The sequence below is a fragment of the Crocuta crocuta genome, unplaced genomic scaffold (assembly GCF_008692635.1).
Source record: "Crocuta crocuta isolate KB4526 unplaced genomic scaffold, BGI_CrCroc_1.0 scaffold229, whole genome shotgun sequence".
NCBI lineage: Eukaryota > Metazoa > Chordata > Mammalia > Carnivora > Hyaenidae > Crocuta > Crocuta crocuta.
Window position 1 is genome coordinate 7740401 of NW_027536464.1, and position 144179 is coordinate 7884579.

The 144179-nt window shown below is 42.9% G+C and overlaps 4 protein-coding genes, 1 long non-coding RNA gene and 1 other non-coding gene across 13 annotated transcripts in view; 3 read left to right on the plus strand and 3 right to left on the minus strand.

The window, feature by feature from the left end:
• Nucleotides 1–28568, plus strand: part of SGPP2 (sphingosine-1-phosphate phosphatase 2) — a 72518-nt gene extending 43950 nt beyond the window's left edge. The window contains exon 4 of the mRNA XM_077748579.1: nucleotides 25111–28568. Coding sequence (XP_077604705.1) covers nucleotides 25111–25662 — 552 coding nt within the window. The 3' untranslated portion in view covers nucleotides 25663–28568. The remainder of the gene's footprint in view (nucleotides 1–25110) is intronic.
• LOC144218753 (small nucleolar RNA SNORA29) lies at nucleotides 9099–9238 on the minus strand. The gene has a single exon (XR_013331255.1). It is a non-coding gene; the product is annotated as a small nucleolar RNA SNORA29 (small nucleolar RNA).
• On the minus strand, nucleotides 16135–21307 carry LOC144218621 (RNA-binding protein EWS-like). Its single transcript, XM_077748564.1, is given in 8 exon segments — nucleotides 16135–16426; nucleotides 16428–16713; nucleotides 16715–17702; nucleotides 17705–17971; nucleotides 17974–18127; nucleotides 20454–20506; nucleotides 20795–20939; nucleotides 21248–21307. Coding segments are annotated over 8 exon segments (2217 nt in total). The 3' UTR covers nucleotides 16135–16162.
• A 7228-nt stretch (nucleotides 28569–35796) lies between the features above and the next one.
• On the minus strand, nucleotides 35797–105096 carry FARSB (phenylalanyl-tRNA synthetase subunit beta). Its single transcript, XM_077748657.1, has 17 exons — nucleotides 105013–105096; nucleotides 99620–99675; nucleotides 96958–97112; nucleotides 95035–95104; nucleotides 94332–94447; nucleotides 89754–89904; nucleotides 88851–88959; nucleotides 87412–87482; nucleotides 85904–85965; nucleotides 84729–84780; nucleotides 81509–81570; nucleotides 81043–81250; nucleotides 80463–80543; nucleotides 76450–76542; nucleotides 72900–73017; nucleotides 59670–59825; nucleotides 35797–36074 (listed from the first exon to the last, which is right to left on the minus strand). The coding sequence occupies exons 1-17, from the start codon at nucleotides 105068–105070 to the stop codon at nucleotides 35923–35925; spliced, it is 1770 nt and encodes a 589-aa protein (XP_077604783.1). The 5' UTR covers nucleotides 105071–105096; the 3' UTR covers nucleotides 35797–35922.
• LOC144218698 (uncharacterized) lies at nucleotides 42826–57972 on the plus strand. 6 transcript variants are annotated; one of them, XR_013331229.1, is made up of 6 exons: nucleotides 42826–42861; nucleotides 42951–43091; nucleotides 43572–43618; nucleotides 43772–43931; nucleotides 51544–51660; nucleotides 51767–51902. It is a non-coding gene; the product is annotated as an uncharacterized LOC144218698 (long non-coding RNA). The 6 variants fall into 6 exon arrangements; XR_013331232.1 differs by lacking the exons at nucleotides 42826–42861; nucleotides 51767–51902 and adding exons at nucleotides 57675–57729; nucleotides 57820–57970 and having other exon boundaries at nucleotides 42874–43091; XR_013331230.1 differs by lacking the exons at nucleotides 42826–42861; nucleotides 51767–51902 and adding an exon at nucleotides 57675–57972 and having other exon boundaries at nucleotides 42874–43091; nucleotides 51544–51672.
• A 12522-nt stretch (nucleotides 105097–117618) lies between the features above and the next one.
• Nucleotides 117619–144179, plus strand: part of MOGAT1 (monoacylglycerol O-acyltransferase 1) — a 95967-nt gene continuing 69406 nt past the window's right edge. For all 3 annotated transcript variants that reach the window (XM_077748718.1, XM_077748716.1, XM_077748717.1), the window contains exons 1-5: nucleotides 117619–117865; nucleotides 132156–132334; nucleotides 132668–132872; nucleotides 137362–137536; nucleotides 138322–138521. In XM_077748718.1, the coding sequence (XP_077604844.1) occupies nucleotides 117772–117865; nucleotides 132156–132334; nucleotides 132668–132872; nucleotides 137362–137536; nucleotides 138322–138521 (853 nt within the window). In that variant the 5' untranslated portion in view covers nucleotides 117619–117771. The remainder of the gene's footprint in view (nucleotides 117866–132155; nucleotides 132335–132667; nucleotides 132873–137361; nucleotides 137537–138321; nucleotides 138522–144179) is intronic.

The following is a 144179-nucleotide window of genomic DNA, read 5'->3' on the forward strand; positions in this document are numbered from 1 at the left end:
TCATTTATTTTGTTCCTCTAAGTATTGCTTTAGTCTTGGTTGCACTTGGAGAATGTTGAAAAGGCTTCTCAAATATTAAATTATCTTCAGTCCATACAAAACTGCGTCCTAGCTTTAGACTAGAGCATTTTTGGTGTTTTTATTTTTCTTTCTTTTCAAGTTCTTTGAAACTACTTTAAAAAAAAAAACTTACTTCAAACTGCCTTTCTTAATATGGAAAAGAAAGCTAATTGTAATATAAATTATACCCAACCAAGCCTTACTTTCTGTTGTAGGATAAGTTAGTTACTGAGATAAAAAGGGAATTGGGCTGTGTTTCTGAGCACTACCTTATTATTCGTATTCTTTTTTCTTTACCTTGGAGGGACGTATTTTTACCCTTTTACGAAAATAGAGAATTATTTCTGGTTTCAAAAGTAATAAGTATTCATGGTAAAGCGTTCAGCCTCTCATTTTTAAAGTTGTTGCTGTGGGTTTTTTTAAAGATGAAATCATTATTAGTTAAGCACTGTAGAGCTACACACAGCCATTCGTTAGGGCGATATAAAGGGAAACCGAAGACATTTGTATGTTTCTGTATTAATTGAACTAAAATGAGGGTATTTCCAGCAAGAACTCCTTGTGGTATGTATTCCTAGCCATAAACACCGGCAAATTAATTTTGTATCTCCTTTCTCCACGCTGTCCAAAAAGCCACAGGTGAGGCCCCGTTTTCCATCTGTTCTGCAAGTGTGAGGTGAGGGGGCTTACAGGGGTGCTCTGAATCCAGGAGGGGAGCCGGACTGAGCCTTGAAGGCAGCCCATAGAAGGTAGGCAAAGGCAGAAGTTGGTCAAAGCACTAGAATCATGCAGAGGCCAGAGGTCCCTACTGGGCCATAAGCCAAAACGGAAAGGGCCGGAGCAGACATGGATGGGTACTGGGCCAGGTTGTCTCAGACCAGAAGCTGTTTGTATCCTTCCTCCTGCAATAAGATCTGGTCAGTGTACTGTTCCAGTGTGGTGTGTTGTCAGGCCCGAGGGGGTGTGCCAATGAAGCGGCAGTTAGCCTGACTGGGGAGGAAGGCCCGGGAACTATCTGAGGCTAAGGGCTGGGCAGCCAAGCTAAGTGGGCGAGGCCGGCAGCTACAGAGATGGCCCATCACGATGGTGTCAGACAGGCAAGGTGGTTGTGGTCGGAGAAGCAGGTAGTTTACCTCCATGAGAACGTCCCCAAAGCGCCCTTATACCCCAGATTGCGGAAGAGAGAACTCGGGTAAATTAAAGTCTAGATAGTATTGAGAATGAGTTCACTTTTGCTAAATAAATAAAAACAACCGCATCCAGGGATGGGGCACAGCTTCGAGATCTTGTGCTGCTGGGTTGTATTTGTGCTTTAAGTGAGTTCCAGTTACTAGTAACATAAGAGTTAGAGATTGGATTGAACATTCCATAGAAGCCCAGTGTCCACGTGTTTCTTTCTTTTACTAGGTTCTTGCTCTTTGGATTATATAGTGTGTTATGGTTTCACTAAAGGGTGACGTTTTTCTATAAGCTTATAATCGTACGCCTCTCATAGCAGAAAATGTACTGTCTTCAAAATCTGTCCAATCAACTTTTGAAAAATAAATCAGACCTTCCCATTTATTCACATATTTTTAAAAGATTCTTTGGCCCCTTGAGAAAAAATATATATGCACATTTCGATCATGATGCTCATGGCTGCTGTGACATTCCAGAAAATATTGGCATGAACTTGCACTTTATCCTCCTTGAGACTTTCTCAATTGTATCTAGTTTGTCCTAAGGAGGAGATGTGGAATGATTTGATGAGATCCTCAACTAACCACTGAAACCCGAGAATGGAGCCATTTTTGAATCAAATTCAATCACAAGGAAAAACCCTCAGTTGAGTTCAGTAAACTACTCCCCTTTTCCAGAAGCCAGAGGTACCCCCTTAGAAGAATCCTACACGTTTAACATCAGTAGTTCAACACTTTAGAGCCAGAAGCCAATGCCATGTGCTCGAGGCAAGGTGGCCTGGCCTCAGCCAGGAAGCCTCCTGTATTTCCTCACTGTCTCCAAAACAGTTTGGAAAAATTAGAAGGAAAATATTAATGAATACTTACATAGGCTTAAAATAGAAAAAGGCATGATATTAAATATAATTATCCACAAAGAAAAGGGAGAAGATGACTACATTGCATTTTTTTTACTTCTGTATGTAAAAAAAAAAATTGAGAGTCATTGTTAAATACATAAATGTAATAAGGGATAGACAAACGATTATTATAAGGAGTCAATAAGAAGCTAAAGACCAGTGTGCCAGTAACAAGAACAGGCAATGCCCAAAAGAAAAAACTAAAAATGTCCAGTAAGCATAAGGAATGAATCCTACCTGCATTTACAGAGATGTAATAGAAGTCATGAAAGACAGATAAAAGTGCGATGCCATTTAAAAATGTTTGCCAGCAAGATTGGTGAAAAATAAAATCAATGAGGATAAGGAATTGAGTAATGGGATATTCTCATAAGGGGGCCTTTTGCTGTCAAAAGCAGTAAAAGGTGTGATCCCTACCTTTTGACCTAGGGGTTCTTTTCGAAGTATTTATCCTAGAGAATAACTGAACAAATACACATAGACATTTGGATAAGGTTGTAGTGTTCTTTAAAAATAGTGCAGCATGGAAAACAGTTTAAATGCACAACAGTAAGGAATTGGCCAGTTAAATTAGCCATCCATCAAGAGCTGGAACAACATTCAATTATTTAACATTAAGTAATTAAATATTTATTGATAAAGCAGTTTTATTTACAATCTCTAAAAACTAGAAACAACCCAGATAGATACCCTTCCACTGGTGAGTGGATAAACATCCCATGGTACATCCACAGGATGGATTCCACCCTGCAGTAATGTGGGGCAAACTTTTTTTGTGTGTGTGATGTTTTATTTATTTTTGAGAGACAGAACATGAGCGGGGGAGGGGCAGAGAGAGAGGGAGACACAGAATCGGAAGCAGGCTCCAGGATCTGAGCCCGACACGGGTCTCGAACCCATGATCTCACAAGATCATGACCTGAGCCAAAGTCGGACGCTTAACCGACTGAGGCCCCCAGGCGCCCTTAAGAGGAAACTGTTATCGGTTGGTTCTCTTATGAATCATAATATAACTGAAAGAAGACAGACTCAAAAGGCTATCTATTGTCTGGTTAACTTATACGACACCAGGAAAAGGCACATCAGTGGTTGCCAGGAGTTGGGAGTGTAGGAGGGTTTGTCCAGAAAGGAGCAGAGTGGAGGGCTTGGGGGCGGGGCTTGGGGGCGGGGGTGGGGGACGGTGATACCGTCGCTCCGTGTCCTGGTGGGTGTGGTTGTCACCTCACCCTGTGCATTTGCCAGGTGCCACAAAATGACCTCACTTCACTATCATATGGGGGAAAAGGCCATCCAACGACTATAGAAGAACAGTGCTCTGTGCACTACTGATTAGATGTCCCAGACTTCACAGAGGACAGGCCAGCTGACAGATTTTTGTTTGGCAGAGACGCAAATGATTTCCGTCCAGAAAATCAAATACATCAAATGAAAAAAGCAGGGTACCCCTCTCTGCCGCATTTAGCACAAAGCCCCATGCATTTAAAGTCAAAGAAGCAGGGGCATCTGAGTGGTTCAGTCGGTTAAGCATCCGACTTCGGCTCAGGTCATGATCTCATGGTTTGTGAATTCCAGACCTGGGTCGGGCTCTGTGCTGACAGCTCAGAGCCTGGAGCCTGCTTCAGATTCTGTGTCTCCCTCTCTCTCTGCCCCTCCCCTCCTCACAGTTTCTCTCTCCTCTCTCAAAAATAAACAAACATTTAAAAAATTTAAAAATAAAGCAAAGAAACCAGTTTGACATCGCTCAGCCACCCAAGATTCTATCCCATTTCATACAGTGAAGGAAATTCTAAGTGCTTACTGTAAAATGCGTTACAGGTCTCTGGCCAACTCTTGATTATTCCTGTGGAAATTTCTCATCTCAAATTGATTTATTTTTGCTGCTTTGGGTGTTTCTGGACTGCCTCCGTCCTGACATTTATGGATGGGTGCTTGGTACATGCTTATTAAACAAGAGAATTGTATCAAAAACAGAAACAAAACCTAAGGCTCTATAGTGGAGTGAAAAATAGAATCGACTCTAGGTATTTTAGCAAAGTGGAATTTAAACAGCAGAATGTGGTGCTCACAAAATGTTGGAGGGGCTTGGTGGGCAGAGAGAGCCGTTGCTGCTGCTGCTGGTGGTGACGACGACGTCACCTCTACCCTCATGATATCCACCTTTTGTGCTCACCGACCCAAAGAATGGATGGTAGGCTGGGTCAGCCACAGTAATGGTCATAGATGCTTCTAGAAAAGTAGGAGCTAGTGATTAGACCCTGGAATCTTCAGATCTGCTCCTGCAATTCACGTTTCTGTGATTTTGCCGGGTCACAGAGGCAGCGGAGGAGGGTGGCTTCCAAGATAGCATCTGAATGGGGGAACCTGACTTCCAGAGAGGCCAAGGGAATGCAGTCCTTGACTTTCCCACATCTCCAGTTCAGGGGGAAGGTGGGAATGAACACAGGGTACCAGCTGACCACTTCCATCTGCCTTCAGGATCTTTTCCCCATTGTCATCAAGTTTCTTAAACAGACTATGAAAATCCCTGCTTATGATAATTTCCCAGAAGCAGGCATCCTGGGGAAAACTATGTTTTACCAACAGAAAAGACAAGAATGAGAATTTCCTGACTTTTAAAAAAAATTTTTTTAAATGTTTTTATTTAGTTTAGAGAGAGAGAGACAGACCACGAGTTGGGAAGGAGCACAGAGAGAGGGAGACACAGAATCTGAAGCCGGCTCCAGGCTCTGAGCTGTCAGCACAGAGCCCGATGCGGGCCTCGAACTCGTGAACTTTAAGATCATGACCTGAGCCAAAGTTGGACGCTTAACCGACTGAGCCACCCAGGTGCCCCTGGGAATTTTCTGACATTTCTGACATTTTAACATTACCTACAAATATTTCTACTTCAGTAGATAAAAGGACACTTGAGAGATTTTCAGGCAAAGTCTCTTAGGTCACCTTGCATTTGAAAGTATAAATATCGCTTTATTAGCAGTAAGAGCAGGCTGTGATCTAGGCGTACAGTTGGTTATCCTTTACACTGAGGCTAAGAATCTTATTTTCCCTACCTTTGTATTCCCCACAATTCCCAGTAGTGTGCCTGACAGTAAGTGCACAGTAACTATCAAGTGGATTGTATGGATGTCATCTGTAATCTGTTCATAAATCAGTTTTTTCTCTTTTATTTCTTTTGTACTTTATTGTGTTGGATTTGACAAGATTCATCCATTAGTCTGAATGTTGCATCCACCATAGGAGACCAGGCCAGGTCATATCATCCAATATTTTTTCAATGTTCTTTTCTTTTCCCTATAAGAATAAACTTGGGGGGCACCTGGGTGGCTCAGCAGATAAGCATCTGACTTCGGCTCAGGTCATGATCTCACAGTTTGTGGGTTCGAGCCCCGCGTCGGGCTCTGTGCTGACATCCAGCTCAGAGCCTGGAGCCTGTTTCAGATTCTGTGTCTCCCTCTCTCTCTGACCCTCCCCTGCTTGCTCCTGCGCTCTCTCTCTGTCTCTCAGCAATAAATAAAATATAAATTAAAAAAAAAAAAGAATAAACTTGGGAAGAACTTAACAGATGTGTCACTGCAACAGTAAATACCGTGCAAGGATGAATGCTCTGCTTCAAGCTTCTCAAACTTTCAGAGTTTGAAAGTGGCAGGTGTCTTGATGTGTGAGAAGACTCCACAAAGCAGTGGCCAGCAGCATGAAGCTTGGAGGCTCCTTGAGGGATTAGTTCTTAGAGAGGGAAGGGTGCCTAAAGACATGCTGCTCAGTGCCTCCCACACTTCATTTAATAAATAGGATGGTGATGTCGCCAGGCATGGAGAAGGAAGTTCAACAGTTCCTCACGGACTTGAGAAGTTCATGGAGAACCTGGTACCAGGGTTCTTGGATGCAGGTGTGTAAGCTGCACCAAGAGGATAGGAGAGATAAGTAAGCATGCCCAAGTAACCACCAGCCAGGTTACGGTTCATGTAGCATTACCAGTACCGCCAGACATCCCCGCATGCCCTCGACGCTGCACCCCCCCAAGGTACCCACTCCCCAGATCTCTAACACCGTCCCTTCATGGAACGCCCCGCAAATGGAATTATACATTATGTATCCTTCTGCACTGGGTTTCTTTTACTCACCATTTTCTTTGTGATATTCACCCCTGTTGTCATATAGAGTTTTAGTTCATTCATATTTATTGTAGTATAGTATTAGAATGTATGGCCATATCACACTTTATCCCTTCTATTAAGGATAGATATTTTGGATTGTTTCTAGTTCGTGGTTATTGTAAATGATGCTATTCTGAACTTCCTTTTATGTGGCTTTTAGAGCAAATATGTGCATTTTACCATTGAGTATGAATGTACAAGTAAAATTGCTAGGTCGTGTGTTCAGCTTTAGGATGCACTGTTGTGTCTTCTAAAGAATTATACTACTTTCTGTTCCTACTGGTCGTATATGAGACTTCCCGTCCTCTGCATCTCTGCGCACCTACCTGATGTCGGCCATTTTCATTGTAGCGATGCCAGTGCATATCTAATGGTAGTGCTTTTATTTTGATTTCTCTGATGAATAATGACATTCAGCCCCTTTTCATATGTTTATTGGCCATTCATATATCCTCTTTAGTGGGGTGCCTGCTTTTCTTTTGACCGTTTTTTGTTGTTGTTGTTCTTTCACTGGGTTGCTTGTCTCTATTGGTGAGTCACTGGTCAGATATATGTACAATATGGTGAATTTCTTTTCCCATCTGGTGGCTTGCCTTTTTACTCTATTGGTGTTATCTCTAGGGAAAGAGAAGTTCTTAATTTTAACATAGTCCAATTTTCAAACTTATGGTTACAATTTTCTGTGTCCTGCTTAAGATATCTTTGCCTACCATAAGGTCATAAAGATATTCTCTTATGTTTGAGAAGATTTATTATTTGGCTTTTCTTATTTAGATCTACAGTCTACTTGGAATTGATTTGGAATCATCTTTGTTCTGCAGGGACAAAATATGCTCAGCACCATTTATAAGGATTGTCCTTTTTCCATTAACTAAAGCATCAACTTTGTCATAAATCAAGTGACTGTTATACTATCTATGTATATACTCTACTCTCTGGCATCTGTTTGTCTTCATGCCAATACCACTTCCTTCTTTACTGTAGCTTTGTAATAAGTCTTGAAGTCAGGTGGTAAAAGTCCTCCAATGTTCAAGTATTTTAACTCTCATATTTTTGATCCTCTATTAGCTTGTTAGACGGTCTTTATGACTGGGTGGCCCGGTCGGTTAAGTGTCCGACTTCGGCTCAAGTCCTGATCTCCCCACATTGGGCTCTGTGCTAACAGTCAGAGCCTGGAGCTTGCTTCAGATTCTCTGTCTCCCTCTCTCTCTGCCCCTCCCCTTCTCGTTCTTTTTCTCTCCCTCCCTCCCTCCCTCTCTCTCTCAAAAATAAATAAACCTTTAAAAATATTTTAAAAAAGTCATAGGATGCCTAGCTGACTCAGTTGGTTAAGCATCCAACTTAGGTCATGATATGGTTCATGAGTCCGAGTCCCATTTCAGGCTCTGTGCTGACAGCTCGGAGCCTGGAGCCTGCTTCAGATTCTGTCTCCCTCTCTCTCTGCCCCTCCTCTGCTCACACTCTTTCTTTCTCTCAAGAATAAAATAAACATTAAAAAAACTTTTTTTAATTAAAAGAAAAAGAGGGGCGCCTGGGTGGCTCAGTCAGTTAAGCATCCGACTTCAGCTTAGGTCATGATCTCACAGTTGGTGGGTTCAAGCCCCGCATTGGGCTCTGTGCTGACAGCTCAGAGCCTGGAGCCTGCTTCAGATTCTGTGTCTCCCTCTCTCTCTGACCCTCCCCTGCTCATGCTGTCTCTCCCTCACAAATAAATAAAAACATTAAAGACAAAAAAAAAAAAAGAAAAAGAAAGTCTTTACAGTTCATTTAGTGTTTACCCAAGAGATTACAACATGCATCCTTGATTTGTGAGAGTCAAATGCAAATTAGTACCTTTGCCACTCCCTGAGAATAATGAGCCATTAAATGAAATTCAATTCTACATATATTTAAAGCCCCCCAAAACTTATTTTTATTGTTTTATAATTAACATACATTTAGGTTTATCCACATATTCATCCTTTCCATTCTTCATTTCTTCCTACAGTTCTTTTCTTCCATGTGGCATCTCAATTCTTTCTGCCTAAATTAGTCTTTTCAGTGTATCCTTTTGCATGGTTATGCTGGTAATAAATTCTCTCAGTTTTGTTTTTGTTTTTTTTTTTTGTTTTTTGTTTTTGGAAATGGCTTTATTTCAGCGCAATCCTATTTTAGAGTCCATATCGACAATAGGGTTTACGACCTCGATGTTGGATCAGGACATCCCTGATATTTGGTTTCAGAGGATATTTTTGGTAGGTATAGAATTGTTTGTGTCCTTTCCCCCAGTATCCCTGACCTGGATTTTTGCCATTTCTACCTGCCCATAGTGTATACTAAGTCAGTATAACCAGCTTGATCAGCTAACAGTGAGTTTCCAGATCTCGTATTTGTCAAGCCAGGAAGACCAGTTTTAAAGATATGGATACTCCATTGGTATAGGCATTTTGGAGGTCATTTTGCAGAATATATGGATGCCTAACATGTACATTCCTTAGTATTCTGGGTTCCTAGCCCAATTTTAGGAGTTTACACTAAAGCGTATGATTGTACAAGTGTAAAAGTGAAAATAGTAATAATAATAGTAAACATTTATAAAACACTTATGATCTGTTGGACACCATCCTAAGTGCTTTGCATGTATTAACTACCTCCTAGCAGCCTGACTAGGGAAGTTCCATTGTCTTCCCAGGCTTACTGAGGAAGCTCAGAGAGGTCAAGTAACCTGACCGAGGTTCTGTAGTTGATAAGAGATTGGACTGAGATTGAAAACCAGGCGGTCCAACTTCAGAATCATGCTTTTTTTTTCTTTCTTTCTTTTTTTTTTTTTTTTTCTGTTCAGCCATTTCATATAGAAGGAGGACACAAATAAATCCTCCCTCTTCAGATCATGGCAATTTTCATCTATCCCATAAGCATAGCCACCAAAATCTATTATTGGGAGAAAATGTGGTAGTCAAATGGGACCAGAATCATGCTTTTAAATACCACTCTGTCCTAATGCGTTTAACAGCACATGACAAGAATACCCTAAGTGTTCATCAATCAGATCTAGTTAAGTATAGTATTTCCATAGAGAGGAATGTTCTGTAGCCATTAAAGTAATGCAGTTCTGTAATCATGAAAAGATCTGGATGGCAGATTGTCATTGAAAAACACGGGTTACGGAACAGCATATAGAGTATGGCAACATTACTTGTGAATTTGTGTGTGTGGGGGGGGTGGTTATGGACAGAGTTCTCTGCAATGCATTTTTAATACTGAGCTTGACTTGTTTTTGAGAAAAACAGTCAAGCTATTTTTATTGAATGGACACAGACTATAGCTTCCTCTTCCTCTGTTCTCATATATTACTTGGTATGTCATAGCAAGTTGGAAATAAAAACACATGATGACTGTTGAATCGTGATGGATGAATTAATAAATATTTGAGCTCTATTATTATTTACATGAGGATTGAGGATTTCCTAGAGGGAAGATTTTAAACTTTACTGTCATGAATGATAACTCTTCTTTGGGAATTTGCATTTCTTAGTGTTTCTTCCCTTGCAGTGTCCTTTTTTTTTTTTTTTAAAGAAGCAACACTTAATTTTGGCAATTAAACCAATACATGAGTTTCAAAGAGCTTATTCCCCTTGTCCTTTTACTGTTTGAAGGTCAGCTAAATTGGCAAACCATTGGTTAGCAAAATTTCCCATAGCGGCCATAACCCCACCTCCTGATTGAAAAAAGGAACCAAATTCTCAACAGAATTCATATCCATCCACCCCTTCTCCGTGGTGCTGTTTCAGAAGAAGAAACTCACCTCAAAGGGTTTAGAGCTGTGCTGGCGCATGTTGCCCTGAGAGAACAACAGCATTTACATCACTGGCCGCAAAAGGACCATTTAACCACTGCAGCCGTCAAACTGCCTGAGAACTGACCTTATCAACAAACTATGTCCTTCTGCTACCCTGGTGAACGTGAGCGGGGCCACAGCAGACAGATGCACAGGACAAAAGGGGCTTTCTTGGTGGGGTGACTGGGTGGCTCAGTCAGTTGAGCATCTGACTTCAGCTCAGGTCATGATCTTATGGTTCGTGGGTTCGAGCCCCACGTTGGGCTCTGTGCTGACAGCTTAGAGCCTGGAGCCTGTTTCAGATTCTGTGTCTCCCTCTCTCTCTGACCCTCCCCTGCTCACACTGTCTGTCTGTCTGTCTCTCTCAGAAATAAAATAAAACATTAAAAAAATTTTTAAAAAGAGGGGGCTGTCTTGAATCCTTTGCTCTGAAAGTCAACCTAAGGCCCAGAATTTAATTTTAATCTCGAAACGCTACTAGAGTCTGTGTTTACATATGTCCATGGGAATGTTCCTTAAAACATGCCCACCTCCAAAAGAAAGTAAATACTTCATGTATCATATTTTTTTTTTTTACTTTTTTAACATTTATTCATTTTTGAGAGATAGAGTGCAAGCAGGGGAGGGGCAGAGAGAGAGGGAGAAACAAAATGTGAAGCAGGGTCCAGGCTCTGAGCTATCAGCACAGAGCTTGATGCAGGGCTCAAACCCATGAACTTTGAGATCGTGATCTGAGCTAAAGTCAGATGATTAATAGACTGAGCCTCCCAAGTGCCCCTGATATATCATATCCTTTTTTTTTTTTTTAATATTTTTATTTATTTCTAGGAGAGAGAGAGACAGTGTGAGCAGGGGAGGGTCAGAGATAGAGGGAGACACAGACTCTGAAACAGGCTCCAGGCTCTGAGCTGGCTGTCAGCACAGAGCCCGACGCGGGGCTCGAACCCACGAACCGTGAGATCATGACCTAAGCGAAAGTCGGACGCTTAACCGACTAAGCCACCCAGGTGCCCCGATATATCATATTCTTAAAGGCACACAAGTCTTCCTGTAGTGCTGCAATTTGTTTGATTCTTTAAAAAGCCCTTGAAACCTCCATAAAATAATTTCCTGTGCATCAATTGATGGCACAATTTGGTTTCCACGCCATATGTCCAAGCTCTCACCAAACTTGTGCAAAGGGTCACCCATGTACCACAATCTTATGCCTCATTGTGTCTCCATTTAATAAAGTTACATGGTTGTGCCTTCTTCTCATGTGGCCCACACTTAGTGACAAGGAAGTGGTAATCCTGTAATTGAGACTGTCCAGCCTCCTCAAGGACACCGAATGACCAGATTTAATGTCAGTAATGCANTTCCTAGTGTGATTCAAGGGTCACAGACAGTGCCCTCCGACTTTGCACAGGGAGCCAGGACTTCAGGGTTCAAGCCAATATTTCCTAAGGTCAGCGACAAAGGACTGGCACAGATTTACTGTTCCGCTAAATGTGAGCCGCCCCTGTCACTAGGTCAACAAAGAATCTTTAGATCTTTCTCTCATGACTGGTCATAAGCAAGAGCTTCTATATCAGAATATCACCTTAGGGCTTTCAAAAGCTGTCTGGTACTCCTGTAATTCCGAAATCGTACTCTCTTATGTGTGTTTCAAAAAAGAATTTCCAGAAGCTCTGACCTGCCACATTCATCGTGAGAAGCCCACGCTGGCCTCAGGGATTTAGCAGGGCGAGATGGCATTCGTATCGTGCTCCCCTGGCCAGCAGCCTCAGCAGCACCAGGGAGCTTGTTAGAAATGCAGACTCTTGGGGCACCTGGGTGGCTCAGTCGGTCAGGCATCTGACTCTTGGTTTTGGCTCAGGGCATGATCTCATGGTTCATGAGTTCGAGCTCCACATCAGGATCACTGCTGTCAGCACAGAGTCCACTCTGGATCCTCTGCCCTCCTCTCTCTGCCCCTCCCCCTACTTGTTTTCTCCCTCCCTCTCTAAATGGATGAAAGAATGAATGGATGGATGGATGAATGAATGAATGAATGAATGAGCTTAAAAGAAAAGAAACACAGATTCTCAGGCCCCACCTGGACCCACTGAATCAGAACCTGACTCTTAGGAAGCTTCCCAGCACATTCTAATACAAGATACAATTTGAAAAGCACGGAAACAGCCTACATAGAGCAGCCCAGGAAATATGGGGACCACACCAATTAAATGTCGGCCTGCATGGACCTGCTCAATGACATTACACTGAACATGACTTTCTTCTGTTCTCTTGTTGCTCAGAGGCCCCTCTGCCCACCCAGATGGGAGAAAAATCGCTTACATATTTGACAGTGCCTTTTGTGTCATCTAGCAGATTGCCCTTCCCTATAGTTGTCGTTCTTACAAGCTGCTTAGCACTTGTCAAAGATAATGTTATAACCTGTCTGGAGGCTTGTTTGATCTAATGTCATAATCCTGTCGGCCCACCTAGCCTTGTGATTCATTATAGTTAGAGCTGTTCATATTAATGCGAATTACAGGTGGGGAAATTCTGTCTGTTTCACGAAGGTCGGCTGTTGGGACTTGTTCGATTCTGTGAAGCCAAGACAAGCAAATGATTATTTCCTAACTCGTGCTGTGTATGGACCAAGGTTTGGAAACATATACCTAAATATCTCTCTAGGTAATATTGTGAAAACCATGCAGTGGTATCTTATTGTATCATCACATTAAGAAACGGGGGCGCCTGGGTGGCTCAGTTGGTTAAGCATCCGACTTCAGCTCAGGTCATGATCTCGTGGTTTGTGGGTTCGAGCCCCACATCGGGCTCTGTGCTGATGGCTCACAGCCTGTTTCGGATTCCATGTCTCCCTCTCTCTCTGCCCCTCCCCACTCATTCTCTGTCTCTCAAAACTGAATAAACGCTATAAAAAAAAATTTAAGAAACGTAACACCTGCACTATTCACTTGTTCTGCAAAGTTGTTATATGAAATATACATATTCACTTATCCAAGATAATTGGTCTTAGGAATAAACGTTGAACTCATTATCTACTTGCTAGACTGTAATGTTTAAATATTTTTTTAATCTTTATTTTTGAGAGAGAGTGACAGAGTGCAAGCGGGGTAGGAACAGAGAGAGGGAGACACAGAATCAGAAGCAGGCTCCAGGCTCTGAGCTGTCAGCACAGAGCCCGATGCGGGGCTCGAACTCATGAACTGTGAGTTCATGACCTGAGCCGAAGTTGGACACTTAACTGACTGAGCCACCCAGGTGCCCCTAGACTGTAATTTTTAAATGGTAAAATCATAGCTCTTGCCCACATATGAAATGTGACAAAGATTTTATTCAACTGATTAATTAATGAAGGAACCAGTAAAATATAAGGAACTAAATACTTACAGACAATAAATATTACTTGGAGACTGCTGGATTATGTACAACTGACTACTGTCCTCCAGGGTAACAAACTATAACCTCTGGGGTTATCATTTCCACTGGACGGAAATCATTTGCATCTCTGCCAAACAAAAATCTGTCAGCTGGCCTGTCCTCTGTGGACTCTGAGACATCTAATAAGTAGTGCACAGAGCACTGTTCTTCTATAGTCATTGGATGGCCTTTTCCCCCAAATGATACTGAAGTGAGGTCATTTTGGGGCACCTGGGGGACTCAGTCATTAAGCATCTGACTTCCGCTCAGGTCATGATCTCACAGTTCTTGAGTTGAGCCCCACACTGGGTGAGCCCAAGCTCTGCTTTGGGTAAAAAAACAAAAACAAAAACAAGCCTCAGTGAGCCCTACTTCTCTCTCTCTCTCTGCCCTCTGTGGGATTCTCCCTCTCTCTCTGTGTCCCTCGTTCACTTCTGCTCTCTCTCTCTCTCTCTCACTCTCTCAAAAAAATGAGGTAATTTTTTTGGCCTCATGTCCAAGTTTTATGTAATTTTTCTTAACACACTTATAGAGAACCATTTTCCGTTAAAAATGTCAACAGAATTTCTAATGGAGGTTTAAATGTGCTCACTTGGAAGTGAGCATTTCTTTTTAAATTGCAGGAGGTGAAAGCTGGCATACTTTCTTCTACCTCATCAGTTACTCCTGAGCTTAGTGAGTATTCAAAAAGTTTTCCTTGGGGTTCCTGGGTGGCTCAGTCAGTTAAGCTTAGTCATTTAACTCTTGATTTTGGCTCAGGTCATGATATCACAGTTCATGAGTTCAAGCCCTGTACTGGGCTCTGTGCCGATGGTGAGGAGTCTGCTTGGGATTCATTCTCTCTCTGCCCTTATCCCACTTATGTGCTTGCTTGCTCCCCCCTCCCCATAAATAAACTTTTAAAACAAACTAACACAAACTTAAAAGGCTTTCTCTTTATGGCTATAGATTTCCACGCCTAATGATCCTGGGTCCTAGATTTGTGCTTGGGTCTCAGGAGGCACAGACCACAGTCATGACATGGCAGGGAGGGGCATCAGTGACAGAGGCCCCCCCCCATTCAAAGAGCCATGTATTTCAGGAGATTCTACTGCTTCTGCTCACACCGACATGGCCAGGTGAATCGTCCTGCTTTTGCTCGGTCCCTGTGGATAGTGGCGTGTTTCACTAGGAAATTAATATTTTTTGAACTGATACAATTCCCTCTTTCTCCCCTATACATATGCTAATCACATAACATGTAGGTTTCTCTCTGTAATCATTCATATTCATATTCATGAACACTGTTACCCCCTCTTGCCATTTGGCTTCTGTTGAACCTCATCTTCATTCTTCTCAGAAGTTGAATTAATTGTGGGCCAGCATGGCAATGAGTAAGTATTCCGAGCGCGTTCGCTAGGAAACCTTGATGTATAACTAAAAGTTATTTTCTAGAAGGGTTGTAGGAGCTTGGATTTTCTTTCTAGTTCGTTTTTAACGTCGGGGTCTGCTCGCATTGAGAGCATTCACTGCACATACAAAGAAGTGGATCTTGGCTTTTACTCTGCGCCTGGCTTCAGCTTGCGCCGTGAAGGCCGCCAAGGGCAGAGAGAGCCCTTCACAGTCCCTGCGGGGGACCTGGCTGAGGGGAAGATGTCAGAGTTATAGACCTCTCGGCATAAATGGTTCCAAGATCTGAATGCATTCTTTCCTAACAATTGAATGAATGGTTTTGTTCTCCCCTCTTCTTTCTAGTTAGCTAACCTTGTGTTGCGTTGGTCTTCTCAATAGCATTCTTTGGGGAAGATGTTTGGAGATAGAATGCGGCCAGCTGCATATGGGAACGGGATGTAGGGTCCGAATTCACAAACGCTGACAGTTCTCAGGGCTGGGGCCCGAGGCTGAAATATCTAGAGACGTTCACCAGGAGGAGTGTTATCCATTTGGATGAGAATAAACACACTAGTTTATGTGTTTTCTATAAGCACTCGCTGAACTTTGCCCCAATGCTTGGGCTAGCTTGATAAGCATTCTTTCCTGAACACTCCAGATTGCCTGTCTTTGTTTCTAATAAAATTGTTTTCTGTAATGAGCCATGATAAAGTTCATGGCTACTAAGTTTCATAAGCGAAAATGAGAAGAAGGACAAAAATCATCTTTCTGCGTTTTAACTTTGGAAAATGTTAGGCTCCTGTAATGATTTTTTTTTCCTCCAAGTAATTTGAAAGGTTTTGTTTAAACCCAGGATGGTAAATTGAATTTAAGATTTATTATATTTTCTTTTTTTTTTTTTTTTTGACTGTTTATAAACATTTGGAATTTTATTTTAAAAACAAAACCAAAAACATCACAGCCATGAACATTGTTACAGTTAGAGGCCCTCTCCATTCTTCACAATGGTACTGAGCATGCTCACAAGTGGTTCCCATTGTTGAGTCTTAGTTAAACAACCATCTTCAAAAGCAGGAAAAAAAAAAAACTCGGCACACTACCATTTAACTTGTTTTAATGTTTCTTCACAAATGGTGAAAAATACTAAAGTACAGACAAGGAATAATCATAATGTTGTGGCCAACACTATAAATATGGAATTATAAGTTTAAAACATTTTCTGGTTTAAAAAATGAATTTGGTCGTCAGTGCAGCTCTGCGAGGTCTCTGCGTCTAGTAGGGGCGGTCTCTGCGTTCCTGACGGTGCTCGCCTTTATCCATTTTCCCGGGGCCTCCACGCCCGCCTCTTCTGCCTCCAATCTGTTCCATCAAAGGTCCTGGGGGCCCACTAGGGCCACCTCGTCTTCCTCCACCAAAGCCACTGCGGTCCATGCCCCGGCCACCACGGAAGCCACCTCTGTCTCCACGGCCACCTCTGAACGTTCCACTGGGACGACAGCGGTCCACGAGGCCGCCTTTTCCACCTCGCATGCCACCAAGGGCCACCTCTGCCGCGGTCACCGCCCGGGGGTGGAAAGGGTGGTGGATGGAAGCCTTCAGGCTTCGGGGCCTTACACTGGTTGCGTTCTGTTCTCCAGGCGAAGTTCTGGTTTCCACACCCCGGATCGGGGCACTGCCAGTCTCCAGCTCGGTGCTGGACATTTCCTCTTCCGGATGGGTCTCCTCGGGAACCGCGGGGCCCTCTTGGGGGAAAGCCACCTCTGTCTTCTCCACGGCCTCCCATGCGACCCATGGGGCCCCAAGGACCTCCACGGAGCGGTGGGCATCCCTCTGCCCTCACGGGGAGGCATGCCACTCCGCATGCTGTTCATTGGAGGCTTCTTCCGAGCAAGAGAAACCTTAAGTTTGCTCCCTTGAAAATCTTTTCCATCAAACCACTCCACAGCTGCCTTGGCAGTTGGTGGGTCTTCGTAGGACACCGTAGCATCGCCTTTGGGCCTTCCTGTTTCCTTGTCCAAGTAGATATGGATCATGGGTTGTCTGGTTCTCGTGTTCATCTTAACAAGTCCACACTGCTTCAAGAAATCTGCCAGATGATCTAGAGTCACACTGTCATTTAAGCCTTGCCCATAAATTGCACTGTTGTCAGAGTCTTCATCTGGATCTACAGGTGGGCCTAGGTCAAGATCTGGTCCTTCGTCCATGGGTCCACCAGGCTTATTGAAGCCACCTCGCTCTCCAGCGCCCATTCCACCACGTCCTCCTCCCCACCCACCTCTGCTCATGCCTCCACGATCAAATCCCCCTCTCGCCCTGCCCGGGCTATCAGGGCCACTCACGCTCTGGTTCTCTCCTGGTCCGGAAAATCCCCCAGACTCCTGCCCATAAACACCCATGCTACTGGGGTGGTCCTGTCGGAATGAACTCAGCTGCCTGTAGCTGCTGCTCTGTTGGCTATACTGACTTGGAGCCTGGCTGTAGGATCCAGTTTGGGGGGGATAACTAGTCGGCGGCTGCCGCCCATAGCTGCTTTGTTGACCATAGCTACTCCGCTGTCCGTAGCTGCTCGGCTGCCCGTAGGTGTTCTGCCGAGAATAACTGCTCTGATCATAACTAGTCGGCTGTGTAGAAGAATAGCTGGTAGGAGGAGAAGGTGGTGGTGCCGTGACCGGCTGCATGGGGCAGCTCCCAGGTCCCTGGGGATAGCTGTGGTTACTCTGTCCATCTCCTAGGCTGGGCTGGCTGTAGCCCCCTGTGCTAGATTGACGCTGACTAGTCTCATCGGGCTTGTTACCATCCTGTGGTCTTGCAGTGCGGTGGCTGCCGGCTGCTGCCCATAGGTTGGGTAAGCAGGCTGAGTGCCATATGCAGACTGAGCTGCATAGGAGGCCTGGGTGGTAGTGACCGTAGCAGTGGTGGTATCATAAGCACCAGAGCCATGCCCCTGGACAGGCTGGCTGTACGCCTGGGGGGCATTTGGAGTCGTATAACCAGCAGGAGGCTGTCCGTAAGAAGCTGCATAGACAGTCTGCCCATAGGTCGCAGTGGTCTGAGCCTGGGTATAGCGGACATCAGTGGGCTTCCATGGGTTCCAGAACTTTGCGGCCCATGTGCCTGGGTGGTCTGTGCATATCCTTGAGTGGGCTGGGCGGGGTAAGCACTGTGGCGCTGCCGGCCTGTAGCTTGGCTGTAGCGACTGTAATCCGCGGACGCCACTTTCTCTCCTTCCTTCTTCTTCTCTCAACGTCCGTCTCCCTCTCCAAGATGTATTATATTTTCAAACAATGTGCTCAGTAGATGGATCTTATGTGCCTTTATTTTAAGTGTTCCTTACATCGCAGGGGAACGGTCTGTTGACTGTCCTATAGATGCGTGGGGGATCTCATTTTTTTGGCACGCTGTGAAAATGTAGAAGCACCAGTTCATTCTTTTTGTTTTCATCGATCTTGAAACATTCTGATTTTAACATCCTGATTTCTTCACCTGGATTACATTTTCATTATGTTAAAATGATAGGTGTTGACTAGGAGATTTACAAAATACCGCAAGGCATGGAAAAGATAATCGTCCTCTGTAATATGCAAATAGGAAAAAAACCCGCTATTTTTAACATTTTAGTTGATTCCCTTCTGAAATTTTATCCATCCGTGCAAGTATATATTTATATAAAACTAGGGGCATCCTTCGTGGAAAGTTTGTATTCTGCTTGATATTATCTCACTTCTGGGTGCTTTGAAACCATAAAAAACAAGGCTCCTAAATGTATCTTCTCAGCCATAAAATGTTCCTGCTATAATATTAAATAAGAAAGCAGTACATGTTTTTATCTTACTATCGTATGCTCGATTCGCATCTTTCCAGATTCTTTCTTGTTACGATGTGTACCCCAGTCCTTGTGCTATTTTTGCATTTCTGTTTTTTCAGACTGTTCCATAGTGGAGCATGTGTTACTTCTTGGACTTAATTGGTGTGAACTGAATCAACCCAACGAGAATCATCCCTATACATGGATCTTTGTGAACGGCTTTACAATTTTCTTTGAAATTTTTGTAGAATAAATTCCTGGGGATGGCCTAATTGGGGCAAGATGGTGAATAGTTTGTATGTTTTGTGCAATTTCTAGTCTAATTTTATGTGTTCTATGGAAAGATGTGTGTATGTGTGTGTGTGTGTTTGCAAAGTAATATCTATTCCACCATTTTTGCCTTCATGTCTTTCCCTCCCACGCTTTGCACCATCCCTTTTCCTGATCTCCTGTGCCGTTCACATCTCCCTGCAAACCACCTGTGACTTTCCCTCTCTTCTCTCCCCCCCACCCCCCACCCCCGCCTGTCTGCCCACCTGCTCAGGATGGCATTTGTGCCCTGTGCACTGATCCCTGCCCATAGCCCATCTTCGCCTTTCCAGGAATCTGTGAACTGTTTCCTCTCTAGCCCCACATACTGTGCCAAACAGTAGAGGCTCTGAAGAAATCACCTGCTCATTGAGAATTTTTCCAGAATCAAAACAGCAGCTCCAATTCCAAAATGGAGATTTTTGTCGGTTTCTATAGTTTCTGTGAACTGAGTAGCTTGAAGAAATTCACATAAAAAGTCGTTCCTGAATTGTTAAGTGTTACAGTCCTTATTTTTAGAAGCTGTGTGGGATCATTTTATCATTAGAGATTTAGAGCTCCTGATGAGAGCTCATAAGAGATAGTTCAAGTATTTTCCTTATAAAAATAACAGACTGTCTTTATTACAACATCACCTTTTATGGTGGAAAATCCAGCTGTGTTGGCTAGAGTAAAAAACCTCAATGCCAGCAGCCATGTTGGCTAAGATTGCTGTTGCCTCAAATGCCAGGGCTGTGAACCAAGAGAGTCCAATCTCCTGAAGCACGGGAGACGAACAGCATTAGTTTGTGACGAATATTCCAACCAGATGTCTGGGAATTTGGTAACTGCAGTTACAAAAAAACACAGGAGTCAGGCAGGCAAGTTTTCTTTTATGTATTGAGACAGTGGGTATTAACTATTACGGTCAGGATACAAGAAAGGCGTTAAATTCTCCTAATCACTATAAACTGTATCTGCTACAAGCCAGGCTGTATGCTAGAAGCCTTGAGGATAATGCCAAGATGGAAAAGAACTTGGCCTTGCTGATCAGAGTCTTTTAACCAACTAGGGTGAAGAGCGTGCAAACATACGGCCGCAGCAAAGGCAGTCTATGGGAAAGGCTTTGGGAGTGATATTAAGCAAGAGCCTGCACATTCAATTCAGGGAGGGTTCTTTCCGACTGTGGTGATACATGAAGAAATTTGGGAAAGGAAATCTCTTTTGAGCTGAGCCTGAGATGAACTGATAGGATAGACATGGTTAAAGTGTGCTGTACGTAAAAGGAATGCAAAAAACTAGGGGGACTAAGTTGTCCTGGGCATGTTTGGCGAAAGCGAGAAGCCCCCTCTGACTGTTGTGGAGAGTTCAAATGGGAAAGCAGTGAGAAAAAACCTGAGAATGACAGACTGATGGAGCACGTGGGCTCTGACTCTCAATCTGGAGGCTAGTATTTCCCCAAGTTTTTACCTCAGCATTGTGTTGGGTGTTAAATGCAGACTCCTGGGCCACGCTGACGTCCCCTACATTTAATAAAATCTGCATTAAAATTTTTTTTAATGTTTATTTATTTTTGAGAGAGAGGGAAAGGGAGAGCAGGGGAGGGGCAGAAAGAGAGGGAGACAGAGGATCCGAGGCGGGTTCCACACTTTCGATGCGAGGCCTGATGCGGGGCTCGAACTCACGAACCGTGAGGTCATGACCTGAGCTGAAGTCTGACCCTCAACGGACTGAGCTACCCAGGTGCTCCTGAAGTCTGTATTTTAATAGTCTTCCTCAGTGATTCCAAAGTGTTCATGTTCCACACGAACATTGGAGAACATTGGCTATTGAAGCAGCCATCAGGAAGGCACTCGGTGTAGGTTTGGGAGCCGGGGAGTGGCAGGCAGGGGTGACCTGAAGGTCTGAACTCGGGGTGGTGACAGCCAGCGTAGGGCTTTGTGCGGGAGGAGGACTCTATGGAATACAGCAACGGAGGTTTACGGGCAGCGAGGGGAGAGAGCAGTGAGGCATGGCCAGCGAGGCTGGGGTGAATTCCTCGAACACCCACAGGATCACCCCAAACCCCCAGTGCCCTGCAAACCTGTGTTTTGTCCCTACCCCTAATAGAAATACCGCCACAGAATATTTCTGGAGTTTCAGAAGGACTCTCCCCTGGGCTCTCAAACCAGTCTGAGCCCCCTAGCGCCTCCTTGTGGTCAGACAGTGTGGTGTCAAGCCGGCCCGGCTGGATCCCTTGCTCGCCACCCACGCTGTGACCTCACGCGCATTGGCCTTGCCTGCCTGCCTTGGAGGCTCGTCAGCTCCCTGGTACTGGCAGTCATTGCCCCACAGCTGGTCCGGGAGATGCGGCGGCCGCTCTGAGTACCGCGGTCCTGCCCCGTCAGCCGCCCCCACCCCCCTGCTGGCTGCCTGTCACCAGCATCTCTTCAGCTGCCTCTCCAGGTTCAGCAGGTCTATGGCCAAGATGGACCCAAGGGCCATAGTGAATGAGGCAGACGCTCTGCCTCTGTCCTCCCAGGCGATATGGTCAAGGGCACTGTGGCCAACGCGTAGCAGGAGGAATGGACTTTTCCCATTGGAGTGCCGTCTGCCAGAGGGGTCTCAAAACAGCCTTCTTCAGCTCTGTGTTTGATAAATTGAGGCAACATGACTCTTTCATCCTCTCTGACTTCTTCAGAACCCAGATGGGACCTTGGGGGGGGGTGGGGGAGGGGCTTGCCAGGACATCATTTGAGTGGTAGAATCTTCTTTTCCCCACTGAGAGTAAAGGCTTGTTTGGGGTGTTTGAGTTCATTGTACTTGGGTCTCCTCCTTCCCTTCCTTTAAGACACGCAGACAAGATGCTCTCAGTCCTAAGCAGGTGACGTCTTGGTAGGCCATTCCCACCCCCCACCATCTACCATNCCCCTACTCTCCCGTCTTTTTAAAAAATGGAAATGGAAACATACCATACATACTGGTCTGCACAGTGCTTTTAAGAATTCCACGTCAGAGGGGAGCCTGGGTGGCTCAGTCAGTTAAGCGTCTGCCTCTGGATTTTGGCTCAGGTCATAATCTCAACGTTCATGAGTTCAAGTCCTGCACTGGGCTCTGTGCTAACAGCATGGAGCCTGCTTGGGATGCTTTTTCTCTCCCCTTCTCTCCACCCCTCCCTGGCTCAAGCTCACGTTCTCTCTCAAAATAAATGAACTTAAAAAAAAAAATTGTTTTTTAATTCCACGTCAGAACCTCCTCACCCGTTTCACGGAGGCAGAGTATTCCATTGTGTGAATATACCGGGGTTAGAGCTACCGGTCCCTAGAGGTGGAACTTGGCATTTTTCCAGTCTCCTGCCGTCACCAACACCACCATACTGGACAACTTGAAAACACTCACCTCATTTCAGTTAGGGGGCAGGTCAGAGGTCAAATTAAAAATGTCTTCTCCACAAAGGATGTGCCATTTTGCACTACCACGACTGCATGGACAGAAGTCCCCTTTCCCCTCTACCGCTTTCATCAGCAGAATGTTTTTGAACTTCTGGGTTTTGGTAAAGCTGGTAGGTGAGGGAAACATTCCCAGCACAGGCTGGTTGGGGGGGGAGGGGAGAGGGGGCATGCTGGAACCTGTAAGAGTCTAGAGCACTGCTTTACCCAGAGTAGCAGATGCCCAACAATGTTATTTAGTGAAAGCAAAAACAAAACAAACAAAAACCAAAAAACCTACCACCTTTTAATTTTTTGCTCGAAATGTAATTTTTATTTTTTTAATATTTTTAAAATGTTTTTTATTTATTTCTGAGAGAGACAGCATGAGCAGGGGAGGGTCAGAGAGAGAGAGAGACATAGAATCTGAAACAGGCTCCAGGCTCTGAGCTAGCTGTCAGCACAGAGCCTGATGCGGGGCTTGAACCCCCGAACTGTGAGATCATGACCTGACCCGAAGTCGGACGCTTAACCGACTGAGCCACCCAGGCACCCTGAAATGTAATTTTTAAAACAGTAAAATTGCCTTTGCTTTGGGCTGTGTAGTTCTATGGATTTTAACACCTGTACAGATTGGAGTTAACCTTGCACACAAAATGAAACAGTTTCGTCACCCCCTAAAGCATCCTCCTCCACCCCTCCCCCCTGGCAGCCCCTGGTCCTCTCCCCGTCACTACCGTTGTATCTTTCAGAGAATGTCACATAAATAGAACCGGGCAGTATGCGACCCTTGGAGAGTGGCTTTTCCCATTCAGCAGAATTTCCTGGAGATTGCTTCCAAGCTGTTGCACGCATCAGGAGGAAGTTTTTATCACGGGGAAGCAACCTGTAGAATGAATGTAGTGGACTTTCACCTACTGAATGGCTCTGAGGTTGTTTGCAGCTTTGAGGGGGGCATTATAAATAGAACCGCTATAAACATTCAGGCAGTGACTTTTAGGTGAACGTAAGTTTTAATTTCTCTTCCGCCTGGTTTAATTTCCACTTACTCATAAGTTCGGGTGTATTTTTGTGTGTTTAAGAGGAGGTCCTAATTCCTTTTCTACAAACTTATTTCCTTTGCTCCTGTCTTTCTTTGGTTCTTGGTCATTTCTATGTTAGACGAGTTGGTTGGCGAGGCTATGAGTCCATCTGGATGAAAATGTCCAGCACTGAGCTAACCCGGGTTTGAGATTGCCAATGAGAGACTAGAGAGAGGAAGCCAGCATTCTACATAAACTAAGGGAGGAGACACACAAGGCTGGAAGACAGAGTCTGTGGAAATACCTGTGTCTCAGATGTGGAAAGAGGAGAACACGAAGAAAGAGACTTCTTGGAGGTCACAGAAGAGCCAGGATGGTGCGGGGTAACCTTCAGAAAAGCCCAATATTAAAGATTTGCTAAATGAACACAGGGTGCCGTGTTCAAAAGGAGGAAGAACGTTTCTTCCCAAGAAATTCGAAGTAAAAATGAATTCTAGACGAAGTGCGAGGCCACACGCCTGTATGTACACAGGGCTGACTCCAGGTGATGGAAATAAAGATCTTTTTTTATTCTATTTTTCAGTGGCTTTCAGATTTCCTGTAATGCCTATATACTACTTTTGGTGCATTCCAGATTTTCCGATGCGTCGGGAAAAAATTTTAATTTTTCAAGATAATCCCTGTGAAACTTTGTTGCAAAACCTCGGCAAGGTCCTCACTCTCTGAGTTACTGTGTTCCTCTATTAATTACAGTAAGACTTCACCTTCTGGTGAATTTTGCAGTGAGAACACTAAGGGCAAGAGAAAATGGGTGACATTAAGGAGTTCAAGTATTTTAAGCAAGCATTTAAGGAGGGACGGAGAGAGGGAAAAAGAAATAAGGGAAAGGGAAGAACAGAAGAAAGAAGACCACAGTCTGAAATGTCCTAAAAGGAAGGGTTAGGTAAGACAAGCGTGGTACATCCATTGGCTGACGTTGTCTGCACACTGTTTGAAATTCTCTCTCTGAAGACGGAGCACATCCAAACTCTCCTCTCAGACCACCCCAAGTAAATGTACCTGAGGCAGCTTGCTGCGCGCAGGGCCCCCCGGCCACTAACTTCCTCCTCCAGCCCCAGCCCCAGCCTGCCAAGTAGGAAGACGCCCCCCTCTGTGAAGATTAATGCAGTACTTGTGATAGATATTAAATCCAAATAATAGAAGACGGAGGGAAAATGTGATTAGAGCTGTTCATTAAGAAAACACGGGGGCACCTGGGTGGCTCAGTTAAGCGTCTGACATAGGCTAAAGTCATGATCTCATGGTTTGTGGGTTTGAGCCCCGCATCGGGCTCTGTGCTGACAGCTCGGAGCCTGGAGCCTGCTTCAGATTCTCATTTTCTCTCGGCGCCTTCCCCACGTGTGCTCTGTCTCTCAAAAACCTAAATGAACATAAAAAAAAAAAAAAAAAAAAAAATTGAAGAAAATGTGTAGCCTTTATTCCAAAGGACAGAAAACCTGGAGAGTATGTAACGTCAATAGCACCATAGTTTTTCCTGTTTTCAGATTTTTACAACTTTCCATTTCTTAAGGCAGTGTAAAAGAAGGCAGTGTAAAAATTGTACTTTCAGTGTCAAAGTGACCAGATTGGACTCAGGTTATACGTGTACACGGAGAAGCCCCCAGTGGCTTATGCCCTTCTTTTCTCTCCTTCCCGCAGGATGTGCTGGGTGGCATCCTGATCACCGCGGTCCTCATTGTCTTCACCTACCCAGCCTGGACCCTTATTGATCGCCTGGACTCGGCCAGCCCCCTCTTCCCCGTGTGTGCCATCGTGGTGCCGTTCGTCCTGTGTTACAACTACCCCGCATCCGACTACTACAGCCCAACCAGAGCGGACACCACCACCATTATGGCCGCGGGGGCGGGGGTGACCATAGGCTTCTGGATCAATCACTTCTTCCAGCTCGTGTCCGCACCCACCGAGTCTCTCCCTGTTCTTCAGAACATCCCGCCGCTCACCACCGACATGTTGGTTTTGGGTCTGACCAAATTCACTGTGGGGATCGTGTTGATCCTCCTGGTGCGCCAGCTTGTACAAAATCTCTCACTGCAAGTGTTATACTCGTGGTTCAAGGTGGTCACCAGGAACAAGGAAGCCAGGCGGAGACTAGAGATCGAAGTGCCTTACAAGTTCGTCACCTACACGTCCGTCGGCATCTGTGCTACCACCTTTGTGCCGATGCTGCACAGGTTTTTGGGATTGCTCTGAGCCTCAAGTAGTTGGAAGGCAGCCCACTGGATAGGAGGATCGAAACAGGAAAGGGGGTGGGTGGGCAAGTTTGGACAATACATTTTTCTTAAAAAAAAAAAAAAATCCTAAATCACATGTCTGTCTTGCTGATGTCAGAGATAAATGTTGCTGCTGTGTGAAGGGAAATACAGCCTCCTGGAGACCGTCAGTGTACAAGCATCACGCCGCACGTCAAGCCAGGCTAAGCCCAGGTCAGTTCTTTAAGGGTCCCTCACCCCAGGGACCTTGGACCTAGTCATGGGATGGCAGGAATCATGGCCTGGCTTGGGAGATCCAAAAGAGACAGGCATGATCTGAGAGGCTGGAGGCCAGGCGTCTCCAGTTATGACCTTGCCCATCACTGAGTCTCAGGTGCAAACTTGGTTGGTGCAGAGAAGGGGTGTCACTGTGTAAGACTGCATTGCTTGGACAGGGTGGCTTTGTTTTTTTATGACCGCACTAGGCTGCACCTGCCTGGGTGGCGAGAGCGCTGTGGACCCCCCTGTAGAGCGATAAGAGGCGGGGGCAACCCTGGGAGATGGTGGTCAAACGCCTGTGTTCCCCCGAGTCCCGTTGTCTGTGGGTGTGCGTGTTGAAACAGCATCTGCCCCTCCTTGTGAATGCGTTTTGCAGAATTCCAGGCAGCGTGTCTACACTCTTCTGATCCAGGAAGCCCGCTAGCTGCTCCCACCTCACTTCATCTGGGCTTCTCAGAGTGTCCTGCTCTCTCCTGCTTCACAGGGACTTGGGACCAGCCCTCAGCCCATCTTTAGGTGTTTTTTGTTTTGTTTTGTTTTTTGTTTGTTTGCTTCCTTACAGACTGGGGAGGCCCTGTCTGCTGCCTGTGTAAGTGGATCAATAGAACAGATGAACTGGATCCCTCCCGGGGCCTGATGAGGTGGGGGGAATAGGCCTCCGGGACATCACTCCACCAGTTCTCAGTTACCTTCCGTAAACCTATTTTCTCACCTACTAAATAGAATCAGGGGCTCTCCCTTCCATCTTCCCACCTCTTATCTCTTGGCAATTTTTAAGGGTAATTAATGCAAGAATAGTGTTGGCCTCTCTTGGGAAAACAGGCTGACCGAACGCAACACACCCTTTAAGCCTGTGCGTATCTTCCTCAGACTGAGGCGAGCGATCTTGTGCAAACACCAGCAGCTTCCTTCTGAGGGCTCCTCTTCGGTTCCAAAGGACAAGGAACAAGCATCCACAGTTTTCTGAAAAGTTCACGTAGATGTGTAGTTAAGGAAGTCTCTTTTGTGGTATGGTGCCCAACCCCCTTGGAATCCCAACACGCCATCTCCCTACGCACTCCTCGGGGGACAGTTAGCCTGCCTGGAAAGGTAGGCTCTTCCCTTGACCCCCAGGGTGAAAACTGAAAACCCCATTTGTCCTGACTGCAAATATGTCCCCTGGCCATTCTGCAGGGATGAGCTTTGCTATTTGGCTTTGTGCTCCTGTCTATTGAGAAGACCGGTTTTTAGGAAAACCTTTTGCTTCTCCTTCAAATTCTTCTGACATTTCCATAGTTCGAAGGCAGGGATCAAAATGACCCGCCACTGGATTGTTCTTACAGTGAACTCTGACCAGTATTTGTGGCACCATGATGGGGGGCCATGGGAAGGGGGAGGGGCCCAACTTACGGGCACCCCGTCCTCTGCCAGCCCCACCAGCGCAGTGGAAGAGGCATGTCCCTGCAGCCTGGATAATCATTTATGTAAAATGATTTTAGTTGATTTTTCTGAAGCTGATCAGCAGAAGGATCAGGTCTTTCCAGTTGTATCTTTTGAAAGGAGAGGCCATAATTATTGTCAAAGCAGTGGGTGTTGGCAATTCACGCAAGCACTTATGTAACATTTTTAACGCTGTCCTTTTAAGTCCCAACAATAGGACCCCAATCAGCTGTATTAATGTATTTAAGGCTGTATTTACACAATTGGGTTGAGGATGAGCACATTAGCCATAGCACATTAAGTAATGACCCAAGGGCTTGTCACGGTTGGTCACTTTTTGAAGTATCTTGTTTTGCAACTGGAGAATAAGAAGTATACATGTATTGGTGAAGATGATTTTGGTTTTTGAGCTCTACTGTTCTGTGGCCTGGATTCGGGCAGAAACGGATCAGAAAAGTCACTATCTGCTTCCTACTCTCGCTTGCCGGCCTTCATCACTCATTTCGCACACCCTCCCAGACACGCTCTCTCACACACCCCACGCGTGCCCCTTCAAAGAGTAGACCCTATGGCTCCTTGGGGACATTTGGATTTTCTCTCTGGGGAAAGACTGCCCCCTGCTGGTGTAGCCTCGGCTGTGGCCCGGAGCGCCTCTCCTTCAGGCGACGTGGAGATTATGAATTTAAGAGTCAAGCTCCCCGTGATGTATCCAATATAGGCTTAGGACTGGTGGTCTGGCCAGCCCTGCATTTGGAAACCGTGACACCAAAGCCCGCAGGTCTACTGGCACCTCTGGGACCCAAGAAGAACATGTCGTCTTCCTAACTGTCCTCAGCCTGTCCCCCACCCACTACCACTCCAGGCCAGGACCTCCAACCTGTACCATCATTCTAAACAGCTCTCACTCCGTACTGATTTTGCTCAGACCCGCCCAGGAACAATATGCAGAAGGAAACACAGAAGGGACCTTGAACTCAAAACCCTTGAATGACTGTGGCTGAAATCACTCTACAACATGCCCTGATGGTAGCACTGTAACATGGAATCTTCTAGTCCAAGTAGGCAACTTTGTGCTTCCCGAGTGTAATCGAAGCATGTGGTGTTTCGGGGCCATATGCTCCGGGTTTCTATTTTGGAAGGTTTCAGATGGCTTGCTTATGTACTGTATGTAAATTTATTCTTTTAAAAATAAAATGATTTTTCGTTTGATTATGACTTCTTGTTAAATGTTTCAAAAGCCAGGGTTGTGCTCCCTTGGATTTGATTCCCCCCTGGACCCTTCAGGGTCCATTGGACCGGAGTTGAAAAGAGGTGACAAAAATAAATGGCAGGCCGTATAATTCTCTGTTGCTGTCATAATTCAATCACGTGCAGATGTTCGAGTGGCATGGCAGCCGTAGATGTGATTAACAGGGAGCTGTGCCCGCATGTGCTTACAGACCCTCATTTCACCCCTTGATGCTAAAAAGAATCTTTCTACCATATTTGGAGACAAATGCCACTGAGTTGAAAGGTAAATGCTATCGGTGCTGCTGGTTAAGGTAACTAAAAGGTTGTCATGAATGAGTACACGGCTAAGCCAAATGAATATAACCCTATTTCATATTCACATTGTTACAGTGATGTGCTGTGTCTTTCTGCATCCCAAATTTGCTGTTGGAAATGGTATAGAAAACTGACTCTCTTATTGGCAAGGCCAAGGCTAGGCCCCTATTTGTACTTTTAGTAGCTAATGCGCTGGGCGCCACGGGCCTGTGAGGTGGATGGGATGTAATCCTGCCCTGTGGAATTCTCTCAGGAGACAGGAGACTCTGGGTCAGGGAAATGGAGGCTAGGGGAGTGGGAAACTGAGAGGAGGGGGAGACGAATTCCTGCCTGTGGAGGCAGCAAGTCAAGGAAGGCTCCCAGGAGAAGCAGTACATGAGCCAGGCTTACAGGAGAGATGAGCTTCGCACAGGGATGTGATGGGAAGCAGATGTGAGAGGAGACTGCATGGCAAGGGCAGAGCTTCCACAGACACTTCCCCCCACCGCCTGTGGCTCTCCCAGGGGGAATCCACACCAGACCCGGTTGGCGATTAGGTATAGGGTGGTCGCCGTGCTGGAACAAAGGATGAGCAAGGGGCTTTAACACGGCAGAACAGGAAGGAAGGGTGAGAAAGCCCTTTAGTCCATCTCCTTACATCCACGTGGGGCCATTGCAGAGAAGATGACATCCAGAGGCGGCTTCCCAGTCTCCCTCATCATTCCTCATCTGAACATTGAACAGTCCACAGTGGGCACCTTCCCCTTCCGCCGTCTTGGACCCGGCCTCTCCTGCAGGCTCATGCCCATTCTCGTTGGGCTCCCAGCAGAGGTGACAGCTGCTAGGGCTTCCATCCGTTTCCTTGGTGCCCATTTCCCTCTTTGCTTTGTTCAGGTCCCTGAACTAGGCCCGTGGAACTTGATGTAAGAGTATTTTACCTTGATCCTGGCTCTTTGAGAGACCTGTAGATGCGCTTGCTCACCCCTGCCTCTAATAATGATGAATGGATCCCTGGTTCTCTAATGAGAGGCTAACAAGAACCAAGTGGTGTAGACGTATCCAGTTTTAGAGAATAGATATTTTCCTGAAAGCTGTTTTGGTTTTTTTTTAACTTGAATTTTAAGTGCACCGAGGGGTTTGCTGTTTATAAACGGCATTTTTAATCATGTGGCAGCTCTTCATTTCTGTAAACATAAGGCTCTTTAATGGATTACTTTAGATACACCATGTGTCCACTGTTTTCTTAAACTGGGGCACACCTGTAAGACAGACTTGACTATTTATTTACAGGATGCATACGAAGAAGAGTTGAATGCGGACCATGAATAGAATGTTAAATTCTTAAAACTATAGCCACATGAGACAGCGGAGCTATATGAAGCCAAAAATCCTTTTTCCTTTTCCACGCCTGTCTATATGGCATGCAAAAACAAACAAGAAAAGTCAGGGCACAGCTAGGAGTTCTGGCTGTGACGCTTCTTTAAGGCACACACTCCACACATCTGCTGGACTTGCTCTTTCTTGCTATGACGGCAGGGTCCCCTTGCTTGGAGCACAAGCCAGATGCTTCTCCAGTGGAGGTACTCGGAGAGTGTCAATGCCTCTTGGCAAAGCTGGCCTCAGCCCGCTGAGGACAGGACAGGGTGCCGTCTCGTGCAGCCTCCACATCCTGCACCTGGGAGCCTAGGGAGCATGGGCTTTCAGGGTGCAACGTCAGTCACGTGGGACCCAGATGGGCGGCGCCGTGGGAGGGGCAACCCCAAACAGGCCGCATTAACCATCTTTCTTTTTTTTTTTTTTTAATATAGTTTATAGTCAAGTTTGTTTCCATATAATACCCAGTGCTCATCCCAGTTAGGTGCTGGTAAGAATATTTGGCTGGGAAGTATTTGTTTGTTGATGTGAATTTTTCATGAAGTCCATCAATTCTGCTCTTATTCCCTAGGTATTAGTGTTATTCTTATCAGCTTAGTCATTTACCTCATAGCTTTCATCTCTAGAAATTGAAAATCTATAGCTTGTGTGTATCAACCTGTTCAGTCTTTCCTCTAGCATCTTAAACATAATGGCATACAGTTACAATCATGTCCTTCCTGCTAATTTTATCATCTATGCCACATTTGTCAGTTTCTGCTTTTTTTCCCCCTTCCTCATTATTGGTTGTTTCCCAGCTTCTTGGCTTGCCTGGTAATTTTTGATTGGATGCCAGGTACTGGGAATTTTACACTGTTGGGTGCTGGATATTTTGTATTACTATAAATATCCTTAACCTTTTGTTCTAGGATGCAGTTCATTCCTTGCCAATAGCTTCTTTTGGCCTTGTTTCTAAGCTTTATTAGGCAGAACTAGAGTGGAGTTTAGTCTAGAGCTGGTTTTCCCGAACTAATGAGGCAAAATCCTTCTAGGCCTTCTCCCCATCACCTTAGGATTCCTGGGGTTTTCTAGCTCTGGCCTGCTGTCCGTGAGCTCTGGGAATGTCTCAGGTCTCTGTGGGTGGTTAGAGGTCGTCTCTGTAACGGGTGCTGCCCCCATGTGCACGGGCTGATGGACACTCAGAGACTCAGGGCCTTTGCAGACAGGTGTTATGTCCAGTGGCTTCCCGAAAGCATCTCACCTTTAGGGTCCCTCTCTTCCCTACAGTGCAATCTGCTCGCAGGCTGCCTTTCTATCTGGCTTACGTTACGTCATCCCCCCAAACACTGTTTAGATGTTCTACCTAACACAGCTGAGAAGGGTCTACTCCCAACCGTCTCTGGTCTTTTACTCTGTATGAGTCCAGCATCAATGTGTTTACCAGGTTTGCATTTTCCAACTGGTTTCTTGCTGGCCCTTAGCAGGTGTTTGAGAGACGTATTTTTGTTCCTCATGACAAAAAGTTGTGACTTGTAGACTACAGGAACTTTATTTTTCTACCAGGTTTGGTATCAAACAAGTGTCTTTCCTCAACATCCTCACTTTTTTGTCTTCTATGTCAGATTGGCTTTGTATGGCTGATAAGACCGGGAAGTTGGAATGCTGTAGCCGTTCTCTCTTGCCAACTGCCTCCTAAAACGGGGAGAGGGGGGCTTTTCAAAATGTTTTCTAATGCAGGCAGGATATGTTGTATTCCTTAGAGACAGTCAAGGCCAAACCTTACGGATGAGTGAAAGACTTGAATGGAGGCCTTGAGCATTTTCTGACCACACTGCATCGGTCACATGGGGGAGAAGAAACACACAGGACTTTAGCCACAGACATAATTCAATTAAGCTGGAGATAGTTCTTCAACCCACAGCTGAGTTACAATGTCTATAGTCACCCTTTCTGTTTCCTAGGAAGTCAAAGGAGGATGGGAGACGTGACAAGAAAGCAGGCAGTAGTGGAAACTAAAATCGCTCTGGGTGGGCTTGGCCCTTAAGGACTGGCTCTGTCGTTCCTGTACCTTTACCCAAGGAGGCGGATCTCCTCGCACTGACCTGGGTCAGGGGCCTTAGGGAGCTGTTCGTAGACTGTCCCAGGGCTGTACTGGTGCCTTGAATCCCATTATGTATGCCAGACTCTACCTTTTTAAAAAAATAGATATTCAAACTCCTTATAGTAAGCCACGACCTGGAAGGTATCAGCCATGCCAAATGCTCTGCTGTTTAGAGGGCATATTTTACCAAAGGCAGTTGTGCCCCCCTTTAAGGCCGCTTGTCTGCTTTTGGCTAAAATGGACAAAGGAGCCAATGTGATACCCAAGCACTTGGGTTAGTACTATTTACAGAAAACATCAAGCACAAAGAGAAGCTAAGACTGAGACACAGGATTGTCAGAGGTGCTCTTTTACCAACGTGAGGAGCCTTTTGTTGCTAATGGCAAGAGTTGTAGCTGGGCTAGCTGGGTCCTAGTTTGGCTGCTCCTGTTTAAAAGGTAGTTAATAATTTAACATTCTTTACACCTAGGAATGTAGCCTGCTGGGGTAAGATACTGCTTGGGTGCAAAAGTCACATCTAAGAAGTAAGTAGTCCCTCACCTCTCAGAATGTGTCTATCAAATACCAAATGTGGACGTTTGTACAGCATTAGGCCTGAGTTTTCATGGCCTCTATGCTAATGCCATTTAGGGGGGAGGCCTATGGAGGGCCATTGGATCACTGTACTTGCAGATTTGGAAACAAAGTTCAACAGAGGAACAGCTGAACGAATTATGGACGTCCACACAGTACTGCACCGGTTAAAAGGATAAGATGGGTCTACAGGTACTGACCTAGAAAAATAACACATGGTAAGTGAAGTGTCATGACATGTATTATGTAAAATAGAAATCACAGGTTGATGCAAATCAGTAAGTGGAATGTGACCCCAAAACTGTGACACATGTGTGTGTGGCTGTCCAAACCAAGGAAAATGTCAGAACAGCACAAGCTATATTATTAAGAGTGGTTAGTTAGTTTGGTAGGAGATTGGGGAAGAAAGGATAGATTTAGCCTGGGAAGGTCTTACTTTGTACAAGTTTCTTCTGAAGTAGTTAAGACTTTTTTTGTGTTTTCCAGTATTTTTTATAAAAGAAAACTCAAAAACTTCAACATTTTGGATAAGTAGGTAAGTGACACAAAACACCAAGTGATCTATGGAATTGAAGCCACTCACTGTCACAAAGCCATTTGTTAAGCATGTGACTTTTGGGCACATCATTAATCTCCCTCTCAAGGTTGAATGTTCCCATGAGTCAGGGAGAATTCCTGTTTTATCTCCTATGATTATTATAAAAATGTAAACGTTGCAACAAGATCACATGTGAAAACACCTTATAAACTCAAGAGTAGAGCATGAGTGTTGGGCTCTAGTAGTTTTCTGTGAGCTGGAACAAGAAATCAGTTGTATCTAATTTCCCGTTCCTACTGGGCCTCCCAGCTTTCACTAAGAAGGTATGTGACTTCTCTAACGAAGGTTCTGGCAGTACCCATGGCTGCCCGGCCTCCAGTGCAAATGCCGCAGGTGGGACAAGCATAAGATGATCTGGCTGTGGCGTCTCAGTACCTAAACGGAAGGTTCATTTCTTCTAACGTAGCCGACATCGTTTTTCTTCCTATAGTTTCCCACTTCAGAGGACAGAAACATCCCCATGATGGATGGAGCTGATCTTGCCCCCTTCATGCTGGGATATACAAATAGGCATCAGTGGGTTTTTCATTACAAGTAGTTTCTGACCGTCCAAAAACCATCCGGGGTGGCTGGCTGCTAACAGGCTAGCTCAGGATATCCACTCACTTCAACAATGGCCGTCACATGGCCCATGAACCTGGACTTTAACTATAGGGATCCTGAAGCAGGGAAACAAGATCTCCTGAGTAGTGTGGACCAGTAAGCCACTTTGAGCAGACTCACCAATCCTACAATTCATGCTTTTACCCTAGGCATAGATGGGTGGTGCAAGATTATTACCTGCATTAACATTTTTTACTCCCATCTTTACTAAGGTAATAACCTACATCTTAACTCCCATGCCAGTTAGGATAGATTATTTCCATCATCCCCAAGAGCTTTGCACCTTTCCCTTTACAGTCCTTTCCCCTTCGCGAGCTCTAGCCAACCAATGTACCACTGACTCTTCTGGAATTTCATTTATGTGCAATCACATGTAGTCTTGGGCCTGTTTCCTTTTGCTGAGCATGCTTTGGGATTCATGTTCTTCAGCAGCTCATTCCTGTTTATCATGAGCAGTACTCCATAATATGGACGTACTATAATTTAGCTACTCAGCTGATGAGTATTTGGGCTGAAACTACTATAAATAACACTGTCCCTTCTGCTTCCACCCGCAGGGCACGGAGGTCCCACAGCACGGGTCTCACCAATGCTCGGTATGAACCAGGTTTTCGAATTTCAGCCATTTCAGTTTGTACTGTGGTTCTTATTTGCATGTTCCTGATGTCTCACCGAGAATCTTTTCAAATGCTTATCTTCAGGAAATATCTGTTCAAATCTTTTGTCCATTTTAAAAACATTGGGTTGTCCTAAGTTGTAAGAAATCTTAAGGTATGCTGGATACAAAACCTTCTGGGGCATTCTTTTTTGTGAGCATTATCTTACTCCTTTAAGTGCTATTAGGATCTTCCCACAACAGAACTGGGCAGGAGCAGGTGGGAGTCTGTTGCTGGTTGGACAGGGCTGCCCTGATTCAGGGTTTCTTTTTCGTAGGCTCAGCAAAAGCTCCAGAAACCAGATTCTTTCTCCTTGTTAGCGCTTTCTACTGGACTTAAAGTTTACATTTTATAGTGTTTCCTATCATCTTAACAGGAACTGAGAACTTATCTCAAGCATTAGACCCTTTTTCAGTACCTTTTGGTGGAGTCTAGATCAAAGGATGAAAGTAAATTAGGAGGCAAGACAGACTGACAAACTTGGCTTCAGAGGAGAGATCTAATACCTCCCTATAAAATAAGACGGAACCTAGCTGCTCATCTAAGTACTGAAAACCATGACTTCATAATACGGAGTACAGCAGAATGTGTAGCCAAGGGCAAAAATACTTGTTCCTTGTTCCCAAATGTCCACACTGCACTGCTATCAACATGCTCGTTTTAACGTGTCTGGCAGGGCGGTTCTGTGTTGTGCGTGCTGTCTCCGGGTATCAGAGTAAAAACACCTATGCACCTTCAAGAACTTCAAATACTGTGTGGCAGATTTTTTTTCCAAAGGCTGTAACTGCTAGGCCATCACTGCTTCTTAACAGTTTCCAAAAACTAGTGTTGTTTCCCACCGGTGACTGCATGTCAAACGGAGAAATAACAAATGCTTCCTTCTCTCCCACTTGGGCACCCTCACCAGCTCTCTCATCAATTCGGCTCCGACCCCGCACTCCCTCTGGGCTTCTCCTCAATGCAGCTTCAGACACCGTGTTGGCACAAGCTGGCCTAATGCAGGGAGCAGGCGGCATCCACACACACAGCCAGACACCACTTTCTACTTTATTAAACATTAAAGCACAAGTGAATGGCCCCTGGGGGGACGACTCAAGGACACCAGGGGAGGAGGAGGAGGGGGCAGGGAGAATATCACACAGCAGAGGCCCATCTTCACAGAAAGGGCTCGATATTGATTTCCAGGGAGGAGCAGGGCATGGTCAGCTCGAATTTGGTGATGACGTCAGGGTGAAGGACCCCAAGCTTCCCGATGCTCTGACCCCTGGCAAAGACCTCGGCGCATCTCCCGGGGAAGAAAGCAGGACCTGAAAGAGAGAGAAATCAATGTCTGCTGACTCTTGCCAGGAGAAACATTGAACACCTCGGGCCACTCGTCTGCTTGAAAAACAACTTCTTTAAGCCACTGGCTGGGAGATAACAGTGCTTCCTCACACTTTCTAGTCTTAAAAAGAACTATGTTTGGTATTACAGCCAGTAACTCTGACTAGGAAAAGGTTAAACAGTAAATATGAAAGTAAGGGCCCTGTGCGGGCTTGCTCTCTTTCAAATCCCAAGGCTCCAGGCAGGAGGATCAAGAAGAGGAAGCTGCCGAGCACAGCTGGAGAGGTCCTAGGGGGACTCCGCAGGGAGGACACAGGGGACACGTGAGACGGAAGACTGATGACCTTATATGGGAAGAACCTGTTTTGAAACAGGTTTTCCCACAGTCGTCCCTGCTGATAAAAATTCCTTCGCTGCTCCAGCCTCACTCTCTTCTACCTTCCTGCGCAGAGGAGCGCAGGCCTTGTGAGCAGAGTGCAACCCCCTTTCCCGTCGGAGAAAGAACGTTCTCAGCAGTTCTGGAGCCGCCCCTGTAAAACCACAGCAAAGGCCAACACCGAGCCAGTCCGGGTTGACCCCTGCTTTCCCTCGGGATGGGCAGGAAGTGCTCTCTTCACGTGGGGCCAGTGCGGAGGCAGGGCTCGCCGAACCGAGCTGCCAGCAGCCCCGCACAAGCAGCCAGGCAGCCGTTCGCCCCCCTGCTGGCGCCCCCCGGGAGTTCGGGAGTTCAGGTGCCCGGTCCCTACTCAAGGCGGGAAAACAAAAAGGCTGACTCACTTCTCTTGCCACCAACTTGAAAAGCGATCAGGCCCACAGCTCCTGACTGGTTCAACGGGAACATTTACTGGCATGAACTATAAATACCCACAGGTCTGGGCCACAAGCCTGCCGGTTCAGAGTGAGTGCATTATTCATGAAAGAATAAACTGCTGAGTCTCTACTAATGGCCCCAAGGTCAGCACGATGAAGAAGCAGGAGGGGCGGGGGAGGAGGGCCACGTGCTGCTAACAAGTCAGAACCAGCCGCACCCCCAAGACACAGGGGACAATTACACGTATTTCCCAGTCAGCCCAGAAGGAGGTTTATATTCCTGAAAAACACTTTTTTGTTTAGTTTTGAGAAAGAGCGAGCGAGAGCACGCAAGCTGGGGAGGGGCAGAGAGGGAGGCAGAGGATGGAAAGCAGGCCCCGCTGTGTCAGTGCAGGGGCTCGACCTCACAAACTGAGGTCACGACCGAACCAAAGTTGGGCGCTTAACTGACTTAGCCATCCAGGTGCCCCTCCTGGAAAACATTTTTAATTGTCATTCTTAACCCCCAAAGCACTCTGGGCTGGAATATAAAGTGGTCTGGTCCTCACCTCCCCACTAAACTATTTTGTTCCAATGACTTATTAGAGAATTTCATGGAGCTGCATTTGGGGTTCGTACTTGGCTGTGCACATCAATCCACATGCGACTCAACAAACACAGAGAGCAAACTGAATTGATAATGTAGAGCCTCAGTGAGCTCTATCACTAAACCTGATAAAGATGGCACATTTTAACCCAATTTACACAACTACCCCCACCCCCCACCCAAATAAAAGAAATCTTCAAACAACAAAGCGAGGAGCTTGTTTAAGTGCTGACGGAAAGCAGCGTGACCAGGAGTCCGTGCACTGGAAGGGCCGCTGAGGGGTCACTCACTCCACCGTCCGTCACCCCCTTACACACAACTCTGACTGAATACCCTACACCATCTGAACACCCCACCAGCCGATTTTTAAAGGCCATCCAGAAAGGAAACTTACGACCTTCCCTGCTAAACCTGCTACGCTGAAGAATCTTCCCTGTATATCAAAATCCTTTTTATCTATCTTCAAATTCCAATTTGATTGGATTCATTTTAACTGGAGCATAAAACCAGACTAGTTTAGAATCTAAGCCAGATGTACTAGTTCTAACAATGTTAGCAAAATAAAGCTTAAGAGATAAGAACTCAGAATTTTTACTTCATAAAACATCCTTTTGAATCAGCACTTTTTAGCAAAATTCAGTTACATTCTTCTTCAGTGAGCAACCATGAAAATGCCATCTGCCCCTTTCTCCAGAAGTTTCTACTATATCTGGCTACAGCTTGTTAACCAGTCAGGTACTCGGTCAAACAAAGCTGTTCCTATAACTAAATATAATTTTCCCTCTTTCCAAAGAAAAGCAAAGAAAACTGAAATTCATATTATGCCTTATTTAAAATCTATTCAGGTAGGAGAAGACTCTAAATAGCATAAGTATCCAAAGCTCTCAGCCCAGCACATGGACAGCCCAGCACATGGATGCAGGAGCCACCACCGCATCCTAACCTGCCCCGGATCAGAGGACGCTGCTGGTCTCAGGACCAGTGTGAACCCTCTTCTACCCACCTGCAAGTAAGAATCAAGTTCGATAATGGATTTCTTCAGAAACCTCCTAACCTGTGACCACCATGATCATTTTTCTTGGAATTTCTCATTTCTCACAAGGTCAGAGTATGATAAGTACTTCTGATTTTCTTTCTTTTAAAAAAATTTTTTTAATGTGTATTTTTAAGAGACAGAGGGAGACATAGAATCCAAAGCAGGTTCCAGACTCTGAGCTGGCAGCACAGAGTCTGACGCGCGGCTCAAACTCACGAACTGTGAGATCATGACCTGAGCTGAAGTCAGACGCTTAACCAACTGAGCCACCCGGGCGCCCCAGCACTTCTTATTGACTCCTCTGTTCAGTTAGAAGCAAGGCTGCAGTTTTGTTCTTCCGATACACAAGCGGAGAGGCACACAAAAGGGAACTTCAAAGGTACAGAGAGAACCTAAAGAATGGCCCTCTTGACTGATGAGTATAGACTAGAAATACTCAAAGAAAATTTAACAAAAATTATCAAAACACAAGGATTTCTTAGTGCTTTTTAAAACTTTATGGTTCAAACCAAACTTTGCAGGCAGAAATGCATCACTCCAAAGAAGGCAGACAAGAAGAGAGTTACTTCACTGCGGAAACAAAGGGAACAAACACACTGGAGTAAAGCAGCAATTAGGCCCGAGTTCAAAGATGGGAGCATCCCCATCCGCAGCAGGATGGCTGAGCTTGGGCAGATCGATGCATCATAACGCACTAGCTGGGATTGGATGCAACTTTAATCAGTCTTTCCAGAAAAAGTCACCTCCAAATGGAGCCTCACTGTGGGTCTGGGTTTGTGAAAAACCAGCCCTGGATGACAGTCAGAGGCTACTCTCACATCCTCAACAAAAAACAAGCACATGTTTCTGGAGAGAGAGCGGCCTGCTGGATCTAGACCCACAAAGTTGCCAATTCAAGGAAAATGATGGTGCCCTGTGAACGGGAATTCTAAAATTCCAATTCTAAAGAATACATCTGCTTATTACTTTTCACGCGTCTAAGCCCTAACAGACCTCCTGGTTTCCGGGCGGACTAAGGTGTGTCAACACCACAATCTTCAACCTGTGCCTCAAATGCTGCCTGGCAGAAAGCCTCTCAGCCCACTTTTTCACCCGGTTCCTTACAAGGATTAACTTCCCCGCATTGCCGGTTTCCATCACAGTGAAACGGCTTCCAACCGAGAGCAGACCCGGGAGAAACCGTGCTCTCTGCCGAAAGCCGGGCAGAAGCCCGGACAAAAGGAACATCAGTTAAGCACAGGCAAGAATTTAATTTCCAAAACCTAGTGGGGTGTAAGTAAGTCCCTTAATTAAAGCTTTTGTAGCATCTCCTCGAGGTCTGTAATTGTCTCTCTGTGCTCAGGCGGCAGGGCCACTTTGAGGACCTTGGGGGTAACTCTCGGCCAGTAACGCAGCACAGCACCCAGTCTTTAGCACATTTTCTGGCTAATTGACCTTCAAAGAGTTTGTGAGCTACCGCTCTTGCTCGCTGCCAAACACCTTTCACAGTTTCTTTTTGCCCCCGTCTTTCTTTTAGAGGAATATTATAGGCCCAACGTTTGGATTAGCTTCACATGCAGAGCCATTCCTATAATTTTATGAAGCATCGGAAGTGAAGGTGGAAGGCGGTAACTGAGCAGGCCTCTAATCCGAACGTGGGGCAGTGTTATCAAGCACGAGGCTCTTAATTCCTTAACCTTAAACCCCCTGCTGGTGGCTATATTCAGCTTTTTCATCTGGTACTTTATTGTGACCATCGCTAATAATCATCTACTCATAATTTTACTTTTCCCCTCACATCACTGAGACCTGCTTCAGGGTTCAAATCCCCACACTTAACTGCCTGCAATCTAGTACTTCATCACCAAATTTTCTCCAATAAAAAGGTAAGAACAAAATAAAAAGAGGGCAAGGAGCCCTGGAAAAGGACTGAGTCTGTGTGACACATGTCACAGCAAGGAACAGAAAACACCACTATCGGCGTAGATACAAATAACCACACAGAGCTCTCCATAAATTCCGGGACAAAACACAAAATGCAGAATCATACAAACACTGGAGCCTACTGGGTGGACTGAGTGTGCTTTAGGCCTGTTCTAAGTGACTGACCATGTGATACGGGTGGGCACAGGAATCATCGGTTAACAGGCCGACTCTAGGGCTAGCGTCTAGCCAGCCTCCCCCTTCCTCTCCGAAGCCTCAATTCTAAATGCCATCGCGCAGCGCCACAGCCCATCCTAGGAAACCGCGAAGGACAAGAAACTCCCCAGTGCCCCATGGTGGCGTGATGCGGACACAGTGGCACGGGGCCGACAGCACAGTCCCCTACACAGGGCTCCCCTCCCGGCTTTCCCCCAGCTTCCTGAGAGTGCAGTGACCAGAACCGTCCACCTCACCTTCCCTAAGTGGTGTTAGCTTAATTAAAGAGAAAGCACAAAACCAAACACACAAACTGAACACGGGTGCAGGGTAGTTGTTCTTAAAGTGTCAGAGGCAGGAGTTCTCGCGTGAGCCGGCCGAGCTGTACACAGTGGAGAGCCCCCAACGGGCAGGGAGGAGGCACGATGGAGACAATACATTAACTTATAAAGAAAAGGTTTTTAGAAGGAAAAAAAAAAAGTAGAATTACTGAGCTATAAACCCACACATTTTTTTGCCCAACCCCAGTCCACTACAGGTTGGGAGAAAACTCTCTCTACAAAGCTCATTTAATTTGTAAGCGGAGACTAAATAATTTCCAACTGGTAATATAAAACACCCATTTCTCCCTAGATGTACATAATTCTTTACCTTACATCTGAAGTGAAATATTTATGGTACCTAAAGTCTTTAAAGAGAGGAGACCTAATCCCTTGAGTTTAATGGCTATCTTTCAGCCCTTTCAGAAGATCAAAAGGAAGGAAAAGCCCTTACACAACTTTACAGTGCTAATCCCAACACACCTGCAGACACTATTAACTCTGCGAGCAGCGGCGGCCGGACGTGAGGACAGAGGGTGCCTGCTGACCCCCACTGCCCGGCCCCGAGGAGGAAACCCGCACTCCCAGGGGCACCCTGTGGAGACTGGGCTCGGCGAGGCCCCCGCCGCAAGTAAGGACTGGATCCTGGAGACTTTATTCCTAAAAAGGAATCAGCAAAGCCCAGACTATCTGTTCTCCTAACAAAAGGAAAAATGTCTTCAATAAAAAATCTTCTAAATAAATCACCACAGGGTACCTGGGTGGCTGTCATTAAGCATCTGACTCCAGCTCAGGTCATGATCTCCCTGTTTGTGAGTTCAATCCTCTCTCTCTCCCTGCCTGCCTCTCCCTCTTTTTCTCTCTCTCTCTCTCTTCTTCCCTACGCCACCCGCCCATGGGATTCTCTCTCTGCCCCCACTTACACTTGCTCTCTCAATAATCACCACAATCACCTTATGATTAAACTCCAAAATTTCCCAGTTTACTTTGTATACACAAATTTGTAATTCCCATGGCATTCACTTTTTAAGATCTACTTTAAAGTCTCATCTTAATTATGTCACTCTCATACCCACATACTCCTATGTAAAAAGCTGAAGAAGGTCAACACTGTTAGAACTTAAATGTTATCCATCCAGGGGCGCCTGGGTGGCTCAGTCGGTTAAGTGTCTGCCTTCGGCTCAGATCATGATCTCATGGTTTGGGAGTTTGAGCCCCGCACAGGGCTCTGGGCTGACAGCACAGAGGCTGCCTGGGATTCTCTCTCTCACTCTCTCTGCCCTTCCCTGGCACACAACACATGCTCACTCTCAAAAATTAAAAAAAAAAAAAAATGCAATCCATCCAATTGCAATTTTAAATCAGTCTCAAATTTACTTGTACAAAACCAAAGGATATTTAACTCCAGGTTAAAAAGCGTCCTCACACACTACTGGTTTTGAAAATTCCTATTCTAAAATAATGCATCGTCCTACATTTGTCTGATGCTTCCATCATTTCCCTCAAATTGTCACATTTCTTAAACATTCTTAGGACAGTTTTAGAATAAAAACGTCAGAAATAAAAGGTAGGACTATCCTGCTTTCCTATACTAATAAAATGGTTCTTCTCTAGTTTTTTACCTAATACAGTCTTTTAAGGAGACAATTTCACAAGCCAAGTATGATCAACATTATTACTTTCTCCACAATCATAGTGAAATAATATTAATAATCATAAGAAGACTATTGTAGGATTAATTGGGGAAATAAGGGAATGTTGAGTATATAAGACTGTATCTGTAATTTCAGAATTAGTTGACTTAATTTGAGACCTTTGGCCAACATGGAGTTAACAGAACTCCAAATGTGTAATAATAGTGGGTGGGCTGTAGTTTCAGAACGAGAGAGTTCCACTGACAGGTAGGAGGGAGTGCGGGTGAAAAAGTAAAGACCCTGAGACTGTTAACGCCAGGGTACCTTGCCTTCTATTCCTCTCCTTCCACCCGCAGGGAAGGCTGGGCCTCAGCTCCACTGCAGCCCTGGCCAAGTCCCCGAGGCCGGGCACGTCACAGATGGGAGAAAGCCAAGCCCTAGGAGATTAGGGAACCCGCCCAAGGCAAGCAACTGGATCGCCTACAGAGTGCGCACAGGTGCCAACGGCCACGGACCCGNTGGCCCACGGGATAATGTCTTCAAACCTCTGGTCAAGCTGTCCATTCCATGTTTGCAAACTTCTGGTTTAGAATAAAATAAACAAACAGAACTTAAGAGGGAGAAAGAAACCTGACAACTTCTAACCTCAGGACAGACCCAAGCAGGCTCCGCAGAATTATTAACACAACATAAAACTGACAAAACCTAGAGGGAGCCTTCCGGGGAAAACAGCTATGCTGTTTTAGACCTCTCACACATCATAGGCACACTCAAAGAATACATTCCAGATTCTGGAGACCAGGCTAGGATAACATAAGCAGATAAAGTAGCACCTCAGTGACACCAGCTAGAAAGGCGAGGAGAGCGAGTGCGGCAGTCAGAGCCTGTGCAGCGCCTGCTTCTGAAGCAGGAAACTCCTGCATGATTTGAACCCGGGAAACGACTTAGAGAAGATCTTGTCTGTGCCTTTATTTCAGAGAGGAGAAAATGGATACGACAGAGGTTAAGAAAACCATACGGCCAGGTAAGAGCAGAGCTGGGACTCGAAGCCCAGCCTGTGCCTCTTGTACCCACTGCCAACGTTCTCGAGCGCAGAGCTGAAATCTGCCCGGAGTGTACTGTGGAGAGGGAGTCTCCATCCCCTAATGCGTTCCCAAACTCACGTGCCTCTCCACAGCTGTGTGGTGCAGACGGACAGATCCCAGCATTCCCCTTAGGGATGAAGAAGCTCACACAAAGGGACGGAGTCCTAGACGACATGGGCTCCAGCGACACAAAGACCGGATGCAACACCCAGGGCTGCTTTTACCATGCCGCAGCCGAACACGCGTCCTCAGGTCTGACAAAACATGCTCTTTCCTATTGTTTTAACTGCTGTCTGTACCATCCTGGGCCCCGCATTTCAACTTAGTTTATATTCACATGTCGAAAGACATTTTTAACATCTCCGTTACATTTTATGTCCAAGTTTGCCAAACTGTTCTTAAAGTATCTTATGTTGGAGCTGTTCCCTGTTATTCACTGTTATACACAGAGCTTCTAGAATATATACTGCTTTTTCAATTTCTTTCCCTTTGCCAAGACTAACAGCACACAAGTTTAAAAAACAGATCCTTGTCTGGGTCATTACATATCAAAGCGTTCAAACAAGAGACCTCTAGCAATGCTAAGCCGGGCCGTGCCGATCCCGTACCGCACAACACCGACCAGTGCTTTCCCTTGCCTGGTACCGGGTTCCACCTTTCTTAGTTGCACTGATGTGGGNCAGGAATTAAGAGAATGATCAGAAACTCCTCCCGGGCCAAAGCTCAGTGGCCGAGGACAGCACTGATCAAACACCCACCATCTCCTGGTGAATATTACACATCGAAACGGTAAGTTCTGGAGGCGCGTAGAGCAAGGCATTTTATCTGATATTTTGCTCCAGGGTTTACTCTTTAATGGCCTTCGACATCACTCAGAAGAAACTGCTGGAACTACAGTCACACGGTGTGTGCACAGTAAAGCAAGTGCACAACCCCCTGTATTTGCTCTTATGCTGGGCCGTGCTGCTGCTCCCCCACATGCCCTCTGCCACCTCTCCCCAAATACGCTCTTTTCATGTAAGAGTGTGGCTGCCACCATGTCATGGTTTTGGGGGGGGGGGGGGGGGCAGATNACCCAGGTGCCCCAAGAAAGTATTTTTATTTTTTATTTATTTTTTATTTATTTTTATAGTTTTATTCATTTCTAGGAGAGAAAGAGACACCATGAGCCGGGGAGGGTCAGAGAGAGAGGGAGTCACAGACTCTGAAACAGGCTCCAGGCTCCGAGCTGGCAGTCAGCACAGAGCCCGACGCGGGGCCGGAACCCACGAACCGCGAGATCACGACCCAAGTGAAAGTCGGACGCTCAACCGACTAAGCCCCCCAGGCGCCCCAAGAAAGTATTTTTAAAGGAATAGAAAGGGACCAATAAGAGTCCGGGCCCCAGGGGCAGAGGGTGGGGAGGAAGAGCCCTAGAGACACAGGGCGGGGCCGCAAGACGGCCAGGGCCCTGGGTTCTCAGTACAAGCCGTCGATTTCACATTTGGCCAGTCTCGCCTGAAATAACCGTCTGCAGGAAGATTACGTTCCTGACCCCCAGCCCAAGTCACCCGCGTGACCAGCAGCATGGATTTCTCAAACAGGTCAAGATTAGACCAGAGCTATTCAACATCAATGTAAAGCAAAATAACGCACCAAGATCCAAGCTCTCAACTGGGATCTCAACGAAGTTAAATTGTCCTTCTATTATTTATATAAAAGAAATGGGAGTGTTTTTTTTTTTTTTTAATTTTTAATGTTTACTTTTGAGAGTAAAAGAGAGAGAGCACAAGTGTGGGGAGGGGCAGAGAGAGGAAGACACGGAATCTGAAACAGGCTCCTGGGTCTGAGCTGGCAGCACAGAGCCTGACGTGGGGCTTGAACTCAGGAACGGTGAGATTATGACCTCAGCCAAAGTCAGACGCTTAACCGACTGAACCACCCAGGTGCCCCTTGGGATTCCTGCAATGATATAACAGAGAAAAGACTAAGCTAAAAGGCAGAAAGGAGTCTAAGTAAAGGATAATATGGGAAGCAGAGAGAAAAGGTGCTGGCAAATGAAGGAACCTCTGGAAAAGACAGATACCTAATGAACGTCCGATTAACCTTCTGCTTCCCCAATGCCCCAAAGTCCACAGTAAAATATGCGTTTCTCATTTTTTAACAAAGTAGATTATGGACTAATATATTTTAATAATGTTTAGTTATTTTTGAGTGAGTGAGAGAGACAGAGCATGAGCAGAGGAGCAGAGAGAGGGGAACACACAGAACCTGAGGCAGGCTCCAGGCTCTGGGCTGTCAGCACCAAGTCTGACACGGGGCTCAAACTCACGGAGTGTGAGATCATGACCTGAGCCGATGTCGGACGCTTACCTGACTGAGCCACTCAGGTGTCCCTGGATTAATATTTTTAAAAATCAGGGGCCCTGGATTAATATTTTTAAAAATCAGGGGCACCTGGGTGGCTCAGTCAGGTAGGCATCCGACTTCAGCTCAGGTCATGATCTCACCGTTCACAAGTTTGAGCCCCATGTCGGGCTCTGTGCTGATAGCTCAGAGCTTCGAGCCTGCCTGCTTCAGATATCGTGTCTCCCTCTCTGTCTGCCCCTTCTCTACTCATGCTCTGTCTGTCTCTCTCTCTCACCCACTCTCTCAAAAATAAATTAAAATTTTTAATAAAGATTTTAAAAATGTTTTTTAAGGGGCACCTGGGTGGCTTAGTCGGTTAAGTGTACGATTTCAGCTCAGGTTACGATCTCACGGTTTGTGGGTTCGAGCCCCACATCGGGCTCTGTAGCCAGCTCAGAGCCTGGAGCCTGTTTCAGATTCTGTATCTCACACCCTCTCCCTCTGACCCTCCCCTGCTCACGCTGTCTCTCTCTCATTCTCAGAAATAAATAAAAAACATTTAAAAATGTTTTTTTAAAATCAGCAAGCATTATTATTAAGGCTCCCAGAGTCTTGCTTGTTTAAAAAAAAAAAAGGAAGATGTTGGTCAGTGATTTTTAACAACAGTCTAATTTCCTTAACCATAATAGATGGTAAGCTATTAGCTCCTAAGCAGTGAGAGTTACTATATCAAACTCTACTTCTGGCTCAACTATACACAAGCAGGGAGCAAAACAGAGACTGAAAAGGTGTTGGAATCCACTGGAATGACTTAAGAGGATAACAGAAGTCAACAAACAAACAAACACAAAAACAACCCGACAAATACATCACTCTAAACAAAGTCGTTGGGTGGGAACCTGGTTATTAAGTTGCAAAGTGCTCTGAAAAGATGATGGATACCAATATGTGCCCCAGGTCTGTGTAAACAGGGATCACACAGAGTCCTCTGCTTTGATTCATAATGTGTTCTTTAAACAGTTACAGAATAAACCCAACATACAAATCATCAACTAAAAGGATTTTATCAATTCCCTAGTTATGGCATAAACGTTTCCTTTTGGAATCTGAATCTTATCAATACTATCTGATTAAGGTCTCACTTATCTCAATTTCTAATTACCTACCTTTACATCTACATAAGACATTTATTTTAATGTTGGGAAAGACTGCTAACAGATTAAAAGGGTTGGGCTGATTAAGGAGACTATCATGCCAATCTGTGCTTGCAAATTTCAGGGTTTTTTTTCTTGAAAGAGTCCCACCCATTCAAATACCCTCATGTTTTCTCCTGTACCAGGTTCAATCTAACTAACAGACTTCCAAAACTCATTTTATCTTTTAAAGATATCAGAGATTAAAGTTTAGATATCTTATACTCCTTCATGGATTCCAAAAAGTTTTACCATAAATTCAGGAAGTTAAAAAATACCATTTAAAAGAAGCAATAATTGGAAAACAGCATGTATCAAAATCTACAAAGCAAATGGAAAAAGAAAAAACTGGATCTACTCCTCAAATGTACTCAGGATAAATTACAAAGAGGTTTAAATGTAAAATGATGAAACACTTAAGCTCTAAAGGAAGCATGGAGAATTCCTCCCTCATCACAGAATGGAAGAAACTTTATGACTCAAAATCTAGAAGCAATAAGGAAACAGACTGGGAAGTTTTATTACATAAAAATCTAAATGGCAACAAAACAAAATTTAAAAACTTAAAAAACAAATGGTTGGATGTACATCACAAACGGTTAATATCTCTAAATGCATCAAAAGTTTCTAAAAAGAGAAGGAAAGCGAAACATACCTAAAGAAAAAATAAGCAAGACCTATGAAGTTTACAAAAAAGGAAATAAAAATGTCCTAAATCATGAACACATGTTTACTTGCTCACAAGAGTAAGCCAGCTACAACTATAGTAGACACCCTTTTCCTCCTGAAATACTGCCCCCCAAATAGAGAAGTCTGACAAGTTGTGAACAAGGTTGAGGGAAAAAAGGTGTTCTCATCAGCTGCTGGGTTTGTATGGTGTCAGGACACACGTCCCCCAGAGAGGTGTTTGGTGCTATCTAACAAAAATATGAATTTATCCTTTGTCCAGCAGTCCCAAACTTCTAAGAATCTGTCCCAAAGAAACACTAGCAAAAATACCAAATAGCATACGCACAGAGCTACTCCTTGTGGCATTATGTGCAGAAGCAAAAGACTGGAAACAGCCTAACTAAGTCCATCGATAGGGAATTCGTTGAATAAACTGTGGCACTCCAGTACAGCACTCTGCAAACGTCAGAGAGAGACAGAGAGACAGAGAGAGATCTCCATAAATGGCTGCAGAGTGATCTCCAATGTAGATTAAGTTAAAGGAAAAAACAAGGTACCAAGCAGCATGTAAAGTATCAACTCCCCAGTTGAGAACGTGGAGAATACAGACACACACATTAAAAAAAAAAAAACCAAAAAAAAAAAAAAAACTACAGAAAGATAACTGAAAATTAATAAAAACCATAACCTAAATAGGCAGTGAGGGAACAGTGTGATCAGAACAGGAATAAAAGCTGGAATTCTTGAAATATACTTCAATCTATAAGTTATATCCTAAGTGCAAAGAGAACTGCAGATAACGTTTAAATTGTTTTAATAATCATACTGATGTCATTTTGAAAAACAGTGTGAGCAAATAACTTCATCAGGAACCAAGATTTTCAATGTAGAGAAAAGAGCTATAAATATAAAATCAAGTATATTAAGTAAAAATCTCCTAATCCTAAATTACAAGTATCCAATGTTTTCTTGTTTAAAAAACAAAACAAAAACCAGTTTCTCCAGCCCTGCACATCGAAGTCCCAGAAGCGACTTCTTCAGTAGCAGTGAGCAACTTTAACACCCAGACTGTGATCTAAATTTGATTTCTCACTAAGAGGAACCAGGGCCGCTTGGATATATAGACCTGTTTCCAGGTCTGACACAGAAAATATGTATGAGCCCAGAAATGTTTTCTATATTATTACCAGCTTTAGAAAAAGCCCCATTGTATACAACCATTTTCCCTCCCGCCCCCCCCACCTTCATTTTAATAAGAACCTCCTGACAAAGGCATCTTAAGACTTAAAAGTCTCTTCCCCTACTCTTCCAGGACAATTCAGTCCTAAAGAGGCTAAAGGCAGCAGAAATCCCCACCCTAGGGACCATGTCCCCTAGATCAGGAAAAAGAGAGTCAGCCTGGAGTGTCAGAGCCTAAGGGGATGGGGAAGGCATCCACAGCTGAGCAGAGGACACATGCAGGGAAAAGATGGAGTCTGGTTACAAACAAGGGCACCGATCAAGTGAGTGAGTGAGTGAGGAATAATGGGAGCCGCGTTTCCCTCTGTTGGAGAGACATGCAAACATGGGACAGCTATGGACTTACGGTCTTAGAAAACACACACACACACATACACACGGAAGAAAATGTGTGTGTGCGCGCGCACACATATACATGGAAATAACTCACTTCCAACAGCAATAAACACACCCTAAATCTTGGCTTTTAAACACCATTTCCTAATAAATAGAACCAGGACGGAGAAATGGGGCAATGGAAAGTTCCAGGTAAGACTAGGAATATTTTCTTGAGCCCAAAGCAAGGGAATGCTAATAAAGAATAGGAACATATTAAAAGGACACAGAAACCACCTTGAAGGAACACTCAATAGCCAAATTGGGGACAATGTGATCAACACAATTACTATATTGAATTAAAATAAATAATAGTCCATACTTCTAGAAATAGGAAGATACATTAGGAACAGGACGTTTAAATAATTTCAAAGCTCTTCCCACAAAATGTTTTATTATAATGGGGAAAGGAATAACTTTACAGTAAAGCCTAGTAACCACCACCTTAACAATTAAAGTGAACATCGTCAGTTATGAAATAAATGGAAACTGTGGCACTTGAGAAGACACCATTATTTGTGTTACATTCTTCCAAAGACGCCGAACCCGAATCCACTGGTAAGGAAACCCTAGATAACTCAAAATCGAGGGATGCACTACAGAACTGACCTGTAATCTTCAAAAGTGTTAAGGTCATCAACGTCAAGTAAAGAACTCTCCAGAAAGAGACTAGAGAATCATGGCAGCTAAAGATAACACGAGTCTTGGATGTAAAGATTGACAGAACTTGCCTAGGGTCTCAGGATTAAGATGGTGGTTAGCATTAAGATGAATGAGGTTTTCCTGATGTTGATGACTATACTGTGGTTATGCGGGACAATGTCCCTGTCTGAAGGAAATACACTGAAGTACTCAGGAGTAATGGGATATCAGGTTAGTAACTTATGCTCCAACAGTTCAGGAAAGGCTTTTTGTACTGTACTTGTGTTTTTTTGTTGTTGTTGTTAGAGGGAGGGAGGGAGGGAGAGGGAGAGAGGGAGAGAGAGAGGGAGAGGGGGGGAGAGAGAGAGAGAGAGCGAGAGAGAGCGAGAGAGAGCGCGCGCACACGTGTGCAAGCAAGGGAAGGGCAGAGAGAGAGAGGAAGAAAGAGAATCCCAAGCAGGGTCCTTGCTATCAGTATGAGCCGACATGGGGCTTGACTGTGAGATCACGACCTGAATGGTAATCAAGAGTCAGACGCTTAACCGACTGAGCCACCCAGGCGTCCCTGTACTTGCATTTTTTAAATAAGCTTGTGACTATTTCAAAATTTTAAAAAAACAAAATGGGATTTAAGTTATGAGTGTCCTGAAGGGAGCTTTCATCAAATTCTCAAAAACAACAAAAAAATTACCACCCCAGTTCTATACTTTGGAACAAAAGGAAATACTAAATATGAATATGTCAAAGGGAAATGGACATTTTGAAGATGGGTAAATTCAATAAACTTATATGCTTATTAAACCCATCTACTTCAAAGAAGAGCAGTTACCGGTTTTAAGTAACTCAATTATTCCCTAGACTTTTCAAAACCACTGCAATGGATAGGTGGTTTCCTTCCTTAAGATCTGTCCATCTACAGGAGGGAAGCAAACCATAAGAGACTCTTAAATACTGAGAACAAACTGAGGGTTGATGGGGGTGGGGGGAGGGGAAAGGGGGTGATGGGCACGGGGGAGGGCACTTATTGGGATGAGCACTGGGTGTTATATGTAAACCAACTTGACAATAAACTATATTAAGAAAAAAGATCTGTCCATCTACCTATCTAAATACATGCATATGTCTTGTTCTCTATCATAGTATTTCCTACTGTTTGGGGAAATACAACGCCTTATTTCATTTTGTTCCCTTCCCCTGACAAAATATTAGAGATCATCCATTATTTTAAGTGGCTAATTGTGTTGAGGGATTTATCAGACTAAAGGAAAAGTCACTGCCATATTACATTAACTCATATCATTAACTTTTCAACTTACCAAAAAAAACTTAAGAAATACGAGCTGAACCAATGTTCTGGCAGACTTTCCCTTTCAAGTCAGCGTTGATGGAAAGGACTCTTCCTTTCGCCGTCCCCACAGGAGTGAGATGCCACCGGGTACCTGGTCTTCCTGAGCAACCAGAACTGAAGGACATCTGATGCCTTATCGCTGATGCAGAAGCTGGAGCCACAGCTACTCACGGCTTTCGCCCGCAAGGTACCTCTCCAGGTGACAGGAGGGCTTCTGTTATAAAACTCTAGCTCCTCCTGGGGCGCCTGGGGGCTCCGCCAGGCAAGCATTCTGACTCCTGGTTTCGGCTCAGGTCGTGATCTCACAGTTCTGTGAGTTCCAGCCCTTCATCGGCCTCCATGAGACAGCACGGGGCCTGCTTGGGATTCTCTCTCCGCCCCTCTCCCACTGTCTCTGTCTCTGTCTCTCTCAAAATAAATAAACTTTAAAATGAAATAAAATAAAATCTTAGTTACTCCAACAACACTGTACAGAGGGAGAATACCTACTTCTCATCACTACGGCACTCATGAACTTCCAGCTTCTCTAGAAAGGTGGGTTTCAAACTTATTTTTACAACAGGGACCTTTTGTTCAAATTTTACTTGGAAGTATACAAATACAATGCGTTTGCTGTTTTATGGGAACCCAGACGACATTTAAAAAATTTTTTTAATGTTTCTTTTTGGGGGGGGCAGGGTGCAAACAGGGGAGGGGCAAAGAGAAAGAATGAATCCGAAGCAGCCTCCAGGCTCTGAGCTGTCAGCACAGAGCCCGAGCCCAGTGTGGGGCTCAAACTTATGAGATGTGAGATCATGACCCGAGCCGAAGTAGGGCGCTTAACTGACTAAGCCACCCAGGCACCACCCAGAAGACATTTTAAAAGCCACTCCTCTATAACATATTCCCTGGGACGGGCCAATGTCTTCACTAGCTGTAAAAATTCCAGCCGGAAATAAGTGCCAGTCGTTTGCAACACCTTCATGGCAACAAAACACAAATGCATCCATGAAATGAACATCCATGAAGGAGGCTGGAATGAGCCCACAGCCCATGCCGATAGGACAGGGGTCACTGAAAGTGAACTCAAAAGTCAAAAGTAAAGGGATACAACAACAGAGAAAGGAAAAATGAGAATGGTTTTATTAAGACTTAATTTTGAAATGACTCCGAGGTTAGCATGAAACCTGATTCCATGATCTTACAGCTGGATAGCACTTAATTCTGCCAAGGAGTTCAAGCAGGGAGAAATTAAAATAGAACTTGTAAGTCAGGATTGAGTTTACCTTTGAGAAAATTCCAAAGATCAGTGGTGTAATGAACACAGAGGTTTATTTTATATCAAACACAGAATTAAGTGCTCCAGGGAAGGCGACCCTTATTCTGAACAGCCATGTGGACAGCTGACTGCTCCACATCAGCCCCACCTAGGGATTTATTCAATGTTTACCTTCTTCTAGCCACCAAGGCACCCAGGCTTCCAACGTCTGGACTGGTTACTCAGAGGGTTGGAGTTCAGTTTCCCAGAACACATCATTCTCAAGCAATACGCTGCAGCACATCCATGTGCCCAAACCAGGGTGCCACCAAAGTGTAAAACTGCTACCTGAAGAAAGTGAAACTGTCTTATATGTAAGATGAAAACTAAGTAGTAAAAGTCACCCTAAAAATCCTCTAAACTTTCAGGATCTGGTACCATCTCGCAAGCTAAAACTGAGTTCCTTTTGCATCTCTTTGTATTCGGGCCATGGCCTTTTCTATAGAACAATGGACGCCAGGATCCAGTTTGGAAGCAGGAAACAAAGGAATATAAGGTGGCAAATAAAGATATTTTTGCCCAGCAAAAAAAGCTGAATTGAACTCCAAAGAATGCATTCAGTTACAGCCTGCATGCTCAACGGGAGTGAAAATGAGTTCTTGGGGCAGAAAGGGAGGTATGAAAAAAATCATACAAATTACAGGGGCGCCTGGGTGGCTCAGTGGGTTGAGTGTCCAAGTTTGGCACAGGTCGTGATCTCACAGTTTGCGGGTTTGAGCCTCACATCGGGCTCACTGCTGTCAGCACCAGCCCGCTTCAGATCCTCTGTACCCCTCTCTCTACCCCTCCCCTGCTCGTGCTCTATCCAAAATAAAACAAACATGAAAAAAAAAACAACTACAATGGTTTGTGGCCCTCCAATGCTGAACCCAACTTGACCATCTTACTCCTGAGTATTCAGGTCCTCTCACTGGGTCGCCCTGGGCACACAGGAGCAGCACTGACACGGAATATAAAGCAGCTGTATGCCAGCTTGGTCAGCACTGCAAAACCACAGCGACAGACGGCTGGGACTCTGACTGCCAGACTTCCTGTCGCTCATGCAGCCGTGTGGACAGGCGGCCTGTGCGCGCACATGGGCTGCCGTCAGCTGCCGTGAGGATACTGTTCATGTCTGACGCCAGGAGCTTCTGTACGGCTCAGGCTTTGACAATTAAATAAAACGTTTCTAATTCAAAAAGTTATTCAACACATCATTAATTACATCACGTGCCAAAAAGAAAAAACAATGACAATATCTGACTACCAGCTAGTTATTTTCTCTCATGGAGAAGCTAAAGTCACTAATAATTAAGAAATTACTTGCAATTGTTTTACTTTTGCGGAAAAAAATGCTTTAAATGACAAAATGTGATTGATTGGCATATATAATTTGACACACTACAATTTATACAAGTAAATAAACATTAAAAGTTATTCAGTAGATACAGATTTTAACTTTTTAGTTATTTTTAACTTTGGATTTTAGAGAGGTTTCTACTTATTCTTTTTATATATGAAGCACAGCAATGCAGAGAGCACATAACATGTAGTGTATCTGTGGTATCAAATTTTCGTGGAGGGGCAATTAGAGAGAAAAGGTCTAAAAAAGGTTTCCTAAGGGAAGCAGAAACCTGTTAGGACATCTATCATATGGGAAATGGAACTGAGTCATTCAAGTGAGATGTGGCATGAGCACTCCAATTTGCCGAGTACTGAAATGTCAAATAAGTACATACGCGCGTGAGCGCACGTGCGCATGTCCACACGAAGTGAAATGAACACGAGTGGAGAGAACTTTGCCTGGTACACATGAGAGAGGGAGGCAAAACACGCAAAAGCACAGGGCTAAGTGAACCACCTGATAACCGCTAAAGCTTTATAAACACTGTGGCCTGCCATACAGTGTGAGTCTCTGCATGGGGATCACAGCTGCTGTAATATTGGATTTTAATCCCTTCCAAAAAGGGAACAAAAATTATATTTGAAGGCTTTCTTTAAACATGATAAAGTAGAGAAGCAAGGGAATAAGGATTGTTTTTATATGTTTTTATACAGAGTACTAAGGTCAGGAAGCTTAAAAACTTCTACACTGTTTTTCAAAGGAAAAAACTTGATGCCTTAACAGAGTGATGCCTTTGTTGGTGGTAGTTACCACTAAATGTGGACACATCATATGGATCCCCTTCTATTCTGGTGCAGAACATTTGTATAAATCAAACCATAAATGAAACACCATTACTTCAAAAGTTGTCCAACAGATATTCTTCCCGTATATTTCTAAGCTCATGTTACACTGAGAGCCAGTGTGAAGACCAGGGAAAACTCACAGTCTCACCCATATTTTTTAGCATCTGAAATCCTTCACAGGTGTCCTGAAAGAGGAAAAGGTCACGACCTACAGGTCAAGTCAATGATCATTAGGTGTTACTGTAACAGAAGGGACCTAAATAACCTCTATGGCTACATATGGTGCAGGATTAAATGTGCCTATTACTTATGGTGATTTTTCATCTCACAAAATGAATTCTGAGCAGCATGAAAACTAGAATTGTTCAAAACTAAAAGCTGTAAAACCTGTCTCTTAGGGATCTCGTCTCAAGTTTAAACTGAAGTCTTCTGAAGAGATGTAAATAAAACCAAACTGAACTGGTAACAAATTAAAGGGAAAATACACACTAAAGTCAATGCAGCCAAATGCACACCAAGCCCACCACCTCCTACAAGAACGAACTCTGGCCACTGATTTTCCCAGTAACCACATAACTGTTCTAAATAGAAAAACGCTGAGATTTTTTTCTTGCCCAGAGTGGTTTCAGAAAAGGATAAATGCATTCTAACATACATAATTCAGTCTGCAACCAACCACAAAAGGGGAGAAGCTTGGCGGGGCGAGGGGAGGGGGGGCACATACATATGCTGTGATAATCTGATCAAATGCCATTAAAACACTGAGCCGAATCCTGAAACCCTCAGAAGGCTTTACAGCCTGCTATCAAGTTCTTCTCCCCCCCGCCCCCCCAACTGACCTCATCCTATGATCACCTCCTCGGTCTATCCCATGTTACGTTCTTCAGTGCCCAGGTGCTCAGCGAATGAAAACTCGGCAGCACCCTGACTTCTACCTCCTGCAGCAGTCCTTCCGCAGGGCTCCTCAGGCTGCAGAGGGCTGTCGCCTTAATAATAAACAAGGTTACGCTCCAGTGTCAACAGAACACTTTGGGGTCAATGCAGCAATCAATCAGATGAGCTTCCAGATTTCTCTCACAACGGACAGGGCCACATTTTTCAGAGGGGAATCACGTTTTGTTCCACTCATCACTACCATCAAACAGCACAGCACAAAAGGAAGTCGGTGGCGCTCATTAGAAAAGAGAAGAAATCAGGTTTAACGGCCAATGGGCTGACATGAGCAGGAATCTCTGGGGAACAGACTTAGCTCAATTACAAACACAAAGCCACCAAGGATTTTAATTATTAAAAAGTAAACCATATGCTAGAGTAACAGAAGACAATTCAGTAATCAAAAATGGTGGGAAATGGCCATTCTTAATCTGCTTCTCTTCTTTGATACTCTGAAGACCTTTTCTTTGCAGAAAAAGTTATACACAAAATAACAATATTTTGGTAGAAATGATACAGCTAAACACACTCCAACTATCAAATTCCTGTGTTTATGTATTTACTTAGGAGACATATATATAGATCTATATGATATATATACAGTATATATATGAAGTTTTAGATGAACACCAGCTTTGTTCCTGACTTATTTTGACAAACCACTTACTTTAAGTGTTGATTTCTTTAACCATAAAAAAAAAAGTCACTAATCAAAATAGACTTAGAAATGCCTATGAGAAACGAGGGATTATTATTTATAATGACAGTAATTCTCTGGTTTGATGGCTCTTACAGAAAGCACTCAGGAAAAAAAGATGTGGCCAATGCTGGTGATAGAGACAGAAGTAAATACCCTGTTTTGTTTTTCTTTACCCCCAAAATAGCCAGCTTAGATATAATGAAACATGTACTGGTCCAGGCCACCCATATGTATAAAGAAGTTGTACCAAAGCTTTTCAAATTTATAAATCCAGGACGTTTCATAGACGTCAAAACTTAAAAACATAAGAATATTCTACTATGAAAGCCTAAATAAATTTAAAAGGAAACTGAATATTGAGTCTGTCCTCATGCTAAATCAAAACCATAGTAACAACTTGGCCTAAAAGAGTGAACATCAAGACCTACAACCACATCAGAAGATTACAGTTTATGAATGCATTTTCTAATTAAAAACAAAACACAACAGACATCTGTGTATTAGGGAAATTAAGTACTAAGTGTTACATATTTTAGCACCAAAAATAATGAAGGATTTAAATACTATCCTAGGTTTAGAATTATAAAAATCTGACTTTGAAAAAGATCAACACAGATTCGCTTTTTCTATAAAAGATCCCAAGCGGCACATACCATGGTATCTTCCAAATGCTAAATGCTGTAGCTCCTACCTTTCAGAAGGGTCTTAAATCAAGTCTTCTCCTTGGAATGGCTACGCCCAACACTGAAGTTCAAGTTTCAACACCCTCACTACTGTAGCACAGTGTATACTGTGATATGGAATCTACACTACACAACCTTCCAACCACTCTCTACCCCTTACTCCCTATGCCATCCAATCTCCATACTGTTGCCAGATCCAAATCAAATCATTTATTTTGGGGGGGGGCAGGGGGAAGCTTCAGTATTTTTTTTTTCCTGATTAGCTAAAATCCCTTGTTCTAGCATTCAGGACTCTCAATATAGTCCTGAGCTTCCTCCTCACCCTCTAGGCAAACGAAACTGCACGAGGCCATGTTTCCCGTCGTATTTTGTCTTAGCTCATGTGGCTCATCTTGCTTCCCCTATTCCTTCCTTCACAGGACAGGCCCATCCCACTTCCCAGAAGCTCTGTAACGCTTTCCCGGACACCCTCAGGTGCACGGTTTCCCCCTGTGGAAACCTCAAGGTTCCCATCGGATCCAGCAGCCTGGTGCGAGCTGGTATGTAACGCTCTTCCCCCTACAGGTTCTCAGGCAGCGGGGCCTGTCCTACTTACCTCTGTCTTCTTGAAGCCCGCCTCATGACTGGGAACTCAGATTCCTCCGAAAAATAAACATCTAAGGAGCTTACTCAGGCCACAGAGGCAACACATTAAGATGTTAATTTATGGGGGCGCCTGGGTGGCTCAGTCGGTTGAGTGTCCGACTTTGGCTCAGGTCATGATCTCACGGTTCGTGGGTTCGAGCCCCGTGTCAGGCTCTGTGCTGACAGCTAGCTCAGAGCCTGGAGCCTGCTTCGGATTCTGTATCTTCCTCTCTCTCTGACCCTCCCCTGCTCCCGCTGTCTGTCTGTCTCTCTCTCGGAAATAAATAAAACACATTAAAAAAATATTTTTAAAAAAGATGTTAATTTATGGCTTATAGAAACATTATTCATATAAAAGTGTCCTATCCATTGCAGATAATGCTCCAATTCACCATTTCAGCTCTCTGCAATTTTTCAAGGAAAAAAAACCAGGCCCCATATACATAGCATAATCTGTTTCAGAGAACTGATTTCTATCCAGTTAATGTATTTATGAAAGGAAGTTTCTAAGTCTTCAGAAGGCAAAGAAGAAAACAGCTTTCAGGTTGCTATTAACTTGGCTGACCCTATCTTAAAGAACTCTAGAAGAGCAAACTGGTGAAGGAGTAAAGGCACTGTGAAGGCGGGCAACGTGGGCCTGTGGAAGGAACACTGGGCGAGAGGGGTGCTGCGTTCCGCACGTGACACACAGCCCAGCTCATTCAACTTGCCCAGGCCTGGTTCCTTCACGTGTGAGACCAGGGAATTGGGCTTGCTGAGCTCTAAGATCCAGTTCTAACGCTCCACAGCTCTAGAAGGATAACGCATGTCGTACTGGGTAATTTCTAATGAGGGATGTGGTGGAAGACAGTAACTCTCCGACATATTTAATCTCTCAATTTTGTGGAAAACAAACAAACACCAAATAAACAACAATGACAAAAACCTTCACAGATCTTCAATCTAAAAAGGCTCAGGTGTTTCAGGGTTACTGCATTTTCAAAGAAATCTTCAAGTAAAAAAAAAAAGTTAAACCACCAACAATAAAACAACAATCTATGAGGACTAAGAAAAATACATCTAAGAAAAACAAAAATATGTCCTCCAAAAGACCTCATATCACTACAAGTAACTGCTAAAGAACACTTTTAAAAAAATGAATGTTCTGTCAGACACTTAAGATGCCACATAGTTATGAAAATGGTCAGGTAGGCAGTAGGAAGGAGTGGCATGAAACACTTCTTCCAAGTTGTTTCTGGAACTCTAGTCTAACAAGATAAACATAGAGTCCAACTACAAGGAAACGAAACGCAAAGCCTCCTTCAGCACCGCCAGCACAGGGGTACTGGGTCCTGTCAGCCAAACTGAAACTCTCCAACCGACTTCACCGCACGCAGGCTTTTCTACAGGAGGGTCGCATTCTTCCCAATTAACAGGAAGCCTCTCAGGACAACTTTTCAGGGTTTTCTTTTGCCTTTAAACATTCAGACAGGCGGCTTTTGACTGTGAATCCTCAGTTTAGGCTCTCTCAGCCTCCAGTTTGGACTTCTGAGTTCAGAAGTGCCACCAAGGTGCTGGTGGCTTGCCGGTGCCTGTAACCAGGGGCTACCACACTCAACTGGAACCAAAGTACTTTACTAAAGGAGCTCTACAAGCATTTTCCTAAGATGCTGGAGGGAAAAGGAAGGTATTCTAGAAAATACTAACAATTACTTGAAATGAACCTCTATTTCCCACCTCCCCACTCCAATCAAACCAATCAAAAATTAGGACCTGGACTCTTCATTACATTATCACTAACTCAGTCTTACCTTCTGAGGCCTTGATCACATATCCCCCCTTCTTCTCACCAGGAGGTACATTAAGGAGCTGCATAATCCTGTCCAGCAGTCCATGGATTATCTCAAACCCAGGATTCTTATTGTAATAAACAGCACAGAGGTGCCTGTAGTTTCTCGCACCTACGTCTGAAAAAATAAAAGAATTAGCCATAAGGTCAACTGCTGTGGGGCTAAAAAGCATCTTTATGAAACTTAGAGCTAAAGCAAATACTTAGAGTAAATTGGGGAGTTGGGAGGTGGGGGAGGGCAGACCATTAAGTTCAAAGAGTCAAAATCATATTGTTTAAAGCATATACAGGGGTGCCTGGGTGGCTCAGTCGAGCGTCCGACTCTTGATTTCAGCTCAGGTCATGATCTCACGGTTTGTGAGTTCAAGCCCCACATCAGGCTCTGCACTTTCTCTCTCGCCGCCCCTCCCCAATTTGTGCTCTCCCTCCCTGTCAGAATAAATAAACTTAAAAAAAAATTTTTTTTAAAGCATATACACAGGTTGGAAAACTACGAAGTGAAGACAGGAGTAACTACCACAAAAGTTAGAACAGTAGTTGTTCTAAGTAAAGAGAAGTGATAAGATGTGGAAGAGCCTTACAAGACACCCGAGATACCGGCAATATTCTTAGTTTGGATGGTTTATAATCTTTTTAAACTGTATGCTACGTACACATTTCATATGTGTATGAAAAAAAAAAGCAATATAGGAAGAGAAAAGAAGAATGACACTGATGAAAATATAAGCCAAAAAAACTTTCCACACAGGAAAAAGAAGGAAGAGAAATATACCAAAATGTCAACAAAGGTTCCATTTGGGCAGAGATCGTGTTTTCCAAATTTCATCTGTTTTCCAATTGTTCCCTGATCACATGTATTATTCTACTTTGAAAATCAGAACTTAAAAAAGACTTGCAGCAATCCAGATGAACCCTGACGGTGAGTAGATAAAGTGAGGTTTGCCCAGAGTGGAATATTACTCAGCAATGAAAAGGAACGAACCATTAACGGATGTGACCGCCTAGATGAATCTCAAAGGGCATTCTACTGAATGAAAGAAGCCAGTCTCAAGGTCTACACACAAGTCCATTTATAGGGCATTCTGGAAAAGGCAAAACTACAGCCATTGAGAACTGACAGAAGTTGCCTGAGCTTAGATGTGGGGAAATGTGACTACGAAGGCAAAACATGGAAGGTTCTGGTGGCAACAGAGCAGTCTTTGTGTCTTGTAGTCATGGTCACAAAGATTTCAAACTTTATTAAAATCCCTTTTTAAAAAAGTGCCTGGTGGGGCGCCTGGGTGGCTTAGTCAGTTGAGCATCCGACTTTCGCTTAGGTCATGATCTCGCGGTTCGTGGGTTCGAGCTCCCCGTCGGGCTCTGTGCTGACTGCCAGCTCAGAGCCTGGAGCCTGTTTCCGTCTGTGACTCCCTCTCTCTCTGACCCTCCCCTGCTCACGCTGTCTCTCTCTCTCTCTCCCCTAGAAATAAATAAAACATTAAAAAAAAAAAAAGTGCCTGGCTTACGAAGGTAAACTCAAATTCAACAGTGAGCATTTAACTTGAACAGATAAACATATACTTGTGGCCCTTTAATTGTGAAGGGGACGGCTGCTCTAACACAATCAAGAATGTTGACTTCGTTTTATTATTCAAATTAGGAACAGAGAAAAAACAAAACAATGTCTATCTGGGGGAAACTGGAAATAATCTACTTTATATTCTCATGGAGTGAGTAAAAGCTCTTCCACAGACTTATTCCCATAGCCACAACTGACAAAATATAAAATGTCTTCTACCTTCCAGATATCCAAATAAAACATGGGTATTTTAAGACACTATACGACTAAAGTAATATAAAAGTGAGAACATAAAAGGGGTGAAAAGGAAAACTCACAACTGATTACTATGTGCCAGGTATTTAGTACCTATCATTCTTCTATAATCTTATTTAATTTTCAAGACAATCATGTAAACTGGATTTTATTACCCCCACAAAACAGGATAGGAAAAATAAGATGGAAAAACAAAGGCTCAGAAAGATTTTACCCAATGTCAAGCAAACTGGCGGGAGCTAATTGTAATTAACTACACAGCTAATAAGCTATAAAACCAGGACTTGACTGGGATGGTCTGGCTCTAAAACACATGCTCTTTCTACGAAAGACTTCAAATCTCTAAGTGTCTAAAGGATTTGGAGGAGATTTCTCAATCTCTGAAGCACTTAGATGAAAACAAATAACATACAAGCTTAATAGAGTCAAAGATGCACATTCTTGAGATGGTTTTGATATGACACGCTTTAGTATTCTCAAGTGTTATTTGTTAGAAGTCCTTCAACTGAAGTTTCAAGCCATCAACAATATTGTAACTCACGGAAAGCGCACTTGAAGTTACACTTCTGACTGAACACAGTGAAGAAATAACTGTTCTTGCCATGTAACACTGCTTACTGCCCACTAGGTTTAAGGCACTCCAGTTTATGAATCCCTGGAGGGAGAAGGTCAAAGCCAGCACAGAGCCTGCACAGACTAACCTCTCAACAATTAATTTCTGAGTAAGTGAATAAACCCAGAAAGGGAATGTGGGTACACATACACATGAGCGCGTGCGCGCACACACACACACACACAGCTAACCAGGGCCAGGCCCAGACAGTATGCCTCGTTCTAAGGCAGCCTAGGAGCCAGCTGCCGCAGGAAAGGGGGCTCTGCATTGCTGTCGTCCTCCATCATTTCCATTTGCGAGAATAAAGAAATCTGGTATCTAAAAGCTATAATTGAAGGTGTAAGAATAAAAATTAATATTAAAACCAGGCAGACATAAAACCTCACTAAACCAACCACATGCATAAACGAAAATGAGGGGCTTGATTTCTCCGTAGGAACACACACACGCACACGTATACCCCATGCTCCCTGAAGGGAAAAAAATGCAATGAAACAGAACTAAATTATCCCTTTCATATTACTGACTTGCTCCTGGGCATCTCTGCCATGTGGTACCCATTTGTTGGTGTCACATGCTTCCACTTTAACACACAGACATGTATTCAAACTACTTTGTTGTTCCACTTTTGCTGGGAGAGAGGAGCCCAGCAGTAACGCCAGCATTCAGAGCTTAGCAACATAAACTGGAAGCTTTATTTTGGTAACCTCTGTGCCTTGGAATACTTCTTTCCTCATCTCCAAGCTACATAAAACTTAACTTTTCTGATAAGAGGAGTGACATGTGGTTTAAATGCTTTCAAATTTAGAAAAAGCGAGTGACTGGTGAGCAGAATGATGAACTTACAATAGAAAATATAGGCCTTAAAATTATATTCTGTTCAAGGAAGGTTTCAAGATGTTTACCTAACACATGTACACATACACACGCTAATAAGCTATGTATTTTTAAATTCAATTTTGCAATATTTTTAAGAAAAGCCATGGAGTTTTAGGGCCTTATACTAAACCCATTGTACGAATTAAACTATTTAGATGGTCCCTCCAACTCCCACCACTGACTGGCCATTTCTTCTACATCTTCCCAGTGCCACCACTCCCTCTGGACTTGCTTCCTCGCATCTTGCTAAGATATTCCCTCTACTGTAGCCAAAGTGAATTAAAGGAGGAAATAACCACATATTCGGTTCCACCCATTCCTCCTTGGAGAAACTGCTAGGTATAGTAAAATTCCCATCTCCTAGTATTTTGCACCGAGGGACCCTATTATGTCACAGGAAGTTCCCTGACTACATGCCACAAAATAAGAACTATTTAAATTTGATGCCAAAACAAGGGTTTGTTGGAAATGCCTCGGTTCTTTCTAACTCCATTAACAGACCTCTTGTGTTATGCCATCAAACAACTCTGCTTTTTAAATGGGCCTGCCAAGTATGTCAGCCTAAATTACCAATGTATTTCGCAGACTTCAAAGTACTGCCTGGAGAGGCTGATCTAAACCACCCGAAGGAGGGGATGACTGGCTACAATTCTAGAAGCTGAAAGAACAGGCCAAATGATTTTTTAAAAGAGGAGGGAGAAAAGTGGTACATGATGTCTCCCAGTAAAGAACTACTACAACTCGAAGTATTCAAACAGGCTCCTGCTCGGTATAGAACCTCTCTCACCGCAGCACAAAAGCTAAGAAGGAAATTACCGGTGTTAGATTATACATGGACAGACTGAAAAAGCACAGAGTCTTCAAGACTACAATCCCATCTCTATTCTCAGATTCACATAAAGGCCCAAATACAGATGCTAGCAGAAAGCCTACTGACCCCAGAGGCCGTCACTGAGCACTGACGTTAACAGTCTGGCCAAGACAGAAAATAAAATGAAGCACCTTCATTTTTAACCCATCCCACCCAATAAATTTCTTTAACATTGGTACCCAAGAGACTGTAGTTAATGTGGCAAATTTGGCATATCTCCAGAAGCATTTCAATGCAACATTCAATGATTCACAAAAGCTACAAGAATCACGTGAAGACATACACCTTTAAAACGTAAAAATGTAGGAAAATAGGGACATTTACACACTGGTGTTATGGCTGCACGTTTATAAAAAAATCCTTTTTGCAAGAGAATTTAAGTCAGCAAAAACTTGCCCTGCGCCTGCTGCTACCAGGGCCAGAGACTGGGGAGTCGGGAGCCGGGGGGTTCGGGGAACCAGGGAATTCTGAAACCGGGGAGCTCTTCAGGCGAAGGGCTAGGGAGCTTGGGGCCCAGGGCCTGGGTTTGGGGGCTAGGGCCNACTGGGGGGAGAGGGGGACCTGGGGGCCCGGCGGGAGTCTGAAGAAGGGCCCAGGCCAGGTTCTGTCCAGGGTGATTGTTTCATCTTTCTGACACTCTGGTAACTTCCCGGTCCCAGGGATCATGACCCTTATCCCACCTACTTCTGAAGGTGTCCTCTGAGGATAGCACAGGGCTTAGCAAGCCGTGACGCCCCTCGCAGTAACCGAACTTTGTGTGGACTCGTGGGAGAAAAGTGATTGGGGTTGGTGGAGGGGGCCCGCTTCTCGGAGGCCAGTCGCCTGGAAGCAGAGTGACTGCCGAGTAGGTTCCTCAGGAGCCTCAGTTTTCCCACCTGTGTTTTCATTAGGAAAGTGGCTCCTTCTAGTGCACCCTAGACTGATGCTAGGGGGACGGATTCTGCCAGTGACAGGGACATTCTTCTCTCGCACCCACTGACAGGTCTTTCTGCTAGTGAGGTTGACAAAGGGTATATGAACCTTAACAGGATTTTAAAAATTCAGCCACAAGCAGTTTCCACCACAGGGCCTTTTCCCTTGTGATTTCTTTGGGTATGTCACTCTTCTTTTTATGTGACAGGCTCCCCGTCCATGTCTCAACTCTGTCCCTTTCTCAGCCAGGCTGTAGGTGTCCACACTAATGTCCCGCCCTGCTCAGTTCTGCTGATCTGCCTTTGGGGCACTGCCCACCCCGTCACATCACCTCACATTACCTCCTATATTAGTACCCATCCCCTCCCCCGATCAGCTTCAGGAAAGCTGGGGTTTTGTGGATTCACCTGAGCATCCCCAGAGCCTGGGATAGCGCCTGGGACATAGTAGAATGAACATGACCGAGCCATCATCCTCTCTGGCTCCACAAGGTGCCCTGCTGGCACTGAAGGGGACCCGCCACAACTCTCAGTTACTTGGTAAGTCCCACCTGGTTGGTCCAGGCGTGTGTTGGGACCCTGGAATGCTGGGTTTGCTTTGAGCTTTCCCTTGGGTTCAGAGAGCAGGGTAAGGGCCAATGCGTCTGGCCAAACTCCACTACTCCTTTGATCTCGAGGATTCTGTAAGAACCTTCAGACCCTGTGCAGATGGCTTCCTCAGCCAGGCATGGAATTTCGAAGGTCTGGGTTGCATTCCTAACTCTAATTTTAGTTCCGTGGAATCTTGAGTTAGTCCTGTTCTTTTTTTGGAGCCTCTCTTCTCTATAACATGGGGAAAGGACAGTACTCTCTCCTTCAGAAGACGGCTGAAATCTTAGGACTCCTGCTCCAGGACGTCTGTTCGGCCCCGGGTACGTGTTCATACAAAAGCTCTGGAGCGTGTGTGCCAGGGGAAGGGAGGGTAGAGTGGGCAGGTGATGGACAAGCTCTGTGGCTTTTGAATTGTGGGTTGCAGTGCAGTCCGCTGCTGCTCATGAAATCTGTCTGGGGGCTCCTAACCACAAAAATATGCAGAGAAAACCTCTAAGTTGCTTCTTTGCATTTCCAAGTGAATCTCCGAATCAGCTTGCACAGCTCTCCCCAGAAGCCTCTGTGTTTGTGTTGGGATCGTGCAGAGAGTTGAGGCCTCTGTGTGTTTGCTCTTCTGGTTTACCAGGCAGAAATCTTTCAAAAAGTCTCTCAAAAGTTTTCTCTTTTTCTCCAGAGAGATCTTCTGTGTGTTAGATTTATTCCTAGCTATCTCTCTCCTCCATGCTATTACTGCCCCCACTTGCAAACTGTTGCCAGGAAAGCAGTTTTTAAAAACTGATCATGGGGAATCTGGGTAGCTCAGTCGGTTAAGCAGCCGACTTTGGCTCAGGTCATGATCTTACAATTCATGAGTTCGAGCCCCGCATCAGGCCTGCTTCCAATTCTGTGTCTCCCTCTCTCTCTGCTCCACCTCTGCTTGTACTCTGTCTCTCAAAAATGAATAAACATTTTAAAAACAAAAAATTAAAAATAAATAGATAAAAGCCGATCTTGCATTTAAAAAAAAAGACAGCAAAAACTTAATGTGCATACCTACAGACTGACCAATTCTATCTGTACAAATACATATCTGTATAAGGGTACAAGGGCACTCACTACAACATACATATTAGCGAACACCTGGTAGCAATTAAAACGTCACCCTAAGTCTGAATAAACTATATTGCAGACATACAATGGAATATTATATAGGCGTCAAAAAGAATGAGATGGACAGAATGTGTTCATAGGAAAAAGTACAGGACAGGTAAAGCATAATTCCATTTTTTAAACATTAGAAAGTATTTATCTATGGCTCTACAGAGAAATGTAAGATACGTGCTTGCATACACATGGAAAATATACAGTAAGAGTATACACACATATATATGAAACTAAGAGCAGGACTAGAGAAAAGTTGGGTATGTGTTTTGTTTATTAAATATGAAAATTAAATTGCTCTTAATATGTATTTGTGAAAGTTCTTAAAGATACTACAAATTTTAGAAACAGAAAACTTAAGAGCAATTTCCTTAAAACCTCTATATCAGCACACCAAAGTACAATTTTTTTTTAGATAATGCTGAAAGCCAAAAAAATAAATGTGAGGAGGAAAAAAAGAAATCTATGACCTTTTCAATGCATGAAGGAAAAAGTTATAACTTGTGGGTTGCCTTCTAGTTAACATAAACCTGGAATAGATTTTTACCTATTAAAAAAACACAATATGCAATGCATGACAGAGCATATTATACTCACATTTGCAGATTTTAGCTATGTGGACCCAAACACACTAAAATAACTTTCTGTATTAAAAATGATGTTATTTACAGTTAGGATACCATCATATAGGAAAATGATGCTACTTCAAATACTGTCACTGTCAACATTCCTTACACTCATACTTTTTGAATTATTAATTGGAAATTCTACATGCCAAAAACATGAAGTAGTAAAATTAAATTAATCCAGACTGATGACATAAGCTTTCTTCAGAAAACTGCATTCCACATGTGGATACTAGATAATCTTCCATTATTTGATGGCTGCAGAATTAATGGACAATGTCTCAAGAGCTCAAGTATTTCACAAGCTCATAATAAAAATGCCTTTATTGAGCTCTTTATCAAGCAAAGAGTTACAGGAAAAACTATACAAACCTGGGCCTGTGTTCCGTGGGTTACAGTACAGACAGACCCATGAATGGCTGAGGAAGCTGTAAGAACACATCAAATCACATAACAGTGAATTAGTTCTATTCTATGCAGCCTCGGTGACCCAAGGAGGAAAGAGGAAGAGGAATCTTCTATATCGTGATTAACGTTCAAAGAGATTCCGGATCTCCACATCTAAACAAGTCAGGGTAAGAAGGAGACCATTCTGATTTAGAAAAGCTACGGGAAGAATGTGAAATTTCAGACACCACTTGAACACTTGGGCGGGGTGGGGATACAACACGGCCTGTCACCAGGCTTTGGAGGAGGCAGGAATGGCCTGAGCCCGAAGCAAAGGCTTAGAGTGAGCACGCCTGCTCAGGCTAGTGCAGTCACTGGAGGCCCCCCAGTGCTCAAGGGCCTATAACCTGCTCCATCCACAATAATATTCAAACCCCAAAGTCTTGGAGTGGTCATTCTAACCCCAGCACATAGCCGTGTGATCATCAGGATGCTGTGCAGGTAGGACAGCATCATGCTCAATCTAAGCCACCTGAGACCCTTTACGAAGCCTAACCAGACATCTTTCTGAAGGTGTGGTTTCTTTTAAACTTAGACTCAACACAGAGATGTGTTTTCTGCTGCATTTCAGCAAGCTTCTAGGCACCGTGGCAGCCCCAGTGACCACTGTGAAATAAACGGTGACGGCAGAACTCAATCTGCTTTTAATAAAAAGCCTGAATGTTGGGCTTTGCAAAATCCAATTGCTTTTTTGGAGCGTGAAGACTAGCTCAAGTTAATTCACAAGCAGGTCCTTGGCTCCTGTAATTTACTATTGGGGCAGCTGGGTGGCTGTTGGTCGAGCATCCAACTTTCAATTCAGCTCAGGTCATGACGCCAGGGTCGTAGGACTGAGCTCCTCATCAGGCTCTGTGCTGAGCACAGGGCCTGCTAGAGATTCTCTCTCACTGCCTCTCTCCCCTGCCTCCTCTCTCTCACTCTAATAAAAAATTAAATTAAAAACAATAAATCTACTTTGTTTATAGTTTAATTTATATCGAATGAAAGTATCAACAACTGAAATCAATAACTCACAGCAGCCTGATTTCGAGAGCTTCAGGGCTGCTTCCACTGGCTTCCATTATACAGCTGAAAATTTACCCCACGGCAGAGTCTGCATTGAACTTCATTCCAAAGACACATGCCATTCTGCCCAAAAGGGATAAATCTGCTCAGCTGCTTGAGTTATGACTAATTCTTAAAAATTTTGTGGCCTACAGTTTGGCCCTACAGTTCAGTAAATGCAGTGGCTGCTCAGCCTTAAAGAACCAGGATGTGTTGGACTCCGAGTGGAAGTCGTAGTATTTGTAAAGTGTGTCTGACTTGGTTGCTAAACAGGCAGCTAGCCTGACAGCCACACAACACAGACGGTAGACAGTAAGTCCACACAAGCAGAAGAGACTGTCCAGTGAGGTCAAGCATGAAAACAGGGGCTAGCAGCCTTTCGTTTACTCTCACAGGACTGTAAGAGTACCATACGTACAGGAACGCAGGGCAAGTACTATCTGTGGGAGGCATATCATAATCCAGCACTGATTTCTTATTTCCACCATCTTCATTTCCATCATGGAAGAGATACCTGCCTACACAAACCTGAGGCTGGGAGTAGGGGTTTCCCTTAATGTTACAAAACAAGTCCGTGGTGACTGTCAATCCTTGTCTATGCTGTGAGGGTCCCTGGAGCAGTACCTATAAAAACCAGTCCGTCTCCCTCATGACTAGCAGCTCTTTCTCTCATATTCCAAACAGACCCTGGCAAAGAAAAGAACTCAAAGACTCTTCCACCAGTGCAATGAATGAGACGCTCTAGCTCACTCTTGCTGTATATCCCTACCCTCTTCTGAACCAGTACTTTGGGTACAGCCCCCCATCTCCCACCCAATGAAACTCTGGGATGTTTTTACATTACTGGGAAACTTCTCTTGATAGTCTACATTTTTCTTCTTCAAAACAGTGTGAATATTTAGGAGGAAACGCCTAACTCCAGCAGAAAAAATGCTTACTGGCTTGAAAGGCAGTAAAAATGTATGTGCTCACTTCATTGAGGAGAAGTGGCTGATGAATTACTGAAAAGAAAACACCATTCCTGTTTTTAAGTAAATACCCTCCCCCCACCCATCAGTACATTTTGGTTTTTGATGCCCTAAAAAAAGGTAGTTCACAACAGACGAAAACCCAATTAAATCAAAAGTTAGGACAAAAATGAGCCCCCTTAGAGGGTGACATTAACTCTTTAATGGCTGAAGGGTTACAAGTCATTCTCATAGACAATTACTCCAGACCAGGACACTAGGTATCTGGCCTCAGGGATTGCTCATGCCCCAAAAGAAAGAGCAGACACCAAACGGTGCTTATCACGTGGCCAGAACTTTTCAAGATGCAAATTCATGTAATCCTTACAAAAATCCAGTAAGTGCTATTGTTACCCCCATCGCTACAGATGAGAAGACAGGCACAGGGAGACTGAATAACTGTCTACGGTCAAGCAGCTCATAAGTGGCAGAACCAGGACTCAAACCCAAAAACACTGGCTGTATGATCTTGAATCCATGGAGCTGTGCTGTCTCTGCCAGAGGGTCCTCTGTGTACCCCGCTGAGAAGTAGGGGGCCCACCTGCACATACGCAGAGTACTCTGTCAGAAAAACTACTTGATGGGATAAAAACTCCAAGTCTACCTCAGGAGACCTGCTCCAGAGCAAATGTAGGTGTGTTCAGAGTAAACTTATTGCGCACACCTGCCCCCACTCATTTCCCAAACTCCACCAACACAAAAAGCTGAAGACAATCAACCATAATGGTGCGAGGTAACAGGCGAAAGTCTTAGCAGAGGAAGATGGCTCCCTGGGGAAAACAGCAGCCTAATCACAAGTGAAAACAGGAATAAAAGGTCTGTGCAGCGATGAGAACGACTCTTTCTGAGGACACAAAGTGTAGCACAAATGCATACAGACTGGGTTTCTGGGGTTATCACCAGGGTGATTTGTTAAACGATGGCCCACCGCCCTCGTACTCAGCTCGCTCACTCTCAACAGGCGGCCTTCTCCCCAGGCACGGTCCTCGCCTGCAGGGTGGAGTCTGTGTCTGGACCTTCCCAAGAACTCATGAAGGAAAAATCAGCAAAGACATCCCTCCCAAGGACTGCAACACAGTCGAGCGCTCTGTGCTTCCAGGGAAAATGTCCTTGTGGCAGGCGTGGGGACCTCGGCTGGCCCCTCACCCTCCAGACCCTGAGCCGAGCCGCTGGCTTACAAGCGCGCCCACCCCTGAGGTGCCTGAGGGAGCCCCTGCCATGGGGGAAGAGGCAAACGGCTGAAAGAGTAAAACTTTTGAGGGAACGCACTATAATTGACCTAATCCTATACGCATTTATAAATATGTTTGGATCACCAAGGATCAAAACATACAATTCAAAGAGCTAAGATGGAAGGAAAGGAGTCAAAATTAACAGAAAAACCTGATGGTGAAATCGTAACAAGTCCTCAGTTATCTGTACCAGAGGAGGATCTGAGGCACAAGAATCCGGAGAACTACTTAGAGCCGGCATTGAAAATGGTGTCTGATTTCTACCACCAAAGAAAATTGACCTACCACCCAAAGAAAATTCTACATAGACTCATATTAAAAAAAACTTTTATTCTCTAAGGATATATGCACAGAAACCAAATTCTGGCCCTAGCTCTAGGTCCAAAATGTATCCAGCCTTGGGCAAATTAATATTTTCCTGTCTCAATTTCCCTATATATTAAGCATGGACAGTGTTTTTTGGTCCCATCTGCCTCAAAGAGATGGATTAACAATCAAAAGAGAAGACGAATGTTGGAAAAGATTTTGAAATGTATAAAGTAGCATACAAATGCAAAGTGATGCTGTTAACTGAAGACTAGGCTGTACACTGGGGAGTGGATGGCATCCAGCTTTGGCTCAAAAGTGTGCCACAAAAGCTCCACATACAGTCAACGTGCACATGCCTCTCTAGCATTCATTTCTGAAGACAGGCTGGTTCACAGACAATCGCTCTTCACTACTTTGGGCAGTCAGAATCATGCCATATGATCCTCTTCAGGAGAAACTGAGAAAAAGGCCTTTGCTGTTGTCAACAGATTCAAAAGAAAACACTGAATTCTGCAGTCTGGAGTAAGACTTCTGAATATAACACAGGATTTGAATAGTTAAACCCAGGGAACCAGAGAAATATTGCCAGCAGTCTGGTCATTTGATGGCACTGCTCACCAAGAAATCATCTCCTATGCAGCTCCAAACAGATCTAAGTTGGAAGACAGAAGTCTGAGTAGGACTCACATCCTTGGCAATCAGGTTTAAGTACTAACTAAATACAGGCTTATTAAAGAACCTCTGAGTTCCAAATGGTGGACCTACAAGCCCAGCCTACACTCAAGACAAAACCTGGTAAAACATGTATCATAACTGGTACAAGAGTGATGGTGAAGAGCCACTGCGAACTAGAATGACAAGATATCAAGTACCTTAAAATGACATGCACGTAAATCAAAGAACATAAGGAAATGTTCCATAGTACTTTTCAAGTTGAGCTGCTTTTTTTTTAATGTTTTTTTTAAATGTTTATTTCTCTTTGAGACAGAGAGACAGAGAGACAGAGAGAGAGAGAGAGAGAGGGAGGGAAGGAGGGAGGGAGGGAGGGAGGGAGGAGAGACAGAAACAGACTGTAAGCAGGGGAGGGGCAGAGAGAGACGGGAGACACAGAATCCAAAGCAGGCTCCAGGCTCTGAGCTGTCAGCACAGAGCCCGATGCCGGGCTCGAACCCACAAACCATGAGATCATGACTTGAGTCACAGTCAGACACTTAATGGACTGAGCCACCCAGGAGCCTCTCAAGTTGAGGTTTTAATAGGGTTCTTCATAAATACTAAGTTCTTTAAGATTTGCTTTCCATTTAAAGAAATAAGAGAGCAACCCAATATCTGAATAGCTTGCTTAGATGGATTCATACCAATCATGAAAACTAAATTTACGAAACAATTGGGAAAATTTAAACACAAACTAGATGTCCGATGATAAAATAGTGTGGCTTATTTTTTAAAAGTGAAACGTGGCCTCTGTTATCTTTTAGAGATACGTTATCTTTTAGAAACACACACTGAAGTGTTTGCTGATGAAATGAAAGGATGCCTGGGAACTACATCAGAAGAATATGGGGAAGCAGGGTAGAGTGTAAATACATGGAAGAAGACGGGCCATGTGCTGATAACTGTTGATGGGCACTGGATTCACTGCCTCCCTTTACATAAAGTTTCATAACAACATGCTCTAAGTGGACAAATCAAAGGGGACTTGTTCTTACCTCTGCTAGAATCTTTTACTACAATGTCAGAGATTTCAAACAGTTTCAGAGGAAGGGGCATCTTCCGATTGGCAGCTATGGTCTTTAGGAGGCCAGGAAGAAGGGTAGTGCGCGCCACCTACGGGAGAACAGGTGAAATTGCACTGACCAAATGAGAACCCAACAGACCTGGTTACAAGACCAGAACTCAACAGCTTCACAGCAAGCAAGACTCTTGTGGAAAATGCAATGCCTAAAATCCAGATCGTTTTTGATGCTCAGTTCCAAGAAAAAAAAAATGCATTTATTCTGGCTTCCAAACTTAGAAAATGAAAAGTCACAAAACTTGATCACAAAATGAAAAAATGTTATAAATACAATGCTTGCACCTAGGATTATTCTATTATTTTAAAAATTATAGTTACTTTTAAGACTTCAAATATGTAAATTTTCATATCCTGCTTTATTTTACAGAGTAACTGAAAGAGATTACAAGAAACCCAAGCATTTATATAAATCTGATTTCATCAAATTCTTAAAAAACCAAAACCAGGGAAAATGTAAACGCAATTAAAATACCACGACAACGAGAAAAAAGAACACAAATATGTTACGCTCTAAAAAAGAAGTATGCAGTTGCTATGGGCAAGCTGTGACTATAGTTTTCAGCTTAGTAGCCAAAGAAATACAACCATACATCCTAGTTCTTAAAAACAAAACAGCTTCCCTACTTCTGTCTCAATTAAATTTCTGATTCTAAGCTAAAGGTGACACGTTAGCTTTCAACACATCACGTTACCAGAAGAGTTTTATGAGCGGTGGCAGGACATCATCATTAAGAACGTGGGCTCTGCAGTCAGCGGCCAGCACCGCTATCCTTCGCCCAGACAGCTGCGTGAGCTTAGGCTGGTTTCTCTGCTTCCACTCCCGCTACCCTAGGGTCTCTTCTCCACAATGATCCTTTAAAGCTCAAGTCAGATCACAAAACTCCCCTGCTCAAAACTCCAATATGTTTCCGTCAAGTTGTGAATAAAACCCATGCCCCTACACGGGGCCCTCCCTAAGTCTGGCCCCGGCACTTTCTCCAGCTTCAGCTCCCACTGCTCCCACTGGGCTTACTGTGCCGCAGCCACACTCCACAAGCAGATTTCCATCTCAGGCCTCCACCTCATACAGTCTTCCTGTGGACTCACGTGTGGCTGCCTTACTTTCATTAGGTCTCTGCTCAACACGTCCTCTCCCACAGTGGCCTGCCCTGATCACCCTGGCTAAAACAGCAGCCCCTCCCAGACTCTGCATGTGTAACAACAGTAATAAGCCCCTAAGACCTGCGAGTAGAATGTCTGCTGAGGAAACAGAACACCTTTCCTATCAATCTCACTCTAGCAGCTGCTGCTAGTGGCCTTCATCTCTGGGCTTTTCTAAATACCGCTCACTTTCGCCAATGGAGAGAAAGTGCTCAAACCAATCAGAAACAAAACTATAATGTTAAAAGAAAGCTTAACTTATTGAAATATAGACAATCCTTCTTTGTAAATAACTTTTCTTAGGTTCACTCCTCCCTATTTTATAGATAAGCCTTATTTGCTTGTTTAAAAACAGCAATACAAAAAGTTAAAACTGGATCCAATCAAGCTGCTCTATCTACCTACAAGTTTACCAGAAACACAGGGGGCCACTGGAGTGTACTCCACAAAATCTTAACTGTGAGAACTCTACTGGACAAATGACCAGTTTCTTCAACAAAGAAAGTGAAAGGGAGAGAGGAAAAGCGAGATGGCTAGAGGAGCAATCTGTAAATTGAAAAGACTTAAGCAGCACATCAACTTTGTATGAACCACATTTGAATGCTAAATTAAACAAACTATTAGGAAAATTGAGACAACTGGAAAAATTTGAACAATGACTGGATATTTAAGGACACTAAGAATACTAATGCTAACGGGGGGGAGGGGAATGTGGTAACATTCTGTAATTTTGTTTATAATTTTAATAAAATTTTACATGTTTTAACTAAATGACATTTTACTTCTTTTATCCGTTCTCTAACATCTCTGTGAGAAAACAGCCCAAAATTAAGAATTATGCAAGAGAAAGAATGGGCTTAGACAATAAACAGAGTTACAAGTCCGTAAATAACTTTACCTTTAACCATAAACAAACAGAAACCTGTCAGCCACTCAAGTAACGGTAGGACACGTGCTGGGTCAGCAGGAATAAAATACAGAATCCGTTGGGTCCAAAAGATAGACTCTCTTCTAATGTATTTTATGCAGAATTAGTGACTTCGAAAGTGTGCTAAACCACTATTTATAGTGATATTTAATGTGTTTCTGATTTGTTTTCTTTCCACTTATATAAAATAGAGAAAACAGAATGTAAACCCTAAAGAACATTACCTCATCTTAGAACTATCAAGCTCGATAAACAAAACCGGGTTAAAAAGGAAAACCTGAAATAAACGCAAATGAAAATCCACTAAGATTTACTGACTGACTGAAAAGTCCCTCCACCCAAAGGAATTTGAGTGTCTCCTATTAAAAAGAACACCGTAAGAGCAGTACAAAAGCTAGTGGACTTCAAAACAAAGGCATTATCACAATCCTTCCAAACTGGCATAAATTCTTCAAAGTTCTGACACTGAATACCAAGAAACAACGTATGTACTTGATGCATACTATTATCAATTAGTTCTTTAAATAGCTTAGCCCTAATCTACCTAGCCCTATAGATTAAATCTAACTTAAAAAAAAATCTAAATGTTAACATTTTTAGGACTTTAAGCATCTAAAAATGTTTAGAACTTTTACAGATATGGAAACCACAGAAACTACCTCAAGAGTTCACATTAATAACAGCATTAATTTACTTGAAAGCATTTCTTCCCAATTCTAAGATTCCCCTTGATTCCAAACCCAAGTTAAAGAAACACAAAGAACTGTGCAAGAAAGACAGAATGAGAGTGGGCCAGTATGAAAGAGGGGAGATGGTTTAGAGTCATTAATAAGCAAAGAATTTATAATCTATGAAAAGAGCACTTCGAGGGAATATCCTAATCTATCATGTAAATCACTTAACATTTACTAAGGTAGTATCATTCACATTGGAATAATCCTAAACTCTATGTGAAATGCCACTGAAATAAAGGATTACCATGAAAAAGAAAATGGAGACAACATGTCAAAAAGTGATGTAGCAACTAATTTCAAAGAGAATGATTTAACAGAGGTACTGGGAACAGTTACTAACTCGTTTATCACAAATGGGTAGAAGAGCTGAAAACTGAAAATAGTATTTAAAAAGTCAACTGATTTGAAATGAATGAAATGGAAAGTTCAGATAAGACTGGGCTACACAGCACAGAGCAAGCAAAGACCGCTGTAAATCAATCAAAAAAAGATTATAAAAAAGTGTTAAGAGTTTGTCAATAAAGTATGCAAGAACCAAGTATCCTCTATCCAAAAAGAGATTTTTTAAAAAGCTCTAAGACTTTGTCATCTGAAGTATAATAACTTATGTACTTACTGCCTCTCAGTATTTACCCAAACTCTTTCCTACTTAAAATTCTCACCTGAAATTCAGCTGTTTTAGGATTACTTATGTGGACTGCCTTTGTTGCAGAGATGTCCAAACCAAGTTTATCAGCAATATCTTCTTGGGAGCACTAAGAAGTACATAACAAAATAAAGAAAGAAAAACAAGGACTAAATTGAATATACAAAGTTTAATGCTATTTAGTCAACTTATGGTCTTACAGCAATGTAGATTCTCTGTATAAAGAAGTTAAAAAAAAAGAATACATCAACTACTTCAGGGCCACAACAGATATAATTTTACATTAACGGTCCTTTTACAAGGACTTGTATCTATGATACAGAGGAAAAGCAAACTTCCCACATGCTGACGGTGGTATAACTGTATTTGGGCCCTTCCTAAGCTAGCCTCCCACTTACCTTACCAGTCTAGTCTCTTATAATTAGCTACCCATTCCCTGAATCTTACACTCTTCCTTACTTTTACCATAAGTGCCTTCGTTCCCCCAACCAACCTGATACTATCCCCCATCAGAGTTCTACCTCTTCCATAAAAATATTCCTAGGGACTCCAACTTCTCACTCCTTCCTTGGTGTTCCCATGGCTTTGTTCTGATTACCATTATAATCTTTGCTAAATACATACTGACTTATGGTAGAATCGTAGGAATAAGAGCAGAATTCAAGTGGCCTGAATTCTGCCCAATGTTCTTTCTACTTAATCATTTAACTTCTGTGCTATGTGCTTGATAATAAACTGAGCAATAAACTGTTAACCACTCACCCACCAAAAAGTGAATGATGCTGGTCACACTCAAAAACCAGGATGATAGGCAGAAGTTATGAAAATAAAACTCACTATTAGATGCACTACATCTAACAAATGATTTAACAAGATAATGCAAATAAAGTACCTGGTACAAACTAAGTGCTCAAAGATATATTAACAATAACGGTTAATAAGTTACTAAGACCAACTATCACATATTAATCCTAATTGCTGCAAAGGAGTTTAAAATTTAACATGAAACCTGATGTACCACCAGGGTACTGAACTATTTCCAACATTAGGTGATGTTGCCTAATTGCACTATTTTACCAAATGGTGTTCAAGGACTAGTCTGTATTTCTCTTGGGGAACACACACACACACACACACACACACACACACACACACACACAAACTGGGTTCAGATTTTATGTTAATGCCAGTTCTAATGGTTCTTGCCATGCTCTAGGGCAGTATACTGAAGCCACATCCAGGCAGAGCAGAAAAGAGTTCCCTGATCTGCCACTGCTGCAGAGGGCGAGAACTCTGGCAGGCACACTGGGAATAACCAAATTTTCTCCATAGCACAGAGGCGTTTTTATAACAAGATACAATGTGATGAATTAGGAAATGCAATTTAAATAATGCAATCTACTCTCAAAAAGAACTAGTACCGTCTGTATAAACAAAACATTGTTCCACACAGCAACACAGGTAGGCACCTGAGGGACCTGGGCTTTATCACGACAATGGATGAAAAGGGACTGAGATTAGAAGCAGTTTAAATTCTTTCTTTTTAAAGTGTATTCATTTTGGAGAAAGAGAGAGCGTGCGCACAAGCAGGGGAGAGGCAGACAGGGAGACACAGAATCCGAGGCAGGCTTCGGGTTCTGAGCTGTCAGCACAGACCCCACATGGGACTCAAACCCATGAACCATGAGATCATGAGATCGTGACCTGAACCCAAGTCAGACACTTAACTAACTGACACACCCAGGCGTCCCCTAGAGGCTGTTTAAATCAAAGTAAACTGTGGCGGTAGCTATTTTTTAAACATTTAAATATTTTAAAAGTATTTTAATATTTAAGTATTTTTTCAATATCTTAAAATGTCAGTGTTTTTATTTTAAAGTGTTAGAAAAATAGAAATGAAGCTCATGATTTTTATGAATATTCTCATACAAAGACTAAAGTACATATTTAGCTTTAAAAGTGAATTAATTTAAAATATTACTAGTATGAAGACATAATAAAATAATTAATAAGATAATAATTATTCGTGTTTGGAAAATCAAGGGCTAGGTTTTAGCAAAAGGTCTGTTTCTCTCGTGCAAAACTAGATAGAAGGCTCAGTGGTACTTAGGTTTGCTAATTATGTAACAAATACCTTTAACGACAAAATTCCTCTAGGGAAACTGTCATTACATATTTGAAACTCTAAGGCCTCACTCCTTTTCCCCATGGTGGATAATGTGTTGAAGTGACTTGGGACAGCAGAATTGACTATTTCTGGCACTCGTGGTGGACAGTTCCGTCACAGGCCTTGGGGACACAGGCCGGGGCTGGAATCCCTGGTCCACAGCCGACTGGCTAGACGGACTGGGACACGTTACCTCCATGACCTGCTGTGTAAGACAGGACACCTACTTGAGAGAGCTGTACAGAGACGGAATCCCGTTCACTAAGCACTGGGCACAGTACAAACTCTCCCGCCGCAGAATAGCCACAGTCAGGCCGAGCATGTGCTCCCCGAGACACACGGGGCTACGCGGTGACACAATCAAAATGCACTAGTTCTACAAGAGGGCAGGGAAACACACACGCCAAAGTTTGAACAGCAGTTAATTCTGGGGAAGAAAACAGGGTTGGAATCTGGAGGGCAACCAGAAGGGAAGTCATGGTTTACTCTACATGGTCTATACAGGTTGAATCCTTTCCAATCAATCCCATGCCACTTCATGTTCAAAATGAAATACGTGGGGCACCTGGGGGTCGGTTAGGCCTTTAACTTCAGCTCAGGTCATAATATCGCAGTTTGTGAATTTGAGCCCCACATCGGGTTCTGTGCTGACAGCTCAGGACCTGGAGCCTGCTTTGGATTCTGTGTCTTCCCCACCCCCTCTTTGCCCATCCCCCACTCATGCTCTCTCAAAAATAAATATTAAAGTAAAAATGAAATAAAATACATTTCTCAATGTGTTTTTGAGAATACAGTGGGTGGCTCAGTCAGTTAAGCATCTGGCTTCAGCGCAGGTACTGATCTCAAGGTTCATGGGTTCAAGCCCCATATTGGGCCCTGCATTGACAGCTCAGAGCCTGGAGCCTGCTTTGGATTGTGTCTCCCTCTCTCCTGCCCCTGCTCACGCTGTCTCACTCTCAAAAATAAAACATTAAGAAAATTTAAAAAAACAAATTTAAAATCTAAATCAAGGACTAATGAATCAGAAAAATGAAAACGCTGACCTAGGAGATCTGTCAGGTCCCTTCCCATGTTAGCACCCTACAAATACAAATGCTCACTATCGGGACCAGGCTCCCTCTCCCCACACACTGGGAGTGATGTACCCCCACTCCCGTCTTCTGTACATACTTTACAACACTGAGAAGTCCGTGTCTGGAGTTGAGTTGAGGGGAGTTCGTTTGGTTTAGGTTTTGCCCTACATCATTAAGTGGAAGCTTACTTGAACACTCAAGAACCACAATGTAGGGACTACATAAATGCTCAGCAAGAGAAGGGGGAATCACAAACGGCGTATTTTATTCTTTTCAAATGGTCAATCTGGAGGGGGAAGGGGATTTCCTTCTATTTTGTAATAAAATTCATTTCCTGATTGAGGCCTTTTATGTCAGCTTTTCAACTCAAAGCAAATGTTGTGAACATGTTCAAAGACAAAGAAGTCTAATGTGTAACAGTCCACAAACCCTTAACCAGGGCGGCACCTAGTGGGCACCGACACAACTAAATTAAGACGACGCAGTCTAACTTCATCAGTTTGGTTATGAAATTCATTGGGAATTCAACCCTCAACATTTCCGTGTCAGTAAAAAAATACATGGTTATCTGTCATTTAAGACTTTTTTTTTTGGCCTTTCATCATTTTCAGTGACTAAAAAGAGAACAATTTATTCACTAGAAACTGTACAGTCTCAAGTGAAAAAAGTTCTCTGGAACCTGGAAATTTTAGTCTAGCTTTTATAAATCTGTGTAAGGAATCACAGAATATGGCAATTCAGTGATTTGATGCCAACAACCCGCTGCACAGAAAAGCACACAGGACATACCAGAGCAAAGGTGAGCGCTTCGGTGAATCCCGCGGCTGCCATGTCATACCTTAGGAGTTCCGTGAGCTTATTTAGGGGAAACTGAAAAAAAGATATTTAACTTTATTTCCCCTCAATAAAATTCCCTTATCGACAAAAGGTTTAAACAAACCATGTCACTAAAAGGAAAACGCCCTTCCATCCTAAAATTGTTAGTACCCCATGTTAGCCCTCCCCACTCCGTCCCCGCTGCCCCACTACCCCCATACTCCTAACACAGATGTACAAACCCCCACTTGACCTCTCCCACATCAAACCTCTGCCTTCAGGCCAGGCTCAGAAAACGAATAGCCCAGTTAAAGATTCCAAAGGGCTCCAAACTCAAAACCTGTCTTTCTTCAAGTACTAGTCATCACAAGTTTTCAACCTACTCTAATCCACTGGGCATCTGTTTTGTATCCTCTCCATAGCAAATGCCTCTCAGAGCACAGCATGTCCAAATACTACTTAATTCCTATGTTCTGTTTTCCTCAAAACCGTCCTGGCATTCAATAATCAGCTTCTCACAATAAGGAGTATTTACTCAAGGGTGCAATCTTACTTGATTAGCTATGGTGTATGTTTTCGGAAGAGTCATCTGAATGTTGTTATATCCGTATGCAATCGCCGCGTCTTCCACAATATCACACGCGTGGATAACGTCGGCTCTGGTTGGAGGGATTTCGATCTCAATCTGATTCCCGTCGCCTATTACTTCTGACTTTAAATGCATCCTGGTTAGAAGCTTGGCAATATTTTCTGGAGTTTCTCTAAATGAGGAATGTACAATCCATAAACTTCACTGGATTACTTAAAACATGCTTATGTTTTGTTTTAAAATACTCTATCCAAATATCACCTTTCTTTGTGAGTTCCATTAGACACTAGATATCCTAACAGAGGATTCATGATCACTTACTCTGAAAAGGTATGAAAACCCTAAGCATTCTTTCAAGAAAAATTAAAGTCCTGTGGGTACTTCATTCTTGAATTCTCTCCAACAGTAAACGAATGTTTTCAAAGCATACCTGATTCCAACTTTTTTGTTAACTAGATCAGCTCTCACAATCTCTTTTCGGTAAGCCAGTTCCTGCAAAGAGAAAAAGTTTGAGAAGCTTATGTCATTCCCTGTCAGCTACAGTGTTGGGCTCTAATTTTACGTCATCGTATTGTGGCAGTTTCACTGCCCTCCCAAGAAACCACTGTTAGAGCCAGACACTGCAAACAAATGTTTCAGAAACATCATGAAGAATAAATCTGCTACGTTAGGTTCATAACTGAACATTCTACTTGCTAGACAACAGGAACTTCTCAGAAATATAAAATGTCAAACATTTTTTTCTCTTAGATGGTCAATCACCACTCTCTACAATAAAACCCTGGTATGTCATTTCTAAGATGCGTATAAATCCTAAGGATTTTCAGTCTCCTCTCACGCAAACAGGTATATACAACCAAGAAAGAATTCAAATATCACCGTGTACTATCAAACATCACCTTAAGCTAAATCTAAGTGTTACAAAGAAATTACTTTCTTATCATTTATTCTTGTGGGGAAATGCGACCAGGCCCCCAAGCAGTCCCTAGCTATCATCAATCTGCTCTAGGAGAAGGTAGGGCTGGGAGCCTCTCAGAAATTGGTAATCAGTGTCCTTCAAACAGTGCATAACTAACATGTTAGGTAGGAACAAATAGGTATAACACCCAGGCTCTTCAGCACCTTTGCACACATGGCTATGAATGTTTCTTAGCACTAAATTACTCTCAAAAGTGGAACCACCATCAGCAAAACGGCTATAAATCTAAATACCTGTTTGTATTCAAGTAAGGACAATGGGCCAGAGCCTTGCCATTCAAAATGCAGCTCTCAGGCAGGCACCCAAGTGCCTCCTAGAAATGCAGACTCTTAGGCCCTGCTGCTGGTAGCAGTGACAATCAGCCTACCGAATCTGGATCTGAGTGTGATCAAGATCCTGAGCTGACATGACCACACGTCAGGGTTTAAAAAGTACAATACCAGATGCTAACGACTGTCACAGAAGCAAATCTTCCCTGAGTAGTTAATATGAACTAAACAGAAGACACTTCTAAGATAATAATCTTAACCGTCACAACAGATGCTATTAGATTTCCTATTTTTGAAATGGGAAGAGTAACTTTGAGATGAGTAACTATTCCCCGATCACAACAATGGTAAGCTGCCAAGCCCCTGTGGTACTATATTCCCAGTGCTTACAAAAACGCTCGCCAGAAAATAAGCACTTGGTACAGTTCATGAGTCCATGTCTAAAAGTAACAAACGAACAAATGAATTGACATGTTCAGGCAGCCTAATTCCAACGCTCACACAACTAACCATTAGTGTCTCTCACAACCTACCACTTCTCTCTTCACGTCCTCTTATTCCAAGTTCCATTCTTTTATATGAAATAACAGAAGACTAGGGAAGAACTTTCAAAGTGTTTAAAAACACATGCTAATTCCTAGGAGGAAGAATCCATTCCTCAGAGGGCCATTCTCTTCTGGGAGGCCAATCTGAGGAGAGCTGTTTTAATCTACATTTATAAGGAAATAAAAAGAAACAACAACATGGATACAGTACTCCTGTTCAGAAATTCCATCATTTCAAATTTATGAAAGCTCTTTATAATGCAAACAATTTCAATTAGCTACATGAGAAAAGTGAACCAAATTTTAATATATTTTGTTCTTTCTCAAAAGTACATATTTCACTTTTACTAATACTGGACAATTCTTCACGTTAAAAAGGAAAAAAAAAACTTTTCTCAACTCAGACATCACTTTAAAACAGACTAAAAAGCTATCTCTGGCTAATTCCAACGACTACTATGGTAAATCATATAAATGGTCACATTCTTCCCATCTCTGCTGCATCCATGGCCTCACAATGTGATGCTTCAGGAACCCACACTGGGAAATGAGAGTCTGTTTCACTCCTCCTTGAATCTAGCAAAACGACTGGCTCAGGCCAACAGGATGCCATGAATTAAAAAAACTTAAGCACTGGACTTGGTCTCTTGCCGCCGGGAATCCCGCAACCACCACCATGTAAAGGAGCCCAAGCTACCCTGCTAGATGTGACACTTGACCTGGGTACTCCAAGGCTAAGCAGACTTAGGCCACCGAAGGTCAACTAGCTGCTGGCCTACCAAGCAGCTGATGACGCAGAGTAAGCCTGGCAGAGGTTAGCCAAGCCAGCTCAGCCCAGAACTCCCCAACTGACCAACAGAATCATGATTCTATTGTTCATGGTCATGAACAAATCTTTGTTGTTTTAAGTCACTAAGTCTTGAGGTATCAGTTCACTATATAACATATGCAACAGCCACTAAAAAAACTTTTTTTAATTGATACTGCCCTAATTTCAATGTTTTCTATAGTTACACATTTATTTTGAATTATCATCAATATTCTAGAATAAAATATGCTAAATTGTTCATGTTTTCAGGAAGGGGTAGGTTCTAATCTCAGCAGGTTTCATCTACTATAAAAGCTATTTAAATAGTAAAAACTATTCCAGGCTACACCCCACTTCTTAAGTGACAGAGGAATAGTGAAAAATCCAAAGAAAAAGAGCTTAAAGAATAGTCTCACTGAATCATAACCACAATAAATGACTAATACAGTCATGTATTGGAATGGCCATCTTTTTTATTTATAAAACCATCTTAGGGGAAGAAAAAAACCCAGTCAGTTAAGAATCTTAGTTTAGATTATGATTTTTTTAATTAAGATCCTATGTCTGGACAATAACCATGCTTACTCCTTAGTCCTGCTAACACATTTGGGATTTTTAGTTACAGTGATGGCCTTCAGTGAATGTTAACTCAAGTGTGAACAAACTAATTAGGTTTGGAGGGCTGAGTAATCTTAAAAGGGGTCAGACTATAAATTACCCAGTTAACTTGTTAATAGGAGAAAAAAATCAGAGGAATTATGGCCATATAATGTGGTAAGATAATGAAGTTGGTACCTGAAACCGGACTATCATGTAACTCCACCACTTTAACAATAAGGGGCAAGCTATTTCACATCTGAAGGTCTCTATCCCCATCTGGGAAAAGGCATAAAAACAGCACCACCTTCAGAGGCTCAATGTGAGGACTAATCCACGTAGTGCACACAGTATAGTGCCTGACATGTGGGTAGGTGGATGGACGGACACACCGAGCACTCTAGAACCATTATGATCACTAGCATTATCAAGTCCACTTCTTAAATACTTACTGGAAAGGTGTATGATTTTCCATTAGGAAAAACTACCTCAGCAGCTTCAACCCTTAAAAATAAAAAAAAGTCAGAAATCAAAAACTTTAAAAATGGCAATAAATTCTAGGAATGAGTGTACGGTGAACAAGTCTCTCACGTGGTCTGACAGTAGCCTCAACACATTCCAAGTCCTCAGGTCCCAACGCTGCTGTCTGCGCCACTCCTGCTGCTCCGGTCCCCCCCCCACCCCCCCCGGGCAGCACACGCCTGCTGTTTACTTCGAGGTGCTGCAGAGCAGGCTTCCTCCATGCACTTCCCGCCAACACGGACGTACACACTGCAGCCTTCACCAGGGAGGCGTGTCACACCATGAGAGTTGCCTATGCAACCACTCAAAGGTGCATTAATTCAAAAATCTGACGCTACCGGGGCACCTGGGTGGTTCAGTCAGTAGAGCGTCCAACTTAGGCTCAGGTCACGATCTCATGGTTCGTGGGTTTGAGCCCCGTGTCAGGCTCTGTGCTGACAGCTCAGCGCCTGGAGCCTGCTTCAGATTCTGTGTCTCCCTCTCTCTCTAACTCTCTCCTGGTCATACTCTGTCTCAAAAATAAACATTAAAAAATTTTAAAAGCTGACACTACCATACAATTTTAGTCATGTGCTCTACAGTGACACAGCTATTCTGAATTATAGTTAACACTCGAATAAACAATGGTACTGATATACAGCAAGGGCCATTTAAACAATGATGCTGACACACAGCAAAGGCCATTTAAATGTTTTTTTAATTAAACAACAGGCGTTGGAAAAAACACAGTACTCTTATTGATACATATGGGACAGATGCTTTGCTCTTACACGCTTCCCTATTTGGTTAGCTGTTGTCTGTCCCTCCAGGTTTACGTCCTCAAATCCAACGATCCTGAAACACAGCTGAAGTCCCACTGCCTCCACTAGATCTGCCCGGGTGCCTCAGCTAGCAATCCCCTGCCCTTGCAGCCAGACCACCACTGAAATTTTAAAGTCCTTGTCCCTTTTCATTTAATACATTTACGTATAGATCTTAGCCCCCCCCCAAAGAGAGGCTATGTTCTAGTCACAAGAGCCACATTTTTCATCTTTACGTTTAGCACAAGGTCTTACTGCTTTGCCTTCAGAACAGGGGGGTCAATAAAGGTGTCAAATGAACTTACATAAACGGATTCTCACAATATTCACTGAACATGGTGACAATAACGTCGAGAACTATTTTTGCCTGCAAAAAAAAAAAGGAAAGAGAAAGACAAATATTGTAATCTACAAATATATTCTCTCTTCATTTGGATGGAAGTGAAAATTTAATTTAGTCCTCAAACATCTAAAAACAAGACTTTATATATACATTCTAAAAAAAGGAGTGGAATAAAAACTTGTGAGCCAAAGCAGGCCTAGCCTTAACTTCAGGTGGTCTGCATTTACTCGGTTCTCTGAGAGTTAACAATCCATGACTGAAACAAATCATTTACTTCCCCCAGCCCTCCCCACTGGTTCACCAAGCTTCAAGAAAGACAAATGGCTAACTCTGGGGTAAACCTTATCCTTCTCCTGGATCTCTGCAGCCAGCTGCCCGGCTCCTGGCTCAACCAGTTACTAGCAACCTGACTTGGGGCAAGTTCCTTACCATCTTTGTACTTTAGCATCTGCATCTGTTAGATGGAGATAATAAAAGTTCCTATGGTCTCATTTGGTTATTATGAAGATTAAATGTATTAATATATGAGAAATGCCTGGCACACTGTAAGGGCCATACAGATTTATTAAAGTTTTTAATTGAAAAAATATTCTTAGAAAAAATACAGTAACCTTACTGGGATACAGGCTTTGCTTTTAAATGTAAGATTTAGGAAAGCTATCTAAAGGTCCGTTAAGGTCAAATTTTTTTTTTTTAATCTATAAATAGTATAAGCTATATTAGTCTAGTATTTCTGAAGAAAAATATGGCCTATAAAAGTTACAAATGAAGTACATTACAGTGGTGTCCAATCCTGTAAGACGTAGTGGGTGCCATTTATCTGCCCTATTTCTACAGCCCAGCCTTCCTCTGCCATTATCATTCTCAGTTTGCTTAACTGCCACCTCACCTTATGCCTTACTTAACCCGTGCAAAGAAATCGGGATGGGGGCGGGGGGTGTTTCACAGCAATCCAATATATGTAGTTACTAAAAGTGACTGAGCTAATATCCTACATACTCTAGATATCATAATGTGCACATGCCCTTTGTCAACTGGCTAACACTTCTTTATAGCCAGTTCATTTTTAAAAGTTTATTACCAAGTACACACAGGCACCAAATTACTCAGCATTTAAATTAAGCCAACTACAACAAACAATTTATAAGATACTTTATTCCATTTTTCTCAACTTTACAGTTAGGTATATGGCTAATTCGCCCACCAGAATGTGTTCCTTGAATTCAAGAAACTTGTAACTCATTAAATTCACAGCACTGGAAAGACAAGAGATGCTCATTAAAGATGTGTTGATTAAATGAACACACCATTACCAAAGTACAGAATTATCTATAGTTTCTTATTTTTCTAAATTTCTGAAATATGTTCCCACCTACAAAATAAACACTTTGAAGTGCAGCCATATAGTCTTGGCCCAGAAATAAAATCTGTCCTGTCTGACAGTATAAAAATGGAATCAGTTTCATTTACCTTCGTAAAGTCAGTTCCTGTACATTCAATAAATACATTTCTAGTATTTACAGTTATTTTGGAATGATTTCCTGCAACAAAAACACAAGGTAACAATCAATCAGTTGCAGAAATACAGGTGCATTAAAAAGTTCTTCAAAACAAGAATGACATTTTCATTTAGCACACACATTTAGCACATAATGTATCTCAGAGGTAAGGTGAAAATGCAACTGTTATTTTAAGCCCCTACTGCAAGCAGGAGAATCAAGATAAAGTAAGAAACTGTCACCAAGTGCATTTAGTCCACCAGCTGCTCTGTGCAGCACCTGACAGAGGCTGTCTCATCTCACCTTCACCACAACCCTGTGTGGGAGCTGCAGGCAGAACTAAGACTCAGAGCTTAAGCTCCTTGACCCTGATACCAATCTATGCAGCAGCAAAGCTACGGCGTGGTTTCAGTCTGGCTACTCTGAAGCTCAGGTTCTGAACCACTGTAACAGCTCAAGTCCAAGACCTCAAGAAGAGATTCTTTTCATCATGAACCAACTAAACCCCCTTTTCACCTCCAAAAGGGTCAACATCTATGGCTTGGATGTCATTATATTTTGTGAATACATTCAAGAAGCCTCATCAAAAAAGCCCTCAGAACTCAGAAAAAGAGGGCAAAAATTCAGTTTAAAAGTTTTAATTATAAAATAGCAGGCTAGACAGAACTTGAGCTTAACCAAGCAAATCACAGGATAACCAAAGTATCAACATCCTCTGGAAGAATAGGACCAAATCCACAGACTGGCACAAGTAAGTACCTATGTACCTATAAATATTTACACGTTTAAAAGTTATATACTTTAATTTTAACCCAGGGGGCGGCTGGGTGGCTCAGTCGGCTAAGTGTCCGACTTCCGCTCAAGTCATGATCCCTCGGTTCCTGGGTATGAGCCCCGCGTGGGGCTCCACACTGACAGCCTGCTTGCAATTCTCCCTCTCTCCCTGCCCTCCCCCACTCATGCTCTGTCTTGCTCTCAAAAATAAATTAACATTAAAAAAAATTAAAGGGGGCCTGGGTAGCTCAGTCAGTTGAACATCTGACTTCAGCTCAGGTCATGGTCTCATGGTTTGTGAGTCTGAACCCAGCACTGGGCTCATGCTGTCACCGCAGAACCCGCTTAAGATTGATCCTTCCTTCCTTCCTCCTTCCCTCCCTCCCTCTCTGCCCTTCCTCTGCTTGTGCTCTCTATCAAAAAAGTAAACATTAAAAAAAACTTTTTTAAGTTATATAAAAATCACCAGCAAAATGAGTAAAAACCATTACAATAAAATCTACAAAATACTGAGATTCCACATGAAGATTTACCTGATTTGATTCTGCCAAGTCTAGAGTTCAATTCTACAGAAATACTGAAGGATTAAACAGCAAAAATTTAAAAAAAAAATCTGATGCTTAAGAAACAGCTCACCATTGATGACTGGAGGCATTGAAAGGATGACGCCGTTGCTATCATAGATAACCGGGTACAGGGGTTTATTTTCAATGATGTGTAAATAATGTTTAAGGTGGTTGTCAGTCTAAAAAAAATTAAGCCAAATTAATTTTGTATTTCTTCACTAATTAGTTTATATATCTATCTAGTACAGAAAAATAATAAAACAGTCCCAAATGCCAGAAAGTTCTAGATTTGATTGCTAACGTAAATAGTTCAATTTCCCTGTATACTCCTCTCCTATAGGGAGAGGTGAGAACACAGCCCAGTTGTTTTTCAAGACTGAAAACAGACCTGCACTGGCAAGCCTGAATGGTCTCAGGGAAAACACAAACCATCACACAACTCCCTCAACGGTAAGAAATCACGGGCAAATCAGGCCCAGGGTAAGAGCTGCTTTTTCTGAATGATACCTACTGCTTTTATTTTTAAGTGCCATTTAAGGCAACTACTGAATCATTTTAACTGCTGGAACCTAAAATGCTAAACAGCAGGACATAGATACATTGCAATATTGTTTCTCATTAAAAAAAACTAGTTTAATCTTATTCTTTATATTTTCATGAGTTTTAATTATACCCGAATACGAGTATCATAATGTGGCACATTCCACTTTATTGGTTCTCAATTCCAGCTGTAGATTAAAATCATCAAGAGATTTAAAAACAACAAAAATATGCCCAGGCCCCATTCTAGATCAAAGGAATCAGTAGCTCTTGGATGGAACACAGACTCAGTTTTTTAAAAGGACTCATTTAAAATAACTTTTTTAAATAAAAATAAAAAGTACTCACTTATATCTTCCTATTCCAAGACCAGACATTAAGGGAGTTTTCTTGATTTTTGGAGAGCTACTACATATTATAAAAAACAATCTACCTTGTATATGTTCATCAGTTCACAGGCTGTATATTCCTTTGTCTTATTTAGAGGCTTGAATTTGATATCTGAAGGTCGCTTTGCAGTGTAAGTAAAAGGGCCTGACAACGTGTCCAAATCATGGGTACCAATAGCAACCAAGGCTCTTTTCCTAAGTGTTGAGAGAAAAGAAAGGGAGAGGAGACACAAAACAAGTTCTGAATAGCCCAAAGCAGATATTCAAGAGCTACGAGGCCAATGTTTTAAAAAAAAAAAAAAAAAATTTTTTTTTACATGTTCCTAAAATAGCCTGTTACTAGAAGGCAACTTTAGAAAAGTATAATGAACAAATTCTCACAGCCACTGAAAGGAATGAGAAATTCCAAAGCTACTTAAAACCCACTATTTCAGGAGCTGGAACAAATTCCCTGCTGCAGTGCTTTCCCAAGTACTGTGCTAACCAGGACATTTTTAAAGTGAACAGTCCCTTTTTCTTTTAACTCATTTCCTCTTAGGGTCTTCAACCGAACAAATGTGTTATTAGAATAAACTACCAAACTGCTGTGTTTCTTTGGTTTTTCTATATTCTCTTTAATTTTCTGTCACAAAGCTATATTACTTCAGTAAGGGAAAAAAATTAAAGAACTATGAATTACATTTCAAATTTAATGTGCAAGGGAAGTTCAAAAGGTATTAATTTCATTTGTTCTATTTAGTGCAAAGGATTTAAGGTAATTTTAGGAATTTACAGCAATTAAGATTAGGAGAGAAAGAAATAGAAGTAGGAATATAAAACAGAGCCAGAAACAACGTTAGTACTAAGTTAGAATCTGAAGGCCTACAGTCTTAGCACAGAGCATCACAAATTTGGCTCTAAGCTTTCTAAAAGATAATGCAAAAAGAAACTTGGTCCAAATGTATGCCATTCTTAAGATTTCTTAAAATTAGTTTTGGAGGTATATACAACCATATTTTAGTTATTTATATGTAAGTGCATATACCAGATAAAACGCACTGGTAATCAAGGATTTTATTGAAGTCCCACATGACATGACATATGAAGTAGTTTTCAAAAGCCGTCAGAAATAAATCTTGGTCATCCTTCTAGACAGGTAACAAGAACTTTTAAGAAATACTTTAAAGAACTGTTAACAGCACAAAACAGGATTGCTTTACTCAATGAGTTATGTGCTTACGAAAGATAATAACTCCAGAAATACCATAGGTTGTAATATACAGTTCAGTAAATTTAGACAAATTAACTTATCCATGAATAAGAAGGTGTTTTTTTTTTAAGACAGTAATCATTCCTTAATCCTAAAACAGTACCCCCACAAAAGGTCACTATATTTCAATTTCAAACCCATCACAAAAAAATAAATTCCAGATAAATCAAAGAGCTATGCATTTTGAAAAACAAGAGATGAACATATAGTCGAAGAAACTACAAAAATTATAAATAGAGGCCAACAATGTGTAAAAGTAGAGGACACCCCTTAAGACAAAATATATCCCGGATATAGGAAAATAGGCAGACTAAAAAGAAGTTAGAAATCAAGATTTTCCCCTATCGTACTGGCAAAAATTGTAAAGTCTTGCCCTGAAAAAGCAGGGGAAAGCTGAAGAACAGAGAGGGAAATACAGCGGCCGGCCGCCAAGCGTTTCGAGTTTAAGTCTAGACAAGTATTCAAGAGTCTGCCCGCAAGACAAAACCACCCCTCAGAGAAAGTCAAGAATCTTATCCATAACTTAACATTCTATATGCAATCAAAAAGCAGGGAAATAGGACTCCTACTCCAGACCAAAAACCGGTCTGTAAAAACGGTACTAAGATGACCCCGAATGTCAAATAACCATACAAATTTTAAAGTTCCTTCCATAAAAAACTTTCAAGAATTATGGGGAAAATATACACACAATGAGCAGAAGAGGAAATAACCGCAAAAAAAGAGAAACGTTTAAGAAGAAACCAAATGGGGGCACCTGGGTGGCTCAGTCTGTGGAGCATCCGACTGTGGCTCAGCTCAGGATCCCAGGGTCCGTGAGTCAGAGCCCCGCTTAGGGCCCTGCGCTCTCAGCTTGGCGCCTGGGACGTGCTTTGGATTCTGTGTGTGTCTCTCTCTCTCTGCCCCTCCCCTGCCTGTGCACTTTTTTTCTCAAAAATAAACAAAAATAATTTTTTTAAGAAACCAAATGGATTCTAGAGATGAAAAAAGTAAAGCTTCACTGGACACTTCCTGCCAAGATGGAATAACACTAGATTTTCTGCTCTTGCCTGAAACCACAAAAGGGGTAAAATACGGGAAACTGTTTCATGGGTGGCACTGGACATCAGGCAGTGAAGGCCGTGATCCCAGACAGACAGGAAATAAATGAAGTGCGCCCCATGACTGCCCAACTTACTGCCTGGAGGGGTTTCCAAGCTATCAGGCAGGGAAGGGGGACAGGGCTGGAGAGCAGCAGACTCTCTGAGGTGAAAAGACATAACGGGGAGTCTAGGGAGCCCAAGACGGCCGGAGTTCACGGGAAACAGGACTGAAGCGGAGGGCGCTAGAATGATGGAGAGCCGCAGAGCATCCCGCCAAGTGTTCCGCGGAGTACTGCTCCGTGCACGCGTGCGAGGAAAGCACTCGGAGGACAGTGAAACTATGGGAAGGACAGTGTTCACGCAGACGGCAAACCTCAGTGTCCTGTGGGAATGGATCAAGTAGACAGAAAGGTCTTGCCTCCGTATTAGCAATTTGCCCTACACAGAACTTCATCAAAGTAGGGGAGAGGCAATAAAACCAAAAGCCAGGTTTTGGGTTTTTTTTTGTTTTTTTTTAAAGATCAATGTGATTGATCCTCCAGCCACAGCGATCAAGGGAAAAAAGGCAGGAATGAAAAAGGTGACATCACTACAACATTAAAAGAAGAATAAGAGGGACACCTGGGAGGTTCAGGGGGTTAATTTCCCCTCAGGTCATGATCTCATTATTCCCGAGCTCACGCTCCACGTCAGACCCACCTGGGACTCAGCTGACAGCAGGGAGCCTGCTTGGTGCTTGCGCCCACGCTCCCCTACCCCCCTCACACACACACCCCCCCCCGTCTGCCCCACCTCCTCTCTCTCTCTCTCAAAACAAATATTTTTTTTTAAAGACTTTAAAAAAGATAAGGGAACATCATGAACCACTTTTTGCCAATATATCTGATACTGTAAACGAAGTGAATTTATTTCTTGAAAAAAAAAAGTTTCCCAAGCCCACACAGGAGAGTGATTCGGATTTACTGACAGGTAGGGACTCGGGCACACCAGAGTATCAGGATGTGATTTACTTCTCCCCTTAGAAAAAGCTCCTGATTCCCAGAAATACCACATAAACAGAGCTGAAGGCTGAATTAAGCGAGGAAATGCCTTCCCATTTAGATTCTTCAAATAAAGTATGTCCAGAACATAAAATCAGGTTCAACCACTTACTAGCTATGCTTCTACTGGTCAGAAGTCTTTTGTTCTTCATTTGAGATTATATTTAAATTCTTATTGTTTTGCTTAATAATGACATTAACAAGCTAGCAAACAGACTATTTATAGCAGAACTGGGAATATTTAGAATCTGAAAAAGTTTCTTTCACCACAGAAACAAAGATGTTTCTGGAAATAGAGACCTATTGGTGTTTCATTTTTAAATCATTTATTTCTTCCCAGAAGAAAACATCCAGGGTTCCCTCCAGCCTTTCCCCATCACTTCCGTAGAGGCCTCTTCTAGTCTCCAGTCTACCAAACTGTAATTACTGCAATTAATAAGTTTTTCTGTTTTTATTCAAGACATCTATAACTGTTAATCAGATCTTTTGATCAGCATGACATATGCTGATATTTCAGGACCAATACAAAAAAAAACACAAAACCCTTGCTATGTTAGCTAAAGCTTGATGTTTATCAGTAAATACATCATTCCCACTAGGATTTTTTAAATACTGAAAGTAGTTCAAAGACTCCCACCGTTACCTTCCTTGACCTTTAGTTCAGAAATTATACAGGGTTGAAGAGCACTGCAGTAAAGGAGCATATGGGAAATGATGAATAGTAATGTCCAATAAGGGTAAGAAGAAAGTCAGTTTATTTCAAAGTCTCAGGTTTCATCTGTCAACTTATAATTTATACTCAAGAAGTGACATCAAGCCAAAAATGTTTCCATTTTAAAGTGACAGGTTATTTTAATTTTAAATTACCACCACTTAACATTTAGTAGTATAACACACTACTAAGAATTTGAACTGAACGACAACACAAATATAAAAACCAAGGAAATCTCTAGGATTAGATATTTCCTCTCCATATAGTATTCCAAACAGAGCTCTCATTTCTCTGTCTATAAGCAGTAACAAATAACTCTCCGGTAAAATTTAAATGGATTTCAATTTAGTTAAGCAAATTTAAACTCTTGTTACTCTCACATATTAATTTAGAAATGCTTTGAAAAAAATCTGCGGAGGAAGAAAGGAGGGAGGGAGGGAGGGAAAGGGGAGAGAGAGGGAAGAGAGAGAGAGAAAAGGGTAAAAAGAGGGGGGAAGGGACAGAGGAAGGTGAGGAGGACAGAAGATGCAACGACAAACCTGCAAATGTTCTGATGTAACTTCTCCTGAAGCTCAATGAAGCTGTCGTATCGATCTTTAGTGAACTTTATATTCCGGAGGACCGCAGCCACAGCGTAAGGGCGTATCTTCGCTGTCTGCAGTGCATCAGGGCATTAGATAGAGTCCAGACTAGGGCCTTTCTTTGTAATAACATCTTGTAAAACAAAGTTAGCTGCACTCGATGTTATCACAAATTCGCAAACACGTGTATATGTTCATTCAATCAAAGACAGTGGTGACAAGAGAAAAAGTCATCATTCTCATGGAATTTACATTTCAGTAAAATTTCTGAAAATTTACTGAATAACTGAGAAAAAAATTAACCTTTTAAGTAGTTTTCTCATAGTTGATATTTTTACCAAAATAACGTCCCCTCAAAGTTTCTATAAATTTTATTAATATACCACAACTTAAACAATTTTATCTCAAAGTACTTTAAACACTTGGCTGTTATTTTCCAAAATTATTCATGAAAACAGATGCTTTGCTTTTAATGAGAAATGAAAGGGAACATTGACAATTTTTAAGAGCCGAAGGCTAAATATATGTCCCTTTTTAGCAGACGATCAAAGGAAATTGTGTCTGGCAGAGGGTGGGCTTTGTTCCATTTTCCTCCCCACCTTATAAACACATACAGCAAGGAAATTTTTTAAGAAGGAAAATAATAATTTATCTTTATTACCTCCTCTGTGATGATCAATTTCTGGATTTCTCCATTAGGTGTTACCCGCTTATACACTGGAGCCTTTATCCTAAAAGGCAATTAAAACAAACTTGACCATTTTTCACCCAACCACTTCCTAAGTTGTATTCTGCGTAAAGTATATAAAATGAATAGACCTAGGACAATTGGCTGAAGTTAAAGCAAATCAAATTTAGGCTGACTGTTAAAACAAAAAGCGAACCTTCTAACACTGAAAGTGGCCCAACGCCCCAGGCCTAGGAGGGTCCTACTGCTGGAGGGTCCGCAGAGGCTAGCAAACCACTAAGCAACCAACGAGGGGGAATTTACATCAGCTGAAGAACTGGATTCAATAACCTTTACGTTTTATTCCAACCACAAGATTCTGAACCTCTAACAAACATAGGGTTTATCAAAAACACAGATTGCCGGGGCCCCCGGGTGGCTCAGTCAGTTAACTGTCTGAGTTTGGCTCAGGTCATGATCTCACAGTTCATGAGTTCTAGCCCTACATCAGGCTCTCTGCTGTCAGCACAGCATCTGCTTAGGATCCCGTTTTCCTCTGTCTGACCCTCCCCCATACATTCTCTCTCTCAAAAATAAACAAGCATAAAAAAATGTTTTAAAAAAAATACAAATTGCCTGGGGAGCCCAGGTGGCTCAATCAGTTGAGCATCCAACTCTTGGTTTCAGCTCAGGTCATGATCTCAGGGTTCAGGAGTTCAAGCCCCACATCAGGCTNAACAAAAAAAATACAGACTGCCTGGTCCCATCCGGACCTACTAAATCAGGATACTTAAGGAAAGGCCTGGCAAATGATACATTTTGAACATACAATCCACATAATTCTTATGAGATTGAAAACTAATATTTTAATCAATACTTCTCAAGCCTCAACGTGCTTACAATCAAGTGGAAAATCTGCTAAACCGCAGTGATTTAATAGGTCTTGAGTAGAGGCTGAGACTGCAGTTCTAGCAAACTCTCAGGTAAGAGAGAAGATGCTGGAACACAGACCACACTCTGAGCAGGAAAAGTCAGTCACTTTCCTAATTTTGTCTGATCATATCACATGAGATGCCTGCTAAGAGTAGAAAATTTTAGTCAAGCAGGTTTGGAAAATGTACTCTAAGGAATTACCTCTGACCCTAAAATATGGGGATATGACTGTCATGCAGAGAGAACCAATGGAGTCACCCTCCAAATTTTAACCATTTAAGCAAATGCCTCATCATCACTCTTTCACCCATACCAATCAGGCATCTAAAACCTCACAGTTGTAGAATCCAGCCCCCTGGCCAGAGGCTCTTATTCTTTTGTAGCTAAACAAATAATATGTACATAATCAAAACCAAAAATAATTATTTTTGATAGCTGTTACTGTTTCACTTCTTTTTCACTTTATATATTCAATACATGAATAGTTGGAAGGGGACTTAAAAATATCCTTTCTAAATTAGGAGACTAAAATCAGAAAGGCCAATGAACTTGCCCACAGTCAGGCAACAATCACAAAACCTTCAGTTTTCCAGTTAGGATGCTCCACTCCCGAGTTTTCTTAGAGTTCTTAAGCAAACAGCATATCAAGTTTTGCCACCTCTACTTTCCTCCCAACTGTTAACAAATCCAATGAGCCATCTACTTCAACTGGATTACTGAGGAAATTCACATGAACCCACTAAAAAATTTAAGAAGCCATAAAATCATTAACCGTTCCAGCTTTAAATAGGTTAGGACTCAATATGCACATTTTCAGATGGCTATAATCTGCATGAATCTTACTCTCCAACCCTCTCTCTCTCTATGCAACCCTGAAGTTGTGTATTTGCCCAGCAAGTTTTTCTAAAGGCTTACATAGTATCGCTGATAATGACAGGCAAAAGAAACCTAACTTAGCAAAGTGTTTAATAAACATTGTCTTACCTTTCTTTGAAGACTTGAAGTCCTCGAACCAATCCTTCCAAACACAGGAGATCATATCTATTGGCAGGGACGTCAATTTTGTAAAGAACAACATCAGAGGCTCCCTCTGCCTTTTCATTACCTTGTTCCTTACTTATGATTTCTTTCTCAGAAGTCTAAAACAAGACCAAAAAAGTAAAGTGAACTAAATCTTAACTCTTTTGAAAAAGTAGTAATCAGTGCTATAAAGTAGTAACTACATTATATATGTTCTTTTCTGCAATAAAACATGTTTATTATATCTGCAAAAAATAAAAGTATTAAGAGTTATAATCACAGCAACAGAAAATACTCCAATTTTTGCTGAGTTCGGACATCTAGCATCCTCAGTCATTCTAGAACGGCACTAATTCATCTAAAGCAAAGGTCAGCAAACTATGGCCCACTGGCCAATACCATGCCTGCCACCTGTTTTTGTAAATAAAGTTTTAATGGAACATCACCAGGCCCATCTGTTTACGAATTACCTACTATGACTTACACACTGCAACAGCTAAGTTGTGACAGAGACTACACCGCCTACAAAAAAAAAAGTCTGCCCATCCTGGATTTAAAAGAAAATACCATCACCAAGTACAGAGGGCAACAACAGCAAAAAGTGTCAAAGATGCAAAGTCAAGATGATTCACTAAACATAAGAAATAAGCCTTATAATGACTCTCAAAGCTAAATGCAGTAGGCACCCATGTGAATATTTAAAAAAAAAAAAACATATGAAGAGATCAGAAGCTGTGGTATAAATAAGCAGAGATTACAGTCACAATGGGAAGCAACCTAATGACAATAAAGGTACGGAGCAGCAAGAATAAGGCAACCAAGGGAGAGGAGAGAGAAGAAATACCACCAGAATAATTTTAATGCAGTGCCCAAAAGCTTAGAAAACCTCAATCACCACATTATAGCAGATAATAACAGATTTTAAGTTTATTTATTTTGAGAGAGTGAGTGGGAGAGGGGCAGAGAGGGAGGGAGAGAGAGAATCCTAAGCAGGCTCCTCACTGACAGCATGGAGCCTGATGCAGGGCTGGAACTCACTAACCGTGAGATCATGACCTGAGCTGAAACCAAGAGACGATTAAACGACTGAGCCACCCAGGTGCCCCAATCACAGATTTTCTTAAAGATAAACCACTGTCAAGAAAGATAAGAATTACCATGGTGTACACTTGAAATAAGATTTGTATATTAATTATACTTAAATTTAAAAAATCAACAGCAATTTTACTGATCCCTTTGAGCGCTATTTAAATTCTAACTCTTCCTCCTCCCTCTGCCTTTCATGTCACATTCTTATCTCCCCCATCATAGGAGATGTGGCATTTCAGGAAGGACCCTTATGAAGAAGGGCAGAAAATGTGGGAAAAGGCAGAGAAATGGAGACCTCTGAATCAAAGAAAAAAGGCCTACTCCCTTTGCAAAAAAGACACCAGCTTAAATCTTTCATTTCAGTATCTCAGATCATGCTAGGCCTGTATGTGAAGACTAGGTCTGTAGGGCTAACAAAAATCTTATTGAAATCAAAAACCACAGAAATTTCAGAGCTGGAAGGGGTCTACATGGATGGTACAGTCCACCCTTATTTCACACGTGAAAAGAAGGCCCAGAAAAATGATGTAATTTGTCAGTGGTTACACAGCTAGTGAATGTAGGAGCTTGAACTATTACTCAGATTCCCTGATATCCAGTCCAGAACTCTTAGATCTCATACATAATCCAAGTGTAATTATTACAGCAACTTAACAGAAAATCTCAGCCAACTTCAAGCATAAAGACGCTCATTAGCAAAACAAAATCTTCCTGTAACATCAGTTAAAGCAGCAGAAAAAACAAGGCAAATCAATCTACATTTATGTCAGCCTAAAGATTTAGCTTCACAGTGTTATACCACTGCAGCGACCAAGAAGATAAAAGGCGTAAGAAAAAGTAATGCTAAATTACAAGAGAAATATTAAATCATTTTAGTTATAAATACAATGTCTATTATGTAATCATGAGTAATATATTTTGCAACTATATTACTTAATTTTAATATTTATATTAATAGTTAATATTTTCATTAATATCTTATTATATTTAATGATTATTTAATAACTAAAAGACTGGGAATATGCTTCATAATGATTTTTATAGACAGTTCTTCAAAAAACAGATCATTTTACGAGGTCAATGTATATACTAATGAGTGAGGAATGGATTAACACTGGTTAACCAGGAACAGAGGAAGGTACAGGAGAGCAGAGGAAGAGAAGCGGGGGAACCACAGACCAGGGAGACATAAACTCTGGCTGAAGTAATGTTTCCATTGTTCCCCACGTCTCTTTCCATAGTTAATTTATAAAAAGGCACTGCACCGCAACGGAGCACCCTCTCATTCTGGGGTTACCCAAGATGGTCTATCCATCTCCACAGCATTAGCCCCATAACTTGAGGTGACGCCTGAGATTTTAAAGGAAGTAACAGACTTTCTTAGAACTGAAGCTTAGCCCCTTGACACCAGGAACACAGCAATCACCAGAGCCCACAAACATCCCATCTCAGTCTAACCATAAGGTAACAAAATACAAGAAAGCCTCTGCAAAATGCGCTTATACACAAACTATTGAAAAAAATATTCAATACATACAATTTCATCAAGTTCCAGACCAAATTCAAAACAGAGTTCATCAAATTCTTCGTCGGCTGGAAAACAAAAAAGGAGATTGCTAATTTTAATCTTTTCAGCTTAAATGAGAGTAGTATATAAACTGCATTTTCTTTTAAAACCACCTCACACAAAGCATACTAAATATCAGGCATCAGATAGAACCATTTTAAAACTAAAAGTGACCCCAAAAATATTAAAAAACAAATGACTATTTAAGGGCTGATTCATTTACTATCAACTACAGAATTAGGTTACCTGCACTGGGAAGTTTGGATAGGGATCAAATTGTAAAGCAGACTCCAAAACACAGATCCAATACAATGGGATAATGTCATAGGAGTCCTATCCTTTAAAATTCTGAGGCCTTAGGGCGGGCTTTGGAGCCAGGCCAACCAGGCTTTCACTATCCACTCCCCAGTTCTAAGGGCTGGCACCTTATATAAACCTCCTGACTCCTAGACCTCATCCATAAAGTAGCATTTTACAGCCACTTATTTAGAGCAGGAAAATCTGGGAAAAGTTTTCAATAATACCATGCAGGTAAAAGACCTGCCATAGCTCCCTAAAATATACTAGGTCTGCAACAATTAACAGTTCTCTTCCTTACAGTTATATTCTACTTCACTTTACTACCTTATACAGCATTTTGGGGGGCTTTCTCATTATCAAAAATTGAACACAAACTGTCATTACCAGCATATTCAAGTGAAAAGTTGGACTTATGATTCTGATCTTGACAATCAACTTCAATTCAACATTTACTGAGAACCTACGATACGCCAGGTGGCTATACTAGATGCCAAGGCTACAAAAATAGGGGCGCCTGGGTGGCTCAGGTGGCTCAGTGGGTTAAGTGGCCGACTTTGGCTCAGGTCATGATTTCACGGGTTTGTGGGGTCGAGCCCCGTGTCAGGCTCTGTGCTGAACGCTTGTTCAGAGCCCGGAGCCTGCTTCGGACTCTGTGTCTCCTTCTCACTCAGCCCCTCCCCACTCACGCTCTGTCTCTCTCTTTCTCTCTCAAAAATAAATAAATGTCAAAAAATTAAAAAAAAATAAAATAAAACAATTCCCACCCTAACTACTTACTACTCTATAAAGAAATCAGACAAAACATAACTGGGAAATAATAACCACCTGTTTTGCACCACTACACACTAGGGTGATTGGTTATGCAGCACTAGAGAATACAGACTTTAGTCCCTGGAGGTAGAGAGCTGCCAAAACGAAATATGGGGAAACCGTGGGACTGGCTTTGGAATCGGGAGGCAGGCTTTAAGGACAGTGTAAATCAAACCCTCAAGCACCCGTTACAAGAAGCCTCAGAGTCTCTAACAGGATGCAGGTGAGGGTATGGAGGAAGGTGAGGTAGTGTCACTAGAAACTGGCAAAGGGGAATCCTTTTCATGTAAAGGCAGAAGTTCAGAAGCGCTATTACCCAGTTACACATACTGTGAAAAATTTACCTACTCAACTCAGTGATGTAACTAAGATTCCCAACCAGTGCTATAGGTGTCACTTGGTTTTTTTTCTTGTTGTTTATGAGAAAAGAGACAAACTAAAGACCATTAAAAAGGAGCCAGGACGTGATAGTATTGAAAATTCTCAGCCTCCTATGGTGTAAAATAGTACTAAAATTAAGAAATGACTTCTGAGCAAAGAGTAAATCCAGGGGATTGCCGGGAAAACATGGTCCAAAGATGAAATCAAGGATATGATTGTAAACTCTTAAGACTCAAAAAGATCAAAGGTACTATTCATTCAGAAAAAAGGCACTGTCAATCAAAGGTGTGCCTCACAAATTCAGTCACACAACTGAGTTTAATCAAAGGCCCTGTATCAGTAAAAATCCAAGGTACAAAACACCTTATTTCAGAAATTTGTGAGTGGGATGGCTTTTCACTGATGAAATGGAAACTAGCAAAATTCACTGAAGACCCACAAAGTTTTTTTTAAAAGAAATAACACAGGCAGAAACATCATAAGCTTGAGTTGAAAGGGACAGATACAGGACAAAACAAAGTCTCTGACCCGCCAAAACTATTAGCAAGTAGGAGATGGAGAAAACTAATCAGATGTAAAGCACGGGCTTTCTTTCCCCCACTAGGATCACTCAGTGCAGGGAAGAGCCTAGAGGGTAGGGCTGAAGGCCGCGGAGAATGAGCCTAGGCCTGGAGACCCAGTCAAGGAAGTCCAACATGCGCCAGTTCAGTTTCAGAGTGTCTCCCACTTTCCCTTCGGATGAGGAATGTGTACAGCCGTTTTCCTAGGCCTGTCACCCTGGATGCTAGCTGTCGGCTGGGCAGATCATCTGTCTATTTAGTCTCTGCGACCAAGAGGAACTATATTCCAGCAGATGTACTTAAGAAACTGAACCTGAAGAGCCTCGGCCACACCGGGGCCTGATTTAGAGAATTCTGAGCTGCTGCTGTAACGGGGAACACTTCTGGAACCCATGGGAAGGGGTGAGGAGATGTATGGGGGAGGAACAGGAATCACTGGGGGCCAGAGGGCACGCTGGCAGCCAGCCTCCAAAACCACCTACCTCCTGGTATTCACACCTCTGCGGAGTCCCTTCCACACTGTGAAATGGTCTGTGTGACCTCCGGAAGATAAGAAGGGATGATGGCACATCACTTCTGCAATACGACTGAGCACTGTGCTTCTATCACTCTGAACACTCGATTACCTGCTCTCTCGGGACCTCTCACTCTGGGGCAAACAAGCCACCATACTGCAAGCAGCCCTGGAGAGAGGTCAAGGTGGCCAAGAATGTGCAAGGACCAGAGGCCTGCCAACGACCACTTGAGCGAACCTGGAATTAGACTCTCCAACCCCAGTGAGGCCCAGAGAGGACTGCAGACCTGGCGCCCTCAGAACAACATAATGAGAGATCCAGCGCCAGGACCACCCACCTGAGCCACTTCTCAAACCATAAAACATATGACTGTTTTAAGCTGCTAATTTGGGGAGTAATTTATCATGCAGTGATAGAAAACAATTTGATCAGAAACTAGTTTAGAATCGTTAAAACACTGACTCTTTCAATGACTCCTAATTATACAATGTTTTATTCTGATCAGCTGTATTTCACGTGCTTAGAAACAAGGAAGATCAAATTGTGATAAATAATTCTAACAAAATGACACATCTAAGTGACTAGGTCTTAGGGCTTTGTAGGATATGTGCAGGTGGCTCTGACAGTACCGTCAGTGATCACACCAAGCAGAGCAGGACCAGAACTGAACAGTGGAGACAAATCAGTTAACAGGAAAATGTTAACTGTGGCAAAAGGAACACACCTGAGCAGAAAGGTGATAAAAGGTAGACTACGGAGATAAAACTGCCCCCAGAAAAGGAAAATGACCAGAACAACAAAAGCAGCTTGAGAAATATCTTTGGTGAGCAAAACGATGAAAGTGAAGGCAGTGACAGGTAGAAACAATGGAATTTAGGACAAAAAGCAAACCTTGGAAGGAAAATAGAGGGAATGTGCATACATAAGAGTGAATGAAACAGCTGAGAATAAAAAGAGAGGGAGACTAATAAAAAAAAAAAAGAGGGTAAGAAGCATGATAGACCCATTCTACTTAGAAACTAGATGCTTTGCTAAACATGCTTTCCCAACTTTGACCTCAACCCAATTATGTTTCAAGAAACAATACAAGAAATATAAACCGATGAGTATTTCTAACGTGTCTTAAGTACAGCTCAATAACCTCAATTTTTCTGACTTAAATTTTATTTATCTATTTTTATTTCCAGAGAGAGAGTTTCCACAGGGGAGGGACAGGGAAGTGGGGAGGAGTGAGAGAGAATCCCAAGAACGCTCTGATATGTCAGCATGGAGCCCCGATGCAAGGCTCGAACTCATGGACCATGAGATCATAACCTGAGCCCAACTCAAGAGTCGGACACTCAACCAACTGAGCCACCCAGGCGCCCCTCTGACTGAAATCTGAGTTAGTAGCTGATAGATACTTAAGGGGGGGTTGGAAATCAAGCTTGCCTGATCACTCAATAAGAAAAACATGGGAGGGGTTGGCTAGAGACTATATTAAATCATCACATAGATGTTTTAGATGTAAAACATCACATAGATGCAGATTACAAATCTCACCGTTTTAAAAACCTAAAGTATTTTTTACTTTCCCAGAAATGGATACCTGAGTGGTAAATGATCACAGAGGTCTTAAATATTTACCACAAACCTACCATCTTGTGAAATTCAGGCATGTCACATACCATTAGTAAGAATACGGCTTAAAAGAATGGGTTAAGAAATATGAGCACATTATTAAAAAGTGTAGGGAATTAGAGCTGAATTCAGAAGTCAGAAAGTATTACCTCTATTTTCAGGGACTTATGGCAGAACCCTACCAAAACTAATACTTCAAGAATAGGTGGTATCTAAAAGGGCCCCTTTAGAAACGTTTTAAAAGCTATCTGCATGGTAACATATTATCTTAGGAAGCAGTACCTGTTAAACCCACTAGGTCTGTTATCATGCTGAACCCTAACATCCAGAAACAGTTCTCACAAATCAGTTCCCACAGCCTTTATATAAGCTGATTAATTCCGGGGAGAGGTAGCTATCATTTCAACTGCTACGGCCATATGGTCCCTGACAATTGGCCTTACTATTTCCTCCCTTTTCTAAATGGGGTTGTCTTGAGAAAAAGAGAGGAAGCACAGCATGAAGACTGAGCCCACTCAGTAAAGACTCCTCGTCGTCACTCAGGTCCCAGACGTTACTATCCTACCTAATGCTGCTCTTTGCACAGTAATATGGCCCTTAACATAATCCAGAATCAGCTTTATTAGCGTGCTGGCTAATTGCCTTCTTCCTCCTTCATTAAAACGTGGACGTGGGACCTTACATGTTACTTGCACTGTTACATTCCCAAAGCACTAAGAAGAGTGCCTAGCATATAACAGGTGCTCGAGAAACATTAATAAAATAAGAATGCCACCACTTGCTGCTCAAACTACACCACCCCTCCCCCACTCCCTCACAAATGGAATTTCTATAGATTCCTCTTGTTGAGCCCAACTAGCCGCACTCGGGATGCAACCTAGAGCTTCATTCCTATTCTATCCCCTGAAACGAGGCACGCAATAGATGCTCCATGAGAGACTGCTGAACGAATGACACGGCGAGCTCGGCACGTGAGAATGATGCAAAAGCAGCCCTGGCAAGGCAGCTTGGGAGAGGCTACTTCAGCCCGCCCGGCCGCTTGGACCACCAGTCATCCCTGTCTACACCCGCACCACCCGAGGCCAAAACCTGCCGGGCAGCATGAACGTAGCCCTTTTGAAGGGGGTCCCAACCTCGGAGCAGAGACACAAAGCCAGGCCCTGGCGCCGGCACTTACTGTAGGTCCGACCCAAGGCTCGGAAGAGCAAATCCCGCTTGACGCTGACAGTCGGCATGGCGAGTCGGGCCCTACTGCGCCTGCGCGGTGAACCGGCCGGGGCTCAGCGCGCGAGGCACGTAGGACCCGGCTCCCTCTTGTGCGGGCTGTCTTCAACATTGCCAGTCGGCTTCCAACAGCGGCTGCCTCGTTTTTCCTCTGGAGGCACGTAAATTGCGAGAGTTAAACTCCTTAAATCCATATGCGTGGTATTAATAACGTTCAGGCTGAGACAGGAGAAAACACTGGCTAGAATATGCCACGATTTGATAGGCAATACAATAGGCAGATTGTAAAGGTCCTCACGCCTCCAACCCGCTACGGGGAGAGGACGCCAAACTAGTGGGCGGGGCACAAGGAGAGGCACGTCGCGGGGGCGGGGCCTGGAGGTGGAGCGTTCTCACCCGGAGGTGGGGAGAAGCTGAGCGCGCGGCTGCTGAGGCCGCCTCCGGAGAAAAATGTGCAAATCTGATCTCTGGGAGCTGGAGAAACCATAAGGCCGCAGTTTGGGCTTCAATCTTCGCGTTTGCATACAGTCTCCCTTGTACCCTAGGTTTGGGCCTTACAGCAGCCTTTTAAAAGAGTCTTCCCCAGAGACCTTTTTAGAAAAGGAAAGAAACTGGGTTTGGCAGTGCTCAGTACTCTGCTGTCATTAACAGATTTCCTCTGTAGAACAACCCGAAATGTAATAGGCTGAATAGAGGCCCTCAAAGATATCAGGTCCTAACTCTTGGCCCCTGTAAATATCACCTCATCTGGAAAGTCTTTGCAGATTAAGGTTTTGGAGATGGAGAGCTTATCCTGACTTATCAGAACGGGCCCCAAATGCAGTCACATGCATCCTTTGAACAGGGAGGCACAGAGACATTTGACGGAAACAGCAGAGGGGCCGGAAGTATAACCGCGAGGGTGGAGATTGTGATGATACAGCCACAAGTCAAGGAATACCAGCAGCCACCAGAAAAAGATCATGATGGACTCTCCCTTGACTTCTGGAGCAGGCCTGGAGGGTCTATAGACACTTTAATTTTGGCCAAGTGAAACTGATTTTGGACTTCTGGCTTCCAACTGTGAGAGGATAAATTTGTTGTTTTAATCCCCCAAGTCCAGGCGCGCTACAGGAAACTAACATACAAACATAGGCGATCATTATTCCCATTTCACAGATGGTGAGACTGAGGCACAGATGGAGTCACTCACCTCTCAAGGCAGAGCTGAGGCGGTTTGATGAGGGAGACCTGCCTTTATCCTTTCTACTATATAGTGAGTGAGGCCTCCAACCCCATTCAGGTGGGGGGGGGCAGTAGGTGGTTCTAATTTAGGCCTCTCTGACTCCCATCAAGCAAGTTTTCACTATATTAGTTTCCCTCCGTGACTACGGGCAGTCCCTTCCCAGTGCCCAACATAACAGATTGGCAGAGGCCTCGTCAATGGCAAACATCTCCAAAGCCCAATAAAATCTGCCAAATTGGTACTTCGCTCTCAATTAACGAACAAAGGACTTCCTAAATTATTGCATGCTGACCTGCTCTCCCCTCGGAACCCCAAAGTGTTCTGTCGCCTCTGAACCTCACTTTCCTTATCGACAAAATAGGGATAATATACACCTTAGAGAATTTTACTAAGGATCAGAAATGCTCGTAAATGATTAATGTAGTTCTTAACTCCTAGGTCCTGGAAGTCAGGCAGCTGTCATTATCTTCTGCCCTAGTCGGTTCCTGTTTGTCTCCAACCACCAGGGGCATTCTGTTCTCATCTCCCTGTATCCCCAATGCATTCATCCTTTCTTTTTTGTTTTTTTTAATGCTTTTTTTATTTTTGAGAGAGAGAGACAGCGTGAGCAGGGGAGGGTCAGAGAGAGAGGGAGACACAGAATCCGAAGCAGGCTCTGGGCTCTGAGGGCTCGAACCCACAAACGGTGAGATCATGACCTAAGCCAAAGCCAGCCGCTCAACCGACTGAGCCACCCAGGCGCCCCCATCCTGCTTTTCATCTTTGTACCTTCACTAGGACTGAAGGTTTAGAGGATTCTAATGGAAAAGAGAAAACTAGAACACAAGTGCTCAGCTGACTGATAGGAAAGACAGTTGGAAAACGAGAGTGTATACCACAAATTGTAGTTAGGTGCTGCTTTTGTCTAAGTTTAGGGCCAGCTGGAGAGCAAGAATGAGATGGCAGTGCTGTGCCTGATTCGCAAGTCCCCAGAGACCACCAAGGAGCCGACACCGATGCAAGTAAAAAAGGGTCTTTATTACAAGCTCAAGCAGGGGCTTCCCCGCCTACCAGTTTAGTGGCAGAAGGTGAACAATAACGAGTAGGGTTTTTATGGGGTGAGGGACGGGGTGTTACAGTGCACACGTTGTACGCATAGCATCATCACATAAGCACCAATTACAACACCCATGGTAACAGCTTTGACCGTTCAGTATCTGTGAGGTGTCCATTACTTTTGGTGGGACCCAACCATGACTTTTGAGGATCCCTTGAAAATGACCAATTATGAGGTGAGTTCAAAGGGCCCATGTGGGGTTCAGGCAAGTGGTGAGAAATTAGCGAGTTTGTACAGAATAACTGTCTACAGTTCCCAGCCTTGACTCAGACCACAGGAATGTTTTTTTGATTAGCTGACCTGAGGGTGGTCGGCGGATGGCTTTAGCCTTGAGCAATCTGAGGAACGGGGGCTACGCGCAGCCCGAGGTTGCTCTTAATGGAGGCCTTAATCTCAAAATGACGTTACTTAGGCTCTTCAGCAGCATTTCCTAGAAATGAAAGATGGGCTGGCCAATATACATGTAAAAAGTTCTCCTTGCATTAGAAATTAGGGAAACACAGGTGAAAATCATAATGACTGTTTTATTTTTTTAAAAACGTTTTATTTATTTTCAGAAAGCAAGAGAGTTGGGGAGGGGCAGAGAGAGAGGGACACACAGAATCCCAAGCAGGCTCCGCAGCTGTCAGCACAAAGCCCAACGCATGGATTGAACTCATGTACCGTGAGGTCACGACCAGAGCCGAAATCAAGAGTTGGACACTTAACCACCTGAGCCACCCAGGCGCCCCTGTAAGGAAATCTATTTTCATCCCTACCAAATTGGTAAAAATGTGAAAGCCTGACCAAACAATGTTGGCAAGAATTGGGAGTATAAACTGATACAACCACTTTGGAAAATAGGGCCTGACTTAGACGAGCAGAATGTACATGTACATCCCCACCTGCTGTTACACTCCTAGGAATATTTCCCGGAGAAACTCTTACCCATGTGCCCCAGGAGAGCAAATAAAAACGTTCGGGGTTACACAGTTCATTTAAGAGGAAAAAAAAAAAAACCCAAACCAGAAACAATCCAATGTCCATTGATTCTAGAGTTACTAGAGTGCATAAATGATCAGGATAAATCCATACATCGAAACACCATACAGCTGTAAGCTGTGTATATAAACTTGAGTAAGTCATAAAGATACTGAGGAAAAAAGTGAATCACAGAAGCATATACACAGTATGATGTCATTTATGTAAGAAAAAAATAGGCTAACCTAGGAAATTTATTGTTTAGGCATACATAAATAGATGGTAAAACTAAGGAAAATGTGTGATAAAATAGAGTAGTTGAAGTGGGATAGAAGGGATGTAGATGAGGGAGTTGGGATACATGAAGCATTTCAAAAACATCGGTGATGTTCTATTTTACCTAACATACCTTCATGGGCATATTTTAAGAAAGTAAAGATTAAAAAAAAAGAGATGAATGTGGCACTTTTTGGGGGGTAAGGTGACAAATACTTGGTGGGCTATACCAATAGGAATAGTTGATGTTTGATTGTTATTTTTTTCCATAAAGAGCTTTTTAAAAAAAAGCTTCAGTCTCAATTATAATTCTTTTTTTAAAGTTTATTTATTTTGAGAAGGAGAGAATGTGCACACAGGCACAAGTAGGGGAGGGGCAGAGAGAGAATCCCTAGCAGGCTCCATGCTCCATGCTGACCCTGAAGCGGGGCTCGATCTCCCAGATGTGAGACAGTAACCTGAGCAGAAATCAAGAGTCAGATGCTTCAACAACTGAGCCACCCTGGTGCCCCTTTAATCTTTTTCTTAACCGTAGTTCTCTTTAGAGAACGTATTTCCTTTATTGTACCCTTTGTATTTAACAGAATTGTAATTAGCAAGTTTATTTTTGTAACGAGGGAAAAAACAAGATTAGAGGACACAGACATGTGTAGACAATCCAGCTCTTTCTTCACTATGTGATCTGTGCGAGCATGATTGTTTTTGCCTGTAAAATGTGTAACACACAGTGAAAGTTTCTGAAATGATTGTGCCACTTTCCTGTTATGCTTATGGGTTGAGCAGCAACTGAAAAAGAGAAGCTTTGAGGTCTCCAATCCTTCCAGCCTCGATCCTAAAGACGCAGTGCTGTGCCTCATGACATTTCACATTACAACAGCAGATAGTTTCAAGGGGTATGGCCAAAACAAACATTTGTCCCCTCCTAACCTCAGTTTTCTCATCCATAAAATGGAGACAGAACCTCAGCGGATGGCTGTGAGGACATCAATTTGAAACCTGCAAAGCACCGTTGGAATATTAGATATTTATTCTCAAGGTAACAGCCCAGTGATCTGAGATTATAAATTTGCTCTGGTATCAAGCTTAGTAAAACTCACGCTGATGCCTCCAGTAGGATGAGACAGGGCTATAAGCTCAGGTTGTAGATGATAACGGCTTACTGTAAGAGGCCTTGTTTTCACTGTGGTTTGTCCCAAACTGGTTCTGTTCTGGCTAAAACCTTGTATGTCTTTCCTGTAAATTTCCAGGACACTATCCCCTTTGTAGATTACCCTGAAACTTTTAGAACAAGATCAAGGTCCATCTTTCTTCCTGGGTTTCTACCGATGGTTCTATCTAGAACCAAAAAGGTCTGTGTTGGGCCGGCTGAGAGGTAGGGCAGAGATGCCACAAAATGGTGGACTTATTAAGATGGCTGACCTTCCCGCCAATACATCGGTGACCGTTATGACTTCGGAGGGAAACAGAAACTTAAGCAAGAAACTCAAGAGATCGCCCCTGTTATCTGGGCTTCCCCCACCCCCACTAACAGGCTATAAAACCCCTCACTACCCAACCCGGGCGCGACTTCCCCGACACCCCTCTCTTGAGTCGCGGAACCTCGCCCAAGGTGCATGCAACAAAACTCCTCCTGTGGAACATTTTGCCTTGGAGTCTTTCTTACTCACTTAAAAAATCTTATAGTCTGCTACATCTGCCAAGTTGGGTTGACTGGCACTAACTTCCCAATTGTCAAACCAATGGTCACCTTCAATGGTTACTTTAAAAATAAACTTCATAGACCCTTTATGTTATTGACCACCCCTTCATTCTTGAAATTCTCCTTTAGTTTTCCTGACTCCAGATGCCTCTGATTAGCTCCTGGATTTTTCTACTCTCTATGTGAGAGACAATACACTGCAGTGGTAAGAGTTCTATAATAACAGATTGAAACCTTGCATTTACTGCTCACTGAGACCTTCAACCAATTGCTGATTATTCATAAGCCTCAGTTCCTTATAAAATGAAGGTGACGATAATATGTACATCATTGATATACCGCAGGATGCTTATGCAAATTTTAAGAGGAGTAGGGTTTAGCACGTGATAAATATCAACTCTCATAGGTTCCTGTACCTCCCACACTACCCTTTCCCTTTCTTCAGTATAGGATACCCTATGGAGTTATGTCTGGTGATCTTCTCCTCAAGCAGTCTCATTTCCACTACTACCTAAACACAGATGGCCCCTATTCGAACCCCCAGCCTATGTCTCTCTTCTGTGCACATTTCTTACCAACTCCTGAACATCTGCTCCTGGGTATCCAAGAGGCTGGCATGTCATACTCAATAACAGACCTGTCCCCTTACTCCTAAATGTACTCTTCCTCATGTGTTTCCTATCCTTTTCAAAGTCCCCACCATCCACCAAACTACCTGGGCCAGAAATACTTAAATTGACCTAAACTCCTCCTTCATTTCTCTAACTGGTTATGATTGAGGAAACTTGGGCTCATCTGCCCAGGATGCCTTATTTCTCACAGCACAAGGTAAATCTTTGCGTCACCGTGTTAAAGCAGTGGAACCCTGCATCTCATGCCAGTGTACCAGGGGTAAGCACCTGATCCCACCTGGATCTTGGACTTGGGACCACAAGGGACTTGAGGAGGTCCATTTTATTTCATGGTGAAAGCAGTGTGGTAGGAGTCTGGAGCCATTGGTGGCCATGTTTCCCACCACTCAGAGAAGATAATCTGCGATAAGATAAAATGATACTGACACCAAGAGAAAAGATAGTGGGGAGAAACCTAGAAGCATTTGGATGATTGTTCTTAAGACTCAGGCGTCTCCCTCCTCTTTCTGAAATTTTGGTTGTTTCACTGAATGAAGTTCAGATGGCTTAAGCGTGAAAGGTAGAGGGTTACACCTGAGACTCAAGGGGTCAGCAGATGCCCTGTAATGTAGGGCCCAAACTACATTAAAGAGTTTAGACTTTGTCTTAAGAACAATGAGAGGAAATCCCAAGATTTTAAGCAGAGAGATAGCATGATCAATGAAATATTTTGGAAAGGTCACTTTGGGTACATTGTGTAGACGGAATTAGGAGTGTTAGGTCATCAACTGCAGCAATTTCTTACTTGACACATCCCCAAAGGAAAGGGAATCAAGAGCAAAAATGAACCATTGGGACCTCATCAAGATTAAAAGCTTTTGCATGGCACAGGAAACAATCCATAAAATTAATAGGCAAATGACGGAATGGGAAAAGATAGTTGCAGATGATATATCAGATAAAGGGCTAGTATCCAAAATCTATAAGGAACTCACCAAACTCCACGCCCGCAAAACAAACAATCCAGTGAAGAAATGGGCAGAAGATATGAACAGACACTTCTCCAAAGAGGACATCCAGATGGCCAACAGACACATGAAACGATGCTCAGCATCCCTCCTCATCAGGGAAATACAAATCAAAACCACACTGAGATACCACCTCACGCCAGTCAGAGTGGCTAAAATGAGCAAATCAGAGAACTCTAGATGCTGGCGAGGATGTGGAGAAACGGGCACCCTCCTACACTGTTGGTGGGAATGTAAACTGGTACAGCCCCTCTGGAAAACAGTGTGGAGGTTCCTCAGGAAACTAACAATAGAACTCCCCTATGACCCAGCAATAGCACTGCTAGGAATTTACCCAAGGGATACAGAAATGCTGAGGCATAGGAGCACATGTACCCCAATGTTCATAGCAGCACTCTCCACAATAGCTAAAACATGGAAAGAGCCTAAGTGTCCATCAACGGACGAATGGATCAAGAAGATGTGGTTTATCTATACGATGGAATACTGCATGGCAATGAGAAACAATGAAATCTGGCCATGTGTAGCCACATGGATGGACCTTGAGGGTGTTATGCTGAGCGAAATAAGTCAGGCAGAGAAGGACAGATACCATATGTTTGCATGTATAGGAGGATTAGGAGGAACTTGACGGAGGACCATGAGGAAGAAGAAGGGGGGAAATGGTGGGGGAAAGGGAGAGAGGCAAACCATGAGAGACTCTTGAATGCTGAGAAACAAACTGAGGACTGATGGGTGTGGGGGAGTGGAAGGGGGGGTGATGGGCATGGAGGAGGGCACTTGTGGGGATGAGCACTGGGTGTTATATGGAAACCAACTTGACAATAAACTATTAAAAAAAAAAAAAGGAGTGTTACGTGAGAGGGCAAAACCCAAGGAGGGGAGATCAGTTATCAGTCAGCAATAGTCGAGGGGAGCGATGATAGCAGCTAGGACCTTGGCAACTGCCTGTGTTTGGAGAAAAAAAGTAATAATAATAGGTCAGAACAATCGACAGGTCATATACCGAGTAGCCACAAGCAACCAGAAAGATACAAACATGAATGCAAGCCCATCCATTGGACTGGACCATCTTGGAGCTGGAAGTAGTGAACCCCGCCGAGCCACAGCTCCAAGGACACGGCTGCTGGACCCTGCTGGCTGCCTCTCAGGAGCTGTCCCCGGCCCCAGGTTGGTAGCAGATCTTTCCAGTCTCTTTCTCCTCATTCCTCCCGTGCTTGGGTTGCTGGGACTTTACAGGTTTCCAGGCCAAGTGCAAACAAAAGTGCAGGTGAGGGTCGTGAAGAGAGGAGCCACGGTGGCCACAGAGCCTCACTATCTCGGGCAAGACTCCTGCAGCTCTGCCCAGAGCCAGCATGCTCGAGCCCTGTCGGATCAAATCAGTTAAGAGGACGATAAGAAAACAGAAGGTCTATAGCAAATTTCTTGATCTCAGTTCAAAAGAGGGTGTTAAACACAGAACTTCCTAGAGGACATTCCATTGAAACAACCATAATGATGGCCTTCTATGGACTTTAACAAGGTCTGGTCACTCCCAGTGAATTATGGTAACCAGGACGTTTGAGTTTCATGTGTATGTGTGTGTACGGAGAGAGAGAGAGAAAGAGAGGATATTTCCCTTTATGATGAATGCACCTTATGAGAACTGGAAAAGTGACCTTCATCCTTAACTATCCCGTCTGAGAACTCTCAATCCAGGAAGAATACTATTTGCTTTTCAACTTAAAAACAGGAACATATCAACTTAGGTTACAGTAAATGTTGTGTGGTGGAAAAACATCATTCTCTTCCTGTTAGTAGAAATTAGCTGTCATGAAATGCACAGGAAAAAAAAATAGAACAAGGAAGTGATTTTAAATTATTCATTTCCACGAGTAGGCTTTTGTAACCTATGAGGCAATCTGAGCTGTCATCTTCTTTTATTTTATTTTATTTTTTTTATTTATTTTTTTTTAATTATTTATTTATTTATTTATTTTTATTTATTTCTGAGAGAGAGAGACAGCATGAGCATGGGAGGGTCAGAGAGAGAGGGAGACACAGAATCTGAAACAGTCTCCAGGCTCTGAGCTGGCAGTCAGCACAGAGCCTGATGCGGGGCTCGAACCCAGGAACCGTGAGATCATGACCTGAGCTGAAGTCGGACGCCCAACCGACTGAGCCACCCAGGCGCCCCTGAGCTGTCATCTTCTTACTCCTTGAGTTGAGAACGACAAAGGGGAACCACCCTTGGTTGGTGGAATCATATCTCCAAGCAGCACAGTGTCGATTTCCTATCCCCAAGATTTCATCCACTTGCCACAGCAGAAGTGTCTGATATATTCTTGTTGAACTTAAAAAATTTTTATCTTTTATTCACTCACATATACCCAATGCCAAGCACACAGTATGTGGTTGGTAAATATTCATCGAATAACCAATCCCAACCTAAACTATGACACATTTTGTCCTCTGCTTTCTTCTGCTCACTCTCCCATGACTTCTCTATTCCAATGACATTCCCTTCCTTCCCTGTGATATCATTTAAAAAACAGCTCAGGGGCACCTGGGTGGCTTAGTTGGTAAAGCGTCAGACTCTTGATTTAGGCTTAGGTCATGATCCCAGGATAGGGGACTGAGCCCCAGTTCAGCGTGGAGGCTGTTTGGGATTCTCTCTCTCTTTCTTAAATAAATAGAAGAAAAAGAAAAAGCTCAGTATGGCAGTTATATCTCAGGCTCTGGAATCAGACAAACCTATTTTCTTTTTTTTTTTAATGTTTTATTTATTTCTAGGAGAGAGAGAGAGACAGCGTGAGCAGGGGAGGGTCAGAGAGAGAGGGAGTCACAGACTGAAACAGACTCCAGGCTCTGAGCTGGCAGTCAGCACAGAGCCCGATGCGGGCTCGAACCCATGAACCGAGACATCCTGACCTAAGCGAAAGTCGGACGCCCAACCGACTAAGCCACCCAGGCGCCCCCAGACAAACCTATTTTCAAAACACAGAATCTTGGTTCTACTACTTACTGGGTGACCAATTAGTTTCCCCTATAGTCTCAATTGGTTCATCAGTAAAGGATAATAGTACCTAAACTGGAGAGCTCTTGTGAGGTTTAAATCAGGCACAACACCATAAAGCAAGAGCACAGAACTTGCTAGGTGGTAAGCACTCAGCAATGTTGACATTATATGGCCTTTTAACTGCAACCCCATTCAAACTTTGTATTTTTCCAGATATTCGGATGCCCCCCTCCCCCCAACACACACACACACAAACCCCAGCCAAACAAGCAGTAGTTTCCAACCTGGCTGTTGCCAAACCCTCAGAGCTTCTGTAACTGTTTAATGTCAATTTCATTGTGCTAAAAATACTGCCACTTTGGGAAGGAGGGAGATGCTGAGAAGGTGGGTTCCCACTTCTTTTCCAGTAAGAGCAGATTCACTTGGATTTCTTTTATATCTCAGGGTTCTTTGAAAATTGAATAAAGCTCCCCTGCTAAAATAAAAGTTTGAAACCATTTTCCCATCTTCCCCCCAAACCTCCTCCCCCCCCCCCCCTCTGTTTCAGTATGGCTATGAGGAGAGCTCTGTCTATTCCTTCCCAGTAACTGGCTGGGTTACATTGGGCAATCTCTTAATTTCTCAGCTCTCCATTCCATGAAATGTGGGGTTAAGAAAGATAATGATTATGGTTTAGGTTTTCATGTCAACTTTACTTCTAGAAATCAACAAAATTCAGAGAGTTGTTTTGAATAGCTTGCTAAATTAAAACTTTCTCACCACTTGATTCCAGTAATCATTTAGCTGCAATAACCTGGGACACCTATAAACATACGAACAAACGTGCTGACCGCGAAATGAGTGATTTAATTGTTGCTTAAAATGGTGACAGGCTGTTGTACTGACAGAGCCCTGTGGGGCCATGCTTTGCTGAAATATGCTGTGCTTAGAAAACGACAGCTGTTTTCTCCTAGCTGAGGGCCTGGGAAAGTAAAAGAACACGATTCAGTACAGGACATGCCACTTGATTAGGAGAAGCCTGGAAGTAGGCTTAAACCATTAGGTGGTTATTTTCTGTTTTCCCCCCCAAGGACAAACACCTTTCTTATTCACTATTGTAGCCCATACCTATTCTCAACTTTGTGCCTAGCAGAAGAAGCCTTTATAAAGAATCAACGATCGAGTGCTCTCATGCTCCGAGACCATGTCTTCATTTACTTTTGTCATCAACACTGATGCAAAGCGAGCACTCAATCACTTGTTCTAGGTGAGATTCACTTACTGAAGGGAGGACTCTCCTCTCTGGGATTTAGACAGAACTGTATTTGAAGCTTCTCCACTCTGCCAGCTGTGTGACATTGAGCCTGGATTTCCTTGAAATTCTTGAAAATGCTTTCCTTAAAAAGCTAATGCTTATTCGCAGGATTGCTCTAGGAAGCGCGAAAGGCTCTTCACAACGTGTGAGAGAGTGTGTTCTCATGGTTTCCCCACTGGCACTGGGGAAAGGTTCAGGGAAGAAGTGTAAGTGAGAAGAGATTCCTCAACTAGGGGCGAAAAAAACCCCAAACCGGCAAGTTTCGCCTACATAAAGTCACAAACAACTCCTCTGAACTACTTTGTAGTATTCCTCTTTTATCTAACTTTCCATTAAAATGTTGATGGAGAAAGGGGCCTGCGGTGGTGGGCGGAGGTGGCTAGTCAACTTTGCCCTGTTGCAGATCCCTTGTAGCAATGACTTGACAGCCACCTGCCACTTGGAGTTGTCCAACTCGACAGTAACTAATACTTATAAAGAAAAGGTAGTGGGTGCTCCCAAGGATTAGGCAATTATTCAGAATCTAACCATTTAATGCTTCATAACTGAAACCCTTCAGCAAATTTTAGGGTCAAGGCTTGAACCCTAAACACAGCCTGCAAGGATCTGGCCTCTGGCAGCCATTTTTGCCTCATTCCACCCCAATCTCCTAATTCCCTGAGCTCCCACTATATTAGTTTTGAGTTTCTGCCACAGGACCTTTGCACATATGAGCTTCTTTGCCTGGACTCCCTCAGTTAACTAGATTCACTTTTAGAGCTCCAGTCAAGGTCATTTGTTCAGTGACTTTCCTGATCGCCAGTCTAAATCCTAGAACTTTCCTTCAGTCATTCTCAGTAGCGTTTCACTTTGCAATCGTACACCCAACTGTGTGGTTATTTTTGCTTAATGTTTGTCTCCGCCCATAATCTCTGTTCTCTGAGAGCAGAATCAATGCGCACCTGGGTTACCAGGTGTATGCTCAGGGCCACAACGGTTCCTTTCATGTGGCAGGTACTCAGGCCATATCTGTTGGATAAATGATTACTGAAAGGTTTCCAGGACTAGCGTAGAGATCTGAGTACCCAAGCGAGGAGGCCAAATCCCTGTTCCCTTCTCCCCGCACCCAGAGTTTAGGACGCGGTGGAGGGGATACAGACCAGTAAACACAAGTATACCCTGCGAGCAAAGAAGCCACGTCCCGCACCTTCTTCCACCTGGTGGGCGATTCCGTGAACTAACACTTCCCCAGCCTCAGAGAGTTCGGAGGAAGGGGTGGGTTTAAGGGCGGATGCTGAAGGTGGTCGATCAGCTGAACAATGGATCCCGGAGGGGATCCCGGGTCCTCCGCGAGGCTGCGGGAGCCCACGCTGCGGCGCTCGGACCNTTCTGCCCTCGCCCGTTCCGCGGCCGCAGCCAGTCCCCGCTCTCCGCCCTGGGGGTGTCCGGCGCGGGGCCCGGATCCGGCCGCACACTCCTCCCAGGCGCCGCGGAGCCACCAGGTTCGAAGCGCCCTCAGTCGGCGCAGTCCTTTCCCGGGCTGACCATGAAGGTCGAGTTTGCGCCGCTGAACATCCCGCTGGCGCGGCGGCTGCAGACGGCCGCGGTGCTGCAGTGGGTCCTGTCCTTCCTCCTGCTCGGTAAGGACCCCGCGCGTGCTCCTGGCCGCGCCAGACCCGGGCCAGACCCCGCAGTGCCGGGCGCGGGGGGTGGGGGGGCTCCGTCTCCTCCCTCGCGGTCAGCCCTTGTCCAAGGACGTGCTTAGTTCCAGCCCTTCTTCCGCCTAAGCCAGAGCAAGCAGGTCAAAGAGGGAGTTCGAGCTAACTTGCGACTCTCCTTTTTGGCTTCTCTCCCCGTGTGAACCTCAGAGCAAACGACTGTTTGCCAACTATTTTAACCTGTGCTGCTTTTTTTTTTTAATTGAGGCCTATCTTACCTACCATAAAAGACACAGATGATAAGCATACAGCTTGATGAATTTTGGCAAATGGATATGCCCAGATGTAACCAGGACCCCATCAAGCCATGGAACATTCCACTGTAGCCCCTCAAAAGTTGCTAAACTCTTTTTTTTTTTTTTGAATCGTCGATTCGTAAAAGGAAAACCAGTGCCCAACTATTTACAGTCCGATTCCTTCCTCTTCCCACCCTCGTGACAAACAGCCTGGTTAACTTTTCTGTGTGTAAGGTCATCCGGGTGCAGAAAGGTACCTTTCTACTAAACAGAGTGCATCAAACGTCAGCGTGATTTGGGTTGGGTTGGGTTGGGTTGGGTGGCTTCTATATGTAAATAACTCGACCCAAGGGCATGTTCTAGCCAGTTCCCAAATTAATCCCGTCTGGAAGCTGGACGTGAGGCAGTCCCTAGAGAGAGCAGAGTGGCTTACCTGAGCGCTTTTTCCCCCTGGATGTTTGTTCAGCAATTGGAGTAGGTGGGGGATGGTATAAGAGGAGAGAGGAATTATGGAGAACTTGCACTCTTCTGAAGGCTAACCTCATTTGTATGCTCTAACGGGCTGACAGATTGTACACTGTTATTATTACTGATAGCCGTAATGCTATCAGTAATAATAAACCCATTGCACTGTAGAGATTACACTTCTGAAATGGTTTCCCAGTTTTGAATGCCTAGATCAGTGGTTCTCGACCCTGGTTGTACATTAGAATCCCTGGAAGAGCTTGTAGAAAATACAAACGCCCGGGCTTTATCCCTAGAATGTCTTAATTCATTTGCTACAGAATGGAGCCCATGCATCAATATGTGTGTGTCTCCATAAATGTGTAACTGTGGGTGCACATATACACACACAGACTCTAGGGTACAGCTCGGGTTTCCTGAAAAAGGAACTTCAAAACGTTAACTCATTAAGTCCTCACAAACCAAACTGAGAAAGGGGTGGCAGCACGATACCCCATTCTGCACTGGACCATCAAGATAATAACAGACACATTAGGGCGTAGTATGTGCCAGGTCCTCTGCTAAGCACTGTACACTATTAACCATGCACTCTTCACAACGACCCTGTGAGGTAAGGACTGTTCATTCCTGCACAGACGGGAAATGAAGAGGTGAAGTAAGTTGATCAAGGTCACACACAGTGGGAGGCGGAGGAGCTGGATGCAAACCTAAGTATTTACCCAGAGTCCCTGCCTTCACCACTCGCTGCCCACGTGAATGGCTTGAACTTGGAGAGTGTCTTCCCTGCTGATCAACCAGCACACCTCTGGTGGCCCACTGTCCTTTCCCTGGATTTGTCATTGCTTGTGTTTGTGTATGTCATTGTGTATGTCTGCGGTGACTTGAGTGTGCCCATCCTTGTCTGCCAGCTCAGTGTGGGAGCCCTCAGCACATGCTGGGCCCGTGGAAGGTACGAAACAAAATACTTTTTGAATGACTGTCTCCACTCTGTCACCCACAGCGGAAGCTGTCCATCCCATGTGTCACTAGTTGTAGTAACCCGTGTCATTCTCACAGCAGCCCTGCGAGGTAGGCGCTACTCCCGCACTCGTTTTACAGAGGAGGGAGCTCAGAGGTGAAGTTGCTCAAGGTCACGTGGCTCTAGGTAGGCGGTGGAGCCAAGGTGTTAAATAGGAGTGGACCAGTGAGTAGACATCACCTGTGATTCTGATTTGGAGTCAGGCTAGACTGACTTGCAGACCATTTAAATGCTTTCATTGCGTGCATTTGATGTTTGTGTTACTAGGAGCATATGACTTTCTGTTATATACTTTGATAACTTTATTTTGAAAATTTCCAAATGTACAAAAAATAGAAGTGCGTGAACTCTCATATTCCCATTACCTGGATTTAGACCTATTTTGACAATTTGCTGTATTCATTTTATCAGTTGTATTGCAAAGATATTTTAAAACAAATCACACTGGGATATTTTAATCTTAAATATTTTGTATACATATATAAAATTAAGTGTTTTACATAATCAGAGTATATATGTGGCATAATAATTGCTTAAAATCATTTAAACTAAATTCGTATTTTCTGAGTCAAAAAAACACTTCGATTGGTGATTTATTTGAACCAGGTTCCCAAACAAGACCTCTGTATTGCATTTGTTGTTTTTTTTTAATGTTTCTTTTAACGTTTATTTATTTTTGATAGAGAGAGTTCAAGCAGGGGAGGTGCAGAGACAGAGGGAGACACAGAATCCGAAGCAGGCTCCAGGCTCCTAGCTGTCAGCACAGAGCCCCATGCGGGGCTCAAACCCATGAACTGCAAGACCATGACCTGAGCTGAGGTCAGATGCTTAACTGACTGAGCCACCTAGATGCCCCTGCACATATATATATCTTTTAGTTTAGAACAGTGTTTCCTATCTGTTTCCTTGTCAGCGAAGAACTACAGAAATCCGGTTATCTGTCCTGCAAGATGTCGCCATGATTGCTTCTTTGTACTGCTAACTTGTTCCTCAATCTCCTGTAATTTCTTCTATGGTGAGAGTTAGAGCTAAGGCTTGATTAGATTTAGATGAAAGCTTTGTGGCCAGGCCTCTTGCTTGCCAGGTACTGCTCTGTGCTTCACGTTACGTCAGGATGCCCAGAATGTCTAGTTGTCCCATTAGTCGTGTCTACGAGTGATCAGTGGGTCCAAATAGGAAGTAGTCTGAGGGCTGGTAATTGACACGTGCAGATGAAAGTTCTCCATTGAGCATTGCCCTTCCACCTAGTGGTTTAAGTCTCCATTAATGATCTCGCTTGAATTAACTATTCTATTGAGAAGTGCAAAATGGTAGTATTTTTACTCTGTCATTTATTCTTCATAGCTAGAATTTGTGGAAAGAATAATTTCCCCCCATCATCTAGGGCCATTTGGCTATTCTACAATTCAGTTCTTACTGGAAAAGGTAGGCTAGGAGCTTATTTCTTTCCATTTAATTGTCAATTTTGAAGTAAGGAATTGATGTTGTAGCTACTTTCAGTGGTGACAAGAGAGGGTTTTTTTTAAACATTTTATTTATTTTTGAGAAACAGACAGAGCGCAAGTAGGGGAGGGGCAGAGAGAGAGGAAGACACAAAATCTGAAGCAGGCTCCAGGCGCTGAGCTGTTAGCACAGAGCCCAATTCGGGGCTCGAACCTGTGAACCCTGAGATCATGACCTGAGTCGAAGTCAGATACTTAACTGACTGAACCACCCAGGCACCTCTACAAGAGGGTTTTTATTAGCTATATATTTTAAGATCTCTAAATCAAAGTCTTGGAATGCATTTTCCTCTCCAGGAAATGACTTTAAGCTATTAGCCCTTGAAATATATTTTAAAAATTGCAAACTGTTTCCTTTAGTCATGAAATCAAACATCCTTTCCTTGAGATAAATGTTAAATACCTGTCATCCAGTCCAAAAAATGTTGTATTTGTTTTAGGTGTATGACATAATGATTTAATACATGTATACATTGCAAAATGATGACCACAGTAAGTTTAGTTAACATTGATCACCACACATCGTTACAAATAATTTTCCTTGTCATGAGAGCCATTAAGACTTACTCTCTTAGCAACTTTCAAGTACAATACAATATTGTTGATTCTAGTCACCAGGCTGTGCATTATATCCCCAGGATTTATTTATCTTCTAACTGGAAGTTTGTACCTTTTGACCCCCTTCGCTCATTTTGCCCACCCTCCACCCCCCTGCTTCTGGAAACTACCACTCTGTTCTCTGTATCCATGAATTAGGTTTTTGTTTTTGTTTTTTTTTAAGATTCACACACAAGTGAGATCATGTAGTATTGATCTTTCTCTGTCTCACTTATTCAACTTAGGGTAATGTCCTCAGAGTCCATCACAAATGGCAGTATTTCCTTCTTTTTTTTAATTTTTAAAGTTTATTGATTTATTTTGAGAGAAAGAGAGAGAGAGTGAGCAGAGGAGGGGCAGAGAGAGGGGGGGCGGAAGATCTAAAGTGGGCTCCATGACAGCAGCAGAGAACCCGATGTGGGGCTTGAACCCACGAACTGTGAGATCATGACCTGAGCTGAAGTTGGACGCTTAACCAACTGAGCCACCCGGGCGCCCCTGATCTGTCTTGATGCCAGTACAATGCTTTGTGATTACTGTAGCTTTATTAATAATTTGTGGAATCAGATCTCATTAACTCTGAAACCTTGGTCATTTTTCCTAAGAGTTGTTTTGATTATCATAGATTCTTGGTGTTTTCATAAGCACTTGAGAATCAGCTTGTCAATTTACACACACACACACACACACACACAGAATCTTCTGGGATTTTCATTGGGATTGATTTTTTAAAATTTTTTAATGTTTATTTATTTTTGAGAGGGAGAGACAGAGGAGGAGCAGGAGAGAGGCAGAGAGAGAGAGGGAGATACAGAATTCGAAGCAGGCTCCAGGCTCTGAGCTGTCAGCACAAAGCCTGACATGGGGCTCGAACCCACAGACTGTGGACTGTGAGTGAGATCATGACTTGAGCTGAAGTTGGACACTTAACTGACTGAGCCACCCAGGCACCCCTGGGATTGATTTTTGATTGAGATTAGTCTATAGGTTAATTTGCAGAGAATTGATATCTCAAAAATATTGAGTCTTCCACTGTGTGATTTTATTTCTATCAGAAGTTTTTAAACTTAAGAGCATATTTTTTGAATATTTATTTGTCTTGAGAGAAAGAGAGAGAGAGGGTGAGAGAACATGAATGGGGAAGGGACAGAGAGAGAAAGAGATTCCCAAGCAGGCTCCTTGCTGTCAGCGTGTAGCCTGAAATGGGGCTCAGTCCCACAAACTGCAAGATCATGACCTGAGCAGAAATCAAGAGTTGGACACTAAACCAACTGAGCCACCCCAGTGCCCCTAAACTCTAGAGCATATTTAAGATTCACTTGAGCATTTTTGTTAAAATACGGATTCCTCAGAGTTTGCACGAAGGACCATTAACTTTGTTAAACTTTTTATTTTGAAATAATTCCAGAAATAATAGTTCTTGAAAATAAAAATTCTAGAAAGTTTCAAAAATTCCATTATTCCTTTATCCCATTCCCCAATGTTAACATTTTACCATGTTTTTTTCTTTCTCAGTCCCTATTTCTCTTTCTTCACAAACACACACACAGTTATTATTATTTTTTAACTCTTTAAGGATAAGCTACAGATATGGTTTCTCTTTGTCCTTTAGTCCTTTAGCGTACATTTTCTAAAACCAAGGACATTCTCTTACAGAACCACAGTACAATTATCTCAATGAGAAAAATTAACTGATGCAGTTCGGTGATCTAATCCATACATAGACCCTATTCACATTTCAGTAACTGCCCCATCCATGTCCTTTATAGCAAAGGAACCCACATGTTGTATTTAGTTATGTCTCTCTTTTATTATCATTTTCAATTTGTAGCTATACAAAGCAGTTCTGTTTATTTTGTCCTTCAACTTGTAAACATTTCAGAAATATTAAGAACAAGGGACTCGTTGACCTGATCCTTGTAATTTATTTGCCTTCATTAGGTGAGGAAGTAGATCCAATAATGAATTTACTTAAAAAATTTTTTTTGACTTTTATTCGGTTTTGAGAGACAGACACAGAGCGGGGGGTGGGAGTGGGGGCCAGGGGGTTGGAGGGAGAGTGGAGACAGAGAGAGAGGGAGACGCGGGATCCGCAGCAGGCTCCAGGCTCTGAGCTCTGGACTGTCAGCAGAGAGCCCGACACGGAGCTTGAACTCACGGACCTTGAGATCATGACCCGAGCCAAAGTCAGCCACTTAACAGACTGAGACACCCAGGCGCCCCTGAAATTACTTTTAAACAAGAAAATTGTAGTTTCCTCTCCATAAAACTTTTTAAAACCATTGGGGAGCAGACCCACATTTGTGGAATACTGAACTGCAAAATTCTGCAGAGGGGTCTGAGATTTGTCACTTAGCATTATCCTAAAAAACTANTTCTCTTAAAATAAGAATTTTAAAAATCAGAAGAATGTTATGCTTCCCTTCTTATAATCAACAGATGGCTCTGATTGTGTTTTGAAATACAACGCCTCAGGAACAGGAAAAGAAAAGACTGTGTGTTCTGAATTCTGAATTCCATTTTCTTTCTTCATCCTCTGTTCCGTGGTTAAAATAAGAATAGAAACAATTTCCATAGGGGAAAAATGAAAACAAGTAGGAAGGCTGCATATACAAATTAAATATTTTCAATTATTTCTTAATATTGGTCACTGTTTAATCCAAATAAATAAAACCTCCATAGTTTTTGCAATGTTTTTCTGATGTTGTTTGCTCATGGAAATTTAATAGAATCATGTTCAAGATGAGAGTATTGTTACTTAAGTAGATTTGTTCTGCAGGGTTTTTTAGTCTTTTTTTCTTTCTGGTGGAGCTGTTTTATTTCTTTTTTAAAAAATATAATCTTTTGGGGTGCCTGGGTGGCTCAGTTGGTTGAGGGTCCGGCTCTTGATTTCAGCTCAGGTCATGATCCCAGGGTCGTGGGATCGAGTCCCATGTCAGGCTCCCTACTGAGCATGGACCCTGTTTGAGATTCTCTTTCTGACTCGCTCTCCCTCTGCTCTTCTCCCCTGCTCAACCGACTGAGCCACCCAGGTGCCCAACTTTTGATTATAAGGTAATTCAGATTAGTTATTAGAAAAATTGAAAAATGTTGGGGGCACCTGGGTGGCTCAGTCGGTTGAGCATCCGATTTCAGCTCAGATCATGATCTCATGGTTCGTGAGTTCGAGCCTTGCATGGGGCTCTGTGCTAATAGCTTAGAGCCTGGAGCCTGCTTTGGATCCTGGGTCTCCCCTCTCTTTTTGTCCCTCCCCCACTCACATTCTGTCTCTTTCTCTCTCAAAAATAAACAAACATTAAAAAGAATTTTTAAAAAATTGAAAAATGTCCAACTTTTCAAGAGCCTAGAAAAATCCCACTTTCTCATTCAGAGATCATCACTGTTAATATTTTGGCATATTTTCTCTTGCTGTTTACCTTTTTTTTTTAAACTTATTTTTACTAAAGTAATATAAACATCTTGGATTGAACCCTGGAATATTGGTGTTTTTGAAGGTCGAAGCAGTAAGTGGTGGTTAATAGCATTTGTTGAGTGTTTCCTGTATACCATCACTATTCTTCAGGCTTTTTGTTATCTGTGTGTTTTGTTAACCAGTTATTTTTCCATGTTATAAATATTATTCTCTTGAATTTTGAAAAACTGATAAAGTTAAACCTAGAACATAAAGGAATTTATGTACGTCAGGTCTTTGAAGAAGTGCCTATTGGCAAAGCATGTTTTTAGGATTCCCTGACTTCTTAAATTCTGCTACCACTGTTGGATTATTTGCCCTGGATTAGACGTTGTTTGGTCTCCTTGTTCAGCACCATTTCACTGATGGCTGCAGTCAGGTGAGCACACTGGAGCCAGAAATTGGGGGGTGGGGGGTAGGGAGCAGCAGAGGAAGATCATTGCTACATGCTGCAGAGAAGGCACGTGTCCAAATCAGCACTGAAGGAGCCTCCCCCACTCTGCGGACACCTTGCCACAACTCCTTGCCAAAAGTCTTCAGCTCATGGAGAAAATGCAATTTCATCCCTGATTTTGCTAGAACATTTCTTTCCTATAAAGTTAAGGAAACCTGTAGGCAGCTTGGAAGCCATAAGTGGGCCATTGAATCAAGCATTCCCTCTTCATGCGAGAGGTTTGAAGGCAAGACTTTCTTGCAAATGTTGGGCTGGCTCTGTGAGGCTCATTCCCAGCCAGGCAGCAGTGCTTAACCTGCTAGTATCAGTTATCTGTGTACTTCATACCTTTATCCCATCTTTTCATTTTAGAAATTTTCAAACCTAGGGGCGCCTGGGTGGCTCCGTCGGTTAAGCGTCTGGCTTAGGTCATGATCTCACGGTTTGTGGGTTCGAGCCCCGCATTGGGCTCTGTGCTGACAGCTAGCTCAGAGCCTGGAAACTGTCTTCGGAGTCTGTGTCTCCCTCTCTTTCTGTCCCTCTCCTGCTCACGCTGTCTCTCTCTCTCTCTCTCAAAAATAAATAAAACATTAAAAAAAATTAAAAAATTCAAACCTAAAGAAGTACTGAAAGAATAGTTCAGTGAGCATTTTTTTAAATCTTGATTCACCAGCCCTTAGCAATTTTCCACATATGCGTGCACTGTCTGTCTGTCTCTCCTTCTCTCCTTCTCCCCTTTCTTCTCTCCTTCCCTCTCCATACTTTGTTATTATTGCTGCTGTTGAAGCATTTGAAAGTAAGAAATTAAGTTGTAGATATCCTGGCGCTTCATCCTAAATACTGTAGAATGTGTCTCCTGAAAACAAGGATTTTCTACATAATCACAATTCAGTTATCATACCCAAGAAATGTGTCAGCGATACAATAATCTTATGTAACATAGGGCTCATATTCAAATTTCCTTAATTGCCTTCAAATTTGCCATTTAAAATTTTTTTAAATTATTTTTTTCATATTTTATTTTTGAGAGAGTGTAAGTGGGAGAAGCGGCAGAGAGAGGGGGACAGAATTCAAAGCGGGTTCTGCGCTGACAGCAGAGAACGTGATGTGGGGATTGAACTCATGAACTGCAAAATCATGATTTGAGCCGAAGTCACACTCAACTGACTGAGCCACCAAGGTGCCCCTTCAAATTTCCTTTTAAAGCTAGACTACCTCCTGTGCCTTTTATTTGTAAAATTTTATAACACTGATATTTTCCAAATAGCCACTGCTAATTATCTTCTAGAATGTCCCAAAGTCTGGAATTGCCTAATTTTGTTGTTCTGATTGGAGTCAGGTTCAGTATTTTTGGCAAAATGCTAATTTTACTAGGCATAATACCCTCTAGTTTCATCCACATTGTTTCAAATGGCAAGATTTCATTCTTTTTGATTGCCGAGTAATACCCCATTGTATGTATGTATTATATATCCCACACCTTTGTTATCCACTCATCAATGGACATCTGGGCTCTTTCCATACTTTGGCTATTGTTAATATCACTGCTATAAACATTGGGGTGCATGTGCCCCTTCAAAACAGCACACCTGTATCCCTTGGGTAAATGCCTAGTAGTGCAATTGCTGGGTCGTAGGGTAGTTCTATTTTTAATTTTTTGAGGAACCTCCATACTGTTTTCCAGAGTGGCTGCACCAGTTTGCATTCCCACCAGCAGTGCAAAAGAGTTCCTCTTTCTCCGCATCCTCGCCAACATCTGTTGTTGTCTGAGTTGTTAATTTTAGCCATTGAATGATGAATGTTGAACAGATGAATGGATAAACAAATTATGATATGGCCCTATATATCGGAATATTGTTTAGTCCTAAAAAGGGATGAAGTCCTGATACATGCTTCAAGGTGGACGAACCTCAAAAACTTGATGTTAAGTGAAAACCTACAGACGGTTACATATTGGACCCTTCCATTTTTATGAAACATCTGGAGTAGGTAAATCCATAGAAATAGAATGCAGAGTGGTGGTTGCCAGGGACAGAGGAGAAGGAAATGGTGCATAACTGCCTACTGGGTTCAGGGTTTTATTTTCGGGTGATCTAAGTATTTTGCAACTAGATGGAAGTGGTAGTTGCATAACATCGTGAATGTACTAAGTGCCACTGGATGGATTTCTTTAAAATGGTTGACTTATAATAATGTGAATTTCACCTCAATAAAAGAAAAAGTGAAGGGGAGGCAGCTTCTTAATGATGCAGAGGAAGTAGAATCTATGGGAATGAAATCAATTTAGAGTTTGAATGACAGAGGCTGGCTTGTGGTTTTTCATCCAACATGCACCCTAGTCAAAGCAACTGAAGTTCAGGCCTCCCTTGCAATTTGGAATGTGGATCAAGACAGTTTTAAGAGGTATCATCCTAGTTTGGAGAACTGCACCATGTGTCCATGTATCTTTTCTCTTTGACCTCCAATTCAGAAGACTCATGTTACCTCGGAATGCTTAATGAGATAAAAATAGAAAATAGAGGTGATCCGGTCACCTAGTTTTTTAGTGTTTTCTTCTTTTGATCCCATTTAGGATCATGGGATTTAAAAAGCTATTTTGGTGCTGTTTATGATATGAAATGTTAAAGAATGTATGCCATGTGTGGAGTGGGGGGTTTAAATTAGGACAACTCCTTTGGACAGTAAGGTATCAAAGTGTATCAAGTGACATTGCCTTTCTTGCTCAGTGATGCAGTGTTTTACTAACTGTCCTATGGAAGTCAATTAAAATGTGGGGGAATGTTATGCAAGATTATGTTTATAGAGAAAATTTGTTTAAAGCCCACATATTCAAAAAGGAAGAATGGTTGACGTAGTATTGACATTCACTGGAATATTAATCAGTTCTCAAAAATATTTATGGAGGTTTTAAGACCAACTTGATGTTATAAAACAGCTAACATAGGAAAATCATAAGAGATAAAATACAGAAATTTTAAAAATGTGATCAGCCACATTTAGGAGATAGAACCTGTTCATAGGAACACAAAAGACCACAAGGAAAAATTTTAACAGTACTTTTTGTGGAGTGACAGGAATATGGGCGATATTTTCTCTGCTTTTACTTCTTGCGTTCTCCAAATGTGAAATAGGAAACACAGTTACCATAATGATGGCTGCTTTTGTCAAGTGCTTGCTTCGTGCAAGGCCCGGTGGCACCTCTGCTGCGTTTCCCCCACAGTTGGTGGAGGCAAGTGCTATTATTAGCCCATCTCACAGGCAAAGGAATTAAGGCTCTTAAGTAAAAGAACTTCGCCTCATGTTCCGCAGCGAGTCGGTTGCAGATTCCAACATAAGCAGTCAGATCCAAATCCAGGTCTTAACTACCCTACATGCAGAACATCTAGCGGCTGTCAAAGAGATACACAGTATGTTTTCGATTAGTGCGTATGTGGTTGGGTTAGTGAAACACTGAATTAGTAGCTGGGGGACTTTAGTTCTAGATCTGCTCTTGACTCCCTCTCTGGTTCAGAGTAAGTTAGTATGCTTTTGTTCTCAGTTTCTCCATCATTATACTAAGGAAAACGGAACCTCCCATTTGTCTGATATTTTATGTTTACAAGCCTGCTTATGCGTTTTTAATAAGCACTTGGCAAGTTTATGGTGCCGTTGCCATTAGTTAAGAATCGTTTGGTTTTATTAAAAGAAAAGTGTGTGGGTTTAAGAATTAGGCAGATCCAGGGGCGTCTGGGTGGCTCGGTTGAGCGTCCAACTTCAGCTCAGGTCATGGTCTTGCACTCTGTGAGTTCGAGCCCTGTGTCGGGCTCTATACTGACAGCTCAGAGCCTGGAGGTTTGGATTCTGTGTCTCCCTCTCTCTCTGCCCCTCCCCTGCTCACATTCTATCTCTGTCTCTCAAAAATAAATAAACATTAAAACAATTTTTTTTTAAAGAATTAAGCAGATCCAGGTTCAAATCCTTTGGACCCTCAAAATCCCTGAGCCTCAGTTTCCACCGCTGCAAAATGGGTACAGTAATATGTACCTTGAGGGTTGTGAGGAGGAGAAAATGACCTTGCCTGTGGGAGATGGTCACCCCTTCCCTGCTCCATCTTAAATGTTCTCTCCCTTCCCTGCTCCATCTTAGCTCACCCGATCTAGCTTAGAGCACAGAGTAATGAGAGCTACCTAAGTTTTCTTGTACATTTTCTGCACATTTTAGTAAAGAGAAGATTAACCAACAGTGGTAAATTGTCAGCACTCAGACCTGGGTAGAGGCAAGCAGGTGAAGCAAGATGAAATGATCCTGGGAGGAAGGAGAGCAGAGGACACCCTTAGGCCGTGCCTCTGGCGTCATGGAAAATTCTCCAGCTGTTCCAAAATGCGACAGAAAACCCCACAGAGGGTTGGAGGACACACACTTCCTTAACCTTTCATGCACCTTTTTGTAAACAGACTTTACCCTGGAGAAAGCAGGTCGGTCCTCTTCCTGGAATCTATTCTGTTTTTAGCTTAAATCTATGCTGGGATATGAATGAATTCATATATCTCCAGAAATACAAATATTCTGTTTTTAGCAAAAAAAAAAAAAATATTGGGGTGCCTGGGTGGCTCAGTTAGTTAAGCATCCGACTTAGGCTCAGGTCATGATCTCATGGTTCGTGGGTTCGAGCCCCGCGTCGGGCTCTGTGCTGACAGCCAGCTCAGAGCCTGGAGCCTGTTTCGGTCTGTGACTCCCTCTCTCTCTGACCCTCCCCTGCTCACACTGTCTCCCTCTCTCTGTCAGAAATAAACAAAACATTAAACAAAATTTTAAAAAGATTGTGTCTATAAAACTATCATAGGTCAAGGTACTATTAATCAGATCTGATGATGGATCGTTTGGGAACAAAACTGTAACAAAGCTGATGGAGAGGATTCGAGAGTTTGGGTGACTGAAGTCAGCTCTATGAAAAACAGGATAGCACATGGCAGAAGCGAGGGAGGCAAGGGCACCTCTTAAAGTAATAGTAGTTGCCGGCATTTATTGTGTCAAGCTTTATGACTTTATGCTCCTCTCCCTTTCTCATTAATCTAGTTCTCTCCCTATAAATATTTTTAGTATGATAGCACACACATGAAAAGAAACTATCTGTCTTAGTTTCATGTATTACTTTCAGGCAAATATTCTTTTTTTTTAAATATTTTTATTTATTTCTAGGAGAGAGAGAGAGACAGCGTGAGCAGGGGAGGGTCAGAGAGAGAAGGAGTCACAGACTGAAACAGGCTCCAGGCCCTGAGCTGGCAGTCAGCACAGAGCCCGACGCGGGGCTCGAACCCACGAACCGCGAGATCATGACCTAAGCGAAAGTCGGACGCTTAACCGACTAAGCCACCCAGGCGCCCCTCAGGCAAACATTCTTGTCACTACTACCTAGGTCGAGTTTTGTCCGTTCTTGCTTCACATATTGTGAAGCTATGTCATGAGGTGTGTCAACCATTTGGGTTTTGCCTTGTCATCGGGAAATGTTGCAAGCAGTGATAGGTAAACTGAGATGTCAAGAGGTCCTCCTCTGCTGTGTCTGTCTCTGTTAATACAGTCTCTGAACACAGAGTTTGTCGCTGGTATGTTCTCTGTGGGCACATAAATAATGGCTGCTCAGCAGGGTAAATACCTGTATCAGGAACTCCTCTGCATCCTTTCAGCAATGATTCCTCCATATATAATGTCAGGGAGGTGGTGTAGACCATGGACTTTGAGAGTGGACTGTGAATTTTTTTATTTAATGCTTGTTTATTTTTTGAGAGAGAGAGCGAGAGACTTTGAGCGGGGAGAGGCAGAGAGAGGGAGACACAGAATCTGAAGCGGGGTCCAGGCTCTGAGCTGTCAGCACAGAGCCCAATGCGAGGCTCGAACTCATGGACCATGAGATCATGACCTGAGCTGAAGTCGGGCGCTTAACTGACTGAGGAGCCCTAAGATTGGACTGTGAATTTAGATCAATCACTTCCATTCTGTGGGCCTGGGCAATTAATTTAACCTGTCTATACCTCTGTTTTCTACTAAAAGGACATTAAACATATTTTAGCTGTTTCATCGATACGGTAGCTGTATAAGGATTAAATGAAAATATTTTGGCAGAGTACATAGTACAATACTTGGCATATAGTAAACATCCAATAAATGTTAAATAATACTCTATCATTTGCTGTCTTGTTATATTACCTCACTTGAAGTGAGGCTCAGTTTTTTTGTTTTTTGTTTTTGTCTTTTTAGAGAGAGTGTGTTTGTGAGCAGGGGAATGGGGCAGAGGGAGAGAGAATCAGTGCAGAGCCTGATGTAGGGCTTGATCCCAAGACTCTGGGATCATGACCTGAGCCAAAACCAAGAGTTGGATGCTCAACCGACTGAACCACCTAGGCGCCCCAGAATGAGGCTCAGTTTAACACACTCTGTGTGCATTAAATCCCCTTGCCATGGGCCAATGGTTATACCGTACAGTGAGTGGATGCTAACTGACCCTGACTCCTGAGGTCTTTCCCTTTCTTACAGCCCAGGTGTGCCTTGGGATCATTGTGATACTGGTCATACACAACTATTGGTTCCTCTATGTCCCTTACATGACATGGCTTTACTTTGACTGGCATACCCCAGAACGGGGGGGCAGAAGATCCAACTGGGTCAGAGGCTGGACCGTTTGGAGGTATTTTAAGGACTATTTTCCAATTCATGTGAGTAGAATTGTTCTATGTAGTATTATTTTGAGCGGGGAGAAGAATGAAAATTTGTTTTCATCACAAATAGTTGAAGCTTCTCCCTTTTCAGAGGGAGAAAGCCGGCACACCTGCCCAGATCACTGAACAGGATCTAGAAGGCTGTGCAAGGGACCTTGGGCTTAGGAAATAGTTTAAAAATTCAGAAACATCTCTGACCCAGAGAACGACATGAGTCACGTTCTCCCATTTCCTTTTGACATAGGAACTAATCATGAGGGTTTTTTGGTTTCTTATTGGAAACTAATCAGGGAACTTTTTTTTTTTTTTTAATCTCAATACATACTGTAGCTCATCAAAACTTGGGATTTGGATCCAAGTCACAACTACATATTTGGGTTTCACCCCCACGGAGTGCTTGTTGCTGGAGCCTTTGGAAATTTTTGTACGAATCATTCGGACTTTGAACAGCTGTTTCCCGGCTTCACCGCGTATCTTCATGTGCTCCCATTTTGGTTCCGGTGCCCTCTCTTTCGAGAATATCTGATGAGTAGCGGTAAGTGAAGGCAGATCACCATTTCTACCATGTTCTAAGGTGGCAGGACCACACCGAATGTTCCTTCCCAAACACAGCTTTACAGTTTCGTAGTAAAACCTGGGTCTTTCTCCCTTTCTGACTCTTCACATGCTGCTTGGGTGATTCTTGCCTCCCCTGCTGGACTGGAAATTCCAGGAAGACACAGAATGTGTCTTTTTTTTTTTTTTTTCTTTAAACACAGCTAGTGTCTAGCCTAGTGCCTGGAATATAGGAAAGTTCAATAGACGTTAATTCAATGAAAGAACAAATCGATGAGTGCATTTTGTGCATCGAGATATGAAAAAGAATCTGGGGTCAAACAAGTGATAGACGGCGCCTTTGGAGAGGCACTTTGCATGTTTTTATAAACATTAGAGGTGGAAAATGTGCTCCAGTATGTCTTGAAGTAATGGCAGTATGTAAACTACGCGTACTTAATCTGCCCTTTTCTTCCCAGATTAAATATAACTTGGCTCAGAAATGAGTTCATTCTACTCTGCTACTCTGAACTAGTGGAAGACTTTTGATTAATGAAACCATAATTCTACCAATTCCAAGAATAAACTTTAGCTGGAATGCTAGAGACACCATATTAACATGCCCAGAGGCTAAGCTTGTGTTAACAGCTCTCACTTTTAATTTGAGGGGTTCAATTTTGGTTTCTAACTGGACCAGCTTATTGGCTTGGCATGAACTGCAGTAACGTACAAAGCACTTCATGTTTACGGTCATTGTGTAGGTTGACTTTATTGTCTTGCATGTCTTAGATGTAAAGAAAAGGGGCTAGTCTGTTTTTGAGAATTTATAGTTTTAGGATCAATAAATGGCATATTCAGAGATAGAATTTTCCAGAGCCTTCCAGGTTTTCATTACTTCCTATTAATTTCTCAAGTCTCTGTTGTTGCTATATACCTGATAGGAAGTCACTAAGCACCAGAGAATCAGGATCCCTGGCTTGGGTTTTCGGGTTCTGCGTACAGACCTTCACCCCTATAGCCCTGGGCTCTCTGTTCGGTCTAGGCCGCCACTGTATCTGGCCTCTAGAGGGCGCACCAAACCTCCATACTACCATAGAGGCAGAAAAATATATAGATATGTATATCCCATCTCTTCCCTGTTTTTGAGACACTGATCGGGTTTGTTTCATAAAAGGAAAAAAAAATTAAAGGAAAATTTTTCAAATTGCAAAAAAAGCACAGAAATACATTTACAGTGCACGGTTGCTGGTTCCAAGCCACAAGTGCGTTTGTTTTGAGCAGTGATACTGAGAGCAGGTGTGACAGTTCGTGGCACAAGAGATGTCAATACACCCCTCTCTATGGCCGTATCAGATACATATAACCAACCTTAGCATCTTTCTCCATGTAGTGCCCTCACTGTCACTGCCATTACTAAAGCTGGCATTTGAGATTAAACTTGTCTGTTCTATCAGGCTTATGACATTATGAGACGATTTCCTTTTGGCTCTAACCTGAGATATCCTAAAAGCTAAATAAAAATATCCAAACTCGAACCTTTAGGGTGTCCTTGTCTTAAAGTTTAGAGAGTTCTTAATTTTTCCTAGAAGCGGCTTCCTAGGACAGCCCCTTCTCCTCTGTGCCTGCCTTCGTAGCTATCCCTCTCGGTATGAAAGACAGACAGACATGTGTACTGAACCCCTGGTAATAAAGAACCAGTGGGGTTTCAGAGGACCTTTGCTGACCAGTGCCTGTTTTGGTCTTACACAATAGATTTCTGTTGCTGTAAGTCCCTGTAAGTCTCCCCTCCAAACCATTCCTCTTGGTCCATTTTCATGAATCTATACTCATCAGATGTCAGCCAGGACACAGTCTGTATTTCAAGACTCATGTTCCTTCCTGTGTATCCATTAAGGCTGGGCAGGTAGCAGAGATCAGATCACAACAGTCTTAATGTCCTACACGGAGGAGGTCAATATGAAAAGTAGCTGATAGATTCACCAAGACTTATTGATTGATTCAGGCTCATGAAGGTAGCCATCAACTGTATACGTCATCATATCATCAGCGTCTAGCGCAGTGTCCGACTTGTAGCAGGTGCTCAATATGTGTTTTGAATGAAGGAATGAGTGATGAGTCAACATGGTTGCCAAGAAGGGGGGATATATTTGGGAGGAGCCTATACTTTTGACTTGGGTGACAGATTAGATGATAGTCCCATTCACCTTGAGAGGTAATGTTGCAAAGAGAAGAACCTTGAGGAAGAATACAATGCATTGGGTTTGGAAACATAGAATTTGAGATGTCTTTGAGTTGTCAAGGTAGAGTGTCCATTGGGCCGTTGGAAGTGTGGGTGTAGGGCCTCAGGAGGAAGATGTCCCAGGAGATACATTTGGGAGAACTCAGCACATGTAAGTGGTAGTTGAATCCATGTATGTGGATAACATTAGAAGGTATTAGAGACAACAAAGGAGCCTGTCATAGATCAACCTGCTATAAGAAAATATCATAGACTGGGTGGCTTAAATAACAGACCTTTATTGTTCACTGTTCTGGAGGCTGGATGTCCAAGATCTAGGTGCTGTCAGATCTGGTGTCTGGTGAGAGCCCCATTCCTGGCTTGTAGACAGCCATCTTGTTATGTCTTCACGTGATGGAAAGATTGAGCACCCTATCTCTTTTCCTCTTTTGATAAGAACGCTGATCTTGTCTTGGGGCTGCGTTCTCATGACCTAATTTCTTTCCAAAGGCCCTACTTCTTAATGCCATTCCATTAGGGTTTCAACATAGAAATTTTGGAGGGATACAAAGATGTAGTTCTTAGAGCCCTAAGACATAGCAGCATTTACAGATAGCCTATAAAGAGAGCCTGGAAAGGGAAACTGAGAAGTGACCGAGGAGTGTCGGTGTCTAGAAATCGACAAGGCCCTCTTTTCAATGGAAGTGATGGCTCTAGCTCCCACTCAGGCCACAGAGGGCAGAATGGCCATGCCTTGAACTCAGTGGAAGTGCAAACCCATTGAGGCTCAGGTTCTCTACCCTTTAACCTACCGCTCTCTGCCTCTTCTCAGTCCCTCTCTTTTTTTAATGTTTATTTATTTTGAGAGAGAGAACGAGCAAGCATGAGTGGGGGAGGGGCACAGAGGGAGAGAGAGAACCCCAAGCAGGCTCCACACTCAGCACAGAGCCCGGTAGAGGGCTCCATCTCACAACCATGAGATCATGATCTGAGCCGAAATCAAGAGTCGGACCCTTAACCGACGGAGCCACCCAGGCTCCTGCCTCTTTTCTTAAGAAAGTGGTTGGTCAGAATCCTGCATTATTTTATGTTCACCCAGTAATAGGAACTCACAGTAAAATAAGCGTTTAATTTTCCTTTGAGAAATGAGGTATGTTGTGTCTTAATAAAACGTGTCCGACACAATTCTTTTATGACTAAAAACAATGGATAAAGCCAAGAATGAGAGGAAACAATAAAACGTTAAGAAGGAATTATCTCTGAAATTAGGTCATGAATGGCTTGTGTTTTCATCTTTTTTCTTTTCCTGTAAGAGTTCATGATATTTTCCTCCAAGAGTACATAGTACATTCAGAATCTGAAAAGGACTCTTTAAAGTTATTTTTACATGGGAAAGCCTGGTACAAAGACTGAACAATTATATCACGGTCTCAAATAAACCAAAGTCAGACTAGGCATCTTGGACCCATGTAAAGATCTGGTTATTTATTAAATGTCTGAACTTTTAAAACCATTAACATTATAAATGCAGGTTTGGGAAACAAAAGTCCATATAGAATATCTGAAAACAGGCCCTTCTGTGTTCAGAAGATCCATTGCAGCCTCTTGAAAAGGATATAATTTTTGGTTCTGAGCCAGGATTCGCCAGGGTACTGATCAAGGCCACCAAATACAGCTGTGCAGGTTGAACACTGAACAACTGCAGAGGGCCCTTTTACTTATAATGCAATACGAATACAGTCCATAGAGTTGAGCAGTGTGCAACCTACCTGAATAAGTGGTAGATTTAATAACAAGTGACATTTTGTTTTTATTTTATTTTTAATTTTATTTTGACAATGTTTACTGTTTGTTTTTGTGAGACAGAGTGTGAGTGGGGGAAGGGCAGAGAGAGAAGGAGACACAGAATCCGAAGCAGGCTCCAGGCTCTGAGCTGTCAGCACAGAGCCTGATGTGGGGCTCACACCCACAAACGCAATCATGACCTGAGCCAAATTTGGATGCTTAACCTACTGAGCCACCCAGGCGTCCCAATAACAAGTGACATTTTAAAGACCCAACCTGTCACCTGCCAAAATGTTAGATCTTATTAATGGGATACATTACCAAAGATCTGGCTATGACAAAATTATAAACTACAAGATGTGTCAGTTGTAAGCAGGGTAGAGAATTAATTGTTAAGTGGTCACTGATGCCGTAGAATATTAGGATGAAAATGCTTTTAATATCAGAAACACAGTAAATACTTATCCTTTTTGTTTTATTCACTAAGGGCCAGTCTCAGTTTCTAAGAAAAGTGTGTCCCATGTGCTGAGCAAGGAGGGAGGTGGAAACATTTCAGTCATTGTTCTTGGGGGTGCAGAAGAATCACTGGATGCCCATCCTGGAAAATTCACTCTGTTCATCCGCCAGCGGAAAGGATTTGTTAAAATTGCTCTGACCCATGGGTAAGTAGCTTCTCAGGTACCTGGATCCGAGAAGTTAAGACATTATTAAATGAACACAAAGAAATAAAGTAATTTTTCTTGTCCTTAAAGACAGACCTCCTCTTAGAAGACCTGACAATCAAAGCAGATGTGGATGTTCATGGGGAATGGAATCCAGCCTTCCCAGGAAGGTGGTTCAATGCCATGGCATCCGGCAACTAAACTCACCTTTCAAAGCAAAGCAAACAAAAAAGTACAAAATTAAAAAAAAAATTTTTAATTTTTTTTTTTAACCATTTATTTATTTTTGAGACACGGAGACAGAGCATGAGCGGGGGAGGGGCAGAGAGAGAAGGAGACACAGAATCTGAAGCAGGCTCCAGGCTCTGAGCCGTCAGCACAGAGCCCAATGCAGGACTCAAACTCGTGAACCATGAGATCCTGACCTGAGCCGAAGTCGGATGCTCAACCGACTGAGCCACCCAGGCGACCCAAAAGTATAAAATTTTATATTCACAGTATAAACTTCCAGTCAAATGAACAAATGAACCATGGCCCAAACTATAGGTGGAAAAGAAGCTTCCTGGAGCCTTGATTGGCTGTCGGATAAACTTCCATAGATTGCCAGGCTGCTGAAGTACCTTCTCAAAGGATTTCAAGTATAAATTTCATGAGATTAGCAAGGTAGGGAGGCAGAGGAACACTGAAAAATTGTTAGGAATATGTTGCAAAAGCTAGCTGGACAGAATAAAATACGGAAGTCCTTTCCATTGAAAATTCATTCTCTTCCCTTTTGTTATTTGTAGCGCCTCCTTGGTCCCAGTGTTTTCTTTTGGAGAAAATGAGCTATTTAAGCAAGTTAACAACCCCGAAGGCTCCTGGCTTCGAACTGTGCAAGAGAAGCTACAGAAGATCATGGGGTTTGCTTTGCCTCTTTTCCATGCCAGAGGGATCTTTCAGTACAATTTTGGCCTGATGCCGTACAGGAAACCCATCCACACCGTTGGTATGTACATCAAGGACTAAAGGCTTGTTAGAATAAGTAAAAGTATTACCTTATTTTGAGCAATGTTACTGTTGTGGTGCTAATGAAGAGAAAGTGACTTCGAGGAAGAGCTTCCTAAAATAAGAATCCTATCCATGTTATTTGAGCTTTATTTATGATATGTCTTTAGCTAAGAAATGATTGTATTTTCCATTTGGGAATTGATTGCTTTCAAGAATATTGCTATTGAACTACAGGGAGAATCCAATTTAGACATAGAGCTTCTTTTCTTTTTTTTTTTTTAATGTTTACTTATTTATTACAGAGAGAGAGCGAGCAGGCAGGGTAGGCGCAGAGAGAGGGAGAGAAAGGATCCCAAGCAGACTTTGCATTGCTAGCGCAGAGCCCAATGTGGGGCTCAAACCTATGAACCGCGAGATCGTGACCTGAGCCGAAATCAAGAGCAGGATACTTAACCACTGAGCCACGAAAGCACCCCTAGACATAAAGTTTCTAGTAGTCTATATGAAACTATTTCTCTGTTCGAGCAGATTGTAACATAGCAATTCTTTGATGAATGCATTACGCCAGAGTCTATTAACATATGCATATTTCATTGTAATAAATGTCTTCATCGTGTTCAGTTCACACAGGCATCAGTTTCTGTAGCAAAAGCAATTTTGGGAGGCCACTCGCTGTAGTTATACGTATTCTAATATAGACTGATTTTTTTTTTAAAAGTTGTATATTGGGGGGATTTGAGGTGGGGGAGGAAGGTGACAGACCATGTTGATAGAAGGACTGAGGAGCAGAGTAGTTAGCTCTTCCCATCGAAAGGGACCTGGTCCTCCCAGCAGGAGAAAGTGCAGAGCCACGCACTAATAGCACAGTTAACCAACCTTTATATTTTCACCATAGATAGTCCATTAAATGACATGCAAGATATTTTTAGGTCTGTTTCCTTAGAATGGGATTTTACTACTTACTTTCAGTTTCTGAGAACATTGCATCTCACGTGCAGTCACATGACACTATTTTTAAATGTGTATTTAACTCAAACGGAATGTTAACAGACTGTTGATTAGTTACCGTAATGGAAACACAGAGATAAGTTTGCAATTGTGTTTTTCCAAGATAAGCTGGTTACATTTCTTTGGCATAATATATATCTATTTTTAAGCAGGTAACCGACATGTTTTAGAGCATGATTTTTCTATGTCCTGATACTGGTTTTGGTCCCTTATGTGCAAAGTACTATAGTGGGCATTTTGGGGGATATGAGCAAAATTGAAAGACATGGTTTTTAGAAACTAGAGGTTTAAGTGTAACTCATAGGCATATGAAAGAAGTTGCCAATGTTGAAAACCAAGGCATGTTGTCGAATTAAATGATTACAGTTATCACCAAGCAGGGCTAAACTTTAGATTTGAGTGCTAATCACTTGACACAGCGTACTAAACTTTAGTTTTAAGTGCTAATCACTTGACACAGCGTAGTTGTAACTCTGCTGACAAAGGATTATTTGGTCAGGGGTCAGATAGAAATGACCAGATCCGAAGATCCGAATTCGTTATTAAGACTAGAAAACTAGAGCTCTGGTTTTCACTCAAGCCTGTCTAATGTGCTTCTCTTTAAGATTTAGAATAAGGGGAAATTGCTTCAGTCCATCTTTCTGCTTACCTCCCAAATGATTACATCGGAAATACCATGTCTAGTCTCTAGCACCCTCAGTATCCTGCTGTTATTTGAAGCCTTTTACAAACCAGGCTGAGAATATGAACATTTGCATAAAGCCTCAGCTGCCATGAGCTTGAGTTTAGCATCAGTCAGATGATTGAGAGCCTGATTTGGGTGAACTGGACTCGCACAGACGATGTGCATTTAAAGACTTTTATTTGAAATAACACAAGTGAGGACAGAATATTGACAATTCCTTAAACAAAAGCAAAGCTATGTATCAATCGATTGCAATGTGACATTCACAACAGAGACCTAAATTACTGTGTTCCATTCTATTTTAAATCAAGGTACTTCAAACTCAGAGTTGTTTCTTTGCGGACTCCCTGACACTGCCCAGGCAGGTCAGGTAGCTTCCAGACCAGCAAGTTATTTTATGGCCCCTCTGCTCCCCTTCTACTTAATTAAGAGTTTGTGTTAAAAATATATATATTTTTTAATTGGGCACCTGGGTGTCTCAGAGGTTAAGTGTTCGACTTTGGCTCAGGTCATGATCTCACCATTAGTGGGTTCAAGCCCCACATCAGGCTCTGTGATGACAGCTCAGAGCCTGGAGCCTGCTTCAGATTCTGTGTCTCCGTCTCTCTCTGCCCCTCCCCTGCTCACGTGCTGTCTCTCTCAAAAATAAGACATTTTTTTAAAAAGTGGTTAAAAAAAAGTTTGTGAACTTATCTCTAGCTCACATCATAAAAACTCAGTAAATATTAGTTTAATTCATCCTAAATCATCACTTCATCTTTAATTCTCTCACTCACAGCTGTCTGGAGATGCTCAGAACGTCCATCTTCCAGTCTCTCCACACATCTGTGGGACCCCACTTCCTTACTGATGTTAGAGCATTCATTTCAGTGTTAGTAATTCTCACTCGTATTAGAGAATCATTAACACTGCACGGTGTCTGTTAATATCCTACTAATTAAATCCTTTTAGAAATGTGTTCCTATTAAAATTTTTTCTTAATGTTTATTTATTTTTGAGAGAGAAAGAAAGAGACAGCACAAGTTGGGACGGGGCAGAGACAGGGAGGCACAGAATCCGCAACAGGCCCCAGGCTCTGAGCTAGCTGTCAGCACAGAGCCCGACGCAGGGCTTGAACTCGGGAACGGTAAGATCATGACCTGAGCTGGTCGGAGGCTTAACCGACTGAGCCACCCAAGCGCCCCAAGAAATATGCTCTCATTAAACCCAAAGTGCCATCATCAGGTCACAGTTACCCTCTGTGTAGTTCTTACACCAAGCCTGGCTGCACCACCGGGTTTCTCTGTATCCATCAAAACCCTCTTTCCTCTTTGCTGAGGGTCATTCAGCGGAAATAATTTATAAAAACAGATGTCATATATTAGCTTCTGCGCAGCAAAGGAAGCAATCAATAAAACTAAAAGACAATCTACCGAATGGGAGAAGATATTTGCAAATGAATCTCTGATGAAAGGTTAGTACCCAAAACATATAAAGAAGTTAATACAACTCAACATCCAAAAAATAATCCAATTTATTTTTAAAATTTTTTTAAATTTTTAAAAATTTTAAAAATCTTTTATTTTTAAAATTTTTTTAATGTTTTATTTCTGAGAGAGAGAGAGAGAGAGCGTGAGCGGAGGAGGGTCAGAGAGAAGGGAGACACAGAATCTGAATCTGAAACAGGCTCCAGGCTCTGAGCTGGCTATCAGCATAGAGCCCAATGCGGGGCTCCAACCCACGAACCATGAGACCATGACCTGAGCCAAAGTTGGACGCTTAACTGACTGAGCCACCCAGGTGTCCCAAAAATAATTCAATTTAAAATGGGCAGAAGAAATAGAGAAATTTCTCCAAAGAAGAAACACAGCTGGCCAATAGACACCTTAAAAGATGCTTAACATCACTCATTGTTAGGGAAATGCAAATCAAAACCACAATGAGATAGCCCCTCACACCTGTCAGAATGGCTAAAACCAAAACCACAACACAGAACAGCAAGAGTCAGGGAGGAGGTGTACAGTTGGTGGGAATGCAAACTGGTGCAGCCACACTGGAAACCTGTACGGAGGTTCCTCAAAAAGTTAAAAATGGAGCTTTTCCAACCAAGTCTCAGCAGAATGGCTCCTGCAAAGAAGGGCGGTGAGAGGCAGTGCCTTTCTGCTGTCAACAAGGTAGTGACCAGAGAATACACCATCCGCTTTTACAAGCGCATCCGTGGGGTGGATTTCAAGAAGCATGCCCCCTGGGCACTCAGAGACATCAGGAAACTTGCCCCAGTGGAGATGGGAAGTCCAGATATGGGCATTGATACCAGGCTCAACAAACCTGTCTGAGACAGAGGAGCAAGGAACGTTCCATGCCGTATCTGCGTGCGGTTGTGCAAAAAACGTAACAAGGGTGAAGATCTACCGAACAGGCCTTTGGGTTGGGTACCTGTGTACCTGTCACCGCTTTCAAAAATCACGGACTAATTATTGATTGTCAAATAATGGTATAAAACTGCAAAAAAAAAAANAGCACAGAGCCCGACGCAGGGCTTGAACTCGGGAACGGTAAGATCATGACCTGAGCTGGTCGGAGGCTTAACCGACTGAGCCACCCAAGCGCCCCAAGAAATATGCTCTCATTAAACCCAAAGTGCCATCATCAGGTCACAGTTACCCTCTGTGTAGTTCTTACACCAAGCCTGGCTGCACCACCGGGTTTCTCTGTATCCATCAAAACCCTCTTTCCTCTTTGCTGAGGGTCATTCAGCGGAAATAATTTATAAAAACAGATGTCATATATTAGCTTCTGCGCAGCAAAGGAAGCAATCAATAAAACTAAAAGACAATCTACCGAATGGGAGAAGATATTTGCAAATGAATCTCTGATGAAAGGTTAGTACCCAAAACATATAAAGAAGTTAATACAACTCAACATCCAAAAAATAATCCAATTTATTTTTTAAATTTTTTTAAATTTTTAAAAATTTTAAAAATCTTTTATTTTTAAAATTTTTTTAATGTTTTATTTCTGAGAGAGAGAGAGAGAGAGAGCGTGAGCGGAGGAGGGTCAGAGAGAAGGGAGACACAGAATCTGAATCTGAAACAGGCTCCAGGCTCTGAGCTGGCTATCAGCATAGAGCCCAATGCGGGGCTCCAACCCACGAACCATGAGACCATGACCTGAGCCAAAGTTGGACGCTTAACTGACTGAGCCACCCAGGTGTCCCAAAAATAATTCAATTTAAAATGGGCAGAAGAAATAGAGAAATTTCTCCAAAGAAGAAACACAGCTGGCCAATAGACACCTTAAAAGATGCTTAACATCACTCATTGTTAGGGAAATGCAAATCAAAACCACAATGAGATAGCCCCTCACACCTGTCAGAATGGCTAAAACCAAAACCACAACACAGAACAGCAAGAGTCAGGGAGGAGGTGTACAGTTGGTGGGAATGCAAACTGGTGCAGCCACACTGGAAACCTGTACGGAGGTTCCTCAAAAAGTTAAAAATGGAGCTTTTCCAACCAAGTCTCAGCAGAATGGCTCCTGCAAAGAAGGGCGGTGAGAGGCAGTGCCTTTCTGCTGTCAACAAGGTAGTGACCAGAGAATACACCATCCGCTTTTACAAGCGCATCCGTGGGGTGGATTTCAAGAAGCATGCCCCCTGGGCACTCAGAGACATCAGGAAACTTGCCCCAGTGGAGATGGGAAGTCCAGATATGGGCATTGATACCAGGCTCAACAAACCTGTCTGAGACAGAGGAGCAAGGAACGTTCCATGCCGTATCTGCGTGCGGTTGTGCAAAAAACGTAACAAGGGTGAAGATCTACCGAACAGGCCTTTGGGTTGGGTACCTGTGTACCTGTCACCGCTTTCAAAAATCACGGACTAATTATTGATTGTCAAATAATGGTATAAAACTGCAAAAAAAAAAATTAAAAATAGCATTACTGGGGATTTATACCCCAAAATACAAAAACACTAATTCAAAG

Bases quoted from the DNA above. Each gene is read 5' to 3' on its own strand.
- FARSB (XM_077748657.1), bottom strand. From the start codon at position 105,070: ATGCCGACTGTCAGCGTCAAGCGGGATTTGCTCTTCCGAGCCTTGGGT. The intron at 94,448-95,034 runs GTAATAAAGATA...GATGCACTGCAG, and splicing joins AATTGATCATCACAGAGGAG to ACAGCGAAGATACGCCCTTA. The intron at 87,483-88,850 runs GTGAGCTGTTTC...TTTTTGTTGCAG, and splicing joins AATGCCTCCAGTCATCAATG to GAAATCATTCCAAAATAACT.